At 43.8% G+C, this 121,896-nt stretch overlaps 1 protein-coding gene across 8 annotated transcripts; it reads right to left on the reverse strand.

Annotated features, from left to right (window-relative positions):
* Positions 1 to 3,746: 3,746 nt before the first annotated feature.
* Positions 3,747 to 108,260, reverse strand: adgrb1a (adhesion G protein-coupled receptor B1a). Of its 8 annotated transcripts, none has more exons than XM_037452941.2 (32): positions 107,834 to 108,260; positions 80,556 to 81,469; positions 57,991 to 58,152; positions 57,282 to 57,386; positions 55,487 to 55,654; positions 54,980 to 55,144; positions 53,973 to 54,137; positions 53,483 to 53,647; positions 53,307 to 53,408; positions 53,116 to 53,222; positions 52,823 to 53,017; positions 52,366 to 52,434; positions 49,994 to 50,102; positions 48,264 to 48,407; positions 41,621 to 41,696; positions 39,714 to 39,816; positions 39,578 to 39,621; positions 32,798 to 32,924; positions 24,434 to 24,537; positions 23,707 to 23,809; positions 23,454 to 23,604; positions 23,296 to 23,365; positions 23,042 to 23,108; positions 21,927 to 22,012; positions 17,469 to 17,567; positions 13,108 to 13,279; positions 11,209 to 11,304; positions 11,081 to 11,120; positions 9,592 to 10,253; positions 7,699 to 7,734; positions 7,319 to 7,477; positions 3,747 to 5,795 (listed from the first exon to the last, which is right to left on the reverse strand). In XM_037452941.2, exons 2-32 carry the CDS (start codon positions 81,322 to 81,324, stop codon positions 5,601 to 5,603), a joined length of 4,815 nt encoding a protein of 1,604 aa, XP_037308838.2. In that variant the 5' UTR covers positions 81,325 to 81,469; positions 107,834 to 108,260; the 3' UTR covers positions 3,747 to 5,600. The 8 variants fall into 8 exon arrangements, with proteins under 8 accessions (XP_037308838.2, XP_037308840.2, XP_037308845.2 ...); XM_037452942.2 differs by having other exon boundaries at positions 3,748 to 5,795; positions 55,487 to 55,651; XM_037452944.2 differs by lacking the exon at positions 17,469 to 17,567 and adding an exon at positions 20,467 to 20,526 and having other exon boundaries at positions 3,748 to 5,795.
* Between the last annotated feature and the right edge of the window lie 13,636 nt (positions 108,261 to 121,896).

Below are 121,896 nucleotides of genomic sequence, written 5' to 3' on the forward strand. Positions count from 1 at the left end.
CAGCATCTGGAGAATATGTCCCCTTCACACTCAAAAGGCAACCCTGGTTCTGGTACGGGCTGTATCCAACACATGCCTCAACGACCTACCAAAAAATTCACCCACAGTACTCTGCTCCTCTGCCCCCTTCACTGGTTACCAGTGGCTGCCTGCATCTGTTTCAAAACATTCGTACTTGGATACCGTGCAGACATCAGACCAAGTTCAGTCTACATCCGGAAGATGGTCAAACCTTACGTGAAAGCCTTCATATTAGTCTGCATTATCGCCAGTGGCTCTTTGGCTGCACCCCTAGCAAAGTGAAGGCATTCTTTAAAAGAACCCAAATAATCTAGGATGTTATGGGCAGAGGAAGAATCCCCAACAAAGTACTCGCGCAACAGGACTGTGGACTGTGACCTGGGAGGGTTGGGTCCTTGATGATGTTGCCAGCCTTCTTGTGTAGACTACTATTACACACCGAATCCAGAGTTGGGAGCTTGGTCCCTGTGATCTTCTTTGCTGTTTTTACTATCCGGACCGGGTCTCTCCGGTTGGCTGTTGTGCAGCTGGTGTATCACACGCAGTGATGCCAGGAACGCGTTACTTAGTAGCGCTCCACCATTTAGGAGCAGGATAGCAAAGCGTTGTGATCTAGTCAAGTGTTTTTCTCTCTGTGAGGGAGGAACAAGCAGCTTGACAGATGCATCTTAACACATTTAACAGTTTAATAGAATATATTGTAATGAGCTGAGTTAACGTGTCCCTGTTATTAGTTCATCAGTTATGCAGATGTTGCATGTGTTCGCGTTATGCATTAATGTTACCAGCTGTGGTTATACAAGACCATTGTGGTGGGGGGATTGTCTCGCGAGAGAACCCGAGTTTTGGGGGGCCGTGTGTGCGGTGTTCGAACGGCGTGGTCACGGCCAACAGTGACCGAAGTTGAGCTGTATTTCCTTAAATAAATGCACCGGAGTTGCAAGCCAGTCATCGCCTCCTTATTTACGCTGCAGCACTGGGGTGAGCCTTACAATATTATATCGACTCTCCCACTTTCATGGTAAGTGGGATAATTAAGCTCTTGCACTCTTTGACCCTGATGCATTCAGGTACAGGTTTATTCTCCTCCTCACGTGGAGGAGCTCATTGAGCTTCATGATGGCATTTCAACAGGTTCTGAGCATATGAGACACTGGTTTAGTGCTGAGACACTGGTTTAGTGCAGCGGTGGCAAGTATGAACAGAAACCAGTCCGTCCATTATGAAGTAAATTCTCTACTTTTGCTGTCCATTTGTTCCTACCGTCTTTTTATCTGTAATTTGCCGCTACCTCTCTCGTCTGTCAGTTTATTAAATGCCCGACCAGAGTGGAGAACACTGCTGGATCACTGCTACACTACAGTAAGCAGGGCTTATCACGCCATCCCCCGTGCTGCGCTGGGACACTCCGACCACGTCATGGTCCACCTGATTCCTGCATACAGGCAGAAACTAAAGCTCTGGGAATCCAAGAAGTGGACCAGCGAGGCGCTAGAGGATCTTCGGGCGTGTTTGGACTGGACAGACTGGGATGTTTTCAGGACTGCTTCTGACATCCTGAATGACTTCACAGGGGCTGTAACTTCCTACATCGGCTTCTGTGAGGACAGCTGTGCACCATCATGCGCCAAGGTGAGGTATAACAACCACAAACCCTGGTTCACAGCGGAACTCAGAAAACTACGCTTGGTCCGATTCTTACGAAATCTTCAGAAAATTGTTCATTGGCTCAATTTCATCAAAAGTTATTGAAAGAATGTTTATCTCATTTTTCAATAAAGTTATAGACCAATAAAGTTTGTAAAGGGTGTGGCCTAGAAAGGAAAGACCTATAACTTCAAAAGTATAAGGCCTGTCCTCACCAAATGTTTAGGACATGTTCACATTGAGTCCTAGAACATGCCCAAATATTTTCAGATTATTTGAACATTAGAGGGCGCTATAGTGATTCTCTGTATTTTTGCTTGTTTTTTGCAATTTCCATAGTTTTTTGCATTTATAAACTAAGTCCTCAGAGTTTACATCCGATCGATTTCAAAATCAGGCAAGTTGATCCTGACACTCGTGGGATCAAGAGTTTTCATAAAACTACCTGGGCGTGAGCTTGCGTCCATTTTGGACAGTTTTTGATGGTTTTCTTCAAAATGTAAAATGTTATAACTCCAAGGAACATTGATATTTCTGGCTAGAAATTTTTATTCAGGATGCTTGTGTAGGGCTATAAGTATTCCCATGCAGTGATTTTCGTAAAAGTATAGCGCCACCTATTGGCTTAGGTCAATGCAAAATTTCCACATTTTGATGTCTATCTCCTAGCCCTTTAATCGACTTTCGATCTAATCGATCTCTAAATATAAGCTGTTTGTTTTTGACAAACTTTGTTGGTTTTTGACAAACTTTGTTGCCGTGACGACACCATCTTCGCATAAAAGTTCAAGCACATTTTTTGAGCCTTGGCAAACTCAAACTCTTGAAAAGCTCTGAGTGTCCTAGGTGATGACCTTTACAGACCTGATGTGGAGTTTTGGTGCAAAAGTTGTAAATTGCCTCAATAGCGCCCCCCTGGAAGTTTTCGACGAAGCAGCGCCGGCACCCTGTTTGACCTACAAGTACGGTGATTTTTAAATAAATGTATTACAGGGAGACTTTAAAAAGTCTCTGGGGACTATGCTCTAAAACGAACAGAAAGTCAGTTATATTTTTTTAGTGTGAATATTCCCTCTATTTTTGCCCTTCACATGTATTGCATCAAAAACTATAATGACGAAAAATGTTATTAAATTGACTACGACAACTCATATAGTCTTAATATCATATCAACCTAAAGAACGAAACAATAACATTTAAGAACGAATAGCCAAATAACTGGAAATAAAAAGTCCCCACAGATCGCATTCTCCACCCTGACGGAATGGAGGTGATTTAACGTCTTTGAGTGACGTTTTGATCATGCACTTGTAACAGAGCCCATGGCCAAGTGGTTAGCTAAAAGTCTTCCATTTAGTAGACCTGGGTTTGATTCGTGTTTAGCGGCATAGTATTTATTTGTTTTTCTTCTCTTTCTTAACTGCGTGTCCGGCTTATATAACGAACTACGGGATCCAGTTTACTCTCCTTGGTGAGGTTAATGACTTAACTTTCACACTTTAGAGGTTCACTAACTAACTAACCCATAGCTTTAGCCTTACTAACCCATAGCATATAATTCATCAAATATTTTATTATTCCTGCACTACGTTGTCTGTCCACTATTGTACTATCTGCTTTCATGCACCAACCGGCAAGTCAAATTCCATGTATGTCTGACATATTATGGCAATAAACGATTCCGGTTCCTGATTCAAGATGTGCTGTGGTCGGCTGCACAAATCCGCAAAGAGGGGAGGGGGGGGGAGAACTGGTTCATTAGCATTTAAAGTAACAGGCATTCAAAACAAGATACTGTGGAGGGCTGTTTTAGACAGGGTAAAAAGGGTCATCCATGTGGTATTTTAACAAGTATGTCACAGACATATCATTAAGATCCCAAGGAACCATATCAACTGGTGGTGAATTGGGCATACGATGGGTCCTTTAAATCTTGTGACAATGAAAAGGTCATAGCATTAACGGTTAGAGCTCACAGGCACAGAACAATTCAATATTTAGAGTTGGAAGAGACAATGTGTTACACTTGGAAACATTTGGTGTACAATGCTCACAGGCTCCAAAATAAATGTTACTTTGGGTTCCAAGGGTTTCCTGGAGAGCTGGTTTACAATATTCATTAAATATTTCATGTTCAGGTTTTTCATGGATGAGGATTATATTTGTTTTTTGTTGCTGTTTTCTTTCTTTTTACTGAATTTTCTTTGTTCTTGTTTTGATGTCCAAGTGTGTGTAGAGCTGGCATTTATGTTCTACTGTCTTTGAGCGTAACATAGTGGTCAGCCGATATAAACTGAAAATAAAATTATTTAAAGAGACTGGTATCCTATTGGGGCTAATGAAAGCTTTTGTTGGCCTACTTCTTGTACGTGCTGCTTTATTAGTTAAATAACTGAGGGAGTTGCTGCTTTTAAATAATGCCGCCTGTATGATGTTAAATCGCAGGTTTTGTCATTAGGTGAGCGTAAACAAAAGGACTTGTCTTATTATATTATATAGATATGCTTTTATTAGAAATAAGACACATTCATTTTGTGCTCTGAAAACTGTACATTAACAAAGAGGAGACCCCAGTAAATTAAAAAGTGGAGAAGGGGGGGAGTGGGAGGGGAATCTGCGTGTGGCGGGTGGGGAGCAGATCAGTGACACATAGTTCAGGGTTTCAACAAATACAGATTTGAGGAGGTGACTGGCGGTTATATCAAAACACACACTGTTACATTGTGATACAGAACACTTGTTTAGTCCTTTACCCTGAAAGTACAAGGAGGGAATGGGAGGATCGTATCAGAATAATCATGTTCATATTTATAATAATGATAACAACTATCGTCAAGCACAGTAAGAAAGATATTTATAGGCTAAAATCCATTCTGTAGATCTCTGAAATATTTACAATGCTGTACATCAGGACTCCAAATGAGCCTTGTGCTTTCTGTGTGTAACCACCATCCCTCCAATGAACTCTCTGCTCTCAATCATACATTAACTATACCATATTTCTTTATGTATTTATTCATTTTCATTTCATCTTTTTCTTGACTATATACTTTGCATTTACTGTCCCTGCTTATACATGGTTCTCCACGGTTCCCACTCAAACAGCATGTATCCTTGTGGATATATGGACGCCGTGCACATGGTGTCCCCCTGTTGGAGGTGTTGAGGTTAAGGGCCCCGTGCAGCACAAAGCCCGCCGGCCGGTCTCTGGCGTCTGTGCAGGTGTCAGTCAATCACAAGGAAATTGCCATTTTGGCTCAGGGAAAAAAAAAAAGTCTTACCCCCCACACACCCCTCTTGTCACTGCGGGGCCCCGCCGGGGACTCGGGGATCAGGCAATGGAGCCAGAAGAATTGGGGTGAGTTGAAGGGGTGGTGGCTACTGCAATGAGCGCCATATGAGTGTATGCTTGGCAGTCAGCCCTGTCCCTTCCTTTTCCCTTTTAAGATGGATGTTGGAGAGAAAAAATAAGTCCACAGGCATCTCAAGCCGTACAAAACAGCGTCCATCATGAGAAAGGGAGAGCGGAAAAGTGACAACACGATACTCTCAACAGTGGGGAAAAAAGAGACATAATCATGGTTATTACACTGTTTTTCATTTAATACAGGGGTAAACGTTGCATTATTACCTATGCCCGGCTGCTAAATACATGGCTATATGATGCACATATAGTAGCTGAATCTGCTACCATGGTGATCTGAGCCACTGGGTGTCTGAGAGCACACAAGAAGATGACCAGTATTTAGTAGACAGACACACCGTCTAAACATCAAATGAAACACCATAGAAAGACAATATCCGTCTCTCTAGACTTGGTTGAATTGAGGTGTCTCCCCCCTCATGTTGTCGCAGTGGGATATCCAGAGCAGGGCAGTGTGTGGTGTGTCAGCTTGTTCGTCTGAGTTGGGGGTGTGTTGTTGGGATCTTGGTCACACCTCCGTCTGAAGGTCCATGATCTCCTGGCCCACCAGAGGAATGGTGGCACTAGTCTTCTCCCACTCCACTGTCTGCAGCTCCAGAGGGGACGCCGCCACTGTCTCTAGGTCCTTCCTCACCCAGGAAGGGGGGGAATGGGTCTTCCTGATGCCCTCCCACGCTCTCTTACTGGGGGTCTGCTGCTTGTCCTGGTGGGAAGAACAAAAGTTTGTTTTCTCAGGGAGGATACGATATGTGATGTAGTGCAGAAGTTTTGGTGGACCTGCTTTACCTCACTCTCAAGTGTTTTTAGATGTCTGCCATAGGAATTACCAAAAACGTTATACAGAAATAAGGAACAATGATTGTGGCTGAGACACAACCCCCGGTGACATCTTGAAGACGTTGTTCTCTTCTTCCTCCAATGGTATCAATTTGAGACATGGACATTTTTTCTTTCTTTCTGGTGGTAGAAGGGAATGCTGCGTGCTTCTATGATTGATCACTGACACTGTCGCTCTCCAAGTTGGAGCAGACAACACCTACCTCCAAAGCTGTGAAACAAAGCTGCAGCAGGAGTTCATCGAAATGATCTGCCATAGAATGACTGCAGTTACAAAGCCAACATGGAACCCCCTCTTGTACCTACTATTAAGGGACAATTTCACAGCCAATCCGTTCCCATCCAAGTTCTCCATTGTTAATAGGGGGGACATTTATCAAGCCAACATGCAAGCTTGGAGTCCTGTTTGATTTTGTAAAAACAATATTAATAAAGGGGGCGCTTTTTGGACCTTAAACTTCAACGCGAGTAAGATGAGCAACTGTCATAGAAGAATATATGTTCTTTAACACTCACTTTTGCTTGCTTGGTAGTATCTCTGTAGAAGTGGTCAATATTCATAATCGTAAACTCCAGTTGCCTAAAGGATCTGCTTTAACTCTACAGCGCGTTTCTCGTTGAAATATTCGGTCTTTGGCGACAAAACGGTGTGACGCAGCAGCGCGATAGCCTATCAGCGCCTAGTCACTGATGTCCTACAGACACCGGTATCCCGAGCTGTATGATACATGCTTGTATAACTAACGTTAAGTGTCCATTTAACTGCTATATTGCGATCGGTCCCGGGAAAGTCCTTTTAACAAACAGCATTCAACCATATGTGCCTTTTTACAACATCCCATCACTGCACTGAATAAAGTACAATAAAGTTTAGGGTAATTGTAGTTTTTAACGACACACTGATACTTAATATTAAGCAATATTAAGGATGTTTGCTCAAAGATAACGTATGTTTGGTTGTGCTTAAGCATACGATGCTAACGGCTAGCACCAGGTACCGCTGGAAGCGGCAGTCATCCAGACATAGTTTCTGTTTCCAGGGTCGATCCCGAGTAAAAACAATGGCGGAAAGTTGAACTGTTTCAGGGTGATAAACCACGCCCCCTCTCCGTCGCGAATATGCAATAGACGCGAACTTGCCACAAATGTACTCCGAGAGTCCTGCGGCGCGTTTAACGTCGTTGACATTCGTGTCGACTTCAGTGTGAACGCTGCATAAGACTTATGGCAGGTGAAAAATGCACCCTTTGCACTACCAAAAAACAGGAAACTCAACCTAAGTGTAGCGGTTTGTGCTAGTAATAGAAGGAAAACAGCATCACATATAGGAGAGGGGTTGGGGTGGGGAGTAGGGGAGGGGGCGGAACAGAATAAAGTGAAACTCTTTACACTCATGTTGGTCTTGTCGCTGCTGGCAGAGGACACACTCCATCTTTTGGCAGCTTTGGCGTCAACAGGTGGAGATTCTCTATCCTTGTCTGCACTGTGAATCTTCCTGTTCAGGTCCTGAAACATGTCCTGGTGGCGTTTCCGGGTGTGCATAATCTTCTACACAGGGACATTGTGCGTTAACGTACAAGGTACACAGCACAGGCTTCCATTAATCCGTTTCACATGTGATGTCTCCAATCCCAACACTACAGTCAACCCCAAGCTTTGAATAAATCTGATCAATGTATGCAAGCATAGAGGTCTGAACAGCTAAGAGACATCAGCGTTTTGGTCTAAATCTAAAGAAGCTCTGTAGGAATCAAAGAGACTAATATTACCTCAAAGTCAAGCTCTGCATAGCGTGATTTTCGTCTCTGGGGGGAGATGAGACAGAGAGATTACAGACGTGTCTTGTTTTTGTGTGCCTTGTGAGCATGCAAATGCTCGAGTGTTTCTGAACTGTTTCATTGTGTGTCTCCGCGTCTGCCAGTCAACAACAGGGGTTTCTGGGACGCAAAGGCGAGCAGTGAGTCACAAGGTTTGCTGCTGGTCATTCTGACCCTGTTGGCACAAGTTTGTAGTTAACAGACTGTGACCGAATGACCTTTAAGTCTTCCATCACGGATTTGTTGAAGGAATAGCTGACCTTCAGGCAGTTGCCGCCTCGCACGGCATCATGGAAGTGTGTTTTGGCCCCGAAGTGAGAAAGACACCAGCAGGCAGATGTCACATCTTGCACTCTGAGCTGCGTGCAAACCAACCCTTTTGTAGCTGCTGTTGATACTTGGGTCCATGAAAGGCCTGGCTACTTGTTGTGATGCAGTGTTTGTAATCACATGTTGTCTCACTTCAGTATCAGGCAAGTAGCACAGTGTTGCCCAGTGGAGATCTAACCGTGTTTCCGCTAGGTTTACGGCCTTGGGGGGACGAGGCGGGGGGGACAGCAACATGTTACACGCACCAGCGCTCTCTGTCCGCTTGGGGGAGTTTGCTCACCTGTGTGTGCCCATCCGGGCAGAGACGGGCTGAGAATTGTAAAGGTAAAAAATACCTTTGAGACTTTCTTGGAGGAGGAGTTAGGGGGGGTCACTGCCATAAAACGCCCTTAAATGCATTTAATGGTCCTATTTATTTTTCTAGAATAAAAATCTCCCAAGCCAATCTGTGTGGTTCATTCCCCCGACAAAGGGGGGGGTGGGGGGGGGCTGAAGCCGTGTCGCTGTCTCAGTAAACAACAAACAAATAGTGGTAATAAAGAAGACATGAGATGAGGTGTTCACTGCCATCTTTTCTCAAACAAAGCCTTTTTTCAAATGGTCAATAAGGTTGTAAACATTGAGGGGGTGTAATTATTAACTAGGGTCTCCCTTGTGTGTGTCCACTAATCTGATTCAATTCAGCAACCTAGCATTAATAGGTTTTTGATTGATTCCAATCACTTCTGCCTTGATGCCATTTTGATTCTCTCAATTGAACCCACGACTTCCTGCGGATGTTTCAAACTAAAAGACTAATTTGACCTTTTTTACTTTAGTTAGAAGTACTCAAATCACAAAAAATTGAAAACGTGTTTTTTACCTTCTTGACTCATTTGAAATTACGTTACCATGTGCTTTTGATAATTAAGCATCATTGTATTTCGACTACATGTTTGTGCTGTAATTGCTTGGCTTTTCATGATACTTAGCATGTCGCTCTACAGATCAATCTAAAATATCGTCAATAAGTATTTAATGATAACCGAATATTTAGATTGTGGTTACATTTAGACTATCCACATGAACGCAGATGTCCCTCCTCTCTTCGTCTGCTAGGTTTAGCTATTAAGGGGCTGCTTTTGTGTTGTCTAAACGTGGCTGACATCCATGCAGGAAGGGTTATTGTTTTATTGACAGATGTTTTGATGTCTGAGAAAAGAGAAACTGAGATCAGCAGAAGGTTTAGAATGGTGCAATGCTGTAATAATGGGGCTGTTTATAATAGTATGGTGAAAACAAAAGTTAAGTTTGAAGAAAAAAAAGTAAATAACCCAAGCACATCGGAAAACAATGAGGCTTCTTTCTAAAACTACAAAAATTTACAATTACAAATCAAAGTATGAAAATAAAGGCGTGGTTGTTGACAATGTATGGTGAGCAGTAATAACACAATGTTGACATGCATATCTTTTAGTATGAAGTGTGAGGCCGATAAAACTTAACAGAGGATGTTGATCAGTCTGGCGGTCTTACCTCCAGTGAGCTCATGGACAGCGTGGAGACGGTCTCACTCTTGGACATCACCCCGGAGTTAGCGGCATCCGCCCCGTCACACATGCTGTTGGCTCCCTGCGAGTCTCTGGGCATGTTGTGCGGATTGTGAGCAGGCGAGTCTCTGTCAGAGCACGACACACTGATCTGTTCGGCAGGGAGGCTCTTGAGGCCGAAGCCGGGCACGGGCTCTCCGTTGGCAGGGTTGGCCAGGTGAATGAGCCTGGTCTGAGGCAGCTGCTCAATGCCGATGTTGTACTTGGCCGTCGGCTCCTCTTTGCCCTTGGCCGGCTTCAGGGTGCCTGTGCTGTTGGTCGGTAGGATGACGTAGCCCGGGCATTTGCCAGTGCCCTCGGAGCTGCTGCCCTCGCCGTTTCCTCGGGGAAGCTCTCCATCCAGCTGCTTGAAGAGCTCGCCATCGCAAATGTAGATGGATTTGGCGCCCGGCAGCTCTGTACTGATTCCCTTGGCAGGGCCTTTGTCCCGGCGCAGAGTCAGAGTGTGGCTGGTGTAGTCTGACACATTCTGGAGGTGAACCTTTGCCATGCTGGCCGGCATGGTGTTAAAGTTGGAACCCTTCTGAAGGGTGAGGGTCCCGGAGGAGGCCTTCTCCTCTCCCTGGAGAGAGGAGCGCTTCATAGTTCCTGCAGTCCAAAGAAAGACAAAGTTGGACTATGTCCAGACGACCCTTCAAACACATCTTAAAGATAACCTGACAAACAAGACATCAGCGAGAATATCTATCCCTGAGAGTTATTGTTCCTTAAATCAGGTCTTCATGGCTGAATCTGGCTTGTCTTGACCCAATGACCTGACTTCATTTCACTATAACTGCTAGCTTATGGCAGCATGCGCATCCTATGTCCAGGCCGGCCAAACAACCAGACAACGCTCTATCCGCGACACTTAGTGACTGACAATCTCCCGCTGTACTCCCCCAGTCTTCCTTGACATAAAAAGAACAATAGAAAATCCTCTCTCGCTGTTCTCTTCTGTCTTTCCTCGATCAGGCGTGCCTGCGTCTCAATAGCTTTTCTGCTCCAGATGCTTTCCTTGATATCCTGTCTCGAGAGATAATCAAATTTCCACACCCAGCAGATATCAGAGCGGAGCCAGTATCTGATGCGCCACTATCGGGAGGGGACTTAATTATACAGCGGCAGTGCAGGAGAGACTCCGACGGCCCGATTTATCTGCATATAAGTGCTCAGCGCACGTTCACCACGCTCTCAACTGCCTTATGCAGCAGTAACGCGCCCTATTTCTTGTCAAATCCGCTCCTTGGTGAAAAAGAGGCTGCTGTGATGTTGATTGTAAGACACAAGTGCTGAACTGAGGGGGAACCCGCCTGGCATCTGTTCCTACAACATGGAGGAATTATATGCAGTCAACTCACAAAGAGAAGGCACAGAGAGACATCTGTAGGCCCACTGGCAAACACAAAATCAAATGCGCTAAACCTGGAGCTTACCTGATCTGCAGGCTATGTCCACATCTTTCTCAAAGTCAGTCTTAGGAGAGAAAGCAAGAAATATTGCAGTCAGTGTACACACCCTGCCAATATCCTGAGAGGTAAAAATAGCAAATGCATGATTATACCATGAGCTGAGCGTGGCCATTCTGGAAAGATCCTCCTGAATCTCCATTGGCGTCCTCCTGGCGATCCACCACGCGGCACTTCACCGCCTCCTGGACCTGGAGCAAATCACGAATGCACAGATCACGATCTTGGAACTTGTATAATGCATACGTTTGTACCACTGCAGCTTCTCGAGACTCCAATCATCTTTATACAACAAAGACAGACGTCCTGAATTAAGCGAACAACACAGTTCGTCATCTCTGCCCGGTCCACCTACTATTCACACCTCATGCACTCTGGCTCCTTTAACCCAAAGGCTCTCATCTCTACAATAAACATGCTTCTCAAACGTCCAAATCAGAAAACTGTGGTGGAAATTTGTGGATTGAAGCCGTGTGAGAAATCAAAAGTATTTATTACTAACTAGAATACAGAAAAATGATAAAGAATACAGAAATCAAGTACAGTCAAATGATTACAATTCAGCTGAAAAGGGAAAGATTGTTCCTTCTCCCTCAGAGGAGCGGGAAGATCTGACAAAGAGGAAAGGGGAGAGCAGGAGTTTTATACACCTTGAAGAGGAACATGGGTTGTCTCAGCAGAAACCCACTCCAGGACAAAGGAATGTAAGGAAAAACCCAGATGTCGTAAAGCTGACCCTCCCTTAATGGCGGCCAATCAATCACTAATCCATGACAGATAACTTAACAGGATACGGATCAGTCAAGGCCTCTGTGGGTCCCTCTGTTTAGACAGGATGCCATCGTGAACTCTGACAGGTCACAGGTTTCTCAAGAAAGGTCACACACCGAAGTCCTGAGAGACTTACAATATGCAGCTCACCAAATTCTCCCCCTACAACACCACTTCCAAATCCTTAACAGTGTAACGCTTTCCTTTCATTTTTTTTAAACTAAAATTGACATAATTTACAGCAACCTGAACAACCTCCCCGCTCCTCTGTCTCAAGGTGTCCCCCAGGTTTCGGTCCTCTTTTCATCCTCTACCTGCTCCTTCTGGGTGGTCTCCACTTTCACTGTTACGCTGATGGTGTCCATCTCTACGTCGCAACAAAGACCATTACCACTGCTACTCTCTCCACTCTGACCGACTGCCTCACTGACATTAAGTATGGATGCAAACCAATTATCTGTAATAGATCCAAAATGAAATTCTCTCACCAAAAACAGTCAAAACTTCTGCCTCACCAAATGCAGGCATGATTGACATTAAAATCAGCTCATGAGCGCAATTCCTTTCAGTGTTTTAACGTGAACCAGCTACAGCAAGTGTTTGGATCCAGAAACATAAATTGGTTAAAAGAACAACAACCCAAATGTTTATTCCTATATTTCTGGGATGACTCAAAACATTAGGGCAAAGGTACTTAAAAGGGAAACATTTACATTTTGAATTCTATACTGTCCCCTTTCAAATAATTAAATTACAAAAATCACATAATACATGTTCCTGCCATACTGAATGTTAAGGATGACATTATTGTGTAATTAGGGCAGGGGAGAAGTGCAGTGTAGAGCAAGAAGTGTAGAGCTCTGCATCCGTCAGTAAATACCTGGGAAGGACGATGGTCATGGGGATGATTTGACTCCAAAAGGGTTCATTCCACTCAGGGCATGAGATAATATATAATAATAATTAGCCTTTTGCAGATGATATCAGACCAGGCTTTAGAGAAATAACATTTTAAGCTCACAGTGCTCACATCAGTCTGTGGACCCTCGTTACCAAATTGATCCACAGCTATTTTGGGTTGATCGCGGTTCTCAAAGAAGAATCTCCAAAGCGTTGATAGAGTGAATGGCCAAACCAACGTGCATAGCAACAAAGCCATTCCTGTTCTTAATCCTGCATCAGTATAGACTTAGTATGTAGCCTTTGTACTGTGTATAAGGTACCTCTCTGCGCAGGATGCAGTGCACCATGACAATGACGAAGCCCTCCAGAGAATCAAAGACCGCAAAGAGGATCTGGAAAAGTGCAGAGCGCCGGTCCGTGATGGCCAGGACGGCTGACATCCAGGTGAGAGCCAGTAGGGGCAAAACCACACAGGAGCTCCACAGTGACGCCCTGCAGGACGGGAGGGGAACTGCAGTGAGCACATGTAAACCGTGGTCAGGATGACCAAGACTACAAAGCTGCTAACACATGATTCATATTTGTCATTAGCTAAGACAATTACATGTTTCATTATCAAAGAAGACAATTGCTATAACACAATACCAAAAGATAAACTGGATCGCTGGTCTTTTGTTACATAACAAAAAAATAATACAGTAGCAAAGGTAATTCTTAACACAATCTCAAACCAACTGCTTGATAACAGCTGCCTATGCTAGAGGCAGCCTTCAGCTCTAACCATGCACATCTATATCTTTATATCAATAGATATACAGATATATATCTATAGATATATAACGTCACAATAAATCATCTGGCTTCTACCACAAACAAACATACATCCATTATCTGCAGATACATATGTTCATAGTTCACATACATTACATGCATGTATGTTTAAGATGGTTCAGTCAAACTATAGAGGATCTAGTGCCACAGGAGAGAGAAGGGGGGGGGGGGCAGTAGGGGAAAACAAATGTGATGAGTGTGAAACAGAATGCAAAGACAAACAGAGGCAGAGCAGAGGACAGACAGACAGACAGAGAGACAGGAAGAGTCCACAGTTGTGCTCCCACTTTGCTGTCCTTTTTCTTTCTATGTGTTCTAACGTGCTCACCAGGAATGAACTTGAACTACTCACTCAGAACACCTGGCCTCACATATTCAATCATCTGTTTAAAGTTGGATAATATTCCAGTGAAAACAGTACTTTACTTAAGTACAATGACGATACATGCCGTACATGGAATAATACTATTATCAGGTAAGTAATGCATCCACAGGTTTGCTATGAATTCAGTATTTAAACAGCATTAATTAGAAGGGCCATGATTTACCATTCTGCTGCACTGACTTGCTCTTGCACATTTCAGTTGTTTTCAAAGTGGATTTTGCTGCTGTCAATAACACATCATGCAGCAGCTCCACATGGAACCCCAGGACAACAGTGAGGTGCTGGCTCTTCATCTGCTACAATGCTTTCTAAGGTATATATGTGAAGGACACGCAATGTTTTACTGACAGCAGCAAAACAGGGAACAAAAAAAGGTAATCAACGATTCAAAACCAACTAATGTCATTGTTGTAGCTGGTGTAACAGCACATTTTCTCCTAGTGCGTTAATAAATCAGCTGAAAGACACATGCTCTAATGCTGCATTCATGTCACATTACAATGTCTGAAAACACTGTTTAGTCTGTTTAGTTATAGTCCCTTCTGGGCTATTTTTATAATGAACCAGGCATGACATCACCAATCAAGCCCTGATGATACAAGCACTACAGATCACACACCCATGGAGATTCCACAGTGCCCAATTACTTTTTCATGATTTACTGTCCATCCAAATATGTTGCTGCTGTCAAATCGGAAACATGCATTTCAAAAAATATATTTGGTCATAAAAAGCCACTGAAGCCAATCACTCGGACTCTGATGGTTTTAAACCAATGAAATATGCCATGTCCAAAATCACTCACTACTCCGCCATAATATGGTGGATTACGGATGTATAGCGTGAATTATTATTCATGGGGGAAAATAGTGGACAACAATTTATGCTACAAACCATCATGCATTCCGCTAAAGGAAAAAAGGCAGCGGAGTGAGAGGAGAGCGAGCAATGTGACAAAGACATAGTATGAGTTGTAGCGCAATAAAACAATATTAAATGTGAGTCAAAATACTTTGTATTTAATAACATCCTTACAGTCCCGACGGAGACAGTGAAGGGCTTCAGTTCTTTCCTTTCACAGTAAAAGCTCTAGACTTATCCACCGTATCGCCGTGAGGCCAAAGAGTTCATTATGTATTCATCCCAGAAAACCATAAGGGTATTTACTGTGGACGGTCCATATACGCAGAGAAATCAACCCCATAGTGCCTGGCGGCGTTTCACCGTATCAGCCTCTGCATGTCTCTCCAAGTCCCTGGGAATTAAATCATTTTAGAATAGCTGCCGTCTATTTCTCAGTCTCATTCAATTGCTATAATTGCATCGCATTTCCTGTAATTAATACTAGTTTGCAATTAAAAAGGTAATTTGAAAAACAAAAGGGGCTTAGGAGGAATGTATTATTGTAAAAAAGTCAGTATGTCCCTCCTAAAAGGTAGTAAAAACCAAATTCAGAAACCGTAGTTAACGCACTTAGTTACTTTCCAGCTGTGGTGTTAGTGAGTCATTGTGCTATGTGTGTTTCTAGCCTGCCCACAGTAGTACTTTGGAGGACATTCCCGGCCATAGTTTGGCTAAAAAATCGGCTAGTGATCAAAAGGCTGAAATGAGGTAGAAGGCATCGGTTCTGCTGTAGAACCGGATGATACATGGTTCTCCATACTCATCGTTTCAGAGGAACGATTGGACTGTAACTCTACCAGTGTATTTATTTCTCACAAAACATTATGACAGCACCCTAAGTCATGCCTATGTGGCTTTAGATATGATATTATCATATATTAAGTAGGGCTGTCAACATAAATGCATTCATCTATGTAATTATTGTGGCCTAGATTAATGCAACAAAATATTTTAACGTAGTTAACGTTTGTTTGTTTACTTCCGGGCCCTGAAGTAAAACCGGAAGTTGCCGCAGAAACAAATCGGCCTCTAGCTGCAGTCAGTTACACCAAGATGGAGAGAGCTTTTACCATTGGAAGTAAAACAAACAGAAGAACTGTGCAGAGGAATTCCTCCACGTGTCAAACAGAAGAGTGAATGGCAAACGGACCACCGCAATGCTAAGCTAGATGCTAGGCTACTTCCATCTCAACATCTACTTCCATCGATCATCTTGTAACGTTAGCGTGCGCTAACGTTACAAGATGATCAAATGTGTTGAGTTTGTGTTTCTAAAATAACATTAACAATTAAACAAGTGTCTAAAATACACGCTTTCTAAAGTGATTACTCATTACTTTTATGACTTACGTTTTTAGAAGAAAACATTGTAGCAACAACAACATTCATTAATCGAGATTAATACATTTCAAAATGTGTGATTAATTAGTTGATTTTTTAAAATGTATTGACAGCCCTAATATTAAGATATTTTCAGTGGATACAAACCGGAGCCTCTAAGCAGCAATGTCTGCGGACTCCACTACGCTATTACCAACATGTGACGTAGTAGGAAGGCCAATCGATACTCTACTTATTCAATCAAGTTTGTACACTAGTGGCTGATGTATTTATAAAAGCTGTTGCTCATGATGGGATTCTATCGTGTTTGGATTGGAGGTGGATTTAGGTGTTGACGGTCATTTGGCACAATCACATGTTCTGGCAAATGAACAAGCAGCCAATATCAGCAGCCTGTGCCTAATGAATCCATCTTTTCATAAAACAGTTTGTTTATGAACAGATTAAATGAAGAACAATGACAAAAGAGGTTGATTTGCGTGAAAGGTCACGTGGCTTTGGGGGGGATTAGAAAAGACTGTGATTGAGCAAAGGCACTGGCCTTTCCTTTAACCAAACCTGGCTGATTTGGAAAGCAAAACATCTACTGGAGACCAAAAATGAATACATAGAGATATACGTATCTATACAAAGAGAAATGTATATATTGGCAATGTAGAAAATGCTGCATTGTTAACGCGTCCCGCTCTTCTTTTTATGCAGTGAAACATCAATGATGTCTATCACTTGTTCAGTCACGGATATTTAAAACATAGAGGAGGTATTTAGAGGCTGTTTGGTGGATTGAAGCAGAGAGCAGTACTACCTGCAACAAAAACAACAAAACAATGAACTTCTTGAACACTGATCCGATTGTAGTCGCACAACAGCACAAAGGCTGGGTTGACAGTAATGGAAGTGATCCATCCGAGCACTCACAGATCACAGTAACAAACAGGACCACGGCCTCCTCAGCATTTGTTCCAATCAGCTTTGAGGCTTTGATGATCAAACACACACACACTGTCCTTCAATCGTCCATCACACAATCATAATTACTATACACATGGCACAAAGCCGTTCACACTGAGTGAGACCCTGCCTGCCAGGGCATCAGGGAGAGGGAGAAATGACAGAGGGAGAGAGGGAGAAGAAGAGGTGAGGAAGAAGAGGGGAGGCATACAGTGGGGGAGAGCACGGAGGCAAGGAGAGAGATAGGGAAAAATAATTAGCGGGACTAACATGGCGTTACTGGTAGCTGTGGTGGAAACGTCGGCCGAAGAGATAACTCCGCACTTGGCACATTTGAGCGTCATATTGTACAGTGGCACTGTCATCTGACTGCAAAGTCAAATTAACACGCTGTAACATAACACAAACAGATACAAATGCACCCTACACACACACTCCCACGCGGTCACACACATAGTGAGTCACAGTGTTCCCTCGCACAATCTCTCTCTCAGGGCTACAGTCCAGCGGTGCTGTGTCTGTGTGTTTGTTTAGAGGGGGGGGGGGGGTACCTGTGTGTGACCCTGCAGAAAGGGGACTGCGATTCCCTGAAGACTGCTTTGATTGTCCTCAGTGATTCTGCTTTTCGCTCATTCAACCATATACCTGCTTAAGGGCTTAATGGCCACGGGAGGGATCCCTGCTCTGTGATGATGTGCCGGATGTGCCCCGCCCCCGGTCATCTCGCTTTGTGCTAAGTGCTTTGTTCTACACACACACAATCATTTTAAACACACGCACAGAAGCAACGGGCATCACAAGGGGAACACGCTTCCAAGTGTTCATGGTTACTAATTCATTCTGCTGCTCCCTCTTCAATGGAGCGACGTCATCTTCATCTTACTTTTAATATAGAAACAAAGTTCTCCAAGTTGGAAAAAATATATTATTATATAATTATATAGAGTCCCTTTTCACACATTGACCATTAGGGTCTGATGACGTCACTGCTGTTTGTAACAACATGTGACTTTTTAGTCTTAGAATTGATTACATAATACTCAAAGTAACTTTTGAGATCTGAGAACATCACTGGAAAGCAAGCTGAAAAGTGTTCATTCAGTCACCTTCATCCCTTGGAGAGGTCCAGGGGGGCCCTCGCCGGGCAAGAGACAGGGGACACCCCGGGATGGTCCCAGAGACAAACAACCATTCAACCTCACATCCACACAGCTACGACCAATCACCTACTCACGTCTGTGGGGGGAGGATGGACGAGCCGGGGAGAACATGCAGACTACACAGAGTCAAACCGGGACCTTCTTCCTGAGATGCGACAGTGCTAAAAGGGTTACACTACTTTTCACAACCTAATTAATAAGCTGTATGTTTTCCTTTCAGTTGAGAATTCAGCTGCAAATCTAAAGACGCATTTTTTTCACTGCAAGTGCTGCTAGCACTGAATTAAAGAGAGCTTTTCCTAATAATCTCATTGTTAGCCTTATACCCTTTGGCTTTTGGTACATTCTGACTCTCACTCTGAAGACTTTGTGGTGTGTGTCCACAGCATCACATTAGACTTTTTAGATTGTGCAGCAAGTCCCAAGGCCCCTGTGAGTCAACCGATCTTCCCAGATGGAACATAACTAGAGAACTAGTGATATCTCAGCGTGATACCGAGTCGTCGGCCCCTTCCAACGGGGGAATTGGATCCAATGATGATCACAGACAGCTGCTGTCGGGTGCATTTTGCTTTAAATGACAGTACTGCAGGACGTTGTATCAACTTGAGAAACCCATTTCCATCAGTAAAGATCTAAAACTACAGCAAGTGATCTTACTTCCAGCTTAGATCACTGAGAACATTTCTTCATTTTCCTGCCACTCAGAGCTAAAAAAACACCAGAATTCCATTGATAAATGTTTGTATCTCGGGGTAGTTCCTACGCTGCGTTATTGACAAGCAATAACAAACTAATCTGTTACCATATGGCCTCCTGCTAAACAACAATTAAAGCCGAAGAGCCGAGGGAATCGATTTTCATAGCCCCAGGACACCTGATTAAAAATCACACAATGGAAGAAATTCAATTTCAAGTAAAAGGGCAATACGGCCGCTAAATGTACGCCGCAGGCAGTCATATTAAAAAACAATCAAGACTCTTTGAAATACGACACCATTTCTGAGGATTTATAGATTGAGAGGCAAAAGGCATGTGGGTTGAGAAGTTTTGAGGCCAAAGTATAAAAACCCAACATAGCACCAAGAGGATCTCGAGTCGACAACCCTTCGGTATGCATGGCATCTACAGGAAGTAGTCAAACCTTTCATCAGAAAGCTTAATGTTCTGGCACAACCTGTAAATACACACACTTGATGACTGGAACAATTTAAGCATCTGTTAAGGACAGAACTAACTACAGTGCTGGTTGGAATTAAGCTTCTGCTGTCTGTTTTCATTTTCTCTAAGAATTAGCTGGTAATTTCCGGGGGCGAGGACACACTTGTCTCTGAGGTGTGAGCGGACCTGCTCTGTGCAGATGCTGCTGCACGCTTAATTGGATGCTGCACAAATTAATTAGCTTCTTTAAACATGTTTTACATTTGAATCCACCACAGGATAAGAGAGCAGGCGAATCATTGTGGAAGGTTACCAAAGTGAAGAGGGCATCACAGGAATGCAAATCAGTTGAAGTTGACCGGTGATGAAAGTACAAATTAATTGATAAGTTAGTTATGTTAATAGTTTTGAGATGTAAATGTCATCACAGCAGCAACTACTTCATGAAGATGGTAGAACTTTATCAAACCCAAGAAGGGAATTAGGTTGTTGCTCTGAGGTAGGTGCCCGGGTTTATACATCGATGGCTCACCTCCTTTGTGTCACACACATACCTTTGATCTCAGGGTACTTCCAAACCCAAGTGGTCGTTACTGTCCAACAATCTACTCCCTCATACGCAGAGAAAACCCCTGCCATCATGCCATCGCCATACCGACCACACACACACACACACACACACACACACACACACACATATGCTACTGCTACTGCATTAGAACTAGCATGTGTTATTGGCAAAGCTGCTCTAAAAGCATTCCAGAAGTGTTCTGTGGCGGAGCGATGGGTTCTGTTCTATCCAGCTAGCAGGGGTAGCATCAAAGGCAAGGTCAACAGGCAGGAAGTAAGAGTAAGCCAATCAGAGGGGCTTGCTAGAGGATTCAGCAGATTGGGTGATGGGCTGGTAGCCATACGTCTAACACACGGGGTGGGCCGGTATTTTTTACCCAATCACTGGTGACATGGAAGGGGGCTTCTGAGAATGATGTGTTCCTGATTGGAGAGCCCTGAGTGAGAGAGAGGGGATTCTGTGCAAACTCAAACATGACATATCAGACAGCAAAACAATACAGTTGAACAGAGATCATTGAAGAAAGCAAACATTTTCAGAGAGAGAAAGAAAAAACCATTTGAATGCACCAACGATGCCAATGGAGACACAACAGCATACAGGGTAAAGTGGAGCAGGGCGCGTCTTTGATCAATGGCACGTAGCCATGTGTTCCATACCTATTCATGTTGGTAACGATATGCTAGAAACATTTAAAGGAGCACTCCAACATCACTGACAGTCGATCCAGAGGATATGATATCATTCCTCTTCATCTTTCTGCAGGACGCCAAAGAAAGAGTTTCAGAAAAGAACTCTTGTTTTTTGAATGGAGTTTGGATGGATGGTGCAGGGCTAAGCTAGGTTTAAATGGGTCACAGTATTATGGTCAGTCTTTATGGTTTCGGTACTGTTGAGCGGCTCTGGGAGTCCACGGATGGCTACATCATTTCGTTCAAAGCGTTTTGTGTTCGGTGCAAACACACAGTTTCCTTTCACAAATGTTGGAGTGTTCTTTTAAGACTATAAATAGCTCAAGACTTTCAAGGAGCAAAGTGGTTTGTCAGGTTAACTGTATCCTTTATCTCAGCTGAACTTCCACTGCAGTGCAAAAATACTGGTTTGGGGGCAAGAAAAGAAGATTAAGTTTCATTTCTGCACCTCTGTTCATTGGCTCTGTTTCCATTTGAGATAATAACATTGGAGGACAGCATAGGTTTGCTTCAGTGAAGAGAAGCAATTGCAGCGTCATTTTGTTGAGCACAATGTTATCCTAAACAACAAAACCAATGGCCAAAGTGACCAAAATCAAACTCAAGTTGTGGAGAACTGTGTTTTTAAATGTATTATTAGAGTGACCTTGGTGTTTCAAAGCCCTGCTTCCCTCTACTAGAAATAACCAAACAGGAGAAAAAAGACACAGATGGGTCTACAGAACTCTACATCAATAGCAACACCTGCAAACAAAGAGCAGCTGGAGGAAAATGGGACACATTTGAAACTTAAAAGAAAGCAATGAGATGAGTCATCATCTTGCTCAGTCTGCAGGACCAATAACCAGGCAGCCTCCCCACGTCTTCTCCTCCTCTCTATGATGTCATCCTGCAAACTTTGACCCCAGTCTTAGTCGCGTGAGAAACCACTATTTCTGTTGGCCTCTTATCGCGTTTTTGAGAAGTCACATTTGTCTTCTTTTTCTTATTTTGTCACCCCCTGAGGTTAAAAAATGAAGCACCCTCCTCAATCAAAAGTCTGAAATGACAGCTGGGGCTAGTTTCAGACCCCCCCCCTCCCCAGTAGCTGGGCTAGGCTGGTTATAGGTCACTGTGTAGAATGGATGTGTGGTATAAGGCATACCCCGCCCTCTCCTTTAGTTTCATATCTGTAATGCCGTCTTTGGACACCAGTTTGTTAAAAACGAGAATCCCAATAACCATGTTAACCTGCCAAAGAGAAGAAGCACATGATTAAAGCAGAGCAAAGACACGTATCACTTCACAACACACACTATCTGTACTTACTGTACCATCACCCAATGGAGCATGAGAGTTCAACCATTGAATTGTACACATATTGACAGATTGGAATGCTGAAATACAAGGTTGGGGTGCAGTGATTCCCAGCCTCGCTCACAGTGGGCCTGGTGTTCAGTTACTGGGGCCGGGCGTAATTGTGTTAAAAGGAAGACAAACTCTGGGAAGTGATGAAGGAAAGTGAAGCTGATGGATTGGCTAAGCTGAACAGTGAGTGTTGGTCGAACTCCATTTCTATCTAAATGTGTTTCTGATGGATCTTTTTGGTTTATGTAACACTGCACTTGTTCTAATTTAAACAGGAAACCATGTGCTGACGTCCAGTACATCATCTATACTGGTTTCATTATTGAAACGAAATGAAATGAAATAAACCATTGCACAAAATGCAACATCACACATTAAGAATGATTAATAATACATTGCACATAATTCAAGTGTTGACCAAAGGGAAGGCAAATGAGCAAAGTAAGAGGCAAGGAGCGGAAATGGGCTAGTAATAAGAAAGGATGAAAATGAAAAAGTAGGTAAGAAAAGCAAGAAGAAGGCAGGACAGTAAAAGAGGGAAGGAGGAGGAAGGGAACTAAACAGGGAAGTTGTAAAGGGAAGGAGAATGCACGCAAGCAAAAGGAACCAAGAGGGGAGGAGAGTAAAGGAAAAGGTCCCAGCAGGAGACACGAGTTATTCACTCCACAATGATCTCATTTGTCTTCTCTTAGATAGATTTTATGCTGTCTTCCTTTATATATTTATTTTTATTTCAATATGGTTTCCGCTAACATTACTCCCTGAAGAGTAAATATGTTTATTTCTTATGTGTAACATGGATTAAAGGTGTTACATGCTGCTAATTGGTCACACATAGTTGTCTCAATTGGACTTAGGACCAATGTCTTCATGGAAACCGGCAAGACAGACTGAACAGGAAAGAAGAAATACCAGGACAACAGCTGCAGCGGGTCCAACAAATGCATAGAGAAGACCTCCTTCCAGAGACAGCCAGCAGCTACAAGAGAGGACAGGACAGACAGGAAGAGACATGATGACAGGAGGGGAGGTAGTATGACCATGGCAGAAGATGGAGGAGATATAGAAAGAGAGAGGTTAATAATGCTGCAAACAGCCCCCCTCCACGGGTCATTTCCCTGCTCTACAGCTAACGAGCTGGTGGCACATAAGGCATGCGTGCTTACTAGCTCGGTGTTCCGTATCCCTTCGCCTTGGTGAATCCCACTGAGACGGCCACCACCAGTGCAGGGAGACCTGGGAGGAAGATCAGAAAGAACGTCAACATGACCCGGATGGAGGGACGGGGGGAGCGACAGGACAAACAGCGGACGGAGTGTCCCACCCCAGCCGAGGCACAGGAAGCGCTTGCGTATGATGCGGTTCCTGAGGCGACCCGTCACGGCCATGTACGACTGCCAGGCCTCCGTCAGGACCCAGCAGAACGAGGACAGGAAGAAGAAATGGAGGAACGCGGCGATCAGGGTGCACAGGACCTGGGACACGGGGTAACAGAAGAGTATCTCAATCTCAAATGGAGTGATGTACTCTAAGTAGAATACTGGGAAAGTATAATGCGCTCTTGGCTTGGTCCTCACCTTATTGCGTGTCTGAGTCTGTCCGATGAGAATAAGAGCATTAGAGGAGATGATGGAAAGGCAGAAGTTAATGAGGATGACCGAGCGCTCAGACCGAATGTATCTGCAGGAAAGAGAAAAAGCCCAATCATTCTTACTATGGTGGATTGCAACACAAGACACCAGAGGACAAGAAGGCAATGGTCCCAAAGGAACTACAACAACTACCACAGATTTAGTCCAATGGTCTTGCACTATGAGAGAGGCCTCAGCAGTCAAACAGTACTGAACGTGTCTCCATATCAAGAGATGGTCGTGTGGAACCAGTTAACTTCTTTAACCATCGCATTGGACTGCTGGTTGGCGACTAAAACAGCAGCATGCTCTGGATTGGACTTTTCCATTTCACACACAGGAAAAAGTTGCACATGAAAGGACGCTTGAAGGCTGCTTTATATGCCCTATGTAGAGATTAGAGGTCTTCTGAAACCATCTTGTCCTCCCAGATACCAAGTACAGACCCGATACATGATATTCAATAACAATGTTGGCATTAGCAGTGCTAAGGATCTATTACATAAGATACTTGACCCCCCTCATATAACTCCATGCACCCTCTTTCAGCGCTAGCTGTTAGCTGTGTAATTTAGCCAAGCAGGGTTGTGCATCTTGAATACAGATGCCTTGTTCACAGTCAAACAAATGGCTGTGTAATCCGGATTCCGACATCTCCAACACCACTCCTCACCTCCAGACAGACACGTAGATGATGATGAGCAGCAACAAGGTAAGCGACGACACTCCGCAGCCCACGATCAGCGTCACGGATGGCAGCTGTGTCTTATCCATGTTCTGGAAAACAAAAGGAGGAGAATAACAGACCGACTAAACGGCTGCTCTCTGCATCCTCATCCAACTCACGAGCGATGGGGGCGCTGAGAGCATCGCGAGGAGGGAGCTTGGCCGAGTGCTGCTGAACCGTGTGTACAGACTTTGACAGGAGCTGTCAGCGGATGAACACAAAGGCCCACTCCTTTTGTGAGGGCTCACCTCCTAACTAGGTCACTCGCGGTTCAAATGCTGCGGACTGAATTCGCCTTCCCGTCACTTCAGAGGCCAACGTAGCTCGAGCTGCAGGGACATCTTTGAGGGGAAATACACTGCTGCTAATGTGCAGCAGTCATCCTGGTCCCAGTACAGGGCAATATAACAAAACAAATCAACAAAGGCACTTTGTTCACTTCCGGAATGGTTACCCACAGATTAAAAAGACTAGTACTGCAATCTGTGATATCATAACGTGAACTAGATGAATGGAAGCAGAGGTTTTGGATGTGAAGGTGACTAGTAGACACCAGCTGATCCAGCTCCAGGGTGTCCAGCATCCTCACTATTCTCAATCAGAAGGCGCACACACACACACACACACACACACACATGCACACGGAGCGTTCAGGACAAAATGTTGAACTGGTTGAACCTCAAAGGTCTCTAGTGGAACCCTCTGATTGGATGCTGAAGCTGGGGAGGAGGGTTTGGAGGTGGCTGACATGACTTCAGCCATCAAGATGGATTGACTGATTAATACGCAACACGGACGCCTCGTTCTGCTAATTCCTCATGTTTTGTGATACAAGGCAAAGCACACATCTACAAAGATACTTTTACTGCTATCTTTTCTTGCTTACTTTTTTACCTTTTTGTAGTAATGGCATTGCTAAATGAATGAAGTATAGATACTAAGTATATTTTATGAAGTAATACTGTAGAAGTACAAGCATGTAGAAAAGTGTTATTCCTGATGGAGCAGCTATCCACGTAACACAGGTGTCCTTAAAGACTAACTGCTATAAAAACCAGGGGTTTCACGGCTGTTGCATTGCAGCAAAGACGGCCCGGCCTGCTGATGCAGGTTACATTACAGCAGGGTAAAGCGCACACAACATGCTGTGAGAAAGTTCATGCCGCGTGGCTCTGCCGACAACAACGCGGCCAGGAAGCGCTGTTTGATCATTCAACGTGAAAGACTGGTGTGTGGCTGGAGCGGAGGTGGCCGCCCAGATGGCTGTATGCGTGGCGCGTGGTCGTAGAGGTCATAGAGGTCGCAGGGTGACGCCACGTGCCACAGGAACACCACAATGACATGAATAAGATGAGCAGTGATGCACGTACACACATGTACACACACACACCGTGCACATGCAGGTATGGGGTTCTACACCATGAGAGGAATCTCCAGCCTCGGTTAAAGAGCAAGGTGACATCAAGGTGATTAATGACTAAAACCACATACACACACATTCCATAGGGCTGATATTAACTATCCTTTAGACTGACAGCTAAATACCCTCCACACTACAGCAGACATTGGTTGCTGCAGGCTGTGTGTTTATTCCCATGCTGCTTGTGATATTTCAGTTGATCTCTAAAAATAGGCACAAGGATCAAGATAATGCTTCCTGATGATGACCATTAAAAGTTGTAGTTGAATCTCTTTACACTTCCCTTCATGCCAAAATGGAGAAAACAAACCACAACAACGAATTTAAAATCCATTAAGAAAACAATAGAGAGCAAATAAGAATGTGAACCGGGCCAAAAGGGTGTGGTACCCATCACCTTAAAGCGTTTCTATAGCAACAACAGCCCTGCATCCTGCCGACATCTTACTTTTTGTAAATAAAACAATGAGTCAAATGAAAACACTTTCTTTTCATTCATTCCGTCCTTAGCCCCGCCCCTTACTCCTACTCTCTTTACAGATGAAACTCCCATGGTTGTGATCACTAGCACCTTTGTATTCGGTTAAATATCTTAAAATCGTAGCTTTAACACAGTTCATGTTTGCTTTTTGGTTTGATCAAAAATGGAGACGAATCTGGAGTGAAAATGGTAATTGTGTCTGGTAACATTTATGTGTATAGTCTTTGTTTACAGCTTGCAAATGAAAAGACCAAAGCGTTTTATTCGTATCACTTCTGTGTGCAGTTGACACGTGTCATTTGTACCAGTCATGGCTCTCCTTAGTTTCACAAATTGTGTGCTAGCGGCTGCTAAAAGCTGTGATGTGTGGCGTTGTGGGCAGGTGGAAAGATGGAAAGAAGGTGAGGCGGCCTAATGAAATCATGAAGCATCGTGGTTGGTGGTTGGGTTGGAGAGTGGGAGAGCATGAAGGGACCAGGGCATGAGGGGGTCTCACACCCCCCCCCCCCCCCCCTCCCCCTGCCCTTCCAGCAGAAGATAATTAGCTGAGTTTATAGCCTGTCTTGTCTCCAGGTTTGATGTGTGTGCCGGGGCCAAGTTAATTAAATCCCTCTGATTAATCTGCACTGCAGTGAGTTCCTTCTCCAGAAGCAAAGCAGGGGAGGAGAAGATTACGAGTGCAGCGGAGTGCAAAGACGTCTGCAGAGACACACAAACTTTACCCTCCCACTCAGCCAATGACAGCGCTCTGCTGGACGCCTCACACAGCGTCCAAACCACAGCGCCCGACTGCATTACTCTACACCAGCAGGCCCAGAGGCCCCCGCTAGGACCTCCTTCAGGACCTCCATCCACCACGTGGAAATGTCCGGCTAGTGGCCACACACAGGAAACACACATGGATAGGCCGGGTGATGAAACTACTGATCGACCTATAAACACTTTACAGCCGCATGCGCATCGGGGCATGTAGCGACAGAAATGACATGAGATAAATACACATTTTGATTGTTTAATGGAGGAAGAAGGTGGAGACCTCCTCCTCACCTTAAATGACTTCTGTTGGGATCTGGTGCTAAATAGAAAATAAAATGAGACTGAATGAACCTGGCCTTCTAGAGGGAGGGGGAGCCCCCCTGATATCTAATATAATGGTTAGGAAAACGTTATTCATGCATCTTATTAAGTGGGCCAGGTTGGAAATCTAATCTGCTTTTTAAAGTGAAGCTAATTACGTTAGAAAATACTGCCTCTATATTGTGAGCTGAGGCATAATTAGTCATTAAGTGGGCAGACATCGAAACATCCTTCATGTTCACCTTGGTGTGACTGGCAGCAGGGTCTGCCCTGGACAGGTGGCCAGACCCCCACAGGGCACATCCTGCACGTGGAGGCAGGGGCCGCTCCCACGCACACCTACGGCCCCCCAGGGTCTGACCCCTCTCCTCAGCGCATCGCTGTGGACTGCTGGGGGAGCCCACGCTGTCCCGGGGAACATGCAAACCCACACAGAAAGCCTCCAAGCTGACATGACACCTGGGGCCCTCTTGCTGTGCGTCGACAGAAAGGGGGGGGGGGGGGGGTGGCACTGTGCAGTAGCTTGGTTTAACAAGCTAACAGACTTGAAACAGAATACTCCATGTTGAGAGCAGACTAGTTTCTACAAACATTTCCCATAATGCCATTCATGATGATTAACGTATTGGGTATGGAGCTCCAGTCAGGACATTGTCCTCCACAACTTTGTTCACCCCTCGACCGGCAAACCGAGCGGAGATCTGCCTCCATGAATTAAGAGGCTATCCGCGCATCCTTATAGTCCACCAATGACCGGTTGTATCAGTGGTCAAATTTACAAATTTCTTCCAACAAAAACTCATTCAAATCTTTGTTTTAATAATGGTGGTATTATGCTATGAAACCGGAAATGTGAGACTCCTGAAAGGATGTAGTCAGCAGAACAATCACAGCCTTGCGGGCTGCGTGAGGCTTGCGTAGCTTTTGACGCAAGTCTACTAAAATTGGTCGACACACGCAGACATGCAAGAGGGGGTGAAAAGACGCGCAAGGGGCTCTTGCAGAACCATAAACTAGGCTCAAACGCTATCTTCTTTATTTCACAGTAAGAGACTGGTAATGCTCAGACTGTTAACCAACAGCAGCTTGCACGGACTCCAGGAAGCAATACTACTGCATCTAACCCTGAAACCGCAAAGTGTCTTTTTCAGGATGAACAAAGCAGGCATCAGAACCATTGAGCTTCACATGCTGTTGGGTGGATTACGTTTCATTCGGTCCATTGAATCTGTATTGTAGATCTACTAGTTTCCGAGAGGAAACATGGATGAATTGATCCTGGAATCTGAGTATGATGACCCTTCTTTGGCCAGTTGGCCTTTAAAGCGCGTGCAGGCCTGTTTTCTCAGGGTGGGCTAATTGGCCCGGGGGCTTGTCCCTGCGTCCGTCCTGACGACACGCTACAACGGGAGAAAAAGGCTGACAGCATCCACGATGATACAAGCGCGTCCATTCATCCTCTTCCCATGCAACACACACAAACACACACATATCTAGCGGTTGCAGTAAGTTGGGCTCAGGTTTTGGGGGCTCTGCCTTTGACTGCAGTGCATTATTCCCTTCTGAAAGCCTGCAGCGTGGTTGGACTGAGCAAGATGGGCGCTAGGGGAGGCAGCCAGAGAGTGAATGAAGTACTAAGCACAGGGGAAGAGCTCACATGCATGCAGCCACTGGGAGTGAGAAATGGAGTGGTGAAATGACTGAAGGCGTAAAGATTAGAAGAGAGGAGGGTGGGGGGAGGAGAGGAGAAACAGAGGTTGGGGTATTTATCATGCGGGGGCTGTAGGAGTCTCGGTGCAGACGGAGCGGCTGGGCCATTTAGAAGCTACTACGTGTTGCAGTTGGAATAATTAGCTTGGAGTCCGAGGCGTTCTCACTAAATAACGGAACTTGTGGAAAAAGGCGACAGCCAAAGGGGGAGGGTGAAGAGCTTCCTCTCAGGGGCGTAGAGAAGCCTCCAGGCTGCCTCCTGTGACGCCCCACTACCCACTGATAACTATTCACTGTATTCATATTTCACTGATGTAGCTGGGTTAGAACAGGAGAAGAAGAATGAGATGATGAGTCTGTTGCCATGCCTCTAGGAAGCTAAATGCTAACACCAGTATGGCAGCATGATCAAAATGACTGGTTGCTCGGACATTGTGGACGTCAAAATACCAATGGTTTGTGGAGCGTCTAGGATTAAAGTATGGCTGCAACAACGAATCGATGAAATCGATTAGAATCGATTATTAAAAGCGTTGGCAACGAATTTCATTATCGATTCGTTGTGTCGCGCGACTATTATGTTTGAGTATTAAAAGAAAGTTGCGCGCGCCGCGCAGAGCTGAGAAAAAAAAAGTTGAGCGCTCGCGCAGCAGAACATCGGAGAGACCCGTACTACTGTTCTGAAACATGCGGAGGAAGAGAAGCCAATGCGATCTGAAATGGGGGGTGCGGGTCCTAGCGGGCAACGGGGGGGGGGTGCTGCGGTTTTCTTTGCAGCGCCAGTAGTTTTACGTTCTAATCGCCGCGCTCGACTTCAAGGTGTAACCTTTATTATTCTTCGGTCTGAAACAGCGCGCCCAGTGACGGGTGGTGCAGCAATATTGTTGTCCGGGTGGAAATCAGGAGAAAGGTCGGTCCGGGATATTTTCGGGAGGGGCTTTGAAATTCGGGAGGGTTGACATGTCTGATTGTAAGATATGCAAAAGCGACATGGCCTGGCACGGGAGCACCACGGCAATGATTCATGATTTTGTGCCTAATATATTTAATTTGGCGGCTGTAAAGTATACATCATGCGATGTGTGTATGTTTTTTGTGTTAGTCTATTTTATTTGCTTACTTAGGGATGTTCAAGGAGCAATCTGTTAGTGCAAAACATATTTAGAAAGTGCACAGTCAGTTCTATTTTTCAATAAAGGGTTGGAAATTAATGTTTTTACATTTTTTTATTTTTTTATCCGATTCATCGATTAATCGAACAAATAATCGACAGATGAATCGATTATTAAAATAATCGTTAGTTGCAGCTCTAGATTAAAGCCTACAAGTCAGCATTTTAAAGCCCGATTTCTGGCGCAACAGGTTGGAGCTAAGAACCAACAGAATGAACGAGGCTTTTTTAGATGACCATAAGAGATCAACTTTCATGAAGTAAAAACACAAGCTATGCAATGGTAGCTATTTCTCCATCCCAAAGTAGACACGTCGCAGAACTGGTTTCCCATTTACAACCCATGTGCCAACCGTCATGGCAAGTCATGTTATGCCAATCCATATTGATATTCAGATACGAATGTGTAAATTCAAGACGACCCTAACTTTCTTGAGAATCTCATGATTTGATGATGAAAATGTCCTTGGAATCCGAAAGGTCCACCAGAATATAATTCTAAAATGATTCGATGTCGAGGGGGTGCATTCATTTTGCCGTGAAGTTACTATTACTACTCTTGACTTAAACAGAACAATCAAAATGTAATACTAATGGTTTTAGATGACCAGCACGAGTAAACACAACCATCAATCGGGAGATTATTTTCTATACAGCTTTTTCTAACGGTTGCAATGGTTGCCACCGCAGTGAACACTAGGTTCAATTGATGAATTTAAAGTCCTTCCCCTCAGACTCCACCTGGTTTTACACCTGGGCCTCCGCCTGCGACCAGCCCTCAGGGGACGGACCCAGGACCAGCTTCTCTGCCACCCTGGACCTGCAGTGGCGAGCTCTGCTCGCTGTTCCGCTAAGAGCCAGCCGCAGGGAGGCACGAAAGTCCCACAACTGCTCTAAAATACACAACCCCAACCCTCATAGTCGGACATTACACATCCTACATTACACATGTCTGACAATGACTGACCGCCAAACGTTAAAACACTAACACATATACATTAATAACAAGCAAGTAATCAGCTGTACCAATTCTAAGCAATCTCATGACTTTGGAGTGTGCATGGAGCAGAAACAAAACACGCTTAGTCTAGCGAAGCATAAAGACTGGAGGCAGGAAAAAAAACGCTAGCCAACTATTTTTAAGGTAAAAAACACATGGGGGGGATGCTGTATTGTGGAACTATAGTATATTGGCCAAAAACAGCAGGGCACAGTGTGCATCTTCAGATCTGTAGTACCATTAGTAAATGGCTATGCTCGATGGAGATGCTGCCCACAAAGACAGACGGATAAACGTTTTGGTTAAAAACTAGTTCTAGCAATTGACTTCCCAAGAAAACCACAAATTAACATGGTTATATTTCCATTTGTGTGCTTATTTTTACACAAAAACTGAACCTCCTGCTTCCAGTCTTTACGCTATGCTATCTTAGCCGGTACTTTACAAAATGCTACACTATTCCTTTAAATTTTCACTGACTTCTCGGTCGACCAATTCATCGATGAACCAATAACTTTATCTCAAAGAGCACACAGTGCAAATGGAACACACTAGGGTGGCCTCAACCCTTCGTCTGCACCTACAAGCTGTCTGGTCCCCCCTACCCCCTGTGTCTTTAAGAAAGCCTTGGTGCCACGGCTGTTACCAGGGCAACTGGTGAACAAACTGCTTCCAAGGCAATTTCAAGTCTAATAATAACTAATCGCACTGAATGAAAATCCCCCACAAAGACACTCCCCTTTACCCAAAGGAACCGGGGCAGGTTTGGGTCAACGGGACACTGCTGTGGTATGTTTCATTCTCTCTCTCTCTCTCTCTCTCTCTCTCTCTCTCTCTCTCTCTCTCTCTCTCTCTCTCTCTCTCGCACAGCTGCAGCCATTCTGTAGCCGACGTTAGTAACCATTTTCAAATGGGCTTTTTTTGTGCAGATTACCGGGTCGTCATGCAGCACCTTCTTCATTGAGGCCTGGTAACCATGGAGACATCGTTGACAAATAACATGTAAAAATATGCTGTGATGGAATAGCAACAATGTGGGGAGGAAAGGGGGGGGGGGGGCATGCAGCTATAACATGATGTTAAATCCCACCTGCCACATTGAGTGCATCTGACAGTGAAGAGCACCATCTTAGTACACACACACACAGCACAGAGCTGTGTGCATGTCCTCAAACATCTCCTTCTAGGTGCAATCCCCCCCACACGCAGACACACAAAGGAAACCTCACCCTTGGCAGGGCTATCACAACCCAACGTTAATAACCTTGCAGCATGGCTTCAGCGTGGAGACGCGGAGGGGGGAGGAGGGGAGGGGGGTCTGTTGATATGTCATGACAATGACGCCCTTTGGAGCGAGAAAAACAGCCAAAAAAAAGCTGATGCATTCACATATAAACCCGGCCGTACAAACAAAGGCAGATTTAGGACGTGAAGGGAGGTCTCCGACTTACCATCTCTGGGTTGAGCCGTGCTAAGATGGCGAAGGTGGACAGTCTGTCACACACGCATTTGGTTCGAAATGAGTCGACGAGCACGGCTTTGCAGCCCCTGGCAGACCAGGATCCCAGCAGAGAGGAGCTGCACGGGAGAAACACACGCACGCACACACACACACACACACACGCGCACACACGGGGAGAGAGGCGATGCGGTGAATAACGAGACAGTCCCGGAATAACGGAATCAAAGACAGCAGTTCAAATCCCACCGCGTTGCATTTGCGGCTATTTAATCCACTTTACATGAGCGCCGGTAGCGGGCGGAGGCGCAGCGCGCGAGCTGAAGGCGGGAGGAGGAGGCTGCGAGGCGGCGTGCTGCACGTGTCCGAGCGGACACACGGCCGACCGCGCGACGTTCTTATTAGCTCATCATTAGTAGGACTATCAGGGGTTTAGGACGTCTGGGTAGTGCGCCAGTAGGCTACCAAAAATTTAAAATAATTAAATATATATATAAATATATATGACTTTTAATAATAACAATGTTTGCACACTATTTTTACAAAAATGAGCAGTGAACTACAGGTTGTGCTAACGAAATGTATTTGCATTGATTATGAAAGCAGGTAACAAAGACTGAGCCTGAAAACTGACAAATTCACCCCATTAGCTGTTTCCATGGAAACAACAAATTACACCTGCTGGCAACTGACAATAGATCATATCGCAGAAACAACTTGAAGGCAGGTGTAATTAATAAAATGAATGGTTACCCTTTTTGGGCTGTAGCCCTATACGGTTCCATGCATGCTGGTTCCCTGACATACTGAGGCACTCAAATGCCCCCATGTTATCCATTACACATGTTTCCTTTCCTAATATGACAAGCAATTAAATACAACAATTTATTCATTATGTGCTCAGGGTGTTTGGGTGGATTGGTGCTTTAGAAACCGCAAATTGATGGAAAATGTTTAATGACTGAAATTCCTTTGTTTGAGCCACCCATCCACGTGGAAATATAAGGAACATATTGATGAAGTTTTGTGATATTGGGGACAGGAGTCTGGCTCCTGCTGTTCATCTGATAACTGCAAGCTAACAACCACCAACACAAGATTAAGATGAAGATGGAGTGTCCAGTTCTGATTGGATTTTGTCTTCTTCAGTGGCATGGTAAATGCAAAGCTTTGATTGGCATGTTAAAGCTATACACTTTATTTGGTTTTCCGTTCACCTGGTTGTTAGATTTTCTCTGGCTTCCAAACTGCAAATGTACATTTGGAATATCTCTAGTACGGGATTGTGTTATAGGAAAATTGTGAATATATGTTGATCCATTCTTATATATACAACATACAGTGGGTTGAATGCAACATTTTTCTTTCAGCACCCAATCAGGTAAAAATATAGAAAGTCAATGGTGTTGATTCAACAACAAAACGACACCATTGACTTTCCATTGTTTTGTTACTGAATCAAAGCGGTTTCACACGCTGTTTCTGCAGGGTTTGCTAATTTGACACCTTTCACACTTAGGCAGGAAACACAGACTGGCCTCACGCCGCTTCATCGCACACAGAAATTAAGCAAACATGTCAAATTGATGAAAAGGCCGTTGAATGAATTGTAACGACGGCGACAGATTTATATAATCCACTGGCAGATCAACATCTACATATTGACAAATGAAATAATGAAGATAGCATCAGGTGGAGTAGTTCTGTGCTGGAGTCTGACTTCTATTTCATCCCCAATTTATTGCACCTGGCTTCATTGGAATGTGTCCTATACTGCAGAACTCTAGGGAAGTATGCTTTAATTATATTGTATCGTATCATCATATGATAGATGACGAACTGTCAAACAGTGGCTTGCTGGTCCCATGACTTCATAGGCACCGTCCGCAGCCTGTGTTTGGTAGCGTGTGTGGGGGTGGGGGTGTGACAGACTTGGACCCGGGAGGTGACTCAGTGCTGACATTAGCACATCACCTCTAACAGAAATCCAATATATTAGGACTCGGTGCAGTTTGTGTGTGCGGCTGACGTGATTAGGCCTCTGTGTGAGCCTCACAGGGGCCGCGGACAGTCTCGCCCCACAGTCTAATTGGATAATTACGGTGCCGGTCCAGCAGCCCCGCATGGAAGAATGTCCTCTGCCAAGAACAAGCCACATGGATGAAAAGCAGTCTGCCAGCTCAGAGGGAATAATAAGGAGCTTGTATGAAAAAAGGCGTGACGAGGAGGAGCCCTGCGTGATGTTTTGGTTATAATAACATGTTTAGGGATTATTTTAAAACCCCAACAGCAAACATCTAATCATTGATATCTCAGCATGAACTTGCTGTATTGATTGGCAAGTTAATGAGCACCCGGACCATGACTCTTAATATTTCATGAAATGGTATATAGTTCTGCATGGAATATTTCTTTTGCGGCCAATGCAAACATTTTCCTTTTCCAGACTTTCTTAACTTCAAAACTAAAACGATAAACTAAAGATTTGAGATGAATCAGTTATTTACTGATGTATTTGGATAATGTGGAACAAAACACACCAAAAGACAAACACCAAAAATGCAGACTCATTAGATTTGGGACTTGTTCCTTCAGCACTCTATGTAACCATCCATTGATCGGGGTTATCTCGGCTTGAGCTCGGGAAACTACACATCTCCAACAGACACCTTGCATTATTAGGACATGCCACTTTGCATTGTGGGAGTTGTAGGATTGAAGGTTTTTGAAACTTGGCCCATAAACCAGGGACTCAAATTCAGTGTTTCCACCTCTGCTGCTTCCATTTGAACTGTATACATTTTTACTTCCTCTTGAAAGCCCCCCAACGTTATGTTACCAGAATGTTTAAGTGGCCCTGTAGATATCATGTTTACATTTCAACACGAAAAAATATATGCTTATAATCATTACTGTATTAAAACTAACCAATAGGACACCAGAGAGAAATCAAGAACGTCATGGGTCGAGTTCTTTTTAAATCTAAAGCTTAAAATTCCCCAAAACAAGGGTAACGCCGTGGTATACTGTAGACGAGGATTACACCACGAGATTACAACTGCGACCAAATACTGGGTGGATCCGTCCGTGGCCTGAACCCAGTCAGGTGACAGCGTTGGCTGCCATACGAGCTGCAACACTAAGAATGCTTTGAATATAAATACAGAGGTTTGTGTGCAGCCACTATAATATTCATGAGTGGTAAACAAACATGCCCCCTGCCCACTGAACTCCACGTCCTCCTCTGTAATTGTATTACAACAATTGATGAAAATTCAAGTCCACAGTCGTCCGCAACGACGTATTTGATGAATTGCGGCAGTTCACCAACATCAGCACGGACTCTGTGAATTAAGTGAGACAGCAAGATTGATTTGCATGATGAGAAGGGAGGCTGGTTAGTGAACACTGTCTGGCCTCTCTCTGCTTTGCTGGCCTGTGGTGTGGCTTGTTTTTAGTCCTAAATAGAACCACTCAGATGTGGAGTATCATTTTGTAAAGTAGCTGGCTATGCTATATTGCTATAGTACAACATTGTTCTGGTGTCGTGGTAAAACCTCCTAATAAAGCATTGATATGGTGCAGTACATAACCATTTCTGTATCTGTACGCTAAGCTAGATGAGTGGTGATCCAACATTCTCATGAATGACTGCATTTCTTGTACCTACGCGGCCCCGTTTGATCTCTGAGTGTTTCATAGTTTAATAAGCTGGGCGACTCACTGTTGGGTATTCGTGTACTTATAGTGCGTCAGGTAAGACTTCCACTAACTGAGCCGAAGTAATAATGTTGGTGAGAGTGACAAAGACAGACCGACACTGCAGATGTTCTCCTTATTGATTTCAGGAGATTGAAGTGTGGACAAGTGGAGGCCCTGCCTGCCTCTCAGCTCCTATCAGCATGACAAGGACGCCTCCACAGACTCCAATTTCTCTCCCTAATATTAGGTCATTAATCATAGCTGCTGTCCGTGATGGATTTTAATTTTGCGTTAAACAGTCCCCCCCCGGCAGATAACCCAGCCCCTCACCCCCGGAGATTACATTCTCTGTCCTTGCTACGTTTGTCATTGTCTCTCCTGCTGTGTTGTCTCCTGATGCTTGATGGTGGTGACATTACATAGACAAAGGAGGCAAGCTTTATTAGAGGGTCACCAGATGGTAAATACATATATCTTGATGATTAAGTTAAATCTGGTGAAAAAAACAAGTTAATGCAAGTTGTAAGGAAACTTCATAATCAGTAAGAACTATCAGGAGACTCTATTTTATTAACGTACGACCCTGTGAAGCTTTAAATGAGCATTGTCAGCACAAAATGGCTTTCACTGAAAAAAAGGGCAAAGCAGAAAGTACTGGAAGAGAGAAACTGGAAAAGGTACTGAGCAGACGAAGCAGATCAAAGTTTACCATATGAAGATATTTGAGTGTGTATTTTAGGTTAAACACTCATCTGTAAATCTGCCCGCACATGATAGCCGGCAGACACCTACCCCTTCTAACACCATTAATAATACCATTTAATTACTTTAAACATTAATCGGCTTCACTAACTTTGTTTCTCGCCTAACAAGTTTCCATAGATCGTGGTTCCATCTGTACCCTCTTCCTGCCTCCTGTTGTGGCCCTGCTGATACCTGCTACTGCAATCATCAATATTATTACTATTTTAAATATTATTGTTATTACTATTACTGTCATCATAAACCAACATTACCCTTTCCCAAAGTATTTGTGCTTTCCCACACAACAGAAGCTTCTGTGGATGGAGGTTCTATCTGATGAAGGTTCTATCTGATGGTGGTTCTACCTGAAGTGGTCCTGCTTTAGACTTCTTCTGCTACTTGCAATTATTTGTATCATTTTTGTTAGAGGAATTGAATGTATTGTACATCCTTTACATTGTGCATTCTGTACACATGACATCCAGTGTAGTCTGTCCATCCGGGAGAGGGATCCCTCCTCTGACATTCTTCATAAGGTTTCTTCCCTTTTTCCCGATGAAAGGGTTTTTCATTTATTGTGTTTTTTTTCCTGTGCCGATGTGAGGGTTTCAGGACAGAGGATGTTGCATGTGTACAGACTGTAAAGCCCTCTGAGGCAAATTTGTAATTTGCAATTTTGGGCTATACAAAATGAATTGGATTGAATGATGACTTTTACTATGATTGAGAATGGGTGTTAATATTGATTTAAAGTAAAACAAATAATATTAATCCATAATTGATTGGAAATCCAATAAAGGCCTGCTTCTTTAAACCTGTTCCCTATTGGCACGGCTTACATTCAACGCTGTCCCATATTGTGCTTTTCGTCTTCACAAGTGTGCGCCCCCCCCCCCCCCCCATCTAAACGCAAATGTCCAATCCTGCGGTGCCATACGGCGGCCGGGCGCTTGCCTCTTTCTTTCTTGTTCACTATCCCTCGCTCAGCACTCTCCATGTCACAGGCTCACACTATTTCCACCAACAGGACGCTTTGACAAGCAGCGCTGTGAGCGACACTTTTCATTTTCCACATGCTGCATGAGTTTCGTAGCAGTGACAGCGTTTCCCCACAAAAGGGCAGTCCAACGCACTCAGCTCTGAGCGATGCACAAAATAAGAAGAGAGCCCCCTGTGGAACCCTCGTTCCCTTGCTTCCCTGATGCTGTGTAGACCTGTGTTCCATTGAATGACTACAATAGAATACGAACCATGCACTGGGAAGAAGGAGAAGAACAAAGTGTCCTTCATTCCTTCATTAATCCCTGTGGGGACATCAACCTGATGTAAGAACATTTGAACCGGGCTCTTTCCTGTGTACAGATGTTGTTTTAACTCTTAAACAAACAGTTACTCCTTGTTTTGTCTTCACAGCAAACCAACCAGTAGGCTTCTGACCTCCATGTTAACAGCCAAATAAAGACAACTACAAAATCCCCAAGGAATAGAGAATTCATGTCCCTACAGGATTTGTATAGGCGTGTCCCTGCATTCATCTTCAGTAGACTGGACTATTGTATTGGTGTGTTCACTGGTCTCCTTAAAACGTCAGTCAGAACGCTGCAACTTCAGTCCTTACTAGGACCAAGAAAATGGATCCCATCACTCCAGATCTGAGGTCTTTACACGGCTTCCTGTCCAACAAGGACTTGACTTTAAAATCCCGCTGTTGTTTTATAAAGCACTAAATGGCTGCTACCTTATGAACCATCCTGACTACCCAGGTCTTCCGGATTAGGGTCTCCTTCCTGTTCCAGAGTCAGAACCAAACATGAAGCAGCAGCTTTAGTTCTTCTGCTCCAAACATCTGGAACAAAGTCCCAGAAAGCTGCAGGTCTGCTGAGACTCTCAGCGGCTTCATATGAACACTTTTCTGTTGGCTGTTGCCTTTAATTCATGATATACTACTTCATTTCTTTAACTATACTGCAACTTGTATGCATTATTTTGTTTATGCAAGTTACGTGACATATAAGTCAATATTGACTTATTATTTCACCCAGAAACGAGCCCTGGTCTCCGTGGTCAGGGCGCCGCATGTCGGACCTGATGCTCCTCCAGACTGGGGGGTCTGGTTCATGTTGATGTTGCTGCCATGTACGATATACGGTTTACAGCACAATATTCTTTGCAGGTAAAACTAAACTGGCGCTCCTAATCCTCCAGTCAGATGCCGTAATGAGCTACAGTTTAGATGAGGAAGTAAAACGTTTGCTAATGCAGTGGTTCCCAAACTTGGGGTCACAAATATAACAGATTAACAACTCAACAATTTAGAAGGTCTTACCCGTCTCTCTCATCCCAGGATAAGCAGGTCTGGTTAGTGGTGCCCTGATGCAGGGGGAGCAGAAAGAAGTCACGGCTGCATGATGACATATTAAGAGCCAAATCACTGGAATCGCTTGAAGAGGAAGGTCACTCACGTTGTACAGGTGAGAAAACTCCACTACAACCGGAGCAGAGAGGGAAGCCGGGCTGGGCTTGATGGTCACTGAGAGGACCTTGGAGTTGAGGACCGTGCTGTTCCTGAAGGGGGGGTAGAAGACCTCATTGTGTAATCTGCACACAGTTGCTAGCGTTGCCATCCCAATGGTCATGGTAACTTGATGCTATTAGCTACATGCTACATGCTATTAATAGCTCATTAGCATTTAACATTTTCTTGGCCTCATTATTCTATGAAAGCAAAATCTCCCACGACTGAGATTAGATTAGTAACGGCCCCACACCTTCACAAAATGCTAAACCACCTCCCTGGAGCAGCTTGAGGCCCCGTTCACATGTTGCCTCTGAAAACATTTAAACATTTTTATAAGTTGCTTGGAGAGCTGCGCTCCTTTTTGTAGCCGCTGTGAAGATGATGATGACGATGATGATGTTTCAGCCTTTTCCATTCAAGGACATCACAGCATATGGTAGTGAAGTCAAACTGACATGTTATAATCTATCCTCCATTCGTCTTGGTTTTTGGCCTCAGATGGTTGAGTAGAGGCCTACTACAGAACGACCACAGCTTCATGGTCATCGCGGCTCTAAGGGTTTAGTGGGTTTTTGAGACTTTAGATTTGTGGCTCATCCGCTGCAGATGAGTTTATGAGTTCCTGCAGCACCTGAAGCGGTCCGCATTGTCTTTTGGTGGTGTTCTATTTTTACATTCTCCCTGTCTGCTTAGTATGCATTGCAATTTTTGCTTTTTAGGTGCTATCAATCATGCGGGAGGAGACAATCGGGTAAAAAAGTGAATTGCTCCTGGAAGTCCCGACACCAAAAGCTTCCAGTCGGCCACGCTCCATTCTGCGGCTCCTCGCATCCTCACTGTATCCTCAGCATTCCAAAACACAATCGGTCAAATAAAATGTTTGTGTCATCTAGTCTCTCCTCACACTCATCTCCTTTTTGTCTTGAAAGGAGGGTGGACTCCAATGCAGAAAAAGGAGGAAAAGAAAAGCAACAGCCATCCAAGAGCCAATGGAGGACTGGTGAGGTCCCTCTTTCGGTTTCCAGAAGCACACGTTCAACTTTGCACAAGCACACACATGCACTCTGTTTTCAAAGAGACAAAGACTTTTTATGGAGATAAGAGATGCTTCTGTATCTGCATCAGTCCTTGAGTTCATGTCACTTATGGAACACGGCCAGGACCACAACCTTTAGCCAGAAATGGAATGCATTTTTATCCTTCCACAGGAAGTACACAAATAGTATGTCTCACATACAAAACTGAGGCACAGAAAAGTAAACTTTAGATAATCCCAACAAGAGTTCATTCCCAGACAAAGAATCTTCAGAGAGGAACAAAGCTTCAATAGCTTCAATAAGTGCACACAAATGTACTGTATGTTATTAGATAAGATGATATGTAATAATATATAGTAGCTTTTTTGGGTGACATCCCTTCACACCTGAATTCATTTAATTACAGCTGCAGGTCCATTCATTATTCTTATATGAAGTGAAAGGTCAATATTTTTAATGTAATAAAATAAGTAAAAAATGTTTATTAGTATAGTTTGTGTTATTTATATTTGTGGACTTCAAAGAGATGTTAATACAACTTAGACGTTAGACGTTGTTGTGTTGTTTTGGGCCTTTGCTTGAGCTAATTCGCTCTAACTTGACCTCAATGAATATTAATTGAATTCCCATGAACAGAGATGCAATGCAGTCCTCTGAAGTATTCCACGTTCCAGGCCTGAAGCAAAATGTTCCACCCATTTTCCGTCCCTGACTTCTATGCCTGATTACACCCCTCTATGTTCCACATACAGTAAAGAATTGTTGACGAGAACAGGGAAACAAAGCCTGGGTGACTCTCCGTGAGCAGTCTCACCTCTGAAGAGTCAGAATGCTGCCCAGGTTCCTGAACAGGACGATGCCGGTCACAAACGTCGAGGACTCATCTGCGTCTGTGGGGGGGCACAGAAAACACTGAGCAGTGAGGTCAAGGTCAAATGAAGACAGCAGGGCTTTAGAGGAGTGTTGGGAGAAACGGGATGTTGCTTGAGGGGTCCTACATAACCAGTGAGTGTGTGAGCAACACACACACACATACACACAATTACTCATAAGGAAGAAAAACAGCATGTTTCAGTTCACAACCATGTCCAACCAAAATGTCTCATTTGTGTTTGAGTGTTATAACTACTACTTTAAATTCTTCTAATATGGGCCAATTCAACTTCAACTAATCAATTAAGGACCTTGATGGCTGGGGCGCCCAATAGGTCGATCGGTAGATGATCTGCTAAGTTGAAAAGTAGCTCACAAGCTGGAAAAGTGTGGGACCCCTGGCTTGACATTATTGCATGCTGAAGCTTTCCCAATCATTTTGATACATTTAAAAAGGGGTGTTGGTGAGAAGGTCCTCGGTTCCACCCAGCACCTTTTCTTCTGCCAGTGTCTACATGGGTTCTCATCCTGTACATCTTTTCTTGTCAATTTTGGGAATGGAACCAGTATCAGAGGAAACAATTACAGAATGCAAATGCAGCAAATGGCAAAATACCACTTTTGAGTAAAGGACACAAAGAGCTTGACTTTAAAGGCCCACTGGTTTGAGGTGCGAGTAAGAAAGCTGAGATGAAAGTATCCTCATCAGGACAAGGGCGTTGGTCGAGCACATGGACTGGCCGAGTCTCCCATCAGATCCACGGCTGTGGTGGGGGACATTGAAAAAGTGTGCAGTGTGCTGGAGTTACGTGGATCTACTGCATTTAGTTAAATCTCCTACAAGTGCCCAACTTTTTTTCTCATGCCGATTTTTTGGTCTCCTCCACCCTTTGGAAAACCGCTTATTTTGCGGCCTCAGGGTGTGACATTCTGCCCGGTTCAGCTTCCCCGGCAGCAGTGAAGCAACACAGTGGTCCCACATCCAAAAAGGTCTATCAACTGCTGGACTACTTCAAGTCTGCAGAGAGCCTTTAGGACACGAGTCTCGCTGTTTTCTGGCTGCAGTGTAAAAGGCAAAGAAACCACGACTCCATCTGCCGAGTCATCTGAAGACATCCACCTTTCCTGCTCAGGCCGAGAGCACGCGAGCAGCCGGCAGAGGCTGCAGCTGCCGGGCAGCAGCTGAGCTCACATGGGCTTCAGGGGGGAAGATGTGTGTGAGTGTGTGGGGACGATGGAGGATTACACGCTTTGGCTGGCTGATCCAACATACTCAGCCAGATTGTCCATGCCCAACAGGAGCAAGGCAGTAGGGACTTCAACCAGCCGGTCCATGCGTCACATGTCTGTGTGAGCCAAATCTCTGTGATGATTCTCTGCGCGTGTGAGCGTGCACACGCGCCTTCTTCACCTAATCCTGCACAGTTTTGGTACATTTAGCATTATCATATGAAAAAAAAGCAAAAGCAATATCAATATTTAAATATTAAATGTTAAATATACATTTAAATGTTATATATAAATTAGGGCTGTCAAATGATTAAAAATTTTAATCAAATTAATCAGAATTTTCAGTGGATTAATCAGGATTAATCACTATTTGCAATTACACCTGAATCCTAACCATTTTTTCTTTCTGAAATGCATACCAAAGATAAATAACAGGACACAGATACATAATTATCATTATTATTATCATCGTTATTATTTTTTACATAAATACATGTTATTGATATTTGACTTGGTTTAATTCACTCCAGAAAATAATCAAATCAATGTTATTTGATAAGTTACAGACTGATTTCCCTGCATGGCTCTAGAAGGGTCTCGAGCCTCTACGGTTTATCCCACTCTGCTGCGGTCGGCAAAACGAGTTTGTGCTCCTGATGGTCCAGGGCTGCGATGACCAGACATGTCAACCCTCCCGATATTTCCGGGAGACTACCGAATTTCAAAGCCCCTACCGAAAATCTCCCGGACCGACCTTTCTCCCGAATTTCTCCCGATTTCCACGGGACAATAATAAAAGTTACACCTTGAAGTCGAGCGGCAATTAGAACGGAAAAAGATGAGACTGGCGCTGCAAGGAAAACCGCTAGCACCCCCCCTGATCGCCAGCACCCAGCCACGTTCACCGCCAGCACCCCCCCCCTCCCGGTCCTTTTGAATTGGCAAGTGTGGCGATGACGGCCTCTTTATTTCTGCTCACGCGCTTGACCATTCGAATTCCAACGTGTTGGAACATTTTGCTATTGTGTTGGTCAAATGATCTGAGGTTGATTTGGTTAATGGCCTGCGAACATTCAGCATGTACTGGCGCAAACGACTTGCTGAACCTGACGGCCTGACATATGCCTGCAGGTGGCAGTAATGTGTTGTATAGGATGAAGTGCATTCCCTAGAGGAAGAGGTACTTTCCTGACCTGAATAATTTGTCACACTGCGCATGTGTGAAATGTGTTTAAAAAAATTACATAATTAACAACAAACAACTAATTAACGTCGTTAACGCGCTGTTTTTGACAGCCCTAATATAAATGTTAAATGTAAATGTTAAATCTCTAAATCGCGATGGTCCGGTCGACAGGGGTGGGGAACGGCCAGAGTGCACGGAAGCGGATCGCGCAACCCTCGTCTACGGGACGATCCGCAATTGTGCCCCTAGCCCCGTGGAACGGACCATTGCCGAACATTTATAAATAACATTTACATTTAACCTTTAAATTTACATTTAACATTTACATTCAGATTAAATATTTATACTATTTAACAACTTTGTGTTACTGCCAAACATTATCCTTGGAAAAGTTATTGCATGTTTTCACATGAATTTCTCTCTAAATGAAAAAGTAACATATGAATATTGAATGAATATTCTCCATTAACACGCAGTAACACGCGTGCAGAGACTGTGGTAAACATCATGCAAGTTTAACTTGCTTTCTGTCACCCTGTCAGCTGTTATCTGGACCATGAGCGTTTGTGGTATCTTAATGGAGGCTTTAACCTAAAACACAATGTGCAGGCCAAGAGAAAAGTTTCATTCAGTTCACTTTGTCTTTGAATATGACTCACGTGAATGAACGTATTGCATTGGCCTCCTGTTTAAAGAGGAGCCTTCTCTCCTCAGTGTGAGTGGCTCCTCGTCTTAGTGCACGTAGACTATTCTACTGATGGACAGGTTGATTAGCCCAATCAAAGGCAGATGATGTCATTTAAATCCCTCTATGTAAGAGAAATGTCTAGCTGACTTCCCACCAGGACTTTGAATATAAATCACGTTGCATTTAACATATTTAGCTGAACCCAGTTCACTGAATTTAATGAAGCGTGTTGTTGTTGCATGTTTTCACACTGCAAAGAGGAGGCAAATCATACTTAACCTGGGTCACTGTTTCATTCAACTTTCAGAAGCATCAGACAAAACAAATTTATCTCCCATCTCTTGCAGCCCACTTGTTCAGGTTTTTATTCTGAGACAAAATGTGTGCTTCCTAACTTCTAACTAACAATCAATCAGTTTAAACAAGTCATCAGGGTGACGTTTTGCTCCATGTGAGCGGCTCCAAGCTGTGTGCATAAAGAGGGCTGCTGGTGGGACATTACCCCTGGGGAGACACATCTCCCAGCTGGGGAGAGGAGGGGGGGGGTTGCCTCTAATTGCTCCAGATTGGCTCCTGTTGACTCCTGATTAGGAGTGACGGCCTCGTTGGCACGCTAGCTGCACATGGCGGCCTGTGATGGTCAAATAACTGCGCTACTGGGGACGGTGCACCTGCCGTGCAGTTTGGAGATGTTCACCTCACGTGACCAACACCGATATCGGATTCATCAGCTTCAGCTGTTACAGTCTATGTAGACTTACAGGTGCTCAAAATGAAATGGGAACCATTTCTATTGCTTGCGGCTAAGCGTAACATTGAGCTAATTGTGATAACCTGAGGTCGGATGCTATTTCCATATACAGGAGAGAACAGTGGGGCACCCCACGTGTACTAACAGGCACCCAGAGCCCGCGCAGATACGATAAAGCAAGAACACTTTTTTAATGAAAACATTAGTGCGACAAGACGGAAGAACCCGGTGAGTATGGAATGCCGCTTTATTCAAAATTAAATAAATGAATAAATACATAAATAAATGAAATATGCATTTGAAATACATTGTGAAATAAATAAATGAGGCAATAAATACATAAATATTAAATAAATGTAATAATTTCATTTTACTTCAAGTACACTTTTTTTATTTCATAATGGCACTTTTATTTGATAATGTCACTTTATTTCATTTCACGTTCTTATATGCAAATCAGGGGGCGTGGCTATCTCTCACATTCAGAACAGACAACAGAGCCGTGTGCAAAAACAGGCTGGCTAAGGGACGTGAGAGTGTGGACATAATGGAAGACATCGGTGGGCTCCGAGATAGCATGCTAGCATTAGCAGATCAAATCTATCAACATGGGTTATCTGCAGATACTATTTTGACACATATTGAGGGGTTTTTGGAAATACTAGGGCTTGCGGTTCCCACTTCGGCAGCTCTAGGTGGTGTTTGGTTGTAGGTGATAGTGGTGGTGGTGGTTTCCATCCCATCGAGGCGGTTGGCAGCCGCTCTCAATAAGTCTGAGATACTTTTCTCAGACATTGTAATGAATGAACCAGTACCTTATCTGCTACTACAACCATAGACAGTAGCTATATAAGAAGGCTACAACTAACCTAGCCTATTTCTAACTCTTTCACTGCCAGCCTTTTTTTGCACACGGCTCTGTTGTCTGTTCTGAATGTGAGAGATAGCCACGCCCCCTGATTTGCATATAAGAACGTGAAATGAAATAAAGTGGCATTATGAAATAAAGTGGCATTATAAAATAAAAGTGCTATTATGAAATAAAATAATGTGTACTTATGAAATAAAAGTACCATGAAATTATAAAATGTATTTAATATTTATGTATTTATTTATTTATTTATGTATTTATTCATTTATTTAATTTTGAATAAAGCGGCATTACATAGTTGAGGGCGGGTGGGGTTTAACCGGTGGTACGGTCGGACAGGTGACCTGCTAACTGGCCACTTTCAGCCAAATGCGTCTGTTGTTGCTGTAGCGTTTGAAAACAGATAAAGCAGATGTAGCTGTCCCTGTTCCTTTGAAATACAGTTTGTCTTTGAGCCGGTGTTGTCCCAACATGTGTCACATAGAAAAAAATACCTCGTATTTAACCAGAGTCACTCTAAGCATCTTCATTCTTTTGCATTACTGTGTCTATAGACCATTAACTGGAAACTAGCTACACATTGAGGAACCTAGTGGGAAATGTGTCTGTTAAACTCTCTCACAGGATGTCACCAACGATGCCGTTGAAGAAGACCATTCTAAACATGGAAATGCTGCACAGAAAGACCTCCCTCACCACAGACCATGTGGTCATGGTCATTTAGAAAGAATGGCTTCCTGATTAATGCAAACATGTGGCAAAGGCTGCTCTCTGCTCATGGGCTTCATCTAGGGAACTAATTGTAACATTTAGGCGTTTGTGCCCAACAGCTGTGATAAGAAGGCGGAGCCTGAAAGTAAAGCTCTTGATTTGACCTTCAATCTACACTCATCTTCTCACCTTTAGCCACCAGCTTGCAGGAGGGATTGAAATGCTGCTTTGGAAAGGAGTGGCTGAAATGATCCTGAGAGAATTGTCATGCACCCCGTCCCTTTGGAGCGGGCGTGGCCTGTCCACATGGGAGGAGACCCTAAGGCAGACACCGGCCTGGGCTGCCCAGGAGCAGCTGGTGGAATGTATTTAAATGGACACTTTTTCTGAGTGCTGAGGGTCAACCGTCACCTTATAACGGGTTGTCCTGTGACTATAGGCGTTTGTTCAGCTGGAATTATGAATACGGCTGAAAGGATAAGCTATTTCCAAGGACTCCCCAGCGTTCTGCTGAGCTTCATTTAAATGAGCTCTTGAGGATGAGCTAAGCACAATGGTTTCCAGAATGTGATGACAAAAGCAATCCTACATATTCATTACGACGACACAAAATGGAAGTGAGGCCTAAATCCTCACACCTGAAGCAACATTCCTCCTTGGTGCGTGTCTGCTGTAGGAGCCCTGAGTTTTATCAACAGAAGTATATAAATGCTCCCTTTTGCAATTCAGCGCCTGCACATTAATAAGGCAGATGGACATTGCATTAACAATTTATGAAACAAATTGTGGCTCGTTGCACAGCTGCTGAACACCAGGGATAAAAAGTGATGGTTTTCTCCTACGTGTTTTATTCTCTACATTATATGCAGCAACTCCTGTGCGCTATTTCTGCTCTTTTCTGTTGACTGCTCCCTTCCAAACCTCCACACACACACACACACACACACACATTCAAGTGCACACACTCCAGAAGGTTGGCGGGCCGGCTGTGATCAGTATGCTATCAAAAGACACAATTCATAAATAATCCAGGGGACTCATTATTTTTGTCGGTTGTTACATGGATGTCAACAGGCTCAGCTGTTGTCCCTCTCGCGTGGGTTGTGTCTCAGTGGGAGGGACATGTGAGACGTGTCACAGCTCTTACCTGGCTTGCCAGTTGCCAGGATGTTCTTGGGGATGGTGACTCTGTCCTCCGAGCTGCGGGCCCAGTCCACCATGCCCCTCCAGCCCTTCATGGGGAAGCTGATGTCTGCGTGCCCCACCACCGGACGCTTGTGCACGCTCAAAACTGGAACATAGAAAGACAAAGCACCCACTTTACCTTCCCTCCAACGGCCCTGCAAATGCATTCCCTCAGGCAGCATCTTGCTACGCTTCATCAGGCAGCAGTAAGCCTTCTGCCAAAATCAGATAGACATTTCACAAGATATGCGTGTTTGTGTCTGGCTGGAAACATGTGTCCGCCGACCCGTCCTGTGCACAGCGTCCTGTAAGAGGCTGTGTGGTGGTGGAGTTAAAAGACTAAATGTAAGCACAGAACTGGGATAATCACGCACTTAAAACTGTATTTTTACTCTTTACTCTCAGAAAATAAACAGGACCGTCAGTCTATAATATATAGTCTACGCTCCCTTATCTATATTGTGCATAATTGATACTTTCCCTTCAAATAGTATAAAGCAGCTGCTACCATTGCGGCTGGAGCTGTGGGGGACCATGGAGATCGGGGGTCCCAGGACAGTTGCCCTGTCACTAGCTTGGTATTCCAGCCTTAAATGTCAGATATGTCAGTGGTTTTAATATTCAGAGATGTTTCTGTTTGGGTGAATAGCACGTGAGCTGACAAAGACGACGATGGAACAGGTGTGTTGATGAGAAAAGAGAACAAACAATATATTTAGTTAAAAGTGAAATGGTTAAATATGTTCAAATAACTATTGAGTGTGAGGGGGTTTGAGTTGGATGAAATTACTCGGACTACTTTGATAAGTCTGGAAGAAGAAGATGGCAGATGAAGCTTGTATTGGAGGAGTGGGAGAGAGCCAGGTGGCAGCGCTTTAAACAGGACCTCTCCTCTGGCCCCAGTCCCCACATCCTCTGCCTTGACTAAAGTCGAGCTGTGCGTCGCTTTCATCTGGAGGTCACAGGATCAGCAGAGTCAATGCCTTCCTTCCACCGCAGAGAAGGTCTAAAGCTTTTAAAGATCAGGTGCTGCGTGTGGATTTGCTGCCAATATTCACTGTGGCTTGGTGTCTCGGAGCGAACACAGAAATGGAACGCCTTAGAGGTTGTGTAGTAAATGGGTTGAATTGGTAGCTAAGGATGTTGAGAAAAAGCCAACCAGAGACAGGACCCCAAGTAGGACCCAGTCTGACCAGACTTTCGGTCCGGGCTGACGGGGAGGGGCCGTGGGGGTGCGCGCTAACGGTGCCATGCACACACTGGACGGGCAGCCAGACGCCCCGGCGGGCCGGATTTGGCCACTTGAGTTTGACACATGTGCAGTACATAAAGACCAGCTTCAGGTTTACCAAGCATCTTAAAGGTCAAATAACATATATTGGTCAAACCAGGAGCTTTCAGCAGTCCTGAACCTAGAGTTGAATTGGTTAACATGTCGAAAGAGTTTGGTTGAATGTTATTATGAACAACTTTGCCATTTCTATGAATTAGTAAAATGTTCTCTTTCTTATCAGCAAACACATGCAAACAAGGCGATAGTAGGAATGAGGACATAGGGGCCCCGCTGGATGAGAGTCACTGTCTCTTCTCTTTATGCTATTGGAGACATTCATCTTCAGAGAAATACAAAGCTGTGATAAGATGGATGAGCATAGATAGCTGTGGAGATCCGTGGATGGAGATAGGGCTGACCTAGGTTATCGGTGACTTCATACATGTCCTGAAAGTCTTTCATCCTCAGGCCAATGACATCCACAAAGTCCTCCAACAGACGGAACAGCTCTTTGATGTTCGGCCCCAGCTGAGAAAAACAGAGACATGAAAGTAGAATGAGCAAAACGGATTATGGATTTCAGGTGAATATACACACACACACACACACACACACTGCAATACCAGTCTAGTGGTTGTGCACAGCTACTGTATGATCAACATTGATATTTAATTTAGTGCGTAACTCTGCATTTGGATGCCGCCTATAAGAAATGAACTCTTTTTTGAGACAACAATAGGTTGCCAAATTTGTTGTGAGTCACATACAGAATATATAAAATATATGTACAATATACAACACCTATAACATCTGCATTTTACCAGTTTAACCAGTCCAAAATAGCCTCACTTCAAATATTATAAATATAGTAAACATGATATAAAGATTTCATGTAAAAGTGCAAGTCTGTTAGTATGAAGTAAAAAACAGAAAATGGTCGAATGGCTAAATTGAGTGAATGTCTGTGGTTTAAACTCTGATATGTAACGTTCAGGGATGCTGAAGGGTTAATCGAGTTAGTATGAACCAAATATTTAGCAGGCATTTCAATACAGCTCAACTGAAACAGTACATGGACACTAAATGATGAGCACAGTTACTTTAGTACAGCTTCTGATGGTTGAAAACAGACTGGACTACAGATGTCACAAGAACAGATTTGAAGCGCTCTTTTTGTATTCTTACAACTTGGCAGGAACTGGGATCAGCGCTCCTCGTCCCAATAAGGAACCGGGATCAGGGCCCCTCGTCCCAATAAGGAACCGAGATCAGCGCTCCTCGTCCCATTAAAGAACCGAGATCAGCGCTCCTCGTCCCAATAAGGAACCGAGATCAGCCGCTCCTCGTCCCATTAAGGAACCGGGATCAGGGCCCCTCGTCCCAATAAGGAACCGAGATCAGCCGCTCCTCGTCCCATTAAGGAACCGGGATCAGGGCGCCTCGTCCCATTAAGGAACCGGGATCAGGGCCCCTCGTCCCATTAAGGAACCGGGATCAGGGCCCCTCGTCCCAATAAGGAACCGAGATCAGCGCTCCTCGTCCCAATAAGGAACCGAGATCAGCCGCTCCTCGTCCCATTAAGGAATCGGGATAAGGGCTCCTCGTCATAATAAGGAACCGGGATAAGGGCTCCTCGTCCCAATAAGGAACCGGGATCAGGTCTCCTCGTACCATTAAGGAACCGGGATAAGGGCTCCTCGTCCCATTAAGGAACCAGGATCAGGGCCCCTCGTCCCAATAAGGAACCGAGATCAGCGCTCCTCGTCCAATTAAGGAACCGGGATCAGGGCTCCACGTCAAAATGGTCTCCACAGGGAACCAAAAATCATTTCAAACAAGGAGAGATCAAGCTAACATCAGTCGTGCATGGAGTGACATCTATCCATTGAACGCTTCATTCCAATGGCACAGATGTACAGATGAAGGAGTGCATGCTGAGGCATTTGGGATTCATAGGAACTGTGCATCACTAGTTGAGGATATCACTGCGCTTGTATTGATTACTACATTCATGATACTGTCTCATCTGATAAAGACGAATAAAAAACAGGTTTTATTTACTGTTAAAGCGTTCATCTTGTGTGTTTGTGGATCACTGAATGTGTGTCCTGACCTCCAGGCGCCCACTGCTGGTCTTATTTTCATTTAGTCGTTTATAATAGTAATTATAATAGAATATAGTAGTCAAGTTGCAATCAAACACACAATGATAAAGTGACGCATTTTCCATTGGTTAGTTTTCACAAAGCGTGATGACCTCCGACGTTTCGTACCACCTGGGGTCTCGGGCTTCGAGGGGGGGGCTCGTCCCCAGGAATAACTCGACATTCTTCTTTTAGCTGGTGGCTCTTCTGACATCAAGTATTGTTTTAGTTTTGCATTCAGAAGTAAGGAAGGACGGTAAAGCGGGGCTGTGGTGACCCCCGTCATATAATGCTGTCACAGTGGAGGAGCTTCTCCTTGTACACACAGCGTGTGTCCCCCCCCCCCCCCCCAGGTTGGCTTGTTTGCAGAGAGAAGCGCGGGCCGCTGGACAGCTGAAGACGAGTGCGGCAGATGGACGAGTGGGCGTGCACTGGCTTGCTCGTTAGCAAGAGATATTTCGGTTCTTCAGCAGCCCCACCTCCCCCCCCCCCCCCCCCCGTACCTCTGTCAGCCTGGAGAGGTACAGGGGGCTGTTGGTCCACCTGTGTCTTTGTCATTCTGTCATTATTACTGCTATGTAATTACAGACGAGGTGACCATGTGAATCCGGTTTTCTGTAGAAAGAGCCAGAAGGGGCCGTACTAACCAGTTGTGCTTCCTCCCATCTCTCCCTGTTCTCCTCCATCAACAGATTGCTGACTGACTGCACAAAGTTCTGAAAAACAAAGAGAAGGTGAAGGTGGTTACAGGATGAAGCGCTCCATTGTTTGCGTGTGTGTCAAAGCCTGGTATATTTTATTCCACTGAGCCGTAGAGCTCCATTAAACTGTGAAAATATGACAGGTTTTATAAGTAATATATCTGCCAATCATTCAGTGTTTCAGTTAGTTCCTGGAAAGGTGGGAGGAGTCAGGCCCCTTTTCTCACCTCGTGATGAGATTTCCAAATCCCTGACGATTTCATTTTAAATAACATCACGTCAAAGAAATGAGCATGTGACATGCGGGCAGAGGGGGGACTTTGAGTCAACCCAATTGTAGCCTCTTTCCACCCCAAACTGCATTGCAGCATCAGACGACCAATAAAGCAATGTAGCCCTTCACCCTCATGTCTGCACTGCTGGGACTGTAGTAGGCCCTCCTGAAGATCTCCGTCATGTTCTTCAGCACGTCCACAATGGCCAGGAGGTCCCCGCTGTAGCTGGTCCCGTCGCTGGACGTCACCTTCAGCTTGTTCATCACGTCTGAGACGCCATCTCCCACGAGGCCCCGCTGGGCTTTGGACAGGTGCTCCCGGGTCTAGTGGGCGGAAGGGTCATCCAAATAGTTTTAAATACTGAAACATCTATGGAATAAAAAATGTTTTTGTGAAACCAAAAAAAATCTCGATTGCTCACCGAAGTTTGTATACTCCGATAGTCGTTGGAGACGCACTTCATGTAGGTGGGATTCTCCCAGTAGGCAAGGCCCTCTTCATCCAGGGTGCAGCGGCGCAGAATGAGCCCTGTGGGAGCACATATGGGATCCATATCACCAAAGGGGGTGTAATCCTAAAGCCTGTGTCACAGGCACTGGGGTGGGAGCTCACCCACGGCGTTGGGAGGACAGCGCACGGCCGCTGTGTCGCCCGCTGGAGTCATCTTCCACACCACATTGGAGAAGTTGTCCTCGCTGCATATTTCATGAGGTTCTGTTGGCAGAGGGAGAGTAAATCCAACGTGTAATCATGTACAATTCGTCACGGTCTTCCTCCCATCCACTCACCTGGGCATCTCTTTTCATTACAGCTGCGGACCTCGTCTCGCTCTCCGGGACAGGCCTGGCCTCCAAAAAAGGGCCCATAACAAATCCTGTTCCTCTGCTGGCTCCCCCCTCCGCAGGTTTTAGAGCAGCCAGACCACAGGGACCACGGCTGCCACTTGCCCTCCACTGACACAGTGCATACAGGGATGGAGGGTTAGATAGGACCAGTGGTACATGCCGATCAGATCGCTCCTATCTGGTAAATACCAATGAAGAACCATGGATTTACAACGGGACTAAATTCAAAGAGTGAAAAGAGCAACCTTCCTGTCCATTTTAAATATCTTGAAGAGGTCAACCAGATCGGTTGCCTAAATATCACCCTGCTTTGTTCTATGCATTTGTACAAGTATTTTGTGACAAACCAACTCCCCCAATTCCCACATCCCCCTGAACTCCATTCTAAAAGATGGAAGTTAGTTTGTGTAGGATTAAATAGAGTCTTTCATACCGGGACACTCCCCCAGGAAGCAGTCAACCGTCTCCAGCCATTCTCCCCTGCACTCGGAGCCTCCGTACGAGGGGCCGTTACACTCTCTGGTCCTCTGCGTGGTCCCGTTGGAGCAGGAGGCGGAGCAGGAGCTCCAGCTGGACCACTCATTCCATACTCCATCCACTGAGAAGGGTCATGGTCACCGACGAAAGGCAAGCAGAATAGACACAACACGTGTTTAGCTACTGAGACATATATAATCGTCTTGCATCCTTTATAAAATAGAAAAATCTCAGCGTTTTGTTGAGGAGGACTTGAGGATTATGGAGGAAATGATGTACCTTCTTAAAGGCATCCCTGGTGTACAAATAAAACAAAGGTCTGAGACTATGGAAGAGTGATGGACAGGTGTTGTGCGCTCTGTTGTATGTGTCCTCCACTTTGAACTTTGAGTGTATTTTCACAGTTTTTCAGTGTTTGGTTGTATTAAGCTCAACCGTCTTGTGTCACTTGTGGTTTGAACAAAAATCATGTCTCCTATGCAGTATATGTCTGAATTGATGGATATACTCTGGTGACTGCTGTAGGGGTCAGATCTCTGAATCATTTCTGTCACAGGAATTGAATGTCTTGTACATCTGCTACGTTGTTCATTCTGTACACATGACATCCATTGTAGTCTGTCCATCCTGATAGAGGGATCCTCTTTTGATGTTCTCAAGGTTTTTCATTTTTTTCCTGTGTCCATTTGAGGGATTCAGGACAGAGGATGTGGCATGTATACAGACTGTAAAGCCCTCTGAGGCAAATTTGTCATTTGCGATTTTGAGGTATACAAAATAAAATGAATAGATCGTCAGAACATAATATCCTGCATATAAAACTCCCAGTTATTCATTTCGGAATAAGACCCTCATAAACATGGGGAGAATCATGTTATTTGCTGGCACCCAGAAACTAAAAGCTTTTGTAAGTTTCACCCTTTCGACTGCTTATTTTTTTAATGTAATGAACGTGTTCCTTACCTGGACACACAGCTATGTTGCAGAATTTGGTCTGTTGCGCTGGGCCATCGCAGGGATCTCCCCCAAACTGTGGGGGAGCACAGGTTCTTGTTCGGGCCCTGAAACCTCGGCCACAAGTCGAAGAACACAAACTCCATGGCGACCACTCGTCCCAAGCGCCGTGCACTGCAATCAGAGCAGCTAGGGTATGATTTAAAGATGGACAGCTAGCGCCATCAATACAACAGAATATTACCAGAGAAGCCAACTGTCAATAACTTTGCTGTTTAGCTTTACTGGGCTCATTTATGTTCCTTCTAAGTTGAGGAGTCCCCCTGCCTGTCTGCATGTAGGAGCCTGAGAGCACCATGGCATCTCTCTTATGGCACTGGGAGGAATAGCAGGCAAAAGGGAGGGTGGAAACCAGCTAAGGGCAGCCAGGTGGGTCTTATATGGGTGAGGGAGGGTCCAGGAGAGGGCTGGGCGAGCGCAGGGAGTTGGCGGTGGGAGGGGGGGGGCGGGGCTTACCTGGACAAACGGCAGAGTTGTTGCAAGGTCTCTGCTCGCGCAGTGGCCCACTACACTGGGTGCTGTAGGAGAAGGACACACAGAAACGAGTGCGACTCTGCCAGCCCTCCCCACACGTGGCAGAACACACACTCCACGCTGACCACTCCTCACCTGAAGCTGAGTCTACTGAGGGGGGCGGGGTGGGTAAAGGACAGGAAGGTAGGAGGGAGAAAGAAGAGGGAGAAGGGAAAAGGAGAGGGCCATAACTAATTATCATGCAGGATGCAGCCTCTGTGGCCAAAAGAGGAAGGGGCGTGGTGTGATAAAGGGTGGATCCTAGCCGTGATTAGCACATTTTAGGGGCCGTCTCCTCTCATATATCCAATCAGGTGGAAGAGGTTGTCCCATTCCACAGGCTTGTCCAAGAGTGGCAGGCGCCGCGCCCATTACTGGTGCTCCTTGATGGGCCTCAGTATTCCAAAACACAGCTCACATAAAATGACAATGACAGGATTTTGACTACCCAACTTTCAAAAAGGGAGGCGGCCCCTGAAACAGACCCCAGCTTCTGTTCAGCTTGTCCTCCTTGGTCTGTATGGGGCTCTGATGTCATATCCCTTGCATTCACTTCCAGGAGAAGTCATGCCACTGGCTTAGGATATATCAGTGATCTCATTAAGGGCCATGACTGCCGATTTGATGGGTCACCTGACCCGTAACAAGGAAAAATTGGGCAGTCAAAGCCGGAGGGAAGCAGGGAGAAGAGGACTAAACAGGAGATGGGGAATCAATTAGCAAATTAAAGTGATGCTCCACTCAAAAACTCTCTCTTATGATCAGATCTCAGCAGCCAGTAGGCCTGAAAGGTTGGTGGTGTGTTGTCAGCCAAGATGCATGTCACAATGAAGGTGGACAAATCCCCAAATATCCGGCTACTCTAGCAACGTGATCACAGCTTGCTGAATGCTAACTCAGATCCTTGCCCATCACACGCCTCGTCCCTGTGTCAGACTCACACAGCCACCGTATACAACAATACATCAACAGTTTGGGCAGTGAGCAGATTTGAGTTAATTATTAAGTTCGACACCACTTGTCGGTGCATTAAGTACCAAACTGGGTCTTAAATTTACACCTATGTCCTGTATATATGGTTGAAATGCACTCATTGTAAGTCGCTTTGGATAAAAGCTAAATGCCAAGTAATGTGATATATTCACTGCATTGCTGGCTGACACCAGTTGCAAAGGTCTTTTGTGCAGCAGTTTAACCAACCTAAAGGGATTTGTGAAAACCAGAATAAGGATGAAACCTTGAACTGGAAGAAGGCTGCAGACTTTTGGGAGCAAATCATTTTCTGTGAAAGAAAACCTTCACTCAATATTTAAGATAACAGTTTTTTGTACAACGTCCTCCGAATCCTTGCTCTTTCTTTACCACAGAGACATAGAAGAGGAACCGTTGGAGAGGAATAGAAGAGACCAGCTTACGTCTTTCAGCCTTCAGAGGAGTTACTGCTGCTTTCAGGTGGAGTATCACTTTAACAGAGAGGGAGGACTCCATTTGTCTTATTGTTTTACAGACAGGGCACAGTGGCCTGGTATGATCTCATAGACAAAATACAACTTCAGTCAGGGTCCATGTTGGAATTAGTCCGTTGTGGACGAGGACACTACTTTGAGAGATTTTGTGTGCATGAAAAAAAAGGAATGATTGCGACTGTGATGTTTTCTGTAGTTGTGAGTGTAGTAGTGGTCACCCAAGCTGCCACAGTGACTGATGCATGGGCTCCCTCTGCGTCCCGTTGTCTTACCTGTCTGAGGGCTCTGCTGTCCACTGCGGGGCTTGTCTACGTCGTCACGCTTGCGGCTGTCCACTGAGCGAAGCGATTGGCTGCGGGAGAGATGGCGACCTTTGCCTAAAGGGGGTGAGGCAAGGCCGGGGGGAGGAGGGTCGGGGGGTTAGCAACCAGAGGTCCTTCATGAATGGCTCATGTTTGGGACACAACCGTGACGCGATTGGTCACCCAGAACAGCATCAGCCAAACTTGGGACTTTTGTAGCGCCGTCTGTGTTAATGTGCTGTGGACGTGTTGTATAGTGGTGTTTTATTGGATGTGGATCATGCCTTCTGACGGCATGAAGAAGAACACAAACACATCGGCCGAGATGACAGTCTACTGTTTGAGTTGTTTGTCGGACAGAAAAAGTCTGCTTGGTAAACAAATGAAGAAAACTGAGCGGGAGAAGGAGTCAGCATCTAGGTCAATAACTTCTACATTATATTGCCTAGTGGCTCATTTCCTGTGTCCTTTTTATTATTATGTCTCATCGATCAAAGTCCCCTTCCAACATGCACTCCTTAAGTCAAAACACTGACTTATAGAGGATGGATACACAAGCAGATGAAAAACGTGAAAAAAAAACTATTTGAAAACAAATGCTGCTCATATAAAACCGCGTCCAGACATGGACGTGTAGACAAGACAATGCAGGTCAACACTCGGAGACGGAGGAGCTCACCGGTGTTGCAGGGCTGGGAGTTGCAGGGCCGACCCTCCTCCAACACCCCCTCACACTGGTATGACTCCTCCGCAGGCGACTGGCATGTCCGGGTGCGGGTTTGAATCCCACCTCCGCACTGGCTGCTGCACTCTGCCCACTGACCCCACACACTCCAGCCCCCTGGAGACAAACACAAAGAGGAAGCAGCCATTTAGGAGGCCCATCACAGAGAGTCTCAGCAGGTCACATGGGTTCAGAAATACAGTTGCAATCATATCATCGTTTCACCTGGAACATCTTGGTTCACAAAACAATTGGCCATTGGTTGGAAGACTTCTGAAGCCTCAAGTTTGACATTTTGGCCGTCCCCATCTTTATAAGCCAGAGTGACCAAAAAAAGTGACACGAGACAATGTTTGTGGGTCACTAAAAATTAAAACACACTGAAAGGGTTAAGGTTCAAAGAGGAAAAACTCCAAGGGGGGTGAACGGAAAAGTAGGGACCTGTCAATCACAAAGTACCTCATGTTTACAATGGCTTAATAAGCTTTAAGTATTTTCCCATAGGCTTCTACACAACCACAGGAGTCGCTCCTGTTAGATGGAATGCATGTCGGATTTGGGTTCACATCACGAAGATCGTTCAGAGCGAATAGAAATTCAGCAGATTATTATGGAATGTAGATGTTGAAACCTATTTATTTGCAGTGCGTTTTAGAGTTGTATGCAGAAAATGAAGCAGAGGGGTGAAGAATGCCTTTGTGACTTCCTGTGTGCTGACATAAAGAGCAGGTGGAGACCGCTCTTAATGGCTCTCTCTCTCTCATGAATGTTTAATGAAAATACAGAGGCCTTTTTGCCCCCACGCATGTTGGCCGACATCCACACACACACACACTCGTTCTTAATTACTCACAAGTCCTTTTAATTTGGGGTTGAGGGGCGAGGGGGATGAAGAGTCAGACATGCAACACGCTCAAGAGCTGTGTGAAAGGTCTCTATGTAACTGGAGTGAATTAAACTAGAGATTCTTTCTGGACACAAATTCCCAGTACGTGAATCATTTGTTTTTTCTCGGAAAATGTTGAGTTGAGATGAGAATGGAGCAACACATCCATGAACTTGAACCTGCTCCAAGAGGAGGCTAAGTTAGCTGGATGCAAGCTTGCCAGTGGATGATGCCTCCATGAAGCCTTCTGTCAACAGGGACAGATATATAATCTGATTGATTAGAGTGATGAGGCACTTAAAATTAGCCTATACATTTACACTTATGCTTATGCTTTTGATTTGTCTGCAATATTTTGCCCTGCCTCTTGTCTAGGCTTGGGTATCGAGTATCGATTGAAATCGGGACTAGCATTGTGATTTACCCGGCATCATTCAAAAGTTTAAAATACGATTCCTAGTTTCGATCTTCAGCCCGCCGGCGCCGACCGGAAAAAGAAACCGCTGAACACCAATGAAGAAGCGTCTACCGGAAGTGTTGGCATAACAGAGCGATCGAACATGGATAGCGTGCGTCGGCGGTCCAAAGTGTGGTTACACTTTTCGAAACAAACCGAAAACTCGGCAAAATGCAACATTTGCAGCAAAATTGTTCCATTTCATCAGAGGGTCACGTCAAATATTATTAAGCACCTCCGAGGTCATGGAGTGGAAGTAAATGGGTGCCTAGGGTTGCCAACCGGGACATCCCGAATTATGGGCAATTTGGATTTGTCCCGTCCGGGACAGCTCCAGTCCTTATTTCCAATCACAGCCTCCTAAGTCAATGACGCGCGAAAAACTCCCAGTAGTTGTGAATTTGTGACGCATCAGACCAGTGTGATGCAGGGTGGCGAGAGCGGAGCTGTCCTATCTGTTAAAATGAGCAGTGAGGCTGGCGCTGCAAAGAAAAAAAAGATGCTAGCAACCTCAATCGGAACAAGGAATTGGAATCGGAATCATTCAAATTCAAACGATACCCAACCCTACTCTTGTCTAACACTTGAAGTAGTGGCGGAGGTTGAAAGGCGCTCTGAAGGATTCAAATGTTTTAGTGGGTAGGTTTTTTGTTAATATTAAGATTTCTGACCTTGTACCTCTGACCTTGATGTGAAGTCGAATAGACAGATACAACATTTCTAAAACAAATTCATGCTCCCAGTGGGACAAACCATTAAGATTGTAATAACCTTCAGCGCTTCCTGAGGACAACCTTTACACATTTGCCAATGTGGGGCTCTGGGGACGATGGAATGATCGGCTGGATGATTAACTGTTCTGTAGTTTTCGTGTTTCACCATATGGTTAAATACACTTGCGATTAGTGAGGCTCAATGTGTTATTTATTCAATATGGAGGCACAGATTATCAAGTGTAAATATGTCTAGGGAAGATTTTACACTGCAAGAGAACAGAGAGGTGCATTCGTTCACATTCATGACGTATAATGCCATTACCATGGCAACGAGCTGTCGCCGTCATTTTGAATGTTAATAAGCTCACACCGGACGCTGTCCTTTTAAAAGTGTGCACTTTTTGTTAAGTGATGAATCCAATGTTGATCTGACAGAGCTCCATTGTGATTAAAGCTTAACAGTGTGTATTACTCATGCCTTATGTTTGTTTAAAACAAACATGATTTCATTGTTTGAGTCATCAGCCATCAAAGTATAAAAAAGGTTTCATAAGACAGTTTATGACATCACAAAGATTTCACCGCAGTCCTCCCTCTGGGTCTCCTTGACCTTTATTTATGTCTTTATGTTCCAGATCTCTCACTCTGTGTATAATTCATTCAGTGAAGTACAATTCAGTTACGGACCTCAGATGAAGCACATTCTTCTGTATGTGGTGGTGCTTGACTCTTCTCTCAGCCTGCTGGCCACCACTTCTGTGTTTAAAGCATTATTATTGAATATCAAGCCATGTGCATGAACATTTGGTTCCAGTATATTTAAAAAAATGAATGGTGCACACAGCTCTTACCAGTAGAACTGCCCGTCCCTCCTCCACAAAACCCACCCCCCCACATAACCTCCCATGCAACCACCATGGAACTGCCACTCCATAGTGACCCCAAGTCCATTATTCCTATTACTGCAATTCTAGTGTTTCTGATGCTGCCGGATAACCTTCAGCTTCACTCCGGGATAATTCCTGGTTTATTGTGAACAAATATGCTTCATGAATATAGATGGAGATTAACTGCAGTTTGAAGCAAAGCACACTCTCTGTCAAATGAAAGCTTTGCCAAGGCGAGGGGGGCGGGGTCCATTTACAGATAAGATTCATTGTTGGACAGAAAAAAGACAAAATGACAGGACTATTAACTTTTTTTATTCCTGCCCAATACTCTGCAGACTATGCAAGGGGGGAGGAGGGCAGTGTTGTCTTTCTCTCTCTGCAAGGGCATTACATTTCTGTTCTCCATAATTTAAGGAGTCAGACCAACGCTGGTAGCAGCCTGATTCCACCGACCAGACGTAACATCCCAAAACTCATCCTTCCTGCTTGACCTGACAACACAGCTGCTCTACTGTGACCTTGAGCTTCTCCAGAGCGCGCATGCACACACACACACACACACTTCCCTTCTATTTCTCTGTGTTACACGCAGTTCACTGAGTGCATGCAAGTATAATGTGTCCACTTTGCATGTGAGTGGAATCAACTTTCAGAAAGTCACCTTCACTCGGAGCGCTGGCCACTGGACGAGCATCTCCTGTTACAGCTCCACTTTCTGCTGCTTCCAAATCATCAATAGCCCCCCCCCCCCACACACACACACACTCACACTGAACCACCCAGACAGCTGTTTTTCCATCGCTTTAGAGGACATGTCATTGACTTACTGTAAACTCTTCAAATTTAAATATAACCCAAAGCCAAATTCTTACACTCAAATGTAATAACTTGTTGTTGTTGTTGTCATGGGGACATTTTCAACCCCAAAAGAAGGCACTAGCTCACCACGTCATTGTGTCATCATGTGTGTGTGTGTGTGTGTGTGTGTGTGTGTGTGTGTGTGAGAGAGAGAGAGAGAGCGTGATGGGGGAGAGCATGGGTGAAATATGATGTTGGAGTTGACAACCATTGTGGGAATGCGCCAGCAGCCGGGGAGGGAGCAGGGGACGGGGAGGGAAATGTAATAAAGAAGGAGACAAGAGCACTGAAGAAAATAATCCTGAAAACATGAAATGCAGGCGAAATGGGGTGATTAGTCCCCACAAAGCCGTACGGCTGGATGAAGGATAAGGCGAGTGCTGACACCCAGAGGACAGAAGCAGTCAACTGCATGTTGGAGATAACAGGCGGTGAAAGGAGGGGGGGAGATGAAGGAAGACAGGAACAGACAGAGGGAAGAAATGTTAGGACAGATAAGAGAAGGGGAAATGAAAAGAAGGGAAAACAGAAGGCTTATCCTTCTACATCGGTGACGATGCACTGTCCTCATTCATTTCCTTCCAGCGGCGACACATACAGCGCAATATGTTTTGTGTAAAACGATGAAGACCACCAACACATACCTGTCAAAACCTGCAAACATAAATCACCTTAGTACAATACTAATTGTATATTGATAGCATGCAAACTGTGCTTCGTGCTGTTCCTTTTCTGTAGTCCAGGTGAATAAATAGATAAGCACCAAAAGAGGGCATCGATCCGTCTCTTCCTGTGGAGCGGGGAGCTTAACCTGAGGGTGAACCCGCCCCGAAGCACCCAGCAGCCAATCGGCTCCCCCCGCCGGGCGGCTGCTGTCACCAGCACATCATTCCGCTGAGTGATGAAACCAACCCTAATCCCCAGAACCTACTGATTCTGGTGTCCATAGAGAAGACCAGCGTCTTCACAATTCAAAATCATGAATAGAATAGCAATAAAAACACAATGTAATTATTACCAATGGGAACATTGTTCACATTTATGAAACCAACCCTACTCTTTGATAAATGCATTGTGGTCAGTGTGAAGCAGCGTCTGCAGCACCATGCGACACTGAATCCCCCCACCCACAGCTGGAATTCCTTTTGGCGGGTAACAGTTCCTTCCTGCTGGATGAGGCAGCTTTCTTCACACAATGTCCCCCCAGGAGAGAGTACTCCCTTAACTCGTGTCATAGTATACATTAGGTGGAATGAAGAATTCTGCTGACAGTATGATACCAGCCAAGTAGTCCAGGAGGCATTTCTATGGTTTTACAAGCTCCATGTAGTCAAATGAACGTGGTTGTCGGCACATCGACGACATCATTTGCCACGGTCTGCTTGAGGGGGCTACTGAAGCATAGTGTTGGTAAATGATTTCATGTTAGCAGCACAGTTCTGTTTGTAGAGCTAATACAGAGCTAATAGCTAATCCACAGAGGTTACACTATCCTCAAATATTTAGTTTTGAGTTCGTATTATTCAAACATGAGTGTTGGGCCAAGGTACGTCTTGTCATGTTCAAATGTAAACATCTAGGCTGAGGCAGAACTTCAACAATTACTTTAGAAAACCCAATAAAAGTATACGTTGAAGTAGATGGGAATGGGATTTATTATTCAGTCATTTTATCCTTATATAAAATAGTAGAGAGTATAGTAGAGAGTAATAGAGTATTGAATTATTGAGTATGTGGATTTGGATTGGCACGGCCACATTTCAGATAATGGGACTTCACGACATGTAGCCATTACATGTAACGTTGGGTGGGGTTGAAAGTGTCCCCACTGCTGCTGGGACATTGACAGAAATTTGACAGGGACTCAAATAAAACATGCAGAAAGAGGGAGCTTTATTCAAACTCATTGGTCATTCTTGTTGTATGAAATGTAACTTTTAATCCCATAGACTGGGCAGACTGCTGAATCAGCGTAAATCTGTGTCACCTCTATAGCCCGATCAGCCAAGGAGACACAAACCATTACACCCCTCACCTTGCACGGCAGCAGCGCTCTTACCAAAAGCCCATTGTCTATAAATACATATCATGGTTTCAGGTGCAGGTCAGCCAGCCAGACATTTCAATTCCCAAGATGAATGCCCCATTTTAGAGGGAGCGATAAGGAAAAGGCTCAAAAGGTTTCTCACCACAGGGATCAGATGCTTTTCTGTCTTTTTCTCCGGTTTGACCGACAGCCCACAGAATGAAGGCGCCTTACTCTGAGAAAGCCTCCATTTCCACGTAGCTTTCCCGTGTCAGAAAACACTTGTGCGACTATTTTGGGAGTGTGTGCCAGCGAGGTGATTCTTTAAGTCTATCTGGACGTCCGCAACAGTTTAAGACGCCGGGGCTGCTGGGAAGTATACTCATGTTGTTTTCTCCCACAAACGCTGATGCATTGGGCATCAGCGTTCCTATGGGAACTGGCAGCTCCATTTCTATCTCCTTCATGGACCTCCACCCGCTCATCCTCCCCCCACAGCTATTAAGACAGAGAATCGCCCCCGCTGTGCTCCGGTGTGTCCTTAACTCTCACTCCACAGTTGACGAATGCGTCATTGTTTTTTCTCCAAGTTACTTTGGGAAAAGCAGTTAACTCCTCCATCTAAAACCCATACGCTATGCTACGGTATGTATAAGATATTCAGAAATGTCCAGGGATCGGTAACCTGTGAGCCTCGCATCCACCGGCACACACACACATGGATCTCTGAGCAATGTGCTTTACCCTTCCCACGCTTTAGAACGCTCTTATGCATCAGAGGCCCTCATCTCCCCACACAGTGTGGGATGCGACGGCATTGTGACTCAGAGACAGAGGCAGCAACTTAGCGAAAGGGAGAGAGCGATGGATGAGGAGGCGGGAGGGGGGCTGCTGGGATTCATCCTGGTGGGCTACAGAAGAAGGGGCTCACAGGTCAGTGTGGTTGATGGACATAAAGGGGTTAGGGTAAATGTGTTGGAGGAAGTTTTCAGCTTCCACCTCCACTCTGGTTTCACCTCTTTCAACTATACTCTTTTGACAAAACTTGTTTTAAATAGTTCTACGTGTGCATTCAAGCATATCCATGGCCATATGTAGTGTATAGCCCCACGCTGGGTTCTAGATCTCTATTTTCCAAAGCTGTGGGCTCCCAAAACTGTCTATATGTTCCAATAGTTCTCAAGTGTTGCAGATTAGGTTAACCTTCACCTCTGCACAAACAGGTCCATCTAAACTTGATTTAGGTATCTTGATCATGATTAGATGCATGATATGATAATTAGCAGGTGTCCAAACTAAAAAGAAATCGTGACACAATTTGAATTGAAAGAAAAAGCATTTAAAACTGTGAAATCAAATCCAGCAGACCAAACCCATTTGGCAATGCCAGTAGTGAGAGTACAGTGGGAGACCCAAACATTTGATCACGCCATGAGAAATAAAGAAATAATGGTGTTGACAACAAAATCAAAGAGCCTGCAAATAATAGCTTCCGGGATCCAAGTTCCCCTTTGTTTTCTTTCAGTTGATTTTGCATACAATCCAAAACATGGCATTGCAGTTTTTACATGGAGCAGCACTATTTTCACCTGACTGAAAAGTGAAGCTGATGAGGAAGTACCTCAACGCTGCCTCATCTCTACTGACCACCAGAGGGTGATTCCTGTGGCCCTATAGAAGCCTATGAGAAAATGACTGTACTTCTCTCATTCTCTCCCTTAGTAAACATTGTAAACCTGCCTTTATGGTCTCAGTCTCTAGTTTCAAGTCTTCTTCAACACACCATTATGTTGATTTAGTAAATTGTGGTATATTTAGAGTCAAACAGACCATAGAGCAGAGTATGATTTAGGGCGGGGCTAGAGGGATTAATTGTCTTCGAGCTTTTTCCCCTTTCATTTGTTTTCCCCTCATAAAAGTTCCAACATTTTGGTTGAAATAAAAAAAATATATTTCTGAAAAATGGGAGGTTATCTTACAGTATATCACTTGCACATGAAACAATTTACAAGCATTCAAATACTGCAGAGGGTACCCTTGATCTTTAAGATTACCGCATGCTTCCATTGCATGGAAACAACAGGACTGGTCTGCACAGAGCCAACGCCTTGAGGGGGAACTGGAACAACGGCTGTGAGACAGACCTGATCACCCATTAGCAGTGCTGGGCCTCAGTACTGCTTTTGTGGCTTATATGGGAATTGGGATGAGATGAGTGGAGGCTGTGGCAGCACATTGATGCCCATGGTATTGGGTATCACTTCTTTTAAAGTACTGACAGTGCTGAGCTTTTTAATGAATTTCGAAATGGTCCGCTATACCCTAAAGTGTTTATGATTAGCTTGGACCACTCCAACTATATTCCTTCCTGGCATGTGAAGTAACGTGGCTCACCTCAGACTCTGAACAGCAATACAAAGCTTTGTGTCTTGTGCATGCCGAGCATTCCCTTTCATTGGTATGGATTTTAATATCTGTGACGAATGTTCCACAGCTGAAACCTGTGATGGCACTAAGCGAAGCTTTAAAACCGCTGAGGTTACGGGATATTAGAGGAGTGCGCCAGGTTCTTCATGCCGATTGACCTGGCTTGTTTCCTCCTGTCTCTGGGCTGCAGGGCTCGTTAAGTAGAATTCTGCTAACAGCACCTTTTCCTGCTATTAAAGAGCATTTAAAACAGATGAAGTGCCATGCTGCTGTCTGGTCCTTGACACTCTAGTGCCACACAGGGAGCCACCACACTGGATGGGTATTCATTCTACTTTTAGCATGGTCTGCATTCTGAATTTTTGCTTTTGAAGCTAACAGGGCTCTCCAACGATAACCTTCCTGCATGAAAACTCAAATAGAAATAATAGATGTATAAAAAAAAGGTTTCAGTGTAGCTAAGAAGACGGAGCACAACCCACATGTCCCTATGACTGTTTGTATTCATTTTCAGTTTTCGTTCTTCAAATAGCGCATTATCTTTTTCAGGGGCTGAAATAAAATGCAACCCCGAAGGAAATGAAAAGCAAGCACGGAATCATCTCTAGATGTTTGCCTTTTGAGTTGGAAAGTCAACACAACTGTCTTCAATGGGTCCTGGAAACCCACACAGGGAATCCAAAAAGCAGAATAGAGTTTTGTCCGATGGAAAATGCTGAAAATGAGTATATGTGTATGATGATATTTCAATAAAACATGCCTTTGTGTGTCCAACCACAGCAGGGTATTTCCTCATCTGCATTGTCTGATGGACACGGTGGTACCAGACCAGTGGGACCCACGAAGGCTGGCAGTTTAGGGTCATTTAGGCAGAGCTCCCTCAGCTGCCAAATCCCACTAATTGAGTGACTTATGTTTATTGAATAATTTATGCTTTTTGTATTTCGACTCATCCGTCCCCAACCTTTGCTAGACCTCCATCACCTGACAAAGAACAAATGATGGAAATTTGGCTGATGTCAGCAACCACAGACTCCAAGGATAGATTTTAACCTTCAACAGTCAAGCGATCAGAGCATTAAAATCTCATTTATCTCCCACTAGGAAAGTATTAGCACAACACGGTGGTGGTAACACCTCACACAAAGATAATTCATCAGAGATCCCCGTGCCACAGTACACTGAGAGTAGAGGACGATTAGATTGAGCTAAAACCGACAGAAGAAGATTTACCATCAGTGGAGCCTCTGGGCGTCTCAGCTGCAATAACAGAATGTGTTCTTTGGAAGAGAATCAAATAATTAATTGTCATTTTCATTTAAGATTAGATTGCACTTCATAATCTTTAGCTGATATGAAAGCAATGATAAGATACCAAATCAAGCACATGAATAAAAAAGTATGAAGAGGCACAACCTAATCACGTTGTGATCCTTTGACGAAAAATAAATGAGAGTAAATAAATCATTTCAAACTAAGACTGAGGAGAGGAGCAGCACCTGGAAGTTGTATTATGAACTCAGTGCAGAAATAACGTTCCTAACATCGCTCTACTCTTGTGTGATCAGTTGATCATCTTCAAGCTTAGAAGAAGTGACAACCACAAGTAGTTTATGCCTAATATTCAGTATCAATTCCACAAAATATATTCAAATTCAGATTAGAAGAAAGGAAATACTCTTGTTGTGTGAAGGCTTTAATTAAACTACCACAACCCTTCTAGGCCAAACTTATCCTGTTCATTCTCCTCCAGCTAACGTGGCTCTTGGTTGATTTAGGGATCTTGTGAAAACCTGCGCTCTTACTTTGAAAGTGAGGCAAGTAGTCACACGCTGCAGCAATAGATTCATGGGCAGGCGTCTCGTACTGTGTGTTCAACCATGTTTCCAGCTTCCGCTTCATCACTGTGATGCAGGTGGATGAGAGCGGTACATGGTCCTTGCAGGAGTGTGCCATGAAAATCAATTAAACCTTTCTGAAGAGCAGCTTGAATGACATCAACACCTTTTTCATCTAAATAGTTCTTTATTCATCTGTAAAAAGAAAAAAATTGTGTTGCAATGACCATTTCCTATTTTTATTGAATGACATGCCTTTGACTTTAGATTACATTACATGTAATTTAGTTGACGCTTTTATCCAAAGCGACTTACAATAAGTGCATTTCCACATAGAGTTACAAACTCAGAAGAACAAGTAACAAGAAAGTACAATTTTCATCAATTAAGCAGTTTCAAAACATGTCATAGAAAAGTGTATAAGTACAATTTAAGTGCTACGATTTTTCAGTGCTACAGTTTGTTAGTGTTTTAGTCAAGGTAAAGTCTAGAGAGGTGTGTCTTGAGTTTTCAGGGGAAGATGTAGAGGGTCTCTGCAGTCCTGATGTCATCAGAGAGATCATTCCACCATCTGGGAGCCAGGACAGCAAAGAGTCGCGATCTCGCCGAGTGCTTTTCTCTCAGTGAGGGAGGAACAAGCAGCTTGGCAGATGCAGATCGGAGTGTGCGGGTTGGGATGTAGGGTTTCACCATGTCCTGAATGTAAACTGGTCTCGATCCATTCACAGCATTGTACGTCAGTACCAATGTTTTGAACTGGTTGCGTGCAGCCACTGGTAGGTAACCAGTGAAGAGAACGGAGTGGCTTTAGTTGATCATATGACCTCAAACAAATTGGATTCTTTTGGTGCTTTATTATGAGTATTTTGACCTTATTATAACACCAGCAACAGATCATCATGCCATCTTAAGATCCTGCATGTTCTCATCTTGAATCGTAATGACCCCACCTTATGTTCATCCTAAAGCAAGCAAAGTCAGCCCCTTGTATCTGAACAGGAATCCATGCATGACCAGAGAGAATAAGTTCACAAACAGAAGGTATCAGTGCTGATGTAGTTAAACCTGAGGATGTGAGAAAACATTTAAAGAGTTAAGGAAATCCTAAAGTGGACCGCATGTCCATGTTTTACGGCTGTAGCCTGCGGTGTGTTTGACTCTGCTCCGCTGGGTTCCAGCTGGCCTCCTCGTCATCAGGACTTAGACTTGGTCTCAGCTGTCTGGACAAAAAAGGTCCCAGCTGGACTCCAGCCTGGAAATGGTTCTATTCATAAGTGTCTCATAGCAGGATCTGGTGCTTATAGGTGGAAACATGCAACCATGAAACCTTTATCTCAACATTTGTATTCTCGTCAAACTGCGACATCGGCCATTGGTTACTACGTTTTCTCAAAAAGCTATTTTAACCCTCATATATATTGATTGTAATACTCAGTATTACGTGATTGTCAAAGATCACTTCCTGCTTCTGTTCCCAAATTCCACTCGATAGGAAACAACACACAGTGCCAAAATTCTTAATCAGTGGTGTTGATCGTTAATGTGACAACTTTTAGCTAGCTCGTGCTAGCTTAGCGATTAGCCAACACCAAACATAAGGATAAAACTATGTATTTATAAAGGGGGGGGGATGTAGAAATTGTGTATGTATCGAATTGTGTGGGCCTTCTTGGATGTTGCCTTTTACATTTTTTTGTTGTTTTATTTTAATGGCGGTGTTGCTACTGTTAGAGAAAAAATGAGCTGTTTGTGGTCCAAGATGGTTTACACTTGTATAAACACAAGTAGAGTTTTTATCGGAAATGATTTGTGCAAGAGGCTAAATACATTTTTTTTTGTCAGGGCCGTGGATGTAGCTGACTAACTTTTTTTTAACGGCGAGCTACCTGACGGACTAACGTGGACCAACTTCCCCCTTGCTGTCTACAAGTGGGGTGGTGGGAAAGAAAACGTAATGTATACTTTCAAAAAGGACTCCAACTGATTCTAAATGGATTTTAATAGTTTGAACGTTGTAACAATTGTATGTGACATTATATCAAATAGAACTTGGTATAACTTTAGTGTCTGGAACTAGTCCAACCCTCAGCTCCAAATTAATTAAAGAAAAAAAACACTAGGCATTCATAAAATAATTAAAATGGATTAAAATGATGTCAACAAGTGCCGCAAAAAAATCCCCAAACAGCCGACACACAGGGTGACAAGGAGTAGAGAAGGTCTATGCCTGCTCAGCAGAGTTAGCATTAGTAGCATCGTGTGTCTGTGACCTACGTCCACATGCGTGCATATGTGTGTGTGTGTGTCCTACGTCTTGAGCGGGTGTGTCTTCTGACAGCGTGTATGTGTGTGTGTGTGTGTGAACGTGCGTCTCTATGTGCGTGCATGTTCGTGTGTCCTACGTCTTTAGTGGGTGTGTCTTCTGACAGCGTGTGTGTGTGTGTGTGTGCGTCTGTACGTGCGTGCGTGTGTGTGTCCTACGTCTTTAGTGGGTGTGTCTTCTGACCGCGTGTGTGTGTGCGCGCGTGCGTCTGTACGTGCGTGCATGTGCGTCCTACGTCGTGGGTGGGTGTGTTTTCTGACAGTGTGTCACCTCTGGGTGTCATTTCATGTGATACAGCCAAGGAGAGCAGTCCCACAGAGCTACCGCCTGCTCTTAACAAGGACACGGGGACACGCAGATGCAACAACAAACACAAACAGGATGTAGTGTTCTTTGTAGCCATCCAGCAGCAATAACCCTGCACATTCCTTTGTGCTCAAAGTCATTCATCTTCATTGTCCAAGTCATCAAATCTAAAGAACCACAGTGAGACATTCACACAAGGAGACTGCCAACATGAACACACACTTTCTCACAGTCACCCTTCCGAGACGGTCTTTGATAATAGAGCCCTTTTCTAAGAGGGGGGAAAAGGGATTAGATTCTCCGAGGCTCTTCTGGACTTCACAAAAAATAAGTGTGTGATGAAGTGTTAAATAGAGAAAGAAAGAGCAGCAGAGAGTAGGCCTGTCAGAACACACTGGGACCGTTATCATCATCCGCCAACCATTCTCCCGCAGTCACACATGACTGATGAGGGAGGGAAAAAAGTTCAACTTGTCTTTTCTCTAATCCTTACACTTTTCTTCATGGCAAGAAATGAATGGCCTCTCACGCAGGACACTTTAACACACACGCACACACACACACACGCTCATCCGGTAGTGGTGCGTTTTATCATCCGCCGTTAGTAGCGCCGTTAAAGTTGCTTAATTAAAGCATGAATGTTTAATAAGGGACCTGAGAGCGTTGACAAGGGCGCCTCGAGGAAGAGGACGGAATATTCCTGAACTCCCTCGCACCGACTCTCAAGTTCAAGTGAGTCCTTTGACAGAGAACAGGTGGAGCCGATAAAGGCCAGACACTTTCAAATGTTAACTTGTTCTATTTCGTAGTGGCTGGGAGTGCCGGCTCCTCAGCTGACGCAGTAACCTTAACCCCAGGCTGCTTTCTCCTGATTGCTTTTGTATACAGACTGGGCCACTAAATGTCTTATAGGGACTGGATGATATGTTCCATTTGTTTCAACCAGCCTCTGTCAGTCTGTGCTTGGCGGAGTAAAATGTCAAGAAAGGAAATGTTCTTCCAGTATTAAACAAAAAAAACTGCACCCACTCTGATATATTCCTTTTTCTCATCTGACTTTTTAATGTAACTCATTTTGAAGCACGCCTTATTCAATCTAGAAGCATAAATAAAAATTCACTAAAGTTGTCACAGTTGGTCTGGTTTTGTCAGAATAAAACACAGGTAAGTGAATAAATTAGATGTAGCTCTCTCTGCCTCTCAGTGGGAAATCAGCAGATCAGGTTTACTACAAATCAGCAGACATACCAATATTTGAAGGTATACTGTCCCCCAAGTTCATCTTCTTGATAGATTGTAATTTGGACCTGATGATGTTCCCAGATGAAGGGCTCAAAGTTAATAAAATGTATCCTGAAATGAACCTCATAACACCAGATTAAATGACAATCCGTACATCACAGAAGACATCAGTATCATAACTCCAAACGACAATGTCGGTATTAAAGGTCAAAGAATAACAAAAACCTTTAGGATTGAGTCTCTAGAAACCACAAATGTTTGTACAAAATAACATGGAATCATCTGGTAAATGTTAAGATATTTCACTATATTAGTAGACTGGATATATGTCAGTCAACTGGTTGAAACCAAGAAGTTTAGACCACAAGGCACCTACACCTGTCCAGGAAAAGACCTTGCACATTTAACAAACAGCATACAACCATATATTCCTTGCTTACAACCCATCACTGCACTGAAAAGTATGATGTGGTGGCCGTGAAATATGGTCACTGATCCAAGCCAATAAGTTATCAAACAGGCTAACCATTAGCCTCATGAACCACTGGAAGCGGCAGTCATCCAGAAGCAGTAGAACCAGGGTAGGAAATTTACATATTATTTCAGGCGCAATTTTTGTCCCCACTGACAAAACATGGGGCATTTTATAAGAAATTGGGGTCATTTTTTTAAACCTGTAAAATGTAATTTGTTAAAAATAATGAATATAATTATTTGGGCTTTCTGTATATGCATTTGTCATTAAATGGCAGTAATAAGACTATTAGGCAGTTTCTTAGATTTTTCTTAACCAAAATGAGCATAAAACAAATCAGACTCATTCAATTGTATTTTTATTTCTTTGTAGTTCTCGTGTTAAGCAATATCTGAAGCAATGTCAAATTGACTATTCTGAAGAACACTGCCTTTGCATCTGATTCACAGCTTCCAGTTGTCTCTATTTTATTGAGCTGATTAATCCATGCTTCTGTAAAAACAAAGAACAACACATTTAAACCTTGTAAGTAACTTATGAGGAGAGGAAAAACATCTCACTAACTGCACTTTGTCTAACATTAGCTAACGGTAGCTAGCTACTAGCTAGCAAGCCTCCGTAGCTAACGTCAGTTAAATAGCTAATCAGAGCTATCTAACTTTCGCTAACTAACATAGGGCTTCTGACCCAGACAGTAAAAGAATTTCAAGATAATTAAGAATTAAGACTAAGAGTTATCACTCACCATAAGTGATGGTATGTTGCTCGGTCGTCTGGTGAAGAAAGAACACGTATTTCTTTATGTTTTCGCACCCCTTGATAAAGTCAGCAGAATAATTTGCAGTGCTATGACATTGGCAGTTTGTTGTCGGCAAGTTTGAGTTCCTCGAGTGGTCTTCCTCCACCTGAAGCTAATCCATCTTCCATTTTCCGATGGTCGATCGGTGTGTGCATTCGGCGGCGTAAGCCCCGCCCCCTACCTACAAAATCCGAGAGCAAAACTTTTTGATTTGAGACCAAATATTTGTTTTCGAGACCTAAATTTTTCATTTTGAAACCAAAACTTTTTGTTTTGAGAGCAAAAACAATAGTTTCATAAGCAAAACTAACAAATAATTCATTCTTAGTTTATATATTTTTACTTACAAACTTTTTTGTTTTTATGAACGAAATTTGCTCTCAAAACATTTTTTTTGTTTGCATAATAAAGACACGAATCTACCTTCATGCGTGGTCACTTCTATGATTTGAATGGCCTGGCCAGCTTTCGATCAAAGTGGACAGTATCTGGCATGAACCTGAATTGAGTGACACTTCTGCGCTACAGAGATGATTTGTGTGATGTCTTATCATCCCCAGCAGCCCTGTGAAAAACACTTCTAGCTACTAGCATTGTGCTTTTTTCCCAGTGGTGCTTGAAGCAGTGTTATAGCAGTAGCTAAATCATCCTATTATCATGAAACATAGAATCGCTTTCTATTCTCATGGCTGAATATAGAGTGATACCGTACTAATAAGCAGATCAGCTCACTAGCCACAAAGCCACGGTCCGAGAGATTTGCCAACAATAATAACACACTAAAAACGTTTAGCTTATGGGAAAAATGATAAGAAACCGGTCATTTAAACGTTCTCATATCATAATGAAAGAAAGAACACATTTTTTACTTCATCTTGTCTGAACACTTCACCAGCTGATTAGATCAGGAACAGTAGCTTCACTTCTAAGACAAATTGAAATGAACCTAAATCAAATCTCATGAGCTATAACCAAATTGGACCGGCCATTTTAGTGGAGCTGCAGCAGACCAACACATGGTATGTGTACTGTGTCAGGCTCGTTGTCAGGTTGAAAACAAGAGGCACACCCGATCACTCAGGTGTATTTGTCCACTGTGCCGCCTTTTTCTCTTGTGTTTCTAGGCAACCACCAAATGACGGCCAATCATATTTAACACACACCTCAATGAACAGTAGAGTTTAAATCCATGAAGACAACATCACCACTACATGAAGTGCTGCTGCTTTCTGATCACCTCATGGTAACTACGGCTGGTAGAACTCTGTATCGCTCCGCCTAGCAAGCAATGATAATGACAAATACAAGAATGCGTTTTTTTTTTAACTCAAGGCGCTGCTGCAAAAACACGACAGCAGCAAATGAAACACTTGTCTCGCCTAGAAAACATTTACACAAAGCATTAGGACTTTGTGCCAGTAGCAGTATGTGCTGCTGATGACTGACCCCAGATCTGTATGCATGCCCTTTTCATGGTTATAACCAGCCATCTTCTTCCATGTAACAGCTACAGCAGCAGTGTTTTCTAATCAAGCACTTCCTTTAACAGGAAACACAGCAGGTTTAGGAGGCAATAGTGCTATCATTCGTCTTTTTAAAAGTTTACCCATGGTGCAGTGCTGAACCGGGTGCTTTTAATGACGGCCCTGATCAGAGGTGAGGTGGACTTGCCACAAGGAAGAGAATTTTCCCTGCCTCGGTTCCAGGAGAACAAGCTCCATCTGGAAGCTGTGCAGTTCTCTCCTTCCCACACGGTGCCCCCTGTGGTGAGCACCACGCCTCGCTCCCTCCACACAACACAATCACTTTATTCTCTCCCTCGGTCAGCCACCCACACTCTGTCACCAGAGACAAGTGCGTGCGTGACATCTGTGTGTGTGTGTGTGTGTATACTGGGGCTGTGCACAGTGCATGTGGAGAGGAGCTATTGCATTCAACCTGCTTTAGGATTCCCAAGTGCACCCTTACAGAGGTGGGCTGGAAATCCCAGAGTTTAGCACCATCGTGGTCCGGCAGAGACCCTGTACTCACATTCAGTCCTCCACCAGCCAACTGGAGGAACAAGTCAGAGGGGTTATGAGCATTTCCTCCTCCTCCTTTCTACACCGTTACTTTTTTTGTTATTTCTTTTCCCCTCCATCACAAGCAGCTCTGAGAGTGATCAAAGTTTTGGAACGATGTATCTCAACACTGCTCTGACATTTACAGAGCAAATCACTGGTGTACTGCTGCTTTGAGGCCAGCTGAGTGTGCAGTTTTAAAAATATGTTTAAGACATTTTACAATGAAAAATTACCCGTGTCAGTGTGTGTGTGTGTGTGTGTGTGTGTGCGAGAAAAAAATAAATTTTTAATGGTGAATGTAATTACTAGTTGTTGCCTGTGCTTGTTGCCCTGAACTGTCACACATGTCCCCATCACAGAGACCTTTACAACACGCACACACTCAGCAGATAGTCATAGCATGTTGACACATGCATCACTGTCACTGCGGGTCATTCACTCAGTCAGGAACCTTTCTAAGCAAAAAAAATATTCGAATCCAGCCTATACTTTACGTCTTAAAGCTGCCTCATCTCTACTGACCACCAGAGGGAGACTCATGTGGCCCCATAGAAGTCTAAGAGAAAATGACTCTACTTCTCTCTTGATTTATTCGCCCAGTAAACATTGTAAACATGAGTTTATGGTCTCAGTCTCTAGACTGAAGCCTTTTTCGTACAGCATGATTGACTACAGCAGGGTATGCTTTCGGGCGTGGCTACCTATTGATTGACATGTCTCTACCAAATTATTGTCCAGTCCTGAAATTGTCTGTGTTTTTGTATTAACTCTTTTCATTTGACAAAAGATTGTAACATTTCCGTTCTGTTGGGTTGTTCCTCCAATGAGCAATAGGCGGAAACCAAGATGGCAAACATGAGCCTCCAAAATTGGTTCATAAACCACATGGTGATGCCCCGCCCACAGCTTATATACTACGTGCATGATGCAGTCTTCCACGGGACTAGTGCGCTTCAATGAACACTAAACATTCACAGCCCAAATCACTACTGCCGTACATATTTGACAGTACTTAAATGTTTGGAAAATTAAGAACAAGCTGCTTTCAGGAATTATCCGCAGCCTTACAAATGAACATTACATTTACGTTGCAGACTGACTTAAATGCGTTTCCTTATTGACACAATGGCTGTATTTAACTGCTTTAACAATTTCATTGTAAACCATGGCCAATCACCGCTGAGTGTTTATATCAATGGAAGAAATGCATTAATTGCTATCATTTGGCTATTGTTTGTGTTTGTTTCTTGCTGTGTGAATAACACACTGCTGCTGCAGGCACTGGGCAGTGCCATCTACCGCCTTGCTGTGAGTGGTCACCTCCCTGATGTAAGTGTCTCTGACTGAAAGTCCACTGGAGCAGGAGACAGATTGAGGCCAAAGAAAGCTGTGTTACTGGTAACTTTAGAAACGGGCCCAGACTTTGTCGACGTTTCGTGATGAATGCAGTCTGCAAAAGACTTACGATTTAAGAAATTTTGCACGCAACTTCAAATTTGGGGATATCTGGATTTTTTCATTTTCGCACACAAATATGTAAAGACCATGTAAATTCCACACCAGGCTTTATTGTTGTTTTATTCAGGGTGAAACGGTTAACAGCTGAGCCTGCCTTCAGACTGTGACACTGTCGTCGCCTGGGGACTCTCCAAGCTTCATCAAATATTCCAAAGCCAAACATGAGACCGCATGACGTGTAACCAAGGTCACCCACCCAGATGGTCCCACAGCTTTGTGGGTGAGTTTCATCTGTGCCCCTTCACTCTGCCGGTCATCTCAAAGCTATCACGAACGTGTCTCTTTTGTTCAGAATGAGTCATGTGCTCTCTCATCCCTCCTTTAATCACTCACTGCCCCCCCTGCTGTCCACCGACAGCGTACAAATGAGTCCTCTCCCGTTCCGTGCCACACCACATGTCGAGACACACATCACACCCCTCCACACACATGCTCAAGGTCCTCATCAAAGACCTACCACACAGCCAGTACCTCTGGACTGAAGCTGCATACAGCCCACATTTTGTTGAATGTCAGAACATTCCAGAAATAGCCCTAAAATCATCAGTCCTCTTACACTTAAAGGTTAAAGATTTCTCACAGCGAGCCATAGTTATGAAACACAGCTCCTGCTCAACTGTAATCACCACATTAAGGCGGAATCCCTATTTGTTTTCCTCTTGTGGCATTTCAGTGGAGCCTCTCTTTGCAAATCTCATGTGATGATATTCATTTTCTTGGACATTTGAGTTCCTTCTTGTAATTTAGGGAAACTGCAACTGTTAATTGAAACCCAAGTGGTATTGATAAAATCAGAAGGGTTGATGTATCTATTCATCTCTTTAAAGCGTCTTATTGATCATCCCATCGGCACACATGGGGGACAGAAACCCCTGCACCACATGTGTCCGACCAGAGGTCCACCCCGCTCACCGAGCAACATTGGTTTTTGTATTACTCAGAGTGTAACACTGAGGCATCAACCTGAAAGTCAATGAATGAATCCACCCGGCATGCACACAGGCCCCGCCCTCATGGGGGTTGAATACATTATTAAAAGGCAGCGCACTAATATGTTCATATATATCTTCTTCTTCCCCAGTAATTAAAGGGTTATTGGCTAATAAGCACCATGCCGTCGACGGATGATTACGTCAGTGAGGCGGATACATCACTAGTGATTGTTCCGGATGAAAAGGAAGCCACTCTAAGTTTTATTCTTTCTTTTTCCTTTTTAATGTGTTTTGAGTGTATAACTCATGGTCAAGTAGTGCTGTAACGGATCATGAAATCAGTTTGTATTGTATCACAGATAAAAGTCCTGGATTGGATCAGCACGAGACAATAAAAGGAAACGAATTTGACATTCACAGAATTCAGATTTTTTCACTGCAGATACAATTTTTTATGCAAAAATCTTTTCAAACAAATGACAGATGTTATCCTTTACCTTTACTGAGTGTCATGATTTGTCATTAATGATTTACCGTCACCCAATTGTCATTTTCACAGAACAAAGCCTGAATGCAAGCATAGTGGTCTAGTGGTCCGTTACCACACAACTAGACAAAAGTATTTTTGTTGTTTATGTGCCAATTGTCAACATCATTGCTGCATATCAGGGAAATCTAAAATAAAAAAATTCGAAATTACTTTTAACCATGTAATGGTATTATTTATTACTCCTTGGTATGTGTAGTGGCAGGAAGCATTGGCACTGGGTGGATAATCCAGTACAGACTTAAATAAAAGGATGTGACATTTCTCTCGGACTATTGAGATACAAGCAACACCAGTGGTTTTGATATAAAAGTTCCTATTTAAAAAATGCCATTCTTGTTCCTTTGTGTTGCTTGGTCAAAGAAAATGGCCTTTTTTAAAGATCCATTTCCATGAACCTTTATGCTTCGGTATACAGGACCAGGAGGTTGAGCACTAGACAAAGATCACACAACGCCTCGAGGGAGGTAATGTCCTCGTCTGGCGCCCAATAGCTGTAAACAAGCAGAGCCGGGGTCCTGACATCCCCCCCCCGTCCGCTACTAGGGAAAAAGAGAGGAAGATAAACTGTAATCTACCAACTTCTTGTCCACTGAAGGTACAGAGACGAAATGGGTCCAGCTGGGCATTGTGAGACATGAGCCACAGCCATCCATCCTCATCAGTGCCGCTGCACCCAGACAACTCCCCCTCTCGGCTCCCTTTTAATGTACCCCCCCACAGCGTCAACCTCGTCTCTCTGGTGTTTTCCCACCACTCTTGACACTCAACCATCACCTCTTTTTCCACTCATCACTGCACAGTGGGCCGTAACTGCACCCGCCCCCCCCCCTCCCCCCCACACAAGCTATTACCACAAAGGATCCATTAGGTCTCCGCATTCTCTTTTTCATCGTCATCCACCAATTAAATCCACCCGGTCGCCCATCCAGCAATATAGTCACTGGCTGCTTGCCTTCTCCATTTGAGCTCATCACAGGGCTGCTCGTTCGCTCTGGAGCAGGATTATCACGGGAGAGATGATTCGCCCGTGTGGGTTGACAAGAAAAGCTATAATGTGCCCTTTGCTTTCCATCTCGACACCACAACAGTGGATGGTATATTTTCTCTTCTTCTCGCACCTTTAGGCACTAACAGCCCACACCCTGCTGTTGAGCACCGTAAGTGGAATTACATAAGCGCCATAACTAGCAGAGAGGAGGCTGGGGCAGCAAGGGGATATTAGCCGCTCTGAAGACTGGAGGAGGATAAGGCAGGAGATACCCACCGCAACATCTCCCCTGCTTGGTTGGCTTCCCACGACTGGCTCAGTGTCAGCCAACTCTCAGCCGGGGGGAGGGGGAGAGGCAAAGATTGTGGCTCAGAAAGGGAGGTGGATGTCTGAGAGTATGAGACCACAGGCTGATTGGGGAAAGCGACTGAGATAGGCAGAAAAAAGAGGGGGAGTTGGAAGGTAGAAAAGGGGGAGGAAAAATTGAGCCGAGAAATGTTCCATCCCCTTTGGCCATAGTCCTGATGAAGCCAGCAGACAGATGTCAAGTCACATCCTGTCTGCTGAGGAGAGGTGGAGAGGTGGATCAAGCACAAGCAGCCGACAATTAGTCCTGAAGCCACTGGCCCTTCTTCCACCACATTTCTGCCTCTCGCCTTCTACCATCGTGTTTTGTCTCTCATTACATACACCCCCCTCCTCCACCTTCCATCTCAGAGCATCCCCAGAGCTATCCAATATCAGCACTCGATTCTTCTCCATTTCTGCAGGCTTCCCGGAGCCGGATCGAATGTCTTTCCCTGGACCGCAGAGAGATGCAAGACGGTGCCGACCTCACAAGGTGACTGAGCTCTCCTCCATCAGATGAAACCCAAAACCTTCCATTTGTCTCCCTCCGTCCGTATTCCTCATCCCTACTTCAGCCAAGTCACTTCACTTTTAAGCCAATGATCCTCATTTATTCAAAATCATACACGTTTCACCAGCTTGATTTCTACCAAATATTCCATTTCTCTGTCATCTTGCTGAGAGCAAATGCCAAAGGTGACCTTATGAGGTTTTTCCGTTAGTCTCTTCTTTACTTGTAGTTTTACAGAGAAGCAGACATAATTCTCAATCCCAACAATGCAATTATTTTTGTAGACGGAGCAGTTTATGGATGTAATCTAAAAATACAAAACATTCATTTTTTTACTTCAATCCCGGTCGATGTGTTTCCTACTCACCATTAATCTCAACGTTTTTTCCACCCTCCTTCGCGCTGGGTAAACAGTTTTCGAGGTAAACTCCATTGTGATAACAGCTATCTCCCTGGCTGAGCTGAGGCGGGGGCTCCCAGCACAAACATGGAGTCTGCATGATCCCACAGGGCCGGTTGGAAGTGCTGGAGGTCAGACAGTCCTCCAGCCACTGGCACAGCATCTGACAGGCCGCCATGCTGGGGTTGCGCTTTCCCACCACCAGGTACTCAGTTTTGAAATCCCTATTGCCATCCAGGATGGCCGTACCCACCCGAGGTGGTCCCTTCCTCATTTGGAGGAACTGCTTCCCTGCCTCGAGGAAGGCAACCGGGGCAGAGGAGTCGCACAGTCTCACTACCTCGTCGAAGCTCTCCATGCCCAGGTAGGTACGCGTGGTCTCAAGGAAGGACTCATACTGAAAGATGCGGAGCTGGGACGGCACGCAGAACTCTGTGGGTTTTGTGATCTTAATGAAGACAGTGTAGCGCCGCGGATCAGGGTTCTGCAGGGTCCAGGAGCAAGGCATGCTGGGGAACACCGATGATGACAGGAAGTAGCCAAAAAAGCGGCTCTGGACTAACGTGGAGCAGGAGTCAGACTCTGGGCCCGAGGGGGCTGCATGGCAACAGCCCTGCATCAGGAGCAGAGGGCAAAAGTACAAGAGCAGCACTGGGAGGGACCACCGGGATTGGCCAGGATTCCAAACTACAAGGCTTGTCATGGTGCGTGGACGAAGGGAAGGAGAAGGTTTCATAGGTCGGTAGTTGGTTTCTGGCTTCAGAGGACTCGTCTTCCAGCAGTGTGGGGCAGAGGAAAAAGAGGTGAAGATCCGGGGTTGCTTTTAAAGATCCAACGATGGGCCCGTGGCTGCATCAGTCGACCCAGAGATTCACGAGCACCTGTTGAACGGAGACAAGAAATGAATTAGACTTCATATCATATCAGATTAAATTCATCGCCGCCATGAAGAATCAATTCATCCGACGTTATCGTTTGCTCTGTAAACTGTGTGTGACGGAAGTGGCTCGGGCTCTAGAGGACAACAACAGGTCGGACAGAAGCAGATATAGGGAGGCACTGGAGACACACGTCTGCTACCATATGTGAACTGCCAGCTCATTCATTTATCCAATTAGAAGAATATTAATTAAGAAAGGCAACACCTGCAGCCATCCATTACTCATTACCCAGACAGCAAATTCTTCATTAGCAGTCCTTTTAGTTACGCTGTATTAAAGTTGCTGTTTAACCTGTTCATGAGATGTTAGCAGCATGTTTCTTCTTTTACACATTTTACACATATATACAGAGCTGCTCCCTCTTGAGTATCTCTGCTCTTTTATTTTGCTTTTATTTTGTCCTCAGTGCCCCAATAATAAAATACAAGGTTTTTATTTCATTCAAATCTGTCCGAAAAGAGGTCATGAGGCGGAATCCACAGAGGAACTTACAAACACCTATTCCTAGTGGCCCTTTCTACCTAATACATCAAACAAATTATTCAGCATGTAGGCAACATCAACCAATTGACATTACCAACTAAATACATTTAATTTCAAATAGCTGCCAGGGGATGTTATACATATCTTGATGACATTGTGCTTCTTTGGTGTGTTTAAGCCAGGTCTCCAGACTGAAACAACGTTTGAGTTCTAAGTTGAAATGACAACAATGTTGAAGAACCTTTGACAACTAAAAAACAGCATAAGCCTGATGTAGATTCCCAATGAAGTGAGCATGATGGCAGCAGCACAGCCAAGCTCCTCACTGATCAATCCCAGTGTTCTGACAGAAACACTATGCTTCTGTGGGCATGGGATGGAGTTAAGGAGATTTTGTCACAAACAGCGACATCCAACAGAAAATCCTATTAAAGCTGCCCTTTAGGGGGAATTGCACTGTATGGCTTCTGTGGAGTAAAGTTAATTAGGAAAGCTTTAATCAAACTGCCATCTGGCCTAGTCAACAAAGGCTTTTTTCTCTTTATTGATTACGAGTTCATTCAAAATGTGAATTTAAACAGCTCAATAACTCAAATTCAAAGAGAAAAAGCTCCCATATTTGGGGAATTGAATTGAAGCATTTACATTCATTTGGGAGGTTATTTTGTCCACCAGACTGTCATACTTGTCCCAATAACCTGCCGCATGTAGATGACCCTCACAGACATAAACTCCCACACTTCATCAGGGCCACGAAACAAAACTAATCTGAGCTAAAAAAAAAGCTGTATTTGGACAGAGGTGGAAGTAGCCACCATGTCATCACTCATTGGTTTGTGGACTACAGTTCTCAAGAGTTCTACATCTTGGCCGTGATAGAGAGGATGGACCATCATTTACATCATAAGTTTACAACATCATAAATTTAACGTGTCTCCAGAGTGCACCTAGCTTTGCATTCTTCTCCTAGGGATATTCAGTAAAAATGTTGGGAACACCTCCTTTGTGAGGCACAACCATGGGTGTGAATTCTCAAGAGCTTGAGCTATGGCAAAGAACCTGGATCTAATATCGCTCCGAACCAAAGGGCTTCTCTTCAAGTACAGTGATTCAGTCTCATTGTATCGGAGTCCGCCCTACGTCTCAATCTGCCTCTCCCTGCTCTCATCTGTTCACCCCACACCACAAGGATGTCAAGGAAAAACTACCTCGGCCTCTTTCACCAGACAGGCCTGGCAGTAATGAAATGAATAGCGCTTTAACAGAGGATGAAGAGCCACTCTTTATTGACAGCTCTGCCTCATTGAACAGTGAACGAGGTGATGGAAGTCTGGGGAAACCCTGGAGACAACTCACTGTTCAATCCAGCTCTTTGAATCTCGGCTGTTATGTGCTATTAGGAGTTGGGTTAATGCTATCAGGTGCTATCAGACTATCAATCATAATGGTATCAGGCAGCAAGATTGTAGCTCACCAGTGTTAATTCGTTGCCGAAAACTATGACGAAAAATGTTTGTTAACCTCTTTGCCATGATTAAGACGAGACGAAGGCGTGACGAAAAAAGGATCTTAAAAACGAAAAACTATGACTAAATCTATTCTAACGAGACGAGACGAAAATGTTGGTGGATTTTTTTTTCCCCTAAATTTGCATACACCTAACAGACGTGGACAAAGTACGGGCTGCCGTAAGGCGGTTATTAAAGACTCGGACCCAGACCACTCGGTCACTGTGGGGGCAGCGGTGGTTCTTTTCACCGATACGGACCGCGACGACTATTTTACACAATTTTACAGGTGAGTGTGTGCTTCCTTGGTTTAGCTCCGCTGTCTCGGTTTAGCTAACTGTTAGCAGGCTAAAGCTGCGGAACTTCAGAGACCGATGTGCTTGGAGATGAAGACCCGTTAAACAAACCTGGCGGCTGGTCGGCCAGGAGTGATGTTCATGTGGACCTGGCTGCTCAGTTTTCTGGCGACGGTAGCCAGCGTTACCTCGACTGAATGAGACAGTCCGTTACGGTAGACTTCTACAAACACGTCAAAATAATAAAATCCTTGCAGGGTTCTGAAGCCTCACGCATTGATTTTTACAGTGGAAACAATAAAGGACTTTTCTGTTGGCCATGTCAAAAGCCTTGCGAATAAACAGACAAAGACAACAAAGTGTTGCATTTAGGTCCCTTGTTCTCATAAATTCAGCAGAGCTTTACACCATTGCAAATTTGTTAAATATCCTTGCAAATAAATGCTTTGCTACTTGTTAAAAGCCCAAACCTTTCTTTTAATGATTTTTCACGTCATTCATATTAGCCCGCAAGTCAAAGTTTGCCCCCCCCCCCCCTGCTATAGACCTATCCTAGAAGGGATATCTAATGGACAACTTAAGTACTGTAAGCTAGACTATTATGCAGTTTTAGACACAACACAGGGGGTACCTGGGCCTGAGAAAGGAAGAAAAGGAGTTTAATAAGGCTAATAAATGTGACTAAAAGTAAGAAGGATTAAAATGACTAAATGTGACTAAAACTAACATGCATTTTCGTCTAAAAGACTACGACTAAATCAAAAATAGCTGCCAAAATTAACACTGTAGCTCAATCACGCTGCACGCTCAGTATTTCAGGCTTTTCCAGATGGAGCACAGGTTTCAGGAGAGGTGGCACGGAGTATTGCATGACTCAATGTTCTTTAATACATTATCATATAATTAAATCAATACATTCCAAAATTTCAAAACACTGCGCTGTTTTTCAACCGGAACCTGAGCAAATTCAATTTCAGAGTGAGGAAGTTCTTCACTTGGTGGGAATTCTAGTGTTCTGTTGCTTCGGCATTCCTCATTTCTTTTCACCCGTGGCGGGAACAGCAAGCAATTAAAAGAACAAAGGTGTTGCATTAGCCAGCAGCCTAGAAGCATGGATCCATGTAAACACGGCCAACAGGCTGGCACTGTGAGCGAGGCAGAACAAAGGCCCAATCACAGGGAAGCAACAGGCCCTCAGACGTAGATGTAGAGGGAGCGAGAGATGGGGACGGAGACAAAGAAGCCACTGATGACACAATGATAGAGTCACACGGAGCATCTCTTCTCACATCGGCAGCACGGGGATTACAGCCTGATTAGCAGAGCAACATAGGGAGCAGCTGTATTAAACTACGAGGCACAAAGCCACCGGGCTCTGTGAGACGCAGACGGATTCCCTACTTTCTCAAGTACAAATTGCCATTGTGCGTTATCAAACCTCATTCCACAAGGACCAGGCTACTCGGTCTGTGCATTTGATGTTCACATGAACAATCTGAGGCATGGGAAATGAGGGGGAAATGGCAGTTGAAAGTCAGATATGTTCCAGTAAATCACTTGTAATCATTATTACTCGCAGCAAAACTAACACTAACTTTAGAATTTGGCAAATTACAAATCCAAATGAAATAAAAGACTGCCGAAAACCAGTGTGAAAACAGCCGTGTTAAAAGGCTGAGACAGTATACAAGGAGGAAATGAGAGCATCTCTATCTCTTATTGAGTTTCATTATAGGAAATGTAAGCATATTGTAAACTGGGTTTTAATTTAGCAGTATGCAGAGGATTTCATGAAGCTAGGTAGTGCAGCAAGACAGTGTTATTCCCCGTGAGACATGTTGATTCCTAACATTATATGTTCCTTTTATTGTAATATTGTCATCTTGAAGATTACAGTCATAGATTAACTACAGCCACAATTAACACAATTAAAATGTGTTCTTATTTGCACAAATAGGAGTTTATTTCTATTTTTCCATCATTTAAAAAAGCATAGATGGAGGAGTCACTTATTTATTGTTTTTTTTATTCAACATGTACAGATTGTTGGAGCGATGGACATTTTTCTGTAATTCTTCAAACTGCTTTACAGGAAGCAGATGTGAATTTGTGTCGTAGTTGATGGCTAAAGTTTTAGTAAAACTAGACAGTTATAACAGATTGTAGCGCAGGTAGCAAAGGGAGAATCACCCAAATGTAATGCAAAAAAATGATTCAATAAAAGAATGATGTTACAATCCAAGTGTCCAAAGAGCAAAAGTTAAAACAAGAGAAAGAAGAAGATTGGGGCCGAGCAGACCATAAAAAAGGGGACGCTCACTCTGACAAGCAGGACAAACTAAAACTGGGAACAGACTAAATCAAGCTGTGCATGTGACGAATCGAGCACAAGAACTCAATGAATATGTTCATCTAACCCAACGGGGGGATATTACATTTGATGCTCAAGTTGCTTAAAGTTAAATTGGTGTTTGAAAAAGAGCAAAACCTCTTCTGAATGCTAATGGAGCAGAGGGCTGTAGGATCGAGGGCTGAGAGGACGTGACACAGACCTGGTGAGCCTCAATGGTCCCTTGTAACAAACACACACTTTTTTAATACCTTAAAAGCAGACATTATTAATGGTCAAAATGTGCCTATATGAAAGCCGGACAAATGTATGCAGTCTTATACTATTGGTGAAAAAGAAGTACAATACTGTAATACTAGTTTTTCCAACACCGCCTCATCCTCTTTTGCGCATTGACTGCTATTAAAATCCAAATCTAGAAACTAGACACATTTCAGCAGCCTTCAAAGATAAATAAGGACACAGCAAAGAAAACTCCAATATTAGAAATGTAGACATTTGTTTGGTGTCCCACTTGCTAATGAAACACTATTTGAGTCCATTTAAGGATCTCACACAACAGCAGGTCAAGGTTACCAGCTTTTCCCTTTCATTGTAAAGGCTGAGTAAGTTTAATTTTAAGATATAATACTCCTATATGTGAGATCACATGGGCCATGCATTGGCAGAATCGGAGATAATGGGCACCTGTATCTCCCACCACAGCCCAGTGGGATGAACAGTTATTCCAGAGCTCGTCACATCGTCATACGAACAACATCAAGAATTTATTGTAACTTATCATTATAATACTAATATAAAAAGAGTGGAGTATCTGCTAAAAGTATTTAGTTAAAACATTGTCAATAGCTAGATGTAAAACCATTTTTGTAAGACGGTTTTCAAAAATGGAATAAAAAGTTTGCAAATGATTTAGTTAATCGATAACAAATACTTGATAACGTTCATCATTAATGTTATTATAATTCAAGTGTTATTCCTCTTGCATGATGATTGTCATCCAACCGGAGCACCCAATGGACTCGTGGGCTGACCTGGGGGTGGGGGTGTTTCTTCAGCCTCACCAAACAAAACAAGTCTCCTAAATGGAAGATAATCACGTGTCCCTGCTGATAAATGGGTACACCACTTTGAATGCCAAAGTCTCCCTGATGGGCTGGGCACACAGAACACAAGCACACACAGCTGCTCAGCGTTCAGACACAGTTCCATTACAGTGTGGGGAATGTTTGATTGATGCACCAGCTCAAAATACAGTAACAAAAAGGTAAAGGACTAGAAAAGGAAGCTTTCATGCTTTGCACGGTGTGTTAAGAGACAAGTCACAGCAGCAACGTGTGGGAGGAATGTACATACTTCAGCGTGAAAATCTGCAGTGCAGCATGTCTTGGAGATGACAATAAGCCTCCATCAACAAACGCTACGTATGCAGGCAGCCTAACACTTCCGCTTGAAAGCACTTTGAGATGACTAGAAACTATTTACAATATCCTCGCATCAAAATAGATAAAAGAAAACCTTTCCGCACAAAAATGGGCATACATGAAACGTTGGCAGAGCCTCATCCAACGTCTGATGAAAGACTGATAAGGAGATGAGCCAGCGCTGATGACCCTCTGAGCTTCATGGTCCTGTGGTGGGTGGTCTCCCCTCGGACTCGTGGGGGGGAGCACTGGAGCCACTAAAGCACCACAAGTGTAAATGAACATGTCTATTACCAGGTTTACTGCAGGAGCACAGCACAGCCGAGCATTTGGATCTTTGAATTAATACATTTAATGAGATTGAAAGGTTTCACTAGGAGTTCTCTCTGACTGGCTGATTTCACACAGGATGGGTTGTGCGTTTTCTCCCAGTGAGCCGATACCACTCACACACTGCAGCTGGGACACGTTTGGAATGTTGTGTCTCTCTTGTGGCTCATTCTTGTCTGCTTTGACTGACAAATGACTGTATAATAGACCCATCCACTGGAAGGCTTGCAGTCCCCGTTTGGGCCATGTGCAGGATGGCACCAGTGAACAGTAGTGACCATATTTGGACTAACGACGAGTCATACTCCTGTGTTAAGGGTAGCGACTTGTCAATCACAAAGTCGCCCAGCCCTAAAGCATTACCTGCTTTATGGTTAATCACTGAGACGTCCGCATGTCTCATGTCCTGCATCATAAAATTCACAATATTCAAGTGACAAAATCCATGCCAACTATTGTAGTCGATTAGTTTGTGCATCCCACCGAATGGGAAAGGGTTCCACACAACAGCTGTGTTTAAGTGCATCTACAGTTTAATGCAGCCTTAATTGGCTTCTATCCAGATGAGAGTTTATGATTAAGTGTGATTTCAGATAACTGTTTTGCCAAATATGGAGAAAAGTTGTTTTACCAACACATTAACGGGCTGATGATGACAAAGCTTGTTTCCACGTCTCATGGATGCGGTCACAGTGCCGCTCAGCCCACAGCCAGAGTCTTGATGCAGGCGGGGGTGTTATCTCTCCTCCTAATACCCATATCGCTCAGAAGGGATGTTCCTGATGGCGATGTGATGGTCATGTTTTTTTTCCCACTAGCGCTATAAGTCTCCGTATAATGGCCACTTTGTTCTACGACGTAATCGCATTAATATGAAAGGCAATTGCTCTGGATAGCAAATCAAATCAAGTCAGATCCCATTCAGATGAAAATGAGCTAATCACAAAAGCTGTGTGTTTGCACAAAGGCAAGAGGATTAAAACAGAGAGAGGACATCATACGTAACTTGCTGCTTTCAAATGTCATCTGAGCCGTGTCTCCATCCGACATTTCACATGCCTATACGTCATTGTGCTGCTTCCAGACCTGCAGAGACCTGCGCCCAATTTGAAGCACGCTGGATGCATCCGTTTCAAATGGGTGGCTTTTTATATAACCAGCCCTCTCCTAATAATCCACTAATCAACTAATCCAGTGTAATCCTGCCTCCCACATCCCCCTTAATTCTAACTCGATGGGGAAGCAAATACCTACTACAGGTACAAATGAGTGTGACAGGGTGTACTACCGCAGGTCGAGGACAGCAGGGGAGACGATACATGAGAGGACGTTTGTTTCATTTGACTGAGACAGAAGCGGAGCTAAGGACGGGCAAAATGCTCCAAGCTTAGAAAGGTGTGGACTTAATTCTACTTTCCTAGCCGGACGTGGCCTTTCACTGGCCGTGGGACCCCAATGTTCCCCAAAGAAAGATTACTTTTGCACATCTGTGGTTTAACATATAGATGTAACTTTTAGGAGGGTAGATGGAACATACACACTCTCTCTTTGATGGACAAAAAAAGCAGATCAATCTCTTCTGAAACTGAAAGTGACATCATTGTAATGATTATGTCGCTCAGTATTGATTGGTTAGAACAAGATGGACATTTGATTCAGGACGGGAGGAGGGTACATGAACACATTGCCAATATGTCAAGTAATACTGACTCTGAGCCAGAGTCAAACACTCTGCTTTATTTTTCTTCCATCTGAACATCACGGTTCCAGCAATAACGGTATGCAGCTCTGTGGCAATCAACAACCATTGGACCACCATGATTCATAATCCAAACTCAAGTTGAAATGAAATATGTTTTTGATGCAATTGGTCATTGTTTGCATGGATCATTCAATCAGGATTCATTTTGATCAAATAGTTTTAGAAGATTTGTGGGACACACAAAAAATGATCCCCACTAAAATGCTTTCAATCATATTTATTTTTGCCAAATTTGCTCTATTTTTTACATTGTTATTCATCTAATTCCATTGTAAAGACTCTCCCTTTTACAACCGTTGCCAACGGTGATGAGTCAACAGAGCTGATGCCTGAGCTGAAGTGTTGTCGAGTGGAGAGGAGCATGGAGCTGATGGTATCCAATACACCGCAGTGTATGAGAGTAAAAGTACACCACCAAATGCATGTTGTACATCGCGTCCCGACATTATGCTCAATGACACACACCCACAGGACAGCAATGACTTCAGCCAATCGTGTAAACCACTTCAGAGGATGATGAGGCAACTCCGCACATCACCTCACAGTCGATGAAGCGGATTTTTACTTGTATTTCCTCATAGTTCTTATGTCTGTTGATAAATCCATTAGGCGTCCTTCTACGGCCTCAACCAAAAAATAGTTTGAAATTCCTTTTGCGATGTGATTCCAAAGCATTTCAACCAGCCAACCAGCAGGCTGACGCCGATCTGACGCTGGATTGGACGTTAACACATTGATAATTAGTGCACTTAGGAAACAAAACAAAAAAACTAATTTGAAAATACATAATCCGTCGTCGTACTTCACTGGACGATTGGACGAGCCGCTTTCCCAGCGAGATGAGGGGGTGATTATTCATGGGATGTATTTACCTTCACACAGTACTCTGCTGCACATGTGTACGAACCCAACCATCAGATGTGCTGGGAGACGCCCACACACCCCATGCACCTATTCAAACAGCGTTAACATAATTATTATTAAAATAATAACTATTATTGTATTAAGACCGGCAACTATGTTGCCAACTATACCTGCAATTAATCGTGTGAAACCTTAATTAGAATCAAGATCTATAATCAGAGTTTAACACTAAGCACAAAGCAAGTTTCCTCTCAGCTTAGCAAAACACTAATTGTCCAGCACAGATATTGTAGCAATAGAACAGATTCAGCCATTGCCACTTATGAAAAAGGGGGTTGATTGGAGCCCAGAAGGAGCATTGAAAAGGCCTCAGCACTAACCAACCCAGTGAAATCCAACTATATCAAAACATGTGTTTTGCTTTGAAGTGGCCATTTGAAACGCTAAGAACATTTTTCTTTCTAATGCATGTAGCAGAATGGAGCCTGAATGTGTGGCCTCTGTGGTGGTCTTTGAAATGATTGAATTCTGACACATTTTCAACACGTGTAAAACCTTTGAAATCGACACAGTCATTGCAGAAGTTTGTGCAGCACCAAGGGCCCGTGCATGGGAGGCCTCTGGAGCCAGTGAGCGTGAGAGAGGAAGTTAACAGGGAGAGAGTGGGATTCACAGGCTCAGAGCACAATGAAAGAGCTTGTCGGTACTAAAGTGTGTGTTGAGCGAGCAGGCGCTGTGGCTTAAATCCTCCTCAGACTATTTGCAGCCCTGAAATCTAATTTCACAGGTTGTGTTACTGTTTTTGTCTATTTTGGGGTTGAGGGTATGAATCAGTGTAATTCACTGGTTGGACGATGGAGGAAGCCTGCACACATTTGGAATTCAGGTTCTGTGACTGCACTTGTTCTCCAGCCATGTGCTGCACACAGGACTTATTTCCTCAATATGCACTATGGCAACACACATTTAACATCAACCTATTGACCGTAACTCAATAACAGAATTGTCCCAGACCAGCTTCTTGGCCCCCGACTATATACACTCACCGGCCACTTTATTAGGTACACCTGTCCAACTGCTCGTTAACACTTAATTTCTAAGCAGCCAATCACATGGCGGCAACTCAGTGCATTTAATGCATGTAGACATTGTCAAGACAATCTCCTGCAGTTCAAACCGAGCATCATTATGGGGAAGAAAGGTGATTTGAGTGACTTTGAACGTGGCATGATTGTTGGTGCCAGAAGGGCTGGTCTGAGTATTTCAGAAACTGCTAATCTACTGGGATTTTCACGCACAACCATCTCTAGGGTTTACAGAGAATGGTCCAAAAAAGAAAAAACATCCAGTGAGCGGCAGTTCTGTGGGCGGAAATGCCTTGTTGATGCCAGAGGTCAGAGGAGAATGGCCAGACTGGTTCAAGCTGATAGAAGGGCAACAGTGACTCAAATAACCACCCGTTACAACCAAGGTGGGCATAAGAGCATCTCTGAACGCACAGTACGTCGAACTTTGAGGCAGATGGGCTACAGCAGCAGAAGACCACACCGGGTGCCACTCCTTTCAGCTAAGAACAGGAAACTGAGGCTACAATTTGCACAAGCTCATCGAAATTGGACAATAGAAGATTGGAAAAACGTTGCCTGGTCTGATGAGTCTCGATTTCTGCTGCGACATTCGGATGGTAGGGTCAGAATTTGGCGTCTACAACATGAAAGCAAGGATCCATCCTGCCTTGTATCAACGGTTCAGGCTGGTGGTGGTGGTGTCATGGTGTGGGGAATATTTTCTTGGCACTCTTGGTACCAATTGAGCATCGTTGCAACGCCACAGCCTACCTGAGTATTGTTGCTGACCATGTCCATCCCTTTATGACCACAATGTACCCAACTTCTGATGGCTACTTTCAGCAGGATAAAGCGCCATGTCATAAAGCTGGAATCATCTCAGACTGGTTTCTTGAACATGACAATGAGTTCGCTGTACTCAAATGGCCTCCACAATCACCAGATCTCAATCCAATAGAGCATCTTTGGGATGTGGGTGGAACGGGAGATTCGCATCATGGATGTGCAGCCGACAAATCTGCGGCAACTGTGTGATGCCATCATGTCAATATGGACCAAACTCCCTGAGGAATGCTTCCAGCACCTTGTTGAATCTATGCCACGAAGAATTGAGGCAGTTCTGAAGGCAAAAGGGGGTCCAACCCGTTACTAGCATGGGGTACCTAATAAAGTGGCCGGTGAGTGTACATCATTGGTTCGTAGTCATTTATATGTCCATCGGGCTTAGCCGTGACTACGGTGTTTGAACGTTAGTGACTGATGGGCAGGTGGCACTATTCACGGTGGCTCATCAGTGCGTCAATGATGACATGTAATAATGAGCTGTGATTGGTCCGAAGACTGGAAAAGAGACATCTAAGTACTGTCCATTTACCACTAACCTAGTATTTCAAATATAGTACTTCAGATATACCAGCATGCCCAGTGTTTTCCCTAGGTTTACAAATTCGGTGGGGGGGGGGGGGGTAGTGGTCCGGCAAATGGTTTGGCCAGCTGGGGGGCGGGAGGTACTGATGCCCTACTACATAAAATTGCAGTTTGTAAATACAGATGCAAACAAAATGTAGTCAAGAGTAATTTATGTTAGACATACAAGCTCATTACAATGTATATCAGGACCTACAGGGTCTGAGTTAGGGTTCAGCTCTGCTGGAGCACAGTGCGAAGGACACTGTAAGACCCAATACACAGGGAGCTTGTGCTGTGTGTGTACTGGTGCTCTATTGATTATGGTTGATGTGGTGGTGAAATCTGAAGCCTCCTGCTGGAACTGAAAGCTAGGAAATACATACTGGAAGTTCACATGAGCAACGTTGTGAAAAAGAATTCCCTAGCAAGAACCACGCCTTGCGTTTAACAATTTCATTTGTGAGACATGAGCGATCGTTATTGTTGAGGGATTCTGTCTAGTCCGTCGGACTGGGGAGCTACGTGGGAGGGCACGACAAACCCCTTCAGGACTTTACGAAAAAGCTATAAGCAAAGGCCTCCATATGTCCCAGCATGCATTGCATACACCGGTATGTTTCTGAAGGCATCATACTTTATGATTCAAGCAGCAAAAAGCTGTATTTTCTACTTGGCAAAAGCTTGAGCAGTCTGCTGTTGACTCTTCATCCTTTTTCAATAAAAACACTTTGTTGAATACGAATAGAGCAAAATAATGCGTCCTCAGCAAACGACTAGTCGTGTTCTCAGAAAAAGATGGTTCTAAATACTAAATGCTGCATTAAGGGTGTGAAATTGAATGCACCATAGTGCTGACCATGAACGGCAATGTCCCCGGTTCTACGACATTTGTCGCACTCCAGGTTCAAACAAAAAATGTAATGTATGCATACATTTTGCACAGAAACGGAATTACTGATTGCTTGGTTCAAGATGCATTCTATACGTGCACCCTTGATCACTACGCTAATGCCTGTAGGTCAACACACACATTGGTAGTAAGCAGACGCCGGCGCCTACTCAACTGATATACTTCCAATGGACTCGAGCAAAAGTAGGACTTTGGCTTTAGAGAGGACAGGTGCATTGAAGCTGAGCTGGAGACCTGATTGTAGAGGCTGTGATGAGGATCTGAGTGTGGGAATAGTCTGAATAGACAGACCTGCTCTGTGCTATGTGTGTGGAGGGTTCCCGGGGTTGAAGGGCTCCATTGAGACCCCTCTCCTCTTTTCCTCTCATTGCCATGCCAGCTGCCCACACTCGGCCGTGACGGCTGAAATATTTACCACTCTGTTTACCAGGGACGTCCTGACTGACACCCTACCCCCAACGCCGCCAAGCTCCTCCTCTTTACCTAAATCTCCATCCGTCGCGTTCTCCGTCCCCCACCACTCCTTTAGCTGGCTCTGAGCGTCCGACACTGGTTCCGTCCATAATAGACTCGTTGAGTGGCGGCTTTGAATCCTGTACCTTTCTAATGATTTTTGCACTTCCCTCAGTGTTTCACCCACAATGAAAATGTCACAAGGATATTTACAAGTACACAAGCTGCCAAACAAAGCTTATTGTAGTCCGGGGATGCATGGCGGGGAGCAAAATCCATATATACTACCATCCAATGCAGGGAATTTGGCAGGCACATGTGGACTGAGAAGTGTGGACAGCCGGCATATGCACAAAAGAATAAATGGCATGGATGGATTTGAACTCTGTGTGTGTGTGTGTGTGATGTCCAGGCTATCATAGCAGTTGTGTCATAACAAACGTTTTACATAAATGAATTTCAGCATTCCAGAATTGAGGTTCTCTTCCTGGTTGTTAATGCATTCTTTTGTTCCTCTTTTAATTTTTTTATTTCCTTGGATTGCCACTAGCGAACTTGTAGCAATCATGGCAAGGGTTGTGAATTTATTACTTTGAACCTGGCTAATTATAAATTTAAAATGAAACTAGTCTAAAGCAAGAAAATCCATCCATCCATCTATCCATCTTCTCATCTCCATCACAGAGGGTGGCTGGAGTCAATCCCAGACAAAATGGGGCAAGAGACGGAGGACACCCTGGATTGATTGCAAGCCAATCGCAGGGCTGACTCAGAAACAAAGAACCATTCATATGATCAAGGGCAATTTAGAGTCAATTAACCTAATCCCAGAGCATGTCTGGACTGTGGGAGGAAGCCGGAGTACACAGCAGGAACATGCAGAGTCCGCACAGAAAGGCTGCTGAGTGGAATGGAACCCACAACCTTCTGTGAGGCGGCAGTGCTAAACCCCACAACACTGTGCTCCCCAAAATAATGGTATACATCTCTATTATAAGAGCACTCTTGCAAAAATGTATTTGTTAGTTACAGTTTGAACGTGAATAAAAGTATTGTATTTGTATCACAGCCTGTTATTGTTTCCTTCCTACATCCACCATCCCGCTCAAATACTCACTCTAGTAGCAATCGTGGATTAACCTTCTGAATAAATAGCTCTGTAAAAATGACCTGCTTCCTTCTATCTGAAAAACTACATTGAGCAGCTTTTTACTAAATTGCTGTGCCTTTTTTTTTTACAAATGATATATACCTCAAAGCGACAGAATAGCTCAAACACCCACACAGGTCCTACTTCTAATGACCACTAGGGGGGCTAATAAGCGCTTCTCCCCAAGTCTGCCTGTATACAGTAAACCTGACAAGACATGGGTCTCCTTTCTATCTTTGCTATCTCCTTTTCTACGTCCTATCTATCTCCCTGCAGTTGCCATCTATGCCATGCTCTTAAACGCCTGAGGGCTGTTGGTGTGATTCCTCAGTGCAGAAGTACGAATAAATAACAGTTCAAAAAAATAAACACTATATGCCTTTAGGGCACAATTACCCAATGCCAGCCTTTATTACTGCGGCTCCTCTACAAACATTCCCTGAGGGATATGGCCATGAAGCCAACACGGCACCTCCCTACTCCCCAGAGTAATGGATTTGTGATATCCTGTTCGCCATATGGAGCCGTCGGCCAAATATACATAGACAACCTGAAAGTGTTTCTCTTCACTGCACCCACATGTTCAGAACTCTTCTGACTTGTTCAACCAAAGCTGTCCTAAAGCATATATGCATTTCCTGTACGGGGTCATGCACACAGTTTTTTCCAACTATAAGGATTAAGACTGACAGCAAAAGGAAGACAATGATTCAAACAATTGCACCGTCTGCTCTACATACCGCTGGGTGTCCATGTATGAGGTTACCAATAAAGTTTTGTAAATTACTCGTCTGTTTTTCATTCATTACACATTCCACAGGAAAGTCAGATTTTGATTGTAATGCTACGTTCACACCGAACGCAGCGCAAACGTGTCGTGTCGCCTCAAACACTGCAACGCCAAACGCGCCACAGGACTCTCAGAGTACGTTTGTGGTCAATTCGCGTGTATTGCGTAATCACGCCCAACGCAACGGAGAGGGGGCGTGGTTTATTACCCTGAAACAGTTCAACTTTTCGTCATTGTTTTTCCTCGCATCGACCCTGGAAACATAGAGACCTTTGTACTAGTTGCTCTTCCTTGAGGTCCGGATGTTGTGGTTGAATTTTTAGCGGTTGAATTATTTGCGGTTGAATATTTTAACATTGGATTATATGCCGAAGTTGTATTGGGTGCTCGCTCCTTTTGCTTGACGCACCCTCCTGATCTTGAATCTAGAATGGATTGCTCTTCCTTGAGGTCCCGGATGTTGTGGTTGAATTTTTTGCAGAATTTTGACGTTGAAAAACATTCAGATACATCATTTTAATGCGTAAATATTCAGTGCTAGAAATTCAATCACCTTTTTCTTTCAAAACCTGATGACACAGATTTACTTCCATAGACATCGTATGCTTAAGCACAACCAAACGGCTTTTTTTTAAAGCTACACACATTATCGTTGATCAAACTTCCTCAATATGAATTAATATTTAGTAGCAGTGTGTCGTCATACAATTACCCTGCTCTACATTCAGTGCAGTGATGGGATGTTGTAAAAAAAGCACATATAGTTGTTTGCTGTTTGTTAAAGTGCCAGGTCTTTTCCCCACCAGTATAGGTACGAGCATGTATCGTACAGCTCGGGATACCGGTGTCTGCTAAACGTCAGTGGCGATGGGGAGCATCTCGGCCGCAGCGCCACAACGTTTTGTCGCCAAAGATGCAATATTGAAACATGGAGAATGTCTAACACAACCATGTCATATATTTGACCGTGATGTTATGTTAAAAGACGTTACGGTTATCTCACTTAAGAATTTGTTAGGCCAAAAGAAAAAAAGAATTCAATCCACGACAGCTTGAATCTGTTTTGATATATCATGTGTGAATGGGTGGCTTTTTCTTCTTTGTATGTAGGTGTGTGTCTGTGGGCGTGCACACTGTCCTCCTGTGAGAGACAGTGCGTCCTTGGTGGCTGGACATTATGTACATGGCTGATTATACCCATTGACAGGCCAGCTTCATCACTGCGGACCAAGCAGCCAAAACCTACCCCTCCCCCCACGGCACATTCCAGCTCTTCACAAACGCTCTGCTCTTTTTCTTAAAGACATATTTTGATCCACATTTTATTTCCACTGAGCAAGCCCACATTAAACTAATGGTCTGTGGCTTCTATATTTCCATTAACGTATGTTTTTCCTGCTCTTACAGTGGTTCAAGATAAAGTTAAAGTAGTTGATAAAAGTTTGAACATTTTGTGTTACTGTGAAGTCTTTACAAAGACAAACCATTGGGTGCACAGCCAACGAAGCGGCATGTGTTTCCTCATTTCTTTGGCAGAAAAAGTTAGCACAAGCAGTGTGTCAGAGAGCAGACAATGAAAACAAAGTCAAGCTTCATCAACAAAGAATCTAATCTGTTGAAATGAAACCTTTGAGAGGTTCCAGAGTGGGCAGATGGTGGGTAGAGTGAATTAAAGGCCAATAACGTTTAGCTTCTTCAGTGGACACCGGCGGGCACTTGATTTTGTATTTGCCTGATATCAGTTAGCGTTCAATGCTCTCTCTTTAACCCAAAGTCAGGGCAAAACCATTGGTCTGTATCAAACAGCTCCACAAAGTGTTTCCCTGCTGCCCTGAGCGGATAACAAACCTGAGGACCAAGTATCGGTCGACGTGCTCCCACAGGCAGGTGTCTGAGTTCAGCTGAAGATATACTGTGAGAGATGAAGCTCCACTCATTTGCACCACCTCAAATCTGAGGGTTGTTGTAATTCCAACCTATCCAGACAAAATCACAAAAAAAATGATTTGTCTAACCCTATGAATTCATCTAGACATGTATTGTTTTGTCATAACCCTGTTTAAATTGTAGTACGGTAAAGATTGTCTTAATTAATTAATAATTAATGTCACTCTAAATGACATGATTTCAGTGAGTATGGAATCTAAAACCTGGTCTAAGAGGTGAATCAAGGCATAAACCTGCATTCTATCCACTGACCACCAGGTTGGAAAGAAGTCTATAAGAGAATGTTTCTACTTCTCTCTTGATTTATTTCCTCTGGGAAAATTATAAACATGAAGTTGTTTCAAGTTATAATACAGCAGGACGTTCTTTTACTAAATGGGGTCCATTTAGTGTCAACTAGACAATAAAGCAGGGCAGGGTTACAGGATTGACTAATTGGTGTTGTCCAGTCTGGGAGAGGTCTATATAATCATCTTATAGCTTTAACCCTCTCACTGTGTGTTTTCACTTTATGAATATTAGTTGTAACTTTTTTGTTTAAATTACTTAATCAATGTGTAGATTGAATTTAGCGCCACCCACACTTATGGTTCCAAAAGTACATGATGGCGCTGGCCAAAGATCTGGACCAGAGGCTTTAAAACTTTAGTCCACAAAGCACTGGATGGTGTCAACTACTTATATGAGGTCTACAGTAACTATGTATAGAAATTTGTGTAGGTGTTGAGGATGTATTTTGTTTTTGTAACCTTTTCATTAAAATTAGCAAATGTAAAAAAAGTCTGCATGAATCAAATGTGTGTAAAATTTTCATAATTGATATTGTTTATTGATTTACAGAAACATTAAGCTTTGGAATACCACATCTAGTGACAAGACACATAAATGGCCCTAGTATGTCTAAGAAGGCCCTTTGAGCTATGAAGAGTGCACATTATTAAGGCTGTAACAACAAATTGATGAAATCGCTAAAATTCGAATTTTGTGAACAAATTTCGTTATCGTTTCGTTGTGTCACGCGATTCTTACGTCATATAGAGTTGTGGAGATGCGCGCCGAGACCCGAGCCGACGTAGAGGAAAGAGGAGGCAGCAGCGTCGGCAGTTGTTGTGAGTCACATGACGCAGGCAAAGACGTGTGCAAGCATTTCACATTGAATAAACTAAGTAAAGCAGTTTTATTTACTCGCCTTTTTTGGATCCATTCATTCATTTTTTAATCTAGTTGTATATGTTTCGTGCTTTGTCTCATTTTGGTTATTGTTGTTAATATATTTGTAAGTGTACTTTTTAATGCTGTCTTATACGGTAGTCTAGTGCGCTTGCACATATACTGTGGGTTATACGGTAGTTGATGTTATGCCTGTAAAGGGAGACACTCAATGATACATTAAACTAAGAAACCTCTAATGCATTCATTTATAAATGCCATTTTAAATTAATCTCATAGCACTATACATTTACTTCAAGTGAACATGGGTGTGTGTCTAAGTGTGAACGTTTGTGTGTAATGTAGAGAACAAGTTCTGACGTGAAAACAAATCCTGCTAAATTTTTTGATTTTGTATTTTTCTTTATTTTTTATAAATTATTATTATGTTCAAGGAACAACCTGTACTTTCTGAAGTATTTTTGCAATGTGAATTTGCAGTAATTAAAGCTTTTTAATGCTTTTAAAAAAAATCAGATTCTGCGATAAATCAAAAAAAATAATCGATTAATTAATTGTTAGTTGCAGCCCTACACTTTATAGAAAGTTCTATATGAACATGTACAGATTATTAAATGATGGTGATCATTCATTTCATGTTGCTTCAGGACAGACGTTAAACAGTAGAAAAAAAAGAAAGTTCTCCTGCTCCTCCTAGAGTCAATGACATGAGTAGACTGCCGATAAAGCGGGGGAGGGGCAGAGCGCTAACGCTAACAGCCACAGACTGTGAACAGTGACAGAGGCTATCACTGTCAGAGGCTGCACACTGACCCACACCATCCATCACACCCTGGAGAGGAGGGGATGAAAGGGCAGCACAAGATGAGAGAGTGCAGCTAGAACGTTGGAATAAGGGAAAAAAGAGCAGAGGAGAGGAAATTTGAGGATCACATGAGAGGGTGATGGATAAGGAAAAGAAACAGTGAGCGAGATGGAGAGCTGGATGGATCGGAGAGGAAAATTAGAAAGCGACGGAAAAGAGGAGAAGACAGCGCAAGTGAGACAAAGAGCAGCAGAGATTTAAGAGGACAGGCGACGAGGAGGAGAGCGGAAGGAGGATGATATATTTGCAAAAGAGCAGGAGCTGATGCTGAAGATGATGCCAAAAGTTTTTCTTAGTAAATGTAAATGAATAAAAAAGGGTTCCTCAAATTGCACTTGCTTGTTTTTATATGTATTAGTCCACCATTAGTTCTACATGAAGGAGCATAACAGCAAATTAACAAGTGCTCAAGTAGACAAAATATGCCCAGCTCAGTATCCAACTGCAGTGTCATTTAAGCGCAGGAACACAACATTGCAGATGTAATGAGGTGGAACGTGGAGGGGTCACAAATAGATGCCTTACTTCAACAACACAGCTGACAACGGCAGATTGAAAAGTCAGCATTCAGGGCCACATACTTTCCTTTTCAGGGAGTAAAAAAGTTTACCGAGGCATTTATCTTACGGAAGACAAATTGCCACCAGATGTGTTCTAGATATATGGTCCTCCTTTAGGAGGGATCCCAAGTTATAGTCGTGACAGTGACAGCTAAGCCTGCGCAAACATCTGTTTGGGAAGAAAGTAAGTGCAGCAGAAGCATGATGGCCACGTCCTAGATTAGATATTACTGGAGATCAGAGCTACTGATCAACATTCTGAGCAGCAACAACTAGAAGCTCCATCATTCCAATACGTGCTGAGCTGTGGATGCTCTCATCTAACAGATGGCATCAAGTTATAGTCTCACAGTGGACATGGAGGTTTCTGTAGTCTCAAACAGAGCCCTGGACCCGAGACTTGTCTTTGACTTATCTGGGATTCACAGACAACTTTAAATGGACTCAAACAAACTTAAAGACTTTTTTCTATTTCGTGTACAGCTGCTTTAGTAAATCAAACCCTGGTGGAAGTGATTAGCATTACGTTTGTGTGAAATGTTTTCGAATGGAGGATCAAAAAACGCTAACAATGCTTATGGTCACCATGTGGCTTTGTGACAGCCTCCGTTGCCCACGGTGACAGTAACCCGTGCATGAGCAGCGTTTTTACTGTGCACGCTGAATAGCTAGCAAGTGAGACGTGAACACAATGATTCAAAAAGGCACATGCATAGCCCTCAGTGACTGAATGCATGATCCAGATTGGAGGAGTATAACCCCTATAATTCAGTAGAGAATTCAGCCTGTGTGAGTGAAGAGAGAACTGATAACTCCACAGCTTCTTTGTTTAGAGAGACATTACACTGCTATCCAACAGTTGGTTGCTGCTACACTACGCCATAGAGAACTGCTGAGACCTGACATGAATGTTGCCACGGCTCGAATGACTTGACTTCAACTTCCTACGTGATCCTTAACATGACTTAAGACATGACATGTCCTCTGGCATGAGACTTGAGACTTGACTTAAACTTGCACAGACAGACCGAGATTTTAATTTGACTTTCCCTTAAGGATTTGAACTCAACGACAGATAAAAAAGGACTTTTGCTGGTCTCATCTCCAGTGAAGGAAGTTCCTTTTGGCATTGGATGTGTCCAGTTTCACCATTGGTTCCAGTCAAGTTACAAGTATGCCAATTGGCTTGAAAACAATGAAAACTTCGTCATATGAGGCGTGGCCTATTGATAAGTTTTCAAACGTGAAAAAGTTTGTATGTATATTTTATTTGAACCTATCCATAAATTAATCCAAAATCATATTAAGATAAATGGAATATTGCCGACAAATCAGCAAACAGATCAATTAAACCTGTGCAATATAAAGACAAAAAAGGAGCAGACCCCACATCTGGAGGAGTGTGCCCTTCAGTGGGTAGAGGAGTAATAACCCTGATTATTTCCAGTGTGGATGGAGCTTCCAGGGGAGAGTTGAATAGAGATGGAAATCAGCTCAGCTATGGATGATTATCCAGCCACTTCAGATCAAAGGTTTCCCTCAGCCTCATCACGGAGGATAAAGAAAAGATCATTTTACTTCGCAGTCCGAAACTACCTGAGCCTGTTATCCTGAGATATTCTGCAAAGAGCAGTGGGAATGTCTGCACTTCAACAAAACTGCCATCAAACAGGGGCATTGGTTTTTGTACGTTGCAACACAAACCACACCACTGAGATTATTTGAAGTGTTTATTAGACTATGTACGGTGCTATGACTACTAAAGGTCTTCATCAATAAAGATGGGAGGGGAAGGCAAGAAATGAGAGCATAACCTCTGACCCAGAGTCATATTTCCAGGCAGAAAGAGGGTGATGACACCCATCATGAGAAAGCTGTGGAGGAGGAGCTGAGTGGACCATCTGTGAAAAGCAAGGTGTCTACACAGCTACAGTCTGTGCGTGGGGGGGGGGGACCATGCCTACATGAATGTGACTAATATCGGTGGCGCCGAGTGCACGAGCTGGCGTGCTTGTGTAGAGAAGTTGGTTCATTCCAGATTTTAGTCAACTAATTCTGAAGCCTTTGAGCATAACATGGCTCTCCCCATCAGAGCGGAGGAACCTCCAGCCGCAAATCACCACTGAGAAGATCCTGAGGAGATGCTTTCAAAAAAGCACCTTTTAACTCAAATTCACAATATAGTGACTGTGCAAATATGACTAAACCTTTTTCCATAAAAAGTCACCCATCACCGTTTTTGAAAGGCCATCTTTTCAGTTTACCTTTTCAAGGGATTTTACACTGCAACGGGCAGAGCCAAAAGATCGAATGCGTCGATTTACCTGCAGTAGATATTTTTATCAGTGTGATTAGTTGTAAAAAAAACCTTCCTCCCTGGTGTACTAATGAAGATAAAGCAGGCGCTTAGTGTCATCCCCTCCCACGGTCTTCTACCACATGCCTCACAGCAGACTGCCAGTTTAGTCTATCTCCTAGTTTACTGCTGTGTGTTTCTTTAGGGCAGCAGGCCCCCCAGGGGAGGGAGGTGTCCTGGAAGCACCTGAGTGAGTAGCATGACAGTAAAACAACGCTGTATAGGACCTATTCTACATTATATTCTTTATCGGTTGATAAACTACGTCTCCGAGTAGGTGTTTGTCATAGGCTTTTATTAACCACACAGGCCCCCCTTAATACCTGTTATGAGTGAAAACCTGTCACATAAGGTGTTGAGTAACCTTTAACATTTTCTCCTACTATATCTACATCAGCTCACATGAATCCACTGGCTGCCGGCTTTTTGATTTTTGTGACGTGAGGTTTCCAGAGGAACAGACTGAGGTGTGAAGGTGTTTCCTCTGCTTCTCTCACACACTCACTAACATAAAGATAAAAATAGAGAACCGGTAAGAAAACCCTGATAATTAAGGAACTCCACTCACAGCGATGCAGTTTGGATGCTACCATGGTGAGACTGCTATTACTCATGGGTTCTACCAGCATTGAGGATCTACGAAAGTACCAACATGCTTGAGAATCCCAATAATAGGTTTTTGTGATACTGTACCTTGCTGATCAACAGTGATTAGAACACAGATTGGTGTCAGACTGTGGCTCAGATGGTATGGAACTAAACACCGCACTGTTCTAATTGCATACAATAACTGATTTTATACATATGTGCCGTTTAAAGCAGGTTGTCTAACAGTAGATTTTCATTTTCTTTCTGATAAATCCACTTGCTTATTCTATTGCAATGTATTGCACTGTAAACCATTCCATTGTAGCTCTGGCTGTATGTTTAGGATCAATGTGCTGCTGGAAGAGGAACCTCCACCCCCGTCTTGAGTCTTTTGCAGACTTCTCTTGGTAGGTTTGTGGTTGTGCCCTATTCTTTCCATTTTTGATGTCGGGTTTGATGATGCTCCTAACCCTGAGCTGTTTGGTGAGCTTCTTGGTCTTCATGATGCTCTTGGTTCAGTAAAGCTCTCTAACAAACTCAAAGGCCACAGAACAGGTGTATATACTGAGATTCAATAACAGACAGGTGGACCCTATTTACTAAATATGTCACTTGTGAAGGCAATTGGTTGCACCAGATCTTTTTTTAGGAGTTCTACTGTAGAGGGTTGAATACATAGCCTACTCAACACTTTTCAGATTTTCATTTGTAAATCCATGTAAACTTTTCCCAGACTACCAATATATTTACAAAGCATAGAGAAAGCATTTTATTTGGAATGAGAGTCACGTGATGCTCTAAAGTATGATCTACACAGGATGTCTTTTACAATGCTGTCCATCTACCAGCATTAAGCTCAGTTTATGCTCGGCTGCTCACTCGATAGGTGTCTCTGAAACATATAGCAACTGACCAAGCTTTTGTACCTTAGCAACAGTATGTATTAAGTGATCACACAGTTTCTTCTGACTGTTGACTTATCACTCAGGAGTATGTGGAAAAAAGAAATACTGGTAATATAATTTGATCATTTTGGATTGAATATTTTTGGTTGTCTTGGTTCCCTTGGTTGTTCTTCACTGTACATGTGTAGAACACGTGTGGCCCCCGCCTTCCATGATTCCATCTACTCTGTGGACTGTTTAAAAGTAGTGCCACTGTCGCTCCAGTGCCACATATTTAACACTGTATCAATGAATTAAACTGAATTGAAATCTTTGATAAAACTACAATACACATGTTCTTCCGCTCTAATGCTTGTCTAAAATGTCTGTTCTCAATCTCTACAGTTACAAGTTAGATGAATTGGACACAAAATGTTGCTGGGCACAGTGTGTCCAAACATACTGTATATTTGGTACTCTAGTTAAATGACGACGTGTAATGTGAGAGGAGTCCCTCTTAATGACGAACCCACAGTCCACATAGCCCTTCTGAACAGCTTGGTCAGAGTTCTGGAATGAAGGTGACCATGGCTGAAAGAATATCACGTCTCCTCATGGATCTGCCCATCGTTCACCACCATTTTCAACATGGTCTCAGATAAGTCTGATAAGGCTAAATACAACAAGGGGAAGGGAAAAAACAAGATAGAAACTTGCCATCTTGCCATATTTGTTGAAATGGTATAATGTCATCAAAGTTGATATTGTATCCTTCAAAGTAAGCCCACCCCGCTAGCTAGATGATTTTCCTAGCAATTAGCTGCTACGTTTTGTCACACACTTTGCATGAGTGCATCATCTCATACAGCATATCCTGATGGGATTGACTCAGAGTCAATGGCTGAGGTGTGAACATGTAGCCTTTGAGGCTTGAGCTTTGTGTCTGTTACAAGCTTCTCAGCCAAAGTCCCTGTGTCCCTCCGCACATTGGCCAAGCCTCATTACGCACCCATCCGGCTCCTTGTTTGGACCCTAATTAGGCGAGCCACTGGTGTCAGCGGATCCTGACAAACTCAAGATCTTCTCCCCACATTAGAGACAACAAGCCATTAGGAAGTTTCAGGACACAAGGTATTGGCATGTTTCACCTTCAAAGTGCCTACGGTGTGTGTGTGTGTGTGTGTGTGTGTGTGTTGAGTGATTGCTGTGTTGAGCCGGGTGTCACACACAAAGCGCTGTGGAGCTCGGAGGCAGCAGGGTAGCACTGTCCATCTATGTCACATAGCCCTGTGTCTACCGTCCGTCTCTATCTCGCCTCTAATCCATCTTCTATCATCCTGCCGACCATCTCCTCGCCACCGCCACCCATCTATTCATCAGCCCCTCATTCAATGACTCCCTCTGTTCCCCCCCCTCCCGCTGTCTCCTCTTCCTCTCCTCTGATGTCACAAATCCAGATATGAGGTCCAGTGATAGCACATGGCCTCAGACACTGCCACCTTGTTTGGAGAGGAGTGATCAGAGGGATGAAAGAAGGGGGGGGGGGGGGGGGGGGCTGGGTATTTTACGAATCAGTAGGAGATGCAGAAACAAAGGAGGACATCTGGATTATAAAAAAAAAAAAAGAAAACATGCATGAATACCTCTGAAAAGGCGCGAGTCGCCGACTCGTCTCGTTAGAGCCAGCAGTGCCAGTCAGGGCATTACTGTCCATTTATGTTCTCACCTGTCTTTCTTGGCAGATAAAACAGTTCACTGCTAATATTCATACCTGGAAGGGAGCCGGGCATTGTCCCTGAAATGCGCGTGACAAGAGCAAGCAATTTCTGTACGCTCGACTCTCTTCACAGCCTCATAGCAGGTCTTTTTAAGTTGCACTGGGAAAAAATCTATAACTTAAATTACAATAAATATTTGTGACTGGGTTTCCCTGGTGGTTTCATGTGTTTAGGTTGATGTGGGACAAACATCTGCAGGGCCTTGGTTAGAAAATATGGATATGAATGACGTCAAAAATCGGTTGAAAACCCTGGACCTCACATGCCATACTTGAAGGAATGCAAAGTTAGCCATTTTTAATATAATTTCACCTAATTAATTGTTGTGTGTTGTTTTGTTTTAACAGATTTTTAAAACCCTGTCCTCACCTGTTGAAACCCATCTTCATGACGGCGGGCCCTTCAACCCGCCTTATCCATCAGGACAAACTCCCGGGTTTCTACAGCTTCATCTGCTATTTGAGCTCCATTCAATATTTTGTCACACATGCATCCAAACACTAGAGTTAACGCAGTCGAGAAAACATTTGACATTTCCCAACCTACACCCTGCCTGACTCCTCTTCATCATCATATCCGCCACGTGCAGCATTGCTGTGATTGGACATTAAGTGAGGAGTGTTGCAGCACGAGGGGAGCCTAGGCTCCTCGCACCAGAAGGGGCCACCGAATGAGACGGCTGGCCCCCAGTGGGGGATTACTGGCTGACTGAAAGTGCGCCACAGCGGTTTAGAGGTTCCATGCATCAGCATGAATCACCAAGGGTTAATCCTCCAGGAGGGGAACAGCACACAGGCGTGCACAGGTCTTTTTCGTTTCTTTCGGTTTTACTCATTGCTCAGCACGGTGTTTAACAATAACATGTGCTCCATTCAAATGTGACAAAGTCAGAGAAGTCATGCATTTCTCCACACAGGTCAGCCCCGATGCATTTAGATGCGACCGTACTTATTCCACTGCTTTGAAGCTTTTACCCAAAGAAACACCTGAAAGACACAACTTAACTACTGGCCTTGTTCCGTGTGCACCCATTTAATCGGTTGGAAAAGAAGGTGTTAAATTGCGCCCGAGCAGCGCTTCGTTAAACAGAGTCCATCCCCGGAGGACCGGGGAACCCAGACGGTCGCCGTCCACGGACCGGTTGGACCGGTTCATTCACCTCAAGTGCATTAAACGCACACCGCATTATTCAAGAGGCGAATGTCGCCCAACGACTTGTCCCTTTGTCCCCCCAATACCAGGGAGCAAACCCCCGCACAGCCGTGCACTGTGCCATGCGTTTCGCGCCATAGAAGCCAGGTGAGAGGTCACGGGGAGTCAATGGGGTTCATTCCAATTGAACTAAACGGGAGAATCTACCTTGGTGAGTTACCAGTCCCTCTGGAGCATCCTGTGAGGGGTCAAAGCAGCTTCCAGCGAGCCACACAACGCCTTCATCTGTACCAAGGGAAACGACGAGGTCCGTATGATCCCAGTGCGTAAAGTGGTTCCAAAAGCTCCAACGTGATCACCGACACGGATTTTCTCCCGTTGTTCCAAAACGACACGTCCTGCGCTTCTCTTCTAATTGCGAGTGGAAACTCCGTTTTTTCTTTGAACTGATTTCTCTGTTTGTTACTCCAGAGATTCTAAGAATCGTCCTCAAAGAAAAAAGTTCTTCTCCAGATGTTGTGTTCAGGAGACACGGTCTAGGTGAACGCGAAGGTTCCACGGAGCAGCGAATGGAAGGTGGTCGCGCGCGTCTCGGGAACCGCCGTCCCCAGCTCGCGGCTCTGTGTGTCCGCGCGCAGCAACAGCCGGCTTCCTTATTTGGAAGCCCGGGGCTCGCGCTGCTGTCAAGAGAGTCAAGTTGTAGCAAAATGACTTCCAGCTAAATCTTTCACAATAAAGACATAGCGTCATGGGAGAAAGCTGCGACGCGGTCCTGGGGAACCTCTTGATTCAAGCACAAGGAGAGTAAGAATTCAAAGATATCAGTTCAAAGAAAATTCAATCCATCCAACATTTTTTTTGGTCTAAAAAAAATAATTTCTTATTTTTAAAATCCTGTCAATGTCTTAAAATTAATGAGTGTATGCTTGCGATTAAAGAGGCAAAGTGCATTCACATTTTCTTAACTACATTTACATTTCAACAGACTTTAAAATATAATGGTAAAACGTTCTATTAACAGAGGCTCCTCCCTTGGGACTGCTTTTATTTTGAAGGCAAAACCACTCAATGTTTCCTGCCATATTCTACCTTTGCTGTGGTCCAAGCTGAGGGGCTTCCTCTCTTCACCCATCAGCCCCCTCTTCTGGAGTCAAACAGCGTCAAATGGATGTGGTGTCAGGTCGGCAGCACCACCCATGTTCCCCTAACAGAGGGGAGTCATGAGTGTGTACACTACCAGCTCTTTTCTCCACCTAGTAAATTCCAAAGCTTAACCAGAAGGAGAATCAGGGTGTGCAGGCCATAGACCCTGAGGTCATGTGATCAGTATGATTTACATACAGTATATATCTATAATATAATGAAATGCAAACTATATGTAGTGGGTTTTGAATTCTGCTTTTTTATATTTACAGATTTGTGTAAGTTGTACAAACATCTGACGATATTTAAGCTTCCAGAGAGCACAGCCGACACTCGAAAGGTGTACCAGAACTCAACCCACATTCTAGTGCTGTAATGGGAAACTGGCTGGTTTGTCTCATGTTTTGTTGATTTTACAAAACTGATTTTAGAAATATGCACAATAAGATTTTAGTAGCTTATGTCAAAGATGTATATTTTAGCATCACATTAAATGTTTTAAGACTCAATTTTGCCCCACGAGAAGATCGGGTTTCCAGATGTGAGACATAAAAATACAGGAACCACTGTCAGGCTCTTAATTTATAATTTGTATGTAATATCTTTGTTCAATTGTATTTTTTACCATAATGGGTTTTTACAAACCAGGCCTTTTTTCTGCACAGTTAATTCAATGGTATCCTGGTAGTGTGTCCTCGTCCTACGCTAATCTATTCTAACATTTTTTTGTTAAGGGTTGAAACTGTTGCAAATTGGCATCACTGCCAGTAAGAAGGTCATTTCTTGCCAAAGATTAGCAGTATTTTGCCACCTGTATTATTTGTCACATACCTGATGGAAAGACCGTAGTACTTAAAATGTGCTTTATTATCCTCTGGGCTCTCTGGGGTCCCGCGGGGGAAGTGCTGCCATGGCTTTCTCCAGGACGTCTTCACCCAGGGACGCTGAGAGAGAGGAAGAAAGAGAGCACTGGACCCACAAGCCAAAAAGCATCTGTCAGATACCACAAAACATATGCTTTTTGTGAGTTTAAACCTAGGGCCTTCTTGTATGTTGTGCAAATGGAGTAGCTCAAAGCTAAAGGAACTTTTAGTCATTTGCTAGTATCAAGAAGAGAAGAAAAGCAATAATCTGATGTACCTTGTAACCTAGTCAGGTGGCGTTATGCAAGTAATAATTCAACATTACCTTTGAATTCACACACGGCACAAACAGTGGTCTCCTGGGTGAAAGTCTGTTTGACTGAGTTATCCAGCCCAACTTTGTGTGGATATATCAGATTTTTTTTAAACGAATTAACATAATAATTTGAATTCATTACTCACAATTAAAAGTTTAATTTTCCTCAACCACAATCATTTCCTAGATTTTATTTTGACAGCCCTAATATATATGTAAGAGCCATTTTTGTTATTGTTTGTTCATTAGCCCCACCCCCTAGGGGGTGGGAGATGGTGTTTCAATTAGGCCGCAATGGCTATATAATCAGGGGGATTACTGGGCACAGGTGTTGGCTGTTGGAAGTGAAATAGTTTTTTGAACGTGACCGTCAACGATTGACGTGAATGTAAACGTGAACGATTGGCGTGGACAGACTTTCACGAGACCAAGCTGTATGTATGTATGTGTGCAGGGCCGGTGCTAGCCATTTGGGTGCCCTAAGCACAAATGCTTGGTTGTGCGGCCCCCCCCCAACCAACCACCACCACCAAAGGAATAACAACCATTCAGAATGTCTTAGTTAGGTTCTCTTTATTCCCTAAATACCTTCTAAACAAATAATTTACATAAACAAACATGAAAAGAAATAAATTATATAAAAGATAAAATTATAAATACCAAATACCACCACAATTACTAAAAACACAGATTTGGAACCGAACATTGTAAACGCAGAAAGTATTCAAGTATATAACCGTGTAAGTAATAATGTCCACATTTCTTCAGTAAATAATATACATTACAAATTAGTACAAATAATAATAATAAAGTGCAAATTTTAAAGTGCAAATAACCATACATAAGTACAAACTGCAAAGTGGAATTTACTTTACCAACTCTAAAAAGAGACCATTCTTCTATCCGATAGAACTATATTACAAACATTTTCACTACCATCAGTTGTCAAAGGCCCTACAGAGGCACACGCCTGCATTTCCTAGCTGCAAAATCAGCTATCAGGTCATCATATGACAGTTTCTGAGCCACGTCCCCATTGATGCTGATGAGAGCCAGACCACTTAAACGTTCCCTAATCACATCACGTTCAGTCAAAGGGTTTTTCCAAAGTTAACCTTACCAAGAGCCGTTTCCCAGTCATCATTTCATTACGTTGTGAAAGTGTCACTTGTAGCTAGGCTACTTTTTCACTACACAATAAGATTGTTTGAACATAATTGATAACCAACGCAAAAAGTGCAAAGCAAACTAGGCTAATAGGCTAACGTTACCTGACTATATCTCTGATGGCTAAAAGAAATAGCAGGCCCAATTTAAGCATAATCAGAAATACCATTGCTAGCTAGCTAGCAACCTAAGGAATGATTGCTAGTCTTATTGCTAACGGTAACAGAAACGATAACGGTAACATCAATGATAACAAAAACGTAAATAATAACACAAAAAACAAATGATAACAAAAACGGTAACACTAACAGAAATACGGCCCACCGGCGATCCGTGCGGACATTATGAGCGTGAGTATATGTGGCCAGCCGGCCGCCCGTTGACCGCTAGCAACGGTCCTCACAAGTTTGGGGAGCCCTGATTTAAAACATTGTCTTAGCTGAGAGCGACGCACGAGCATCATCCCGCTGTTTCTTCTTTGTTCTTTTTTCCGCCCCCGACTCCGAGCTGCCTGCCACATTTGAGATTTGAGGCATAATCGAACAAACCACTGGGAGGTGGGGGGAGGGGGAGCCGCACAGGAGGTTCCCCTTTTTCTCGACTAATTTGGTCTAGGCCTATTGCTTTTGCATATTAGCATGCTTTAGACATATTTTATTTGTTATTTATACTAGTAGCCTACTGTGATGAACTTTCACGTGCCAGATTTTTTGATGCCCCCCCAGGGCACTTGGTGCCCTACGCGCAGTGCGTGATGTGCGTGTGCGGAGCGCCGGCACTGTATGTATGTATGAGAATAAAATACAGTCAAGGAGTATGGGAGACTCATGAACATTTGTCACGCGTCAAAACAAACCACACGACCACACCAACCAAGAGGAACTCAGTTTGCCGCGGCAGTTTGGAGCGGCGATTGGCGACGCAGTCCGAGCGGTGGCTATTTGGTGCGGCGAATAGGAGCGGCTGCAGTTGTAGTTGCGCAGTACGGAACGTCACTCACGAAACCGAGCGTCATTCGCACCTGCATGCAAGTGTCAAGGTTTGTGTAACCAGGGTTCGAAATGACTTAGGACTCTTGGGGGTCCCCTAAAATGTAACTATAAAAAATACTGAAGACTACCTTGCTGCACTTTATACTGCAGGCAAAATTATATCGACATATTTTGAAGGTGGGATCTTGGGATGTTTTTCATGGTTTAAAATCATCAACTAAATCCGCACAGGAAAACCTGTGATTCTCCATAGCTCACTGCGTAGAGCAGCAGACTCATTGCCTTTAGGATGTTTTGACCCACGAGGGTTTGAATCCCGATCTTTTTTCATTGTTGTGATGTAGTGCTCACTTATACAATCGTGAACCATGCAATGGATTTGTGATGCGTTTTGTAGATTTTCAGCAATATGTTTGTGAATGTGCTGCTGTTAGCTGGCAGGTTGTTTGGCTCCATACACAAACAGCAAGAAACGTTGACAAACACACTCTTCTAATCATTACGTTACACTGGGTATCTAAGTTAAGTTAATGCAACTTTTGATATAGGAACACCAACTCCAAATATTTTACTATAATAAGCAATTATTATGGAGATATAAACATAATCGAAGCACTTACAGGATTTTCATGAGGGATTTCACTCTTTGGGAGGCTTCGTTTTTGCCGCGTTCAACAATAACCTACGTGTATGCGTCATAGACCACAATAACAATAATAACGTCACTAAAGACCTTTTCACAATCATTTTTAATGTTCAAAATAATTGTCTGGGACCCCCCAAAATCAAAAAAATTCTTATAGGGGGTCCTTAATGACTTATAGGGGGTCCGGGACCCCCCTCATTTCGAACCCTGTGTGTAATGCTACATCTAACAAGGTGAACATTGTTGTTATTGCGTGCACACATGACTTTATGTGTAAAAGCCACGGCATTTGTGACTGAAAGGAACTGAGCAAGTATTCACAAAAACGAACGTGCATCCTGGACAATGGAAGAAGCACACGCTGCTGATCCTGAACTCTTACCTGAGACAGAGTCTCAAGTTGAGTCAGGTAAAATGGACTACTCTGTAAAACGACGGACTGTTAAATTGACAGAAAAGGCACTTATGGAAAAAATTGTACGCCTGCAAAAGGAGAGAAGGGTAAAATTTCAAAGGGCACATAATCTCATGGAGATAATTGTTGATTTGATGGGTGATAAAAGCTATGTCACAGAGGTAAAGGGTACATTTGAAAAGTTTAAGGTTCTGTGTGGTGAAGCAAAAGAAAACCATGACGCATTGATGAAGTTGGTAACTAAAGAGGAGGTGGAAAATCATGAAATGTGGTATAAACTAAAAATGCTTAACGTCAAGGTTTTTATTGATGATATAGACAAATATCGTCTGCAACGAAAGTTGCCCCAATACTAAAATTGTCGATGTTCTTTTACTTACTACTTACTGATACTGAACCAATTACTGATGTGGTTAATGTGGAGCCTCAGGACAGCATTTCAAATGTTGGATCCAATGCGTCCAACAAATTCTCAGATCGAACCAGTAATGTCTCTAGGGTCAGCAAGGGTTCAACGTCCTCCACAAGGCGTCAAACTGAGGCAGAAAGGGCTACACTCATGGCACGTTCTGCAGCGCTACAGATGAAACATGTTCTGGAGGAGCAGGTTGATCATTTAAGGAGGAAACGGGAACAACTTGAAATTGACACATAATTAGCAACATCTACAGCAAAGTTAGTGTTGAATACCTCGAAGCATGGCATGGAGTCATATTTCATAAACCGAACTGAATCATTATGCTGAACAATACAAAGTAATGCAAAAGGACATGCTTCCGCAAAATTATTCAATGCCTGCGAGCGCACAGTTAAAAGTGGAAAAAACAATTGAAGCAGGCAAGTACGACAAAACAGCAGCTATTGAGAACAAGGACAAGTGCCAAGAATTTGATCGAATAAAGTTGATGCAATCAGAGTCCAAATCTGGTGTCAGCAACCAGCATCATTCCAAGTCAATCCTCAAGTAAATGGAGATCTCTACAGTCTGTTACAAAGACAAAATGAAGTTACAGCACTTCTTCTACTTCTACAGCACAGTCACAGAACTCTCAATTCTTACCATGCAGAGAAATTCCCATTTTTGATGGTGATCCTTTAGAATTCAGATCATTCATTATAACTTTTCAACATTGTGTTGAAGCTAAAACAAACCAAGGAGACTGTATTATCTCGAGCAGTTTACTAGGGGGCAGACTACAGATCTGGTACGTAGTTGCCAGCATATGGCTCCAGAAAGAGGTTATGCTATGGCCAAAGAACTTCTTGGAAAGCATTTTGGAAATGAAGTAGGTCACAGCTGCCTATGTGGACAAAATCATTGGATGGCCCGCCGTTAAGGCAGAAGATGTTAAAGGGCTACAAGCATATGCATTGTGTTTACGAGAATGCTGCAATGCCATGGAGGAATTGCAATATTTGGATGAAGTCAATATGCTAGCCATCATGAAAGCAAATGTGACCGAGTGGCTCTGTCAACTTCTATCTACCTGTCTAGTGGGTTGGTCTAACTCAGGTGGCTTGCCACCTATGCTCCTCCAATCACGGTGGGGCACCCAGCTGCGAACAATTATTCCCCGTCGTTGAGAGTATATGTATGAGGTCATTTACTTTTGGTGTGTGTTCTTACCGCTTCTCGGGGGTACAATATTGGCGTTGTCTTGGGGTGTTCCTGTGAGACTCAACTGGTCGTGGCGTTTGTGGGCTTTTGGGTGAGTTTTGGCAATATAAATTGTTAGGCATTGCTTGGTGGTAGCTGATGCTCCCTGTCTGCATAGTCAGCCAGTGGTTTGGAGGTTGCGGCTGAGGGAGCGTGTCTGCACGAAGTGGGTGTGGCACCTCCTCATTCTGCGCCATCGACGGCACTCACCAGCCTGTCGACAGTTTCGAGTTGAAAGAGCGTGGTTCTCAAGCCTGGGCATAGTTGTTAATTGTGAATTAATCATTTTTTTCTTTGTGTTTGTTTGTTTGTGTGTGGGCCCCGTGGCCGATATTTTGTGTTTATTAATGGTTTTCTTTCTTTGTTTAAGGAACAGGAGCTGCTTGGGCTGCTGGTAAGAGTGGTTGGCTGAGCCTGGTGGTGGCAGTCTCCTTCATTTTCATTTAGGCACCTTCTGTCAGGATCGGCTGCTGGCGCAGGCGGAAGGCAGGACCCAAACGCAGAGTTTTCCAAACAAAGTGCTCTTTATTCCAGACAAAAACAAGACGTGCTCCAACAACGAGGGACATTAGGCAATGACGCGACAAAGGACAACTGGCACACAGGGCTTAAATACACAAGGGAGGTGCAGGTGATAGGACACAGGTGGAATCAATCAGGCAATCACAGGACAAGGCAGGAAGTGAAGTTACCCAGGAACACGAGAGACATGAAAACTACAAAATAAGACTCAAAGCAGACCCAAACCGGGACACCTTCGTGCCAATATTCAGCTGTGTGTTTTTTTTTATTTTGTTTGGTTTTCTTTGCTGTGACATTAGGGACCGTCAACCCCCTTTCCTCAGCAGTCATCTCTGCCAGCGAGCCCTCAGTCTTCTGTCCCCTCTTCCTGGTTTGGTTTATTTCTTTTTGTAACATGGATTACTTTTTTGGTTACATTTTTGGTTTTCGTTTAATCGTGGATCAATTTATAGATCCTATCAATCATCTCAAGACTGTATTTTAAGAATGATGTGATTATAAATAAACGTGTAAATTTGTTTGAGGAATCACGCCTAGTGCCGGTGTTATCCGAATCTGTCCTGTTGTTGACCCTAAATAGGTGCTCCATGTTACATTGCATGTCATTTAGCTGACGCTTTTATCCAAAGCGACGTATAATAAGTGCATTTCCACATAGAGATACAAACTCAGAAGAACAAGTAACAAGAAAGTACATTTTTCATCAAATAAGCAGTTTCAAAACATGTTATAAAGTGCCATTATAAGTACAATTTAAGTGCTATCATTTGTTAGTACTACGGTTTGCTAGTGTTTTAGTCAAGGTAGAGTCTAAAAAGGTGTGACTTGAGTTTTCAACGGAAGATGTAGAGGGTCTCTGCAGTCCTGATTTCATCGCAGAGCTCATTCCACCATCTGGGAGCCAGGACAGCGAAGAGTCGCAATCTCGTCGAGTACTTTTCTCTCAGTGAGGGAGGAACAAGCCACTTGGCAGATGCAGATTGGAGTGTGCGGGTTGGGATGTAGTCTGGTCCCGATCCATTCACAGTATGGTACGTCAGTACCAATGTTTTGAACTGGATGCAGGCAGCCACTGGTAACCAATGAAGGAACTGAGAAGCGGTGTGGTGTGGGAGTATTTCGGAAAGGTTGAAGACCAGTTGAGCTGCTGCATTCTGGATGAGCTGCAGTAGTCGTATGGCGGTACCTGGGAGACCTGCCAGCAGAGAGTTACAGTAGTCAAGGCGGGAGATGACAAGCGCCTGAATCCGTACCTGTGCCGCTTTGAGTGAGAAGAGGTCGTATTCCCCTGATGTTGTAGAGCGTGTATCTACAGGATCGTGTCGTCGCTGTGATGTTGGCAGTCAAGTGTCACGCCGAGGTTCCTGGCACTCTGAGTGGCCGTTAACACGGAGTCGCCGAAGTTAACGGTCAGGTCCTGAGTGGGCCAGGTTTTTCCAGGGAAGAAAAGTAGTTCAGTCTTGATCTTCAGGTGATGAGCGGACATCCACTGGGAGATGTCAGTCAGACATGCAGAGATCCGTGCCGTGACCTGAGTGTCCGAGTCGGGGAAGGAGAGAATTAGTTGGGTGTCGTCGGCATAGCTGTGATAGGAAAAACCGTGCGAGCGAAGGACGGAGCCAAGGGAGTTGGTGTAAATTGAGAAGAGGAGGGGACCCAGGACGGAGCCCTGAGGAACTCCAGTAGTAAGGGACAAGGTTCCGACACTGATCCTCCCCAAGTTACCCGGTAGGTGCGACCATCAAGGTAGGATGAGAGAAGAGACAGCGCGGATCCTGTGACACCAAGTTCCTGAAGGGCGGCGATAAGGATCTGGTGGTTTACTGTGTCGAATGCTGCAGAAAGGTCCAGTAGGATGAGCACAAAGGAGAGCGAGGCGGCTCTAGCAGCGTGGAGTTGTTCCGCGACAGCGAGGAGAGCAGTCTCTGTGGAATGGCCCGCCTTGAAGCCTGACTGGTGGGGGTCTAGGAGGTTGTTACTATGGAGGTAGGAGGAGAGTTGGTTGAAGATGGCTCGTTCAAATGTTTGGACAGGAAGGGAAGGAAGGAGTAGTTGTTTTCTTCCGAAGGGTTGAGGGTGGGTTTCTTCAGGAGTGGGTTAACTCTTGCTTCCTTCAAAGTGTTGGGGAAACAGCCAGATAACAGAGCATTGTTAATGAGACATGTGAGGAAGGGAAGAAGATCGGGGGCGATTGACTGTAGGACATGGGATGGGATGGGGTCAAGTGGGCAGGTGGTGGGACGGGCAGAGGTTACTAAGGTAAGAACTTTGTTAGGGGTGTGAAACAGGGAAGTGAGGGTGATTGAGGCGAGGTCTGTGCGATATGTTATTAATTCCCGGGGTGAAATTCCCACAGGTAGCGTTGCTAGCATATTAATATAGATTCGCTGGTCGTCCTCTTGACATTGCTACACAATCATGCAGAAACTTCCATATAAGCTCAGAGAAAAGTGGAGAGCAGCTGCATGTGAAATCTCAGAAAAGGAAGGTCGCAGATCTGGTTTTAGAGACTCGAGTATCAAGTCAAAATCATTTCTGATCCTATCTTTGGCAACATCCAGGACACTCAAGATGGTGTAAATACAAGAAGCAGCAAGACAAAACTAAATCAAAGATTGCAGTCTAAAAGAAATTGCTTTGCAACTGCTGTTTTTATGTCTACTGAACTAGTCGTAAGTGTAACCAAGAAAAGCGTTGCAACTAAAATACAAAAAATGACACAGCATCAAATGTTTCCTGTTTGTACTGTACATATGGACACTCATTGGAGAACTGTCCACAATTGAGGAAAAAAAGCCATCGAGAAAAGTTGGACTTTATGAAAGAAAAAGGAGTTTGCTTTGGTTGCTTGCACATAGGACACATGAGCAAGAGTTGCAGTTGCAGTAAACACTTATCTTTCAATGTTTGCAACCAGAGTCATCCCAGTGTGCTTCACATTGATAAAAAGAAAAGGAGCAAAGGCGAAGAGCAGTCCAAGGAACGGCCGGTGAGTGGCACAACTCTCTCTACTTGTGGTCAAACAGGGGCCGGAGGCAGTAACGGCATCCTTTCAATCCTACCTGTTAAGTGTACAAAAGGAAACCAAAACATACAAACTTATGCATTCCTGGACCCAGGAAGTACAGACACTTTCTGTTCTGAAAGTCTAATGGAGAGACTGAACATTAAAGGAAGAATGAATTAATCTACATACAATGGGTCCCAGTAGTATTGTTCCAAGTTGTATTGTCGAAGGCTTGGAAATCTCAGAATTTGCTCAATCAGTTCTTTGAGCTTCCAAGTGTTTAATGCCAGTGTCGACACAAAATATATCCGAAGAACAGTTGTCAAAGTGGACTTACTTGAAAGAGGTAAATATTCCCCGTATTAATGCCTCAAAGTTAATGGAGCCATGGGAAGTAGTCAAGGAGAGGGACCATATGCAGTAAGAACTCTATTGGGCTGGGTGGTTAATGGACCTCTTAATGGGAATTGTGCAAAGCAGGGTGAGAGTGGCTACCCCACGGTTAGTGTAAATAGAATTGGCGTTGACAAATTGGAAGAACTATTGATGAAGCAGTACAACCAAGATTTTAGTGAAAATTTCTCTAATGACAAAGAGGAGATGTCAGTAGACGAAAGAAAGTTCATGGAAATAGTAAAGGGTTCAGTGCAGCTTATAAAAGGACAGTACAACATAAGGTTGCCTTTTAAAGGACCTCATGTAACTATGCCAAACAACTTTTCCGTTGCTAAACAACGCATCAGCTCACTGAAAAGAAAACTTCTAAAAGATCAAGGTTTTCACAAAATATGCAACCTTCCTTACAGATGTCATCAATAAAGGATATGCTGAAAAGTTGCCAGAGCATCAGTTGGAACGGACAGATGGGAAAGTTTGGTTTCTCCTTCACCATGGAGTATACCATCCACAGAAAGGAAGCTTGCGCGTTGTGTTCGACTCACTGAACAGTCAGCTCCTACAAGGACCAAACCTGACAAGCTCATTGTTAGGAGTGTTAACACGGTTTAGGCAGGAACCTGTAGCAATTATGGCTGATGTGGATTCTAAGTACTGTGCTTCATCAGCAATGTTTGGATGATGAAGGATTTCACACTTTGTTATGCGAAGTGGAATCCATACTCAATGGTCGTCCCATTACACAATTGTCTGATTATCCTAATGACCTCGAGCACCACACCAAATCACATTCTGTTGATGAAAGGAAACCCAGTTTATCCCCCAACGTGAGCGTGAACGTGGACAGGAACGTGAACAAGGACGTGAGGACAGACTTTCATGAGACCAAGCTGTATGTATGTATGTAGAAGAATAGAATAAAGGACAGTAAAGGAGTATGGGAGACTCATGAACATTTGTCACGCGTCAAAACAAACCACACGAAACACCAACCAAGAGGAACTCAGTGTGCGAGGCAAAGGGCCTCTACAATATATATCAACACACACACTGCATATATATATACACATATACACATGTAAATGCGTGGTATGGTTGTCCTTCTCGAGGGTTCTCTCTTCATCAAGAGTTCTGTCCTGGTCGCCTCCCTGATTACGGCCTCCTACTCAAGAAAGGAACTTAAGGTTTAAGTTTGAACACTGGGCTCTGCCTCTATGGAGCCAAATCCAGGTCAAAAGTTTTGTTCATTTGAAAAAAAAGTGAACCTAAAAGTTTAAGTTTTGTTGTTTAACATTGAAGGATACAACACCGTATTCAAAAATATTTTCGGGTTGAATATAGTTTTGACACAGTTTAATTATTTAAAAAAAAAAAATCATTCTTGATATTCACTGAACTATATTTTTCGGTTCTAGATTTTATATTTTGAGATTCAAAACTTAAATTTTCACATTCAGACCCTTTGACCCTGTGGCGTGAAGGGGCGGGGCATCAACCGGGAGTATTGCCTTATGGAGACCTGGGCACACTTTTTCTCACTATATTTACGATTGGATGTAAAACGATTGATGCCACAGACTAAGTTCTGTTTAGCGAGCTGTTTTTGATCCGACTTGCCATGAATCGCAAAATAAGACCAATTAACTATCTCAGAACGTAACATCCATCAACCGCACATTAATATTTTCGGGAGAGTTGGAAAAATATTCAGATTCGGGCTTCTTGGTTGAATAACTGGTCAGCGAAACGTAAACACAGACGACGCCTCTCTGTAACCATGGTGATGTCACTCGTCTCCAGAGATGTCAGCTAACTTGTTACCTTACTTGACTAGACATTTTGGGTATCTATACTTACTGGAGTATTTATTTTTCAAACAACTTTTTACTTCTACTCCTTACATTTTAAAAATAGCCTCATTACTCCTAGTTCATTTTGGCTTGTTTTCCGGCTTGTCATCGTTCAAACACACACACACAAAAAAAAACTATTTGGATAAATTGCGCCATGTGCATTGAGTGAACTTGATTGTGGTTGGATGAGAAGTATAAATATTTACCATCCAGACACCCTATTGGTTTTCTCCGCGATGCGCCTGCAGATGACACAAATCAGAGTGACGCCGCATGCATAAAGTGGTGCAAGGATACTTTTTCAGGATGGCAGTTTGTGGTGGTCGGTGGTCGGTTCCTCCGCTGGTTGATATTTAGTGACACGAATCCTTCTCCTCCTCATGCAAAGTCCTTATAACGTTAAATGAGTATCTTCATGACCATGGGTTGGCCCTACATGTTTTTTCTATCTTTATCGAGGATCTGGCACAACAATGCGACCTGCAAGTAGCGCAGCTTCTTAGATAAAGTGATGTATGTCTTAATGCCAGGCTTTAGAATTGAACACGAAGGGATTCTGTATTTGTTCAATATTTTGATAACTGACTGCTGCCAGTATCTCCCCATCATTATAACAGCGTTGCTCCCCCCCCATGAAGTAGTAAACCATGGGGAGACACTGCAGTCTAATCAATGGGAGCAGCGTGTGTGCACCTCCTCCGACTCATGTCCTTAAGCCAGTGGTCCCCAAACTAAGGCCCGGGGGTCGGATACGGCCCGCCTCCACATTTGGCCCGGCCCCCTGAACAATACCAGAAGCGCATTATGAATTTTTTTTCTGTCTCGCCACGCAAATCCTAGACTATCCCCTGTGAAATAGAACATAATAATGGAGAAAAGGTTGATTCAGAATGCGGGATATTTAACCTGCAGTGGTCAAACAATAATTTTTTTGTTGAATGCTCTCATCTGTCAAGAGGCGGTGGCGGTTATTATTACACAAATAGTGTTATTTATTTCATGACTTTTTTCTGTGAAGATCCCAGATTATTAATATTTGGTTATATGTGACTTAACAATAAATATTTACATTTAGTCACCCAGTGCAATCGTCACACTTTTTCTGACCCCGGCCCCCTTCAGTGAAGGGAAAAGTTATGTGGCCCTCACAGGAACAAGTTTGGGGACCCCCTGCCTTAAGCTTTTTCCCATTACAATACTTTTACTTTAAGTAGTTTTTAAACTAGTACCTTTATACTTTATACTCTATACATTTTCTGTTGATACTTCAACTTCTACAAAAGTATTTGTAAA

The sequence above is a fragment of the Pungitius pungitius genome, chromosome 11, assembly GCF_949316345.1.
Source record: "Pungitius pungitius chromosome 11, fPunPun2.1, whole genome shotgun sequence".
In the NCBI taxonomy this organism is placed as follows: Eukaryota; Metazoa; Chordata; class Actinopteri; order Perciformes; family Gasterosteidae; genus Pungitius; species Pungitius pungitius.

Excerpts from the sequence above, each read along its gene's own strand:
- adgrb1a (XM_037452941.2), bottom strand. The coding sequence starts at position 81,324 with ATGAAACCTTCTCCTTCCCTTCGTCCACGCACCATGACAAGCCTTGTA. Across the intron at positions 57,387-57,990 it reads CTCCCAGCCCTGCAACACCG|GCAAAGGTCGCCATCTCTCC; the intron begins GTGAGCTCCTCC and ends CACCCCCTTTAG. Across the intron at positions 53,648-53,972 it reads CTTCCTGGGGGAGTGTCCCG|TGGAGGGCAAGTGGCAGCCG; the intron begins GTATGAAAGACT and ends GCACTGTGTCAG.